Source organism: Ovis canadensis, chromosome 2 (assembly GCF_042477335.2).
Source record: "Ovis canadensis isolate MfBH-ARS-UI-01 breed Bighorn chromosome 2, ARS-UI_OviCan_v2, whole genome shotgun sequence".
Taxonomy (NCBI): domain Eukaryota; kingdom Metazoa; phylum Chordata; class Mammalia; order Artiodactyla; family Bovidae; genus Ovis; species Ovis canadensis.
In genome coordinates this window covers 27,208,954-27,344,121 of record NC_091246.1, presented here as the reverse complement: position 1 = coordinate 27,344,121, position 135,168 = coordinate 27,208,954, and the positions used below count along the sequence as shown (strand labels likewise).

Genomic DNA, 135,168 nt, shown 5'->3' with positions numbered 1-135,168 from the left:
TAGGAGGGGATAAAATGTTCATTCCATCTGGACAATCATCTCCTGTTGGCCAAAGGGAAAGACTTCAAAACAACTCTTAAGTCCTTTTCACAAGCTGCAATATTACTTGAAGACTTTTTTGCTTTCTGGCATAAGATGTACCAAGGTCATCTTGTTCTTTCACTGTCTGAAACATGGAATCAAGAATTTTCCAAGGACCTTTGTTTTTATTTTATGGGGAGTGGTATTTAGAAAACAGCATGCTGCTATGTGCTCATTGCTACTGGCTTATAAATGCTTCTAGGACCTCTCGGCAGAAAGAACTAAATGAACATACAGACACATAACACACATATACACATACATACATACGTATACACATCCACATACCACACAAATACACATATGCTTCACACACATGCCTATTAACATACTACACTTGAACACACACATACATCCACAGACACAGAGGCACAAACATATATACATGTATATAAGCTTTGCAAAACTAATAAAATACACAAAATAGACATTTTAAATATTCTTGTGCCTGACACCATCACAGAACCTTACCTCTTAGGAAATGGAATAAGAGTCAAGGAACATGGCAGACAAAGGTCTTAGAATCAGGAGTTACAGTCTGTTAAATACCTGTTCATCTGAGAAATGGCCATGAGGCATGCTAAACTGAGTGACTGCTGTATCTCTGAGCAATAGCTTGAGTCCTAAATGTGCTGTGTTCAAACTCTATTCCTAAAGTCGCAAAGGTCATACACATTGACTCTAATATTGGAATAAATATAAATAAATATAATAACAATTCTTAGTTTGTAAAACAGAGATGAATACCTGCTTTCCATGAGAACTTTGCTATTCAGGGCCTTCATTTTTTTTTTTTTCACTATGTTTTAATTTATTAAGGGAAGGATAATTGCTTTACAGAATTTTGTTGTTTTCTGTCAAACCTCAACATGAATCAGCCATAGGTATACATATATCCCCTTCCTTTTGAACCTCCGTCCCATCTCCCTCTCCACCCCACCCCTCTAGGTCGATACAGAGCCACTGTTTGAGCTTCCTGAGCCATACAGCAAATTCCCGCTGGCTATCTACTTTACATTTGGCAGTGTAAGTTTCCCTGTTACTCTTTCCATACATCTCACCCTCTCCCCTCTCCTCATGCCCATAAGTCTATTCTCTATGTCTGTTTCTCCATTGCTGCCCTGTAAATAAATTCTTCAGTACCATTTTTCTAGATTCTGTATATATGTGTTAGAATACAATATTTATCTTTCTCTTTCTGACTTACTTCACTCTGTATAATAGGTACTAGGTTCATCCACTTCATTAGAACTGACTCAAATGTGTTCCTTTTTATGGTAGAGAAATATTCCATCGTGTATGTGTACCACAACTTCTTTATCCATTCATCTGTCGATGGACATCTAAGTTGCTTCCATGTTCTAGCTATTGTAAACCGTGCCACAATGAACAATGGGATACATGTGTCTTTTTCAATTTTGGTTTCCTCGGGGTATGTGCCTAAGAGTGGGATTGCTGGATCATACGGTGGTTTTATTCTGATTTTTTAAAGGAATTTCCATACCATCTTCTATAGTGCCTGTATCAATTTACATTCCCATCAATATTGCAAGGGTGTTCCCTTTTCTCCACACCCTCTCCAGCATTTATTGTTTATAGACTTTTTGATGATGGCCATTCTGACTGGTATGATATCTCACTGTAGTTTTGATTTGCTTTTCTCTACTAATGAGCAATGTTGAGCATTTTTTCATGTGTTTGTTAGCAATCTGTATGTCTTCTTTGGAGAAATGTCTGTTTAGGTCTTTTTCTCACTTTTTGATTGGGTTGTTTATTTTTCTGGTATTGAGTTGTATGAGCTGCTTGTATATTTTGGAAATTAATCCTTTGTCAGTTGTTTCATTTGCTATTATTTTCTCCCATTCTGAGGGTTGTCTTTTCACCTTGTTTATAGTTTCCTTTGCTGTGCAAAAGTTTTTAAGTTTAATCAGGTCCCACTTGTTTACTTTTGTTTTTATTTCCATTACTCTAGGAGGTGGGTCATAGAGGATCTTGCTTTGATTTATGTCATCGAGTGTTCTGCCTATGTTTTCCTCTAAGAGTTTTATAGTTTCTGGTCTTACATTTAGGTCTTTACTCCATTTTGAGTTATCTTTGTGCATGATGTTAGGAAGTGTTCTAATTTCATTCTTTTACATGTAGCTGTCCAGTTTTCCCAGCACCATTCATTAAAGAGGCTGCAGGGCCCTCATTTTGTTGGGCTCATACTGAACAATCACCGACTCAATGGACATGAGTTTGAGCAAACTCTAGGAGATAGAGAAGAACAGGGAAGCCTGGCATGCTGCAGTCCATGGGGTGGCAAATGGTCAGACACTATAGCGACTAAACAACAACATACAGAATGATGCAGAAAAAAGCAAGCAGGGGGCAAAGGGAAGGCAAGGCTCCACAAGGCACAAACAAATCTCTTAATCTCAACTCTGGACCATGTAGAAATTCTCAGCTATATGAAAATTATATCAGTTCATTCAATTCTCCTAGCTATATTAAATTAATAGGAAGTGTTCTATATTATAACTCTTAATGTAACCTTTGAGAGCAGGATAGATACACTCATAAAGTTTTATTGGATTTCCTGAAATATGCCAAGAGAAGACTAGAAGGCAGTTTGGCAGAATACTGTATCAAGGCTTGCTGAATGATGGATGTCATCAATGGGATCATCCAGTGTGGGCATTGGATGATCAGGGACATTCAGGTGATGTTTTCCAAGACAAGGGTAAATAAGGATCAGCTAGTTTGAAAGTGTAATTGGAAAATATTCTATACACACCAAACTGTTTTAGAAAAGTTTAATTTAATTCAAGGAAGATAACTGATTGTGTATCTCCATGTGAACTTTGGTTATTAGCAAAGGACGACGCACACATACATAATACTATTGAAAAAAATTTAAAAATCCTTCTTTTCAGAATCCTGTCTTCACTAACACATCTGGATAAGAGGACCTGTATAGAAATCCTATACAAATTCCTTTAAACTCTTCCAACAAGCTCAAGCTTCTTCCCTTCTTAAACCAAAAAGAAAAATGATAAGACTTCAGTTCTCAGCTAAGTTTACCCAGAATGACTATAAAATAAGACTAAAATAACCTAAAACAAAACCTAGGTCTTTGAAGGTCAACCAAGGCCACCAAGATGCCAGAGTAAAGGGAAATACATAGAGCGGGGCTTATGTTCACTACAACATTTCCCTTCAGAGAATTTGTTAGTTTGCCATGCTGGACACACACAGAGCAAAAAGTTAGCAGCCCAGAGCTTATAGCAATTTCACTGGACTGAAGGAGATGACGGCCAAAATTTGAGAAGAAACGGAGCCAAAAAGGACCTGACATTCTGCATTGCAACTTCCTTCTTCATAGTTAGTTAGCTAGTTAGTTTAGTAGCTAAGTTGTGTTCAACTCTTGAGACCTCATGGACTGTAGCCTGCCAGGCTCCTCTGTCCATGGGATTTCCCAGGCTAGAATACTGGAGTGGGTTGCCATTTCCTTCTCCAGGAGATCTTCCCAACCCAGGAATTGAACCCAGGTCTCCTGAATTGCAGGTGGATTCTTTACCAACTGAGGTATGAAGGCACTTATTAATTCCTAAGCTGGATGCCTTTTCTAAACCCAGGTTGAGTATCTGGAAGTTCTTGGTTCACGTAATGTTGAAGCCTAGGTTGGAGGATTTTGAGCATAACCTTACTAACATGGGAGATGAGTGCAATTGTCCAGTAGTTTGAACATTCTTTAGTATTGCCCTTCTTAGGAATTAGGAAAACTCAGAGGAACCAGAGATCAAATTGCCAACATTTGCTGGATCATACAGAAAGCAAGGGAATTCCAGAATAACATCTACCTCTGTTTCACTGACTATGCTAAAGCCTTTGACTGTGTGGATCATAACAAACTGTGGAAAACTCTTAAAGAGATGGGAACACCAGACCATCTTATCTGTCTCCAGAGAAACCTATATGGGGGTCAAGAAGCAAGAGTTAGGATCCTGTATGGAACAACTGACTGGTTCAGAATTGAGAAAGGAGTATGACAAGGCTGTTACTGTCAATGTATTTATTTAACTTATACGCAGAGCACATCATGTGAAATTCCAGGCTGGATGAGTTACAAACTAGAATCAGGATTGCCAGGAGAACTATCAACAACTTCAGATATGTGAATGATACCACCCTAATGGGAGAAAGTGAAGAGGAAGTAAAGAGCCTCCTGATGAGGGTGAAAGAGGAGAGTGAAAAAGCTGGTTTAAAACTAAATATTAAAAATTCTAAGATCATGGCATCTGGTCACATCACTTCATGGCAAATAGAAGGGGAAAAGATAGAACCAGTGACCCATTTCCTCTTCTTGGACTCTAAAATCACTGCAGATGGTGAAATTAGATGGTGAAATTAGACATGAACTTAGAAGATGACTGCTCTTGGCAGGAAAGCTATGACAAACATGAAAGTGAAAGGCACTGAGTCATGTTCGACTCTTTGTGACCCCATGGACTGTAGCCCTCCAAACTCCTCTATCCACGGACTTCTTGAATGCTGGAGTAGGTTACCGAATCTTCTCCAGGAGATCTTTCCGACCCAGGGATTGAACCCAGGTCTCCAGCATTGCAGGCATACTCTTTACCATCTGAGCAACAATAGTGTATTAAAAAGCAAAGATATCACTTTGCCAACAAAGGTCCATATAGCCAAGGCTACTGTCTCTCCAGCAGTCATGTATGATGTGAAAACTGGACAATAAAGAAAGCAGAAGCTGAATAATTAATGCTTTTGGACTGTGGTGCTGGAAAAGATTCTTGAGAGTCCCTTGGAAAGCAAGAAGATCAAACCAGTCAATCTTAAAGAAATCAACTCTGAATACTCTTGGGAAAGTCTGATGCTGAAGCTCCAATACTTTATCCACCTGACGTGAAAAGTCAACTCATTGGAAAAGACCCTGACACTGTGAAAGAGTGAAGGCAGAAGGAGAATAGGGCAACAGAGTATGAGATGATTGGATGGCATCACCGATTCAATGAACATGAACTTGGGCAAACTCCGGTAGATGGTGAGGGATAGGGAAGCCCGGCGTGCTGCAGTCCATGGGGTCACTAAGAGTTGGCAACTGAACAAAAACAGACTGGATGCACACATATGAAAAGACAAGCAGAAAAGCAGAGTTTTTTCCCCTTTCTTTTTTTTTAGTATAAATTTATTTATTTTAATTGGAGGCTAATTACTTTACAATATTGTATTGGTTTTGCCATACACTGACATGAATCCACCACGGGTATACATGTGTTCCCCATCTTGAAACCCCCTCCCACCTCCCTCCCCATACCATCCCTCTGGGTCATCCCAGTATACCAGCCCTGAGCATCCTGTATCATGCATCGAACCTGGACTGGCGATTCATTTCACATGATAATATACATGTTTCAATGCCATTCTCCCAAATCATCCCACCCTCGCCCTCTCCCAGAGTCCAAAAGACTGTTCTATACATCTGTGTCTCTTTTTCTGTCTCGCATAAGACAAGCAGAAAAGCAGTTTTAAGAGATTAATAAAACAAAAGCAGAGTTTCAGCTATCTAATTTTGCTGGAGTAATAGAAGCTGGAATTCAGAGCCTATCAAAGAGCAGAAATCTTGGTTAACATTCTAAGCTTTCATTTGAGACTTAAGAAGGTCTTCACCATGGAACTCAGAACAAACCAGAAAGACCAGTTTTAGCAATGTTGGAAATACTATCTGAATAAGATTCAGAGGAACTACTCACTTTTAATCTGCCTACCAGTAGAGAAACCTATCTAAAGAAAACCAACTTCATCTTGAGCCTATATAATTGCTTATCAAAATTTCTGCCATTTAATGAAAATTTAGTACACTAAAAATTCAGGAAACATGATCAGGTAATCAAAAATACAAAAGTAAAAACAGACAAGAGCAAAAACCCACAGGTAATCCATACCTGCCATGCCCTGGATCTCCCAGAAGCCAACTATGAGTCAGAGTTTACTCAGATGCACTTGTGAGCAATACTTACGGAAGGAAGGGTAGAGGGGCAGGACTGGGAAGAGAGAGAGGTTGAGTCAGCAAGAAGCCCTGATGATAGTCTAAACTGACAACATGAAGAACTCCAGAGCAAGAATGAACTTTCCAATGTATGTCACCTTGGGCAAAGAAGAGTAGGCTTTTATGCTCTTCATCAGTCAATAGATGTGGGCTACCCTAAAAGGGTCAAGACCTTGACAAAGTGACTTTCTGGAGCTAAGGTAATCCCTGGAGTTGCTGAGAGCTGACAGAATTCCCAGCAGTGGAGACAAAAAATGTTTCAGTGAACAGGGAATCTGGGTACACATCACATGCTCAAGAAGATATATAAAATATGACAGGTAGATAAAAGTAAACTGGGATTTTAAAAAGATTTAGTTTTACTGTGGCCTACCAAAAAAATAGAAGCCAAGACAAATTAAATGTGCAAGACACTAAGACAAAGACCCATCTAAATTGTGTCCAGATTCCTCTGACTCACATGACCTCTGAGATAATAAATGTATGTGGTGTTTTAGCCCCTAAACTTAAGGCCATTGGTTATGCAGAAATAGAAAACTGAACATAGTGGAATAAAGTGCCCTGAACAACAGAGAAAAAATGGATTGGAAAACAAAAAAGGAACAGAGCTTCAGACTTATTGGATACATCAAAACCTTTAATGATAAATGTTTGTGTCACTTTATTCACAGAAGAGACTGTGTGAGGAAAAAACATTTTTAATACTAAAACATTGCCAACATTGGCAAAAACATAAACTTCCACATTCAAGAATCTCAGTGAATCCAAATAAATCCATGCCCAAATACATCATAAGCAAAATGCTAAAAAAAAAAAAAAAAAAAAAAGCAGGCATTACATGGAGAGGAGTAGTGATTTGAATCAGGATCAGGAGATGATTTTCATCAAAAACCATGGAGATAAGAAACTAGAATATATGTTATACTGGGAGAAAAAAAAAATCTATGTGCATTTAAAATGTTATTCAGGAATAAAGGCAACATAGACATATTCTGAGATGAAGGAAAATTAAGAGAATCCATTCTAGCAAATTGCTCTAAAATAAATGCTAAAAGGAATTTTTATGAAATAATAACCAACAAAAAGGGTAGAATTTCAGGAATACAAAAAAGAGAAAAAGAAATAGTATCTATTTAAATATTTTAAAATTTTTTCTCAAGTTCTTTTAAATATGTGTGACAATTCATATCACAATTTATATTATTGATGATGTCAATAATATAAATAGGGAGAGTTAATGGGCTTATATGGTGGTAAAGAGTTTCTATATTTAATTTGAAGTGTTGAAATATTAAAGTTTTAGCATAATATGAAAAGGTAAATATATATATTATAATCCTGGAGTGAGTAGCCATTCCCTTCTCCAGGAGATCTTCCCAACCCAGGGATTGGGTATTGCAGGCAGATTCTTTACCATCTGGGCCACTAGGGAAGCCCATCATGATATCTAGAGAAACCAATTTAAAAACTAAAGAAGTATTATTTTTTAAATCAATAAATAATTTAAAATGGAAATCTAAAAACAATTCAAATACTCCAAAAGAAGTCAAAAAAGAGTAAACAGGAACAGAAAACAGAGTGAAAAAACAGAAAACAAGTGATAGGATAGTAGGCCTAAATACACACTTATCAATATTATGTTAAATGTTAATAGTATAAACACACATATTAAAAGACAAATTGTCAGAATGGATTTTCAAATGACTTTACGCTGCTAGCAAGAAGAACACTTTAAATGAATGATACACACAGGTTAAATGGAAAAGGATGGAAAAATATAAGCCCTGCCAACACTGGTGAAAGCAGAAGTCATTACACTGACATCAGACAAATTAGCTCTCTGAGCAATATAAAATAGTGTGGATAGAGAAGAACATTACACAATGATGAAAGTGTCAAATAACAAGGATACATAGCAGTGCTAAATGTATATGCACCAAACAACAGAGATTCAAACTACATGAAGTGAAACTGAGAGAATGGGCAGATCTGCAGCAACAGTTATAGTTGAAAACCTCAGTATTCTGTCCTCAATACTCAATACAATGGGCAGGTAGAAAATCAGTATGAATACAAAAGAACTGAACAACATCATCTACCAACTTCATCTAGTATTTATAGAACACTTCATTCAAGAGAAGCAGAATTCATATTGTTTTCAAATACACATGGAATAATTTGTCAAGAGAGATCATATCCTAGGTTACAAAACAAGCCTTGACAAATTTAAAAAGAATAAATTCAAACAGAATGTGTTCTCTGACCATAGTGAAACTAAACTAGAAATCACTTACAAAAAGATAAATTAAAAATTCCTAAATACTTAGAAACAAAAGCCATACTTTCAAATAGATATGTGCCAAAAAGGAAGTCTCCAGGGAAATCAGAAAATATTTTGAACTGAATGAAGATGAAAATATAGCTCATCAATATTTGTGATCTAAAGCAGTAAAGAGAAATTTATAGATTTAACAGCTTATATAAGAAAAGAAGTAAAATCTCAAATTAATAACTTCATAAAACCTCTAGCCAGAAAAACAAAGGCATAAATTGCCAATATCAGAAATGGAAAAAAAAATATCACCTCAGACCTCACAGACATTAAAAGGATAATAAGAGAGAACTATAACAATTCTAGACACATAAATTAGACTTAGATAAAATGGACCAATTCCCTGAAAGCCATAAACTATACCAAAGATTACCCAAGAAAAAATAAACAAGTCAAAGAGTACTATATCTAGCAAGGGAGTTAAAAGTATACTTTAAAAATATCCCCAAAGAAAACTGCAGGTCCCAATAATTTCACTGGAAAATTCTATCAAATTGTTAATGAAGAAATACATCTTTATAAATAAATGGTTCCAGAGCAATTCCTTATCTGTATGCAAAAGAAAAAAGACTCAAACTAAACTTCACACCTTATACAAAATTAACTCAAAAGTGCATCACAGATTTAACTGTAAGGTATAAAACTATAAAACTTACAGAAGAAAACAGGAGAAATTTTAACTACCTTGGTTGAGCAAAGTATACCTGGCATGTTTCAAAAGAAAAAAAATAAGCTGGACTTCATCAAAATTAAAACCTGTTAAAGACACTATTAAGAGAATGAAGAAACAAGGTACAGGCTGGGATAAACATTTGCAAAACACTTATCTGACAATGAACTTGTATCCAGAATTCACAAATCTCAACAGTAAGAAAACAAAGGAACTTTTTAAAATGGAAAAACATTTGAACAGACATTTCACCAAAGAAGATGTATTGTTGTCAAATAAGCTCATGAAAAGATGCTCAATGCATTAGCCATTAGCTGTTTGGGAAATGCAAATTAAAATCATAATGAGATACAATTTCACCCATTATAATAGCTTAAATATTTTTAATAGTCAATACCTTGTCTGGCAAGAACACTGAGTAACTGGAACTCTCATACATTGTTAGTAAGAATGAAAAATAGTGCAACCACAGTGGAAAATCGCTGAGCAAGTTCAAGAAATTAAATACACACACACCATGACCTGATAATCCTACTCCTATGTATTCGCTCTTGATAAATAAAGTCATGTTGACAGAAAATCTGCATACAGTTGTCTATAACAGGACTCTTTATAAATCATCAAAAGCTGTCAACTAGTCAAATATCCTTTAATGGGTTTTTCAGTAAATTCTGGTACATTCATACAATATAATATTGCATAGCGATAAGAAAACAAGCTATAAAATATACAACTTTGATAGAGGTGGTCCTAAGATGGTGGAGGAATAGGACAGGGACACCACTTTCTCCCCCACAAATTCATCAAAAGAACATTTGAACGCTGAGTAAATTCTACAAAACAACTTCTGAATGCCGGCAGAGGACATCAGGCACCCAGAAAAGCAGGCCACTGTCTTCAAAAGGAGGTAGGAAAAAATATAAAAGATAAAAAGAGAGACAAAAGAGAGGGGGATGGAGCTCCATCCCAGGAAGGAAGTCTTACAAAACAGAGAAGTTTTCAAACCCCGGGAAACACTCTCACTGCTGGGAGGAAAAGTAAATAAATAATTAAAACCCACAGATTACATGCCCAACGGTAACTCCCCCAGCGGAGAAGCAGCACAGACACCTGCATCCGCCACTAGCAAGCGGGAGCTGGGCAGGGAGGCACGGGCTGCATTGCTTAGAGTAAGGACCGGGCCTGAATGACCCAAGGGCAATCTGAGGAAACTAACTTGGGATAGCAAACCAGACTGTGGGATAGCTATCACGTGAAAAGCCTTAACCTAAGACACCGCCAGGGCCATTCACAGAGCAAAGGATTGAGCAGAGCTAGCCGGCTACCGGCCAGCCTCCAATGACAGGCAGGCGAGGGCAGCCAGAGCTGGAAGAGGGCAATCACGGCCCCAGAAAGGCATTATTTACCAAACTGCAGGCAGGCTTCGTTGCTAACCAAGACTTCTTGGGATTCTGGACAGTCAACATCCGCCTGAGAAGGTGTGTCTGTTGTATACCCAGGAAACCGAGCAGCAGAGACAGGGGACACAATAAGTTGCAGCGACTGCGCTCGCCAAACACTAGGTCACCTGAGCTGCTTGGACCTGGTAAGGGCACAAAACGCAGGCCCAACCGAGTCTGTGCCCTTGAGGAGTACCTGAGTACCTGAACCTGAGCAGCTTAGAACTGGGAAGTGCATACAACCCAGGGCTGGCCTCAGACAGATCCCAGCAGAGCAACCTAGAGCCCAAGCAGTGTAGACAGGGAAAGCACACATGCCATGAGTGGGGACAGGCCCAGTGTGGCCGAGACACTGCGAGCACACACCAGTGTTATTTGTTTGCAGCGTCCCTCCCTCCCTGCAGCAAGACTGAACAAGTGAGCCTAAAAAAGTGTCTACCACCACCCTCTTGTGTCAGGGCAGAAATTAGACACTGAAGAGACCAGCAAACAGAAGAAGCCAAATCAGAGGGAACCTCCTTGGAAGTGACAGGTGCAATAGATTAAAACCCTGTAGTTAGTACCAACTACATAGGAAGGGGCCCATAGATCTTGAGAAATATAAGCTGAATCAAGGAACTATTTGAAAATGAACTGACCCCACACTGTCCACAACACCACCAGAGAAAGTCCTAGATATATTTTTGCTGTCATTCTTTTTTTTCTCAATCTTTTTAAAAAATTTTAAGTCATCTATTGCTCCTTTAATTTTCATTTTTATAACCTACTATTACTTTGAAAAAATAAAAGACAGAGAGAGACCCCATTTTTTAAAGCAAACTTCATATATGTATTTTTTCCAATTTTGTGACTTTTTTTCCTTTAATATTGAATTTTTGAAAATTCAACCTCTACTCCAGATTTTTAATCTTTGCTTTTCGGTATTTGTTATCAATTTTGTACCTTTAAGAACCCAATCTTCAGTACCCACTTTTACTTGGGAGTGAGATTACTGGCCTGATTGCTCTCGCCCCCTTTGGACTCTCCTTTTTCTCCACCAGGTCACCTCTATCTCCTCCCTCCCACTTCTCTTCTCTGCCCAACTCTGTGAATCTCTTTGTGTGTTCCAGATGGTGGAGAACACTTAGGGAACTGATTACTGGCTGGATCTGTCTCTCTCGTTTTGATTCCCCACTTTATCCTCCTGGCCACCTCTGTTTCCTTCCTCCCTATTCTCTTCTCTGTATAACTCTGTGAACATCTCTGAGTGGTCCAGACTGTGGAGTGCACATAAGGAAGTGATTACTGGCTAGTTTGCTCTCTCCTCTTTTGATTCCACCTCATCTCATCCTGGCCACCTCTATCTCCCTCCTCCCTCTTCGCATCTCCATGTAACTCTGTGACCCTCTCTGGGTGTCCCTCACTGTGGAGAAACTTTTCATCTTTAACCTAAATGTTGTATCAATAGTGCTGTATAGATGGAGAAGTCTTGAGACTACTGTAAAAATAAGACTGAAAACCAGAAGCAGGAGGCTTAAGTCCAAATCCTGAGAACACCAGAGAACTCCTGACTCCAGGGAACATTAATTGACAGGAGCTCATCAAACGCCTCCATACCTACACTGAAACCAAGCACCACCCAAGGGCCAACAAGTTCCAGAGCAAGACATACCATGCAAATTCTCCAGCAACACAGGAACATAGACCTGAGCTTCAATATACAGGCTGCCCAAAGTCACTCCAAACCCACTGACATCTCATAACTCATTACTGGACACTTCATTGCATTCCAGAGAGAAGAAATCCAGCTCCACCCACCAGAACACTGACACAAGCTTCCCTAACCGGGAAACCTTGACAAGCCACCCACACAACCCCACCCACAGTGAGGAAACTCCATAATAAAGAGAACTCCACAAACTGCTAGAATGCAGAAAGGCCACCCCAAACACAGCAATATAAACAGGATGAAGAGACAGAGGAATACCAAGCAGGTAAAGGAACAGGATAGATGCCCACCAAACCAAACAAAAAAGGAAGAGATAGGGAATCTACCTGATAAAGAATTCCAAATAATGATAGTGAAAATGATGCAAAATCTTGAAAACAAAATGCAATTACAGATAAACAGCGTGGAGACAAGGACTGAGAAGATGCAAGAAAGGTTTAACAAAGACCTCGAAGAAATAAAAAAGAGTCAATATATAATGAATAATGCAATAAATGAGATAACACTCTGGAGGGAACAAATAGTAGAATAATGGAGTCAGAAGATAAGATTAGTGAGGTAGAAGATAGAATGGTAGAAATAAATGAATCAGAGAGAAAAAAAGAAAAACGAATTAAAAGAAATGAGGACAATCTCAGAGACCTCTGGGACAATGTTAAATACCACAACATTTGAATCATAGTAGTCCCAGATGAAGATAAAAAGAAAGACCATGAGAAAAGACTTAAGGAGATAATGATTGAAAACTTCCCTAAAATGGAGAAGGAAATAATCACACAAGTCCGAGAAACACAGAGAGTCCCAAACAGGATAAACCCAAGGCGAAACACACCAAGACACATATTAATCAAATTAACAAAGATCAAACACAAAGAACAAATATTAAAAGCAGCAAGGGAAAAACAACAAATAAGACACAGGGGATTCCCATAAGGATAACAGCTGATCTTTCAATAGAAACTCTTCAGGCCAGGAGGGAATGGCAGGACATACTTAAAGTGATGAAAGAAAATAACCTACAGCCCAGATTACTGTACCCAGCAAGGATCTCATTCAAATATGAAGGAGAAATCAAAAGCTTTACAGACAAGCAAAAGCTGAGAGAATTCAGCACCACCAAACCAGCTCTTCAACAAATGCTAAAGGATCTTCTCTAAAGAGGAAACACAAAAAGGAAGTGTAAACTCAAACCCAAAACAATAAAATAAATGGCAATGGGATCGTACTTATCAATAATTACCTTAAACGTAAATGGATTGAATGCCCCAACCAAAAGACGAAAACTGGCTGAATAGATACAAAAACAAGACCCCTATAACATGTTGTCTACAAGAGACCCACCTCAAAACAAGGGACACATACAGACTGAAAGTGAAGAGCTGGAAAAAGACATTCCATGCAAACAGAGACCAAAAGAAAGCAGGAGTAGCTATACTCATATCAGATGAAACAGACTTTAAAACAAAGGCTGGGAAAAGAGACAAAGAAGGACACTACATAATGATCAAAGGATCAATCCAAGAAGAAGATATAAAAATTATAAATGTATATGCATCCAAAATAGGAGCACTGCATTATGTAAGACAAATGCTAACAAGTATGAAAGGGGAAATTAACAATAACACAATAATAGTGGGAGACTTTAATACCCCCACTCACACCTATGGATAGATCAACTAAACAGAAAATTAACAAGGAAACACAAACTTTAAATGATACAATAGACGAGTTAGACCTAATTGATATCTATAGTACATTTCACCCCAAAACAATGAATTTCACCTTTTTTTCAAGTGCAAACAGAACTTTCTCAAGGATAGATCACATCCTGGACCATAAATCTAGCCTTGGTAAATTCAAAAAAATTGAAATCTTTCCAAGCATCTTTTCTGACCATAACGCAGAGACATTACTTTGCCAACAAAGGTCCGTCTAGTCAAGGCTATGGTTTTCCCAGTGGTCATGTATGGATGTGAGAGTTGGACTGCAAAGAAAGCTGAGCACTGAAGAATTGATGCTTTCGAACTGTGGTGTTGGAGAAGACTCTTGAGAGTCCCTTGGACTGCAAGGAGATCCAACCAGTCCATTCTGAAGGAGATCAGCCCTGGGTGTTCTTTGGAAGGAATGATGCTAAAGCTGAAACTCCAGTACTTTGGCCACCTCATGCGAAGAGTTGACTCATTGGAAAGGACTCTGATGCCAGGAGGGATTGGGGGCAGGAGGAAAAGGGGACGACAGAGGATGAGATGGCTGGATGGCATCACCAACTCGATGGACATGAGTTTGAGTGAACTCCGGGAGTTGGTGATGGACAGGGAGGCCTGGTGTGCTGCAATTCATGGGGTCACAAAGGGTTGGACACGACTGAGCAACTGAACTGAACTGAACAGGATAAAAACTATTAAAAATTCCAACATAGGGAGGCTGAACAACACGCTGCTGATAACCAACAAATCACAGAAGAAATAAAAAAAGAAATAAAAATATGCATAGAAATGAATGAAAATGAAAACACAACAACCCCAAACCTATGGGACAGTGCTAAGGGGAAGGTTCATAGCAATACAGGCATACCTCAAGAAACAAGAAAAAAGTCAGATGAATAACCTAACTCTACACCTAAAGCAACTAGAAAAGGAAGAAATGAAGAACCCCAGAGTTAGTAGAAGGAAAGAAATCTTAAAAATTAGGGCAGAAATAAATGCAAAAGAGACCATAGCAAAAATCAACAAAGCCAAAAGCTGGTTCCTTGAAAGGATAAATAAAATTGACAAGCCATTAGCCAGACTCATCAAGAAGCAAAGAGAGAAAAATCAAATCAATAAAATTAGAAATGAAAATGGAGAGATCACAACAGACAACACAGAAATACAAAGGATCATAAGAGACTACGATCAGCAATTTTATGCCAATAAAATGGACAACTTGTAAGAAATGGACAAATTCTTAGAAAAGTACAACTTTCCAAAACTGAACCAGGAAGAAATAGAAAATCTTAACAGACTCATCACAAGCACGGAAATTGAAACTGTAATCAGAAATCTTCCAGCAAACAAAAGCCCAGGTCCAGATGGCTTCACAGCTGAATTCTACCAAAAATTTAGAGAAGAGCTAACACCTATCCTACTCAAACTCTTCCAGAAAATTGCAAAGGAAGGTAAACTTCCAAACTCATTCTATGAGGCCACCATCACCCTAATACCAAAACCTGACAAAGATGTCACAAAGAAAGAAAACTACAGGCCAATATCACTGATGAACATAAATGCAAAAATCCTCAACAAAATTCTAGCAATCAGAATCCAACAACACACTAAAAAGATCATACATCATGACCAAGTGGGCTTTATCCCAGGGATGCAAGGATTCTTCAATATCCACAAGTCAATCAATGTAATACACCACATTAACAAATTGAAAAATAAAAGCCTTATGATTATCTCAATAGACGCAGAGAAAGCCTTTGACACAATTCAACATCCATTTATGATAAAAACTCTCCAGAAAGCAGGAATAGAAGGAACATACCTCAACATTATAAAAGCTATATATGACAAACCCACAGCAAACATTATCCTCAATGGTGAAAAATTGAAAGCATTTCCCCTAAAGTCAGGAACAAGACAAGGGTGCCCATTTTCACCACTATAGTAGTGGACATAGTTTTGGAAGTTTTGGCCACAGCTATCAGAGCAGAAAAAGAAATAAAAGGAATGCAAATTGGAAAAGAAGAAGTAAAACTCTCACTGTTTGCAGATGACATGTTCCTTTGCTGCTGCTGCTAAGTCAATGGCAACACACTCCAGTACTCTTGCCTGGAAAATCCCATGGATGGAGGAGCCTGGTAGGCTGCAGTCCATGGGGTCTCTAAGTGTTGGGCACAACTGAGCGACTTCACTTTCATTTTTCACTTTCATGCATTGGAGAAGGCAATGGCAACCCACTCCAGTACTCTTGCCTGGAGAATCCCATGGACAAAGGAGCCTAGTGGGGTGCTGTCTATAGAAAACCCTAAAGACTCCACCAGAAAATTACTAGAGCTAATCAATGAACATAGTAAGTTTGCAGGATATAAAGTCAACACACAGAAATCCCTTGCATTCTTATACACTAATAATGAGAAAATAGAGAAATTAAGGAAACAATTCCATTCGCCATTGCAACAAAAAGAATAAAACACTTAGGAATATATCTACCTAAAGAAACAAAAGACCTATATATAGGAAACTATAAAACACTGGTGAAAGAAATCAAAGAGGACACTAATAGATGGAAAAATATATACCAGTGTTCATGGGTTGGAAGAATCAATACAGTGAAAATGAGTATACTACCCAAGCAATCTATAGATTCAATGCAATCCCTATTAAGCTATTTTTCACAGAGCTAGAACAAATAATTTCACAATTTGTATGGAAATACAAAAAACCTCGAATAGCCAAAGCAATCTTGAGAAAGAAGAATGGAACTGGAGGAATCAACCTGCCTGACTTCAGGCTCTACTACAAAGCCACAGTCATCAAGACAGTATGGTACTGGCACAAAGACAGAAATATAGATCAATGGAACAAAATATAAAGCCCAGAGATAAACCCACGCACCTATGAACACCTTATCTTTGACAAAGGAGGCAAAAATATACAATGGAGTAAGGGCAATCTCTTTAACCTGGGAAAACTGGTCAACCACTTGTAAAAGAATGAAACTAGAACACTTTCTAACACCATACATGAAAACAAACTCAAAATAGATTAAAGATCTAAACGTAAGGCCAGAAACGATAAAACTCCTAGAGGAGAACATAGGCAAAACATGCTCTGACAAAAATCACAGCAGAATCCTCTATGACCCACCTCTCAGAATTTTGGAAATAAAAGCAAAAATAAACAAACGGGATCTAAGTAAAATTAAAAGCTTCTGTACAACAAAGGAAACTATAAGCAGGGTGAAAAGACAGCCATCAGAATGGGAGAAAATAATAGCAAATGAAGCAACTGACAAAGAATTAATCTCAAAAATATACAAGCAACTCCTGCAGCTCAATTCCAGAAAAATAAACGACCCAATCAAAAAATGGGCCAAAGAACTAAACAGACATTTCTCCAAAGAAGACATATGGATGGCTAACAAACACATGAAAAGATGCTCAACATCACTCATTATCAGAGAAATAAAAATCAAAACCACATTGAGGTACCATTTCACACCAGTCAGAATGGCTGCGATCCAAAAGTCTACAAGCAATAAATGCTGGAGAGGGTGTGGAGAAAAGGGAACCCTCTTACACTGTTGGTGGGAATGAAAACTAGTAGAGCCACTATGGAGAACAGTGTGGAGATTCCTTAAAAAACTGGAAATAGAACTGCCTTATGACCCAGCAATCCCACTGCTGGGCATACACACTGAGGAAACCAGAATTGAAAGAGACACGTGTACCCCAATGTTCATCGCAGAACTGTTTATAATAGCCAGGACATGGAAACAACCTAGATGTCCATCAGCAGACGAATGGATAAGAAAGCCGTGGTACATATACACAATGAAGTATTACTCAGCCATTAGAAAGAATACATTTGAGTCAGTTCTAATGAGGTGAATGAAACTGGAGCCTATTATACAGAGTGAAGTAAGCCAGAAAGAAAAATAACAATACAGTATACTAACACATATATATGGAATTTAGAAAGATGGTAACGATAACCCTGTATGCGAGATAGCAAAAGAGTCATAGATGTATAGAACAGTTTTTTGGACTCTGTGGGAGAGGGCGAGGGTGGGATGATTTGGGAGAATCGCATTGAAATGTGTATATTATCATATGTGAAACGAATCGCCAGTCCAGGTTCGATGCATGATACAGGATGCTTGGGGCTGGTGCACTGGGATGACCCAGAGGGATGGTAGGAGGAAGGAGGTGGGAGGGGGGTTCAGGATGGGGAACACGTGTACACCCGTGACGCATTCATGTTGATGTATGGCAAAACCAATACAATATTGTAAAGTAATTAGCCTCCAATTAAAATAAATAAATTTATATTAAGAAAAGAACTTTGATAAAGCTTAAGGACATTACACTGAGTGCAAAAATCCAACCTCAAAAAATCACATACTATATGATTCCATTTTTACAGTACTCTACAAGTATTCAAACTCATACAACTGTACACAAAAGAAAGTTAACTTACTATATGTAAAATTTTAAAATAGCATAAATTAAAATAAATAATGCAATTGCAGTTGTAGCCAAGAAGTACAAGGTTTCTTTGAAGACTTTTCAATTGATTGGATATGTTTTGTCCTGGTCCTTCTCTGAATTCTTAAAAAAAAAATTCCCTACTCTTGTGAGTAAACTAGGAATCATTCTCCTTTGGCTCATTTCTGTTTCAGTGAACCAATCTCATAAAGACCACTAGAAAATGGAAATTCTCATTGGACTTTCCTTTTCACCTTGCCCAATGTCTTACATTTTTACTATGCTGAAAGAAAACTAAATGCAAGAAAGGAGAAAAGAGAAACATACTAACCTGTGCACTCGCCATATTTTACATACTAACATCAACTTACAGAAGGGCCTGTCCCACAGCTAAGGTGCTAAGGTCTCTCAGAGCCTTTTGCTGCAGCCCAACTGTACCAGAAGGTTTGAGATCAACTAACTATATGTAAGAGAGTTTCATTCCTCCTGGTAAGGTAAGGAGTGAAAGATGAAGTACATTAAAGGACAGGCAGTGTCACAAGAATTTTTCAGTAAACTTTCTTAATTTTCAACTCAACATTAGTAATCATCAAATAGTCTATTGGTGATATTTCCTCCCTTGAATGGTTTATGGTAAAAGTCACCACTCACCTATCCTGAGACAGGCAAAGAGGCAGACTGTGTTGACACAACTCTGTAAGCATGATGAGGAGACTAGGCCCCTGCCTCACTCGTTCATGTCTGAGATGACAAACAGTAATGACATCTGATTCTAACTCCTTTCTCTCGCACTCAGGGAAGTGGGCCATCTATTAAAGAAATATCACCAAGTAGGAAGCATCACCAGATGGTCAATACCAAAATCAGATTAATTATATTCTTTCCAGCCAAAGATGGAGAAGCTCTACACAGACAGCAAAAACAAGACTGGGAGCTTACTGGGGCTCAGATCATTAATTCCTTATTACCAAATTCAGACTTAAATTGAAGAAAGTAGGGAAAACCACTAGACCATTCAGGTATGACCTAAATCAAATCTCTTATGATTATACAGTGGAAGTGACAAATAGACTCAAGAGATTAGATAGACAGAGTGCCTAAAGAACTATGGATGGAGGTTCGTGACATTGCACAGGAGGCAGAGATCGAGACCATCCCCAAGAAAAAGAAATGCAAAAAGGCAAAATGGTTGTCTGAGGAGGCCTTACAAATAGCTGAGAAAAGAAGAGAACTGAAAGGCAAAGGAGAAAAGGAAAGATAAACCCATTTGAATGCAGAGTTCCAAAGAATAGAAAGGAGAGATAAGTAAGCCTTCCTCAGTGATTAATGCAAAGAAATAGAGGAAAACAATAGAATGGGAAAGACTAGAGATTTCTTCAAGAAAGTTAGAGATACCAAGAGCACATTTCATGTAAAGAAGAGCACAGTGCTGAAGGAGAAGCGGATGACAGAGGATGAGATGGTTGGATGGCATCACCGATGCTACGGACATGAATTTGAATTGGCTCCAGGAGTTGGTGATTAATAGGGAAGCCTGGCATGCTGCAGTCCATTGGGTCACAAAGAGTTGAATATGACTGAGCGAGTGAACTGAACTGAACTGAATGAAGCATATAAAAGTTTATAGAGCATAGAACAGATACATAGACTTCATCAGGCCTCTTATGGTTTTATTCCCTCTTGCAACTCATGTAAATTGCCTTTGGGAAAAACAATGGTCCAGCCTCATGGAATTCTCAAGTGACAGCTTAGCAGAGCTATCTTCTCAGTAATGAAAGAATTGTTACATCACAAATGGCCAAAAATCTTGTCCCATAAAGAGGTATTTTCCAAGGAACTGAACACAGAGCAGGTTTGAGTTTCCTTAATAAAGTTCCAAACCATTGCCAGTGTAGCTACAGCCAAATTCAGCTACAGCCTTGGCCTCTGTCCACATAGTCACCCAGCTGGCACCCCATACACTCACATCTGCCCAGTGATTCCCACTTTTGTGGCCTTTCCCAGCCCACATATTTGCTTTTGTCTTTCTCCTTACTTCAAATTTGCGGGAGTGGGTTCATACTAGGTTTGAACTCACTATTCATACTAGGTTTCCTCCAACCTTTTTCCCACTCAGTCTCTAGCACTTCTCCCTATTTCCCCTGATCAATTTTTTCAGAATTTTCACTCAACCCTTTTTCTTCTCAACAGTTCTTTTCTGTTTCTCTAGTTTCCCCCACCCCCATCACTTGGTCATTTATCAAAAGACATTTGTTGAGAGAGATAATAACAAGTGTTGGCAAGGATGTGAAGAAACTGGAACCTTCATACATTGCTGGTGGGAATATGCAACGGTGCAGTTGGAGAAAAAATTCTGGCAGGAGGGATTTCAGGGAACACAGAGAATTAGGATGTGCCAGGAATCTGTCTCTCTATCTAGACAAAAATTGCACTGACAGAATCTGTCTGATGTAACTATTTTGGAAATCTGGAGCCTATTGAAGGCTTGCAACTTCCATGGAAAGTCTTGGACAGTAAATTGCAGTCAATTTGGGCCAATTTCAGCTTTTAACACAGTAGCAGTTACCCATCCCCCCAACTTCAGCCATGTGGCAGGCAGCTGTGCAGGTATTCTTTGAGCAACCTGAACATAGCTTGTGGGATATGGGATGTGCAAAAAGGTTTATATTCTCCAAATATAGGGTAATTTTTGCTCTGATTATTGATTGCTGCTTCTGATCTCATAGGCACAGATGAATAGGCACAAGTCATCATTGTTGTACCTCTTCCCATTGTTGCAAAACCCTCCTTTGACTAATGTGATTTCCAGGAGATTTCAAAGGCAGGTGCCATTTTACTACCCCTACATATTTGCTTTTCCTCACCTAGAAGTCAGACATTAAAGACTAGAACATTCAAAAACAAGTGTACATATAGGAAAAAATTAGAAAGTAGCTGTGGATGCCCAAAGATAGAAAAGGCAGAATGCATTAAGTTTACACCATAGGCTGATGCTCAGCAGAGAGGCTACAATAGTCAATGACAACAAAACCGATAGATGAAAACAATGACAAAAATAGCAAACTCTGGGGAAATGTAGAAACCATGATTTCCAGAGCAAATTCAAATGTCCAGTGTTGAAAAAAAACCACAAAGCATACAAAGAAACAAGAAAGTATGGCCCCTTCAAAGGAAAAAAAAAGTTCAAGAAAATTTGTCCCTGAAAAAGAGAAGATACACTAGACAAAGACCTCAGAATAATAGTTTTAAAGATGCTTAAAAAACTAAAGGAAAATGTAGAGAAAGTTAAGAAAACAAAGTATGAACAAAATAAAAATGTTAATAAAGAGAAAACCTAAAAGAAACCAAAAAGAAATTCTGGAAATGAACAGTACAAAAACTAAAATTTAAAAATTTACTAGAAGGATTCAAAGACAGTTTTGAGCAGGCAGAAAAAAGAATCAGTAAACTTAAAAACAGGACAATGGAAATTATCAAGACTGACGAGAAAAAGAAAAAAAGATTAAACAGAGCCTAGAAGAAATAGGAACATCATCAAAATAACAAACATTAATATCAAGGAAGTCTTAGAGGAAGAAGTAGAATAGAAAGAAATGAACAGAGAATCCTTGAAGAAATAATGGCTGAGATCTCAAATTTGAGGAAAGGAAAGAATATGCTAAACTACAACTAATATGAACACAAAGAGACCTGCATCAAGATATATTATAACCAAATTTTCAAGAGCTAAAAATAAAAAGCAAATCTTGAAAGCAGCAAGAGAGAAATGAAGCATCAGTTCCAAGAGATCCTCAATAAGTTTATAAGCAGATTTCCCATCAGAAACTCTGGAGGCCAGAAGAAAGTGGGTTAGAAGGGAAAAAAAGAAAAAAATCTCTCAAGCACAGTGTTCTTCATAAATGAAGGGACAAGACCTTCCCAGAGAAAGTAAAGCTTAGCAAGTTTGTGACCACAGGACCTGCCCTGCAAGAAATGGTCAAGGGTGTCCTGTGAGGTTAAATGAAAGGACAGAGACCATAACACAAAGCTGTATGAATAAACATAAAATACAAGGACAAATATAAAAGCTAGTATTATTGTAACATTGGTTTGTAACTTTACTTTTTGTGTTCTATACATTTAGAGACTAATGCAAAAGGATGAAGTTAGAAATCAATAACAAAGTTGGAAAATTCACAAAACTGTGGAAATTAAACAACAAGCTTTTAAACAACCAATGGATAAAATAAGAAATCACAAGGGATATTCAAAAATAATTAGAGGTAGATGAAAACAGAAACATAACATACTTAAACTTATAGTTCCCAGCAAAAGTGGTGTTAAGGGGGAAATGTATAGCTATAAGTTCTTACATTAAAAAACAAGATCTAAGATCAACAGAACAAGCTAAAATTAAAGCTAACAGAAGGAAGGAAATAATAAAGATTAGGTGAGATAAATGAAATATAGTACATATAAACAATGAAGAACATTAATAAAATGAAAAGTTGATTCTTTGACAAGAGCAACAAAATTGGCAAGATCTAATTAGATGGGCCACAAAAAAGAGAAAAAACTCAAATTACTAAAATCAAAAGTGAAAATATAGACATCACTACCAATTCTATAGAAATAAAAAAGATTGTATTGTGAATGATTATACCCCAAAATACTGAATAACCTAAAATAAAAATTCCTAGAAACACAAAATCTACCAAGACTGAATCACAAAGTAATAGAAATAGATTAGACCTGTAACTAGTAAGGAGACTGCATCAAAAATCTCCCAGTAAATAAAAGCCCTGGATCTTATGGCTCCACTGTGAATTCTGCCAAACATTTAAGAAAGCACTAATACCAATCCTTCTCAAATTTATCAGAATATTAAAGAGGAGGGAACAATTCCTAACTCATTCTATGAGGACAACATAACTTTGACACAAAAGCAAGACAAACATACTACAAGAAGAGAAAAATATAGACCAATATCCCTTATGAAACTTGATGCAAAATCGTCAACAAAATACTACCAAACACAATTCAGCAGCACGTTAAGTGGATTATACACCTTAACCAGGCAAAATTTGTCCCTGGAATAAAAGGATGGCTCAAAATGTGAAAATCAATCAATGTAATATGCCACATTACAAAATGAGGGAAAAAACATGATCATTTAATTTGATGCAGAAAATGTATTTGGAAATAATTGAACATTCTTTTGTGATAAAAAACCCTCAACAAAATAAGGAAACTACCTCCACATGATAAAAGCCACATATGAAAAACTCACAGCAAACATGTGGTTAAAGACTGAAAGCTTTCTCTCCAAGATTAGAAACAAGACAAAGACACCCACTTTTACGACTTCTATTCAACAGAGTACTAGAAGTTCTAGCTAGAGCAAATAGGCAAGAAAAAGAAAGAAAAGACATCTAAATTGGAATGGGAAAATTAAAATTATCTCTGCAGATGATATGATCTTATGTAGAAAATTCTAAAGATCCTCCCAAAAAGCTGTTAGAATAAATGAATTCAATAAAGTGATACAAAGTCAACACACAAAATTAACTGCATCTCTACATATGGATAAGGAATAATATGAAAAGGAAATTACAAAGGCAAATTTATACTAACATCAAAAAGAATTAAATACTTTGGAACTATCTTCACCAAGGAAGTGAAAAACTTATATAAGAAAAACTGCAAAATATTGCTAATAGAAATGAAGATGACAAAATAAATGGAAACACATTCCATTTTCATGGATTAGAAGACTTAATATTTTTAAAATGTCAGTATTCCCCAAATTCAATGCAATCCCTATTTAAATCCCAAAGATATTGTTTGTAGAATTAGATAAACTCACCCTAAAATTCATAACGAATTTCAACGGAGCCCAAATAACCAAAAAACAATATTGAAAAAAACAACAAAACTAGAGAACTCACACGTCCTAATTTCAATACTTATGACAAAGCTGTGGTAATCAAACAGTGTGACACTGGCATAAACACAGACATACAGGTCAATGTAATAGAATAACGACCCAGAAATAAGCTCTTGTATATTTGGCCAAATGATTTTTGACCATGGTGCCCGTCATTCAATAGAGGAAAGTCTTTTCAACTAAAAGTCCTGGGAAAACTGGATATCCACGTGCAGAAGAATAAAGTTGGAAAGTTGGATCCTTACTCAACACCATATATAAAAATTAGTTCCAAATGGACCAAACATTTAATATAAGACCCAAAACAATGAAACTCTGAAAAAATATAAAGAATAAAAGCTTCACAACATTAGATTTGTCAATGATTTCTTGGATATGACACCAAAGGCACAGGCAACAAAAGTAATAGCAGACAACTGGGATTTATGAAAATGTTAAATTATTTTTATTTGTATACCAAGAGACATTATTCACAGAGTAAAAAGGCAGCCTACAGATTCAGAGAAAATATTTGCAAATTATATATCTGATAAGGGATAATTATCCAGAATACATGTATAACTCTTAAAACTCAACAACTAAAAACAAACGTGATTTTAAAATGGGCAAAGGACTTTAACAGATATTTCTCTGAAGAAGCTATACAAAAGGTCAATAAGCATCTGAAAACATGATCAACGTCACTAATCATTCAGGAAACGCAAATAAAAACTGCAACAAGATGCCACCCCACACTCATTAAGATGGCTACAATCTAAAACAACGACAACGCTTTGGTGGTGAAGTAGAAAAATTATAGCTGTATGCAGTGTTGCTGGGAGGGCAGAATCGTAAAGTTACTGTGGAAAACACTATGAGGGTACTTCAAAAAATTAAAAATAGAATTAGCATATGATCTGGTAATACCACATTTGGGTATATACCCAAAAGAAATGAAAGCAGAGCCTCAAAGGAATAGTTTTACATCCATGTACACAGCAGCACCATTCACAACAGCTAAAATATGGAAGAAATTCAAATGTCAATTACCAATGAATAGATAAGTAAAATGTGGTATATACATGCAGTGAAATATTTTTCAGCCTTAAAAAGGAAGAAACTTCTGCAATATGCTACAACATGGATGAGCATTAAGGATATTATGCTAAGTGAAATAAGCCAGTCACAAAAAAAAACAACATAAGATTCCACCTATATAAGGTACTTGTTGTTGTTATTTAGTCACTAAGGTCATGTCCAACTCTTATGCAACCCCATGGACTGTAGCCCACCAGGCTCCTCTGTCCAGTGGGATTTCCCATGGAAGAATACCAGAGTGGGTTGCCCCTGCCTTCTCCAGGGGATCTTCCTGACCTAGGGATCCAAAGGCATAGGCAACAAAAGTAATAGCAGACGACTGGGATTTATGAAAATCCCAGTCTGGGTCTCCTGCATTGGCAGGTGGATTCTTTACTGCTGAGCTACCAGGGAAGCCCATATGAAGTACTTAAAAGTCGTCGAAATCATAGAGGAAGTAGAATAGTGGTTGGCAGGGGCTAGAGGGAAGGGAAAAGAGGGAGCTGTTATTTAATAGGCACAGAGTTTCAGATTTGTAAGATTTGTGGAAATGGATAATGTGATGGTTACACATCAGTGTGAATATGATTTAATACCACTTCACTGTACACTTACAAGTAGTCAAGACGGTAAATTTTACATCACAAGTATTTTAACACATTTTTTTCACATCAGTAACTGAAAATAGTAGGGACAGAGCTGCAAAGGAGCAGACTTATTTTATGCTATTGAATTAAAGCTGATAAATTCAAATTAAGCCTTCCCAGGTGGTGCTAATGGTAAAGAACCATTTGATCCCTGAGTGGAGAAGATCCCCTGGAGGAGGGCATGGCAACCTACTCCAGTCTTCTTGGAGAATACTATAGACAGAGGAGTCTGGTGGGCTAAGGTCCACAGGGTCACAAAGAGTTGGACACAACTGAAGTGACTTGGCAGGCACACATACAAATTCAAACTAGAGTGATTTAATGTGAGGGTTTAAAATGTAATCACCATGGTAATCACAATGAAAACAGAACATGAAAGAAACACAACTGTGATCACTGAAAGATGAATGGATAAACAAAACACAGTGTTTGCATACAATGGAATTCTTCAGCCTTAAAAAGGAAATATTGACACAGGCTCCAACATAGATGAACCTGGAGGACATTATTCTAAGTGAAATAAGCCAGCCACAAAAAGACAAATTCTGTGTGATTCCACTCATATGAAGTATCTAGAGCAGTCAAATTCGTAAAAACAGAAAGTAGAATGGGGTTCCTGGGGGCCTGAGAGAAAGGAAGAATGAGGAGTTATTGTTTAGTAGGTACAGAGTTTTGATTTTACAAGATGGAAAGAGTTTTGGACTGCAGTACACTTCAAAAATGGCTAAGCTGGCAAAAATTATATAATGTGCATTTTACCATAATGAAAAAGGGGCAGGGGAGTAGCTGAGTTCCTGAAAATAGGTGTGTGGGTGATGGGACTGCGCAAGCCTTCAGAGCTCAGAAGTATGCACTCTGGAGTGTATTCTGTGTGCTTTCATTTGGATGATTTTGCTTGGACCTCACCGTCACTCTGTGAAGAAGGTAGATCCTTAATTTCCAATTTTAAACATTAGGAACCTGAAAAAAAATAAAAAGAAAGAAAACCTAGGACTTCCACTGTGATTTTTCAAACTGAAGCCAAAATGGATGAAAGAATGTTCTGTACCCACTGGCCTAACTGGTTTATGGCACCGTTAGCATTTTCAGCCTTTCCTTACAGAGTGCATGTAACAGAAACTGAGGCAAACCTTTGTTAGGACAAGAACAGATCAGGGCCCAGGCCAAGCATTGGCTAGAACAGTGTGAATATCTCAGAAGCCCTGGGCTAAGAGGTGAGTATTATTGAGCATGTGTCATGCACCAGGAAACCCTTTACAAGGCTAGTTTTGTTCTATCCCCACAGCTACCCTGGGTAGTAGAACATACAGACTCCCCAGTTCTTCTAAGGGACACAGGGTTAATTAGCTAACCACGTCTGTTCAACTAGAAAGAGGTGGAATCAGGACTTGAACTTACACAGGCCACTTGAGAAACTGCATCCAAAGTCTCCCCCAACCCTGCGTTTGCCCAGAGTTGGCAACATGGGGGACACAAGAACCCCAATTTTGTCATGCATAACATGGCAGGATGAGCTGGAGGACTAGATCACTGGAGCCCTAAAATGTTAGTGTGACCTGCCACGTAAAGCAGATCCAAGGAGCCAAGGAGGAGGGATGGTGAAACAAGGCTCCCAAAGTGAAAGTGCAAGTCGCTCAGTCGTGTCCAACTCTTTTGCAACCCCATGAATTGTAGCCTGCGAGGCTCTTTTGTCCATGGAATTCTCCAGGCAAGAATACTGGAGTGGGTAGCCATTCCCTTCTCCAGGGGCTCTTCCTGACCCAGGGACTGAACCCAGGTCTCCTGCACTGCAGGCAGATTCTTTACCATCCAAGCCACCAGGGAAGCCCTCAGGGTCCTAAGTCAGAACTAAAGCAATTATGCTGTATGCCAAGCTGCATGTTTGGAATATGTGTCTGAGATACGGGCATTAAGGGTCAGAGCAGCATAGTAGGCTGATCACCAAAAAGACCATGAAATAAGAGAAAGGATATATGTTTTTCCTTTTATCTTTTCTTTAGCCCTTGAAAAATTAAAAGTTTATTTATGTGGAAATACATAATATGCATAAATGCAAATGTATATAATATACAAATCCATAACATAGAATGTTTTATATGAATAAATTCATGAAAATGAAAGTTGCTTAGTCGTGTCTGACTCTGCGACCCAGGCCAGGATACTGGAGTGGGTAGCCTTTCCCTTCTCCAGGGGATCTTCCCAACCCAGGAATTGAACTAGGGTCTCCTCCATTGCAGGCAGATTCTTTACCAGCTGAGCCAACAAGGGAAATCCAAGAATACTGGAGTGGATAGCCTATCCCTTCTCCAGCAGATCTTCCCGACCCATTGAACCAGGGTCTCCTGCATTGCAGGCGGATTCTTTACCAACTGAGCTATCAACGAAGTCACAAATACATTTATATTATATATAAATGAACAATAGTTTGTATTATATAAATATAATATGGTATAAAATGTATATTAATATAAAATATAAACGTATGTATTATATAAAATGTGTGTGTATGTAGCTCAGTTGTGTCCAACTCTTTGTGATCCCATGGACTTGTAGCCCACTAGGCTCCTCTGTCCCTGGAATTTTCCAGGCAAGAATATTGGAGTGGATTGCCATTTTCTTCTCCAGGAGATCTTCCTGACCCAGGGATCAAACCTGTGTCTCTTGTGTCTCCTCATTGGCAGGTGGATTCTTTACCACTGTACCACCAGGAAGCCCTATATGAAACATATATTTATAGAAATAAATATATATATATGTGTAAATTTCAGTTCACAGCATGGTGTTTACATTTCATTCCTGATAGCTTACTCCTGTTTCTTTCTATAATGTGTTTAGTATAGTCTTTGGTTATATGCTGCTACTGCTGCTGCTAAGTCACTTCAGTCGTGCCCAACTCTGTGCAACCCCATAGACGGCAGCTCACCAGGCTCCCCCATCCCGGTGATTCTCCAGGCAAGAACACTGGAGTGGGTTGCCATTTCCTTCTCCAATGCATGAAAGTGAAAAGTGAAAGTGAAGTTGCTCAGTTGTGTCCGACTCTTTGCAGTTAGTTATATATGTAGTCTCAAAAAGTATATCCTGTTTTTTAGTTTTACCTGTAAGATTTTTCTTTTTTATACAAATGGCATGTGCTTTTAAAGTTTGTTTCATGTCCTACTTTTATCATCTAGTACTTAGTTTTAAAGTTATATCCATGTTGAGTGTGTGTGGAGGGGGGATATTTTAGCAACCAAGTGAAAGGTTGTTGTTGAATCAAGACTCCGGGATTCTTGGCCCCCGGAGCAGAATTCAATCTGGGGCCAGAGACGAGGCTTGATTGCTCAGAGCTTTTGTATAATCAATATAAAGGAGATAGAGAAAGCTTCTGACATAGGCATCAGAAGGGGGCAGAAAGAGTACCCCCCTGCTAGTCTTCAGCTAGATGTTATATAGTCACCAGCAGTCTGTTAATGAAAGAAAGGAATGTCTTAAAACTCAGAATGGCACCAGGCCTCTCACCCATAAGATGCATTTTGGGATAATCTTGGCACCAAATGATTTATCTTGGGCCATAAAATGATTAACTTGAATCTTGAAGAAGGGCAGATCACAAATAGTTTCATTTACATAGATTAGAGGAACAATCTCTGAGTATAACATACTGGGTTATCAAGTAGGTTCTGAGCCAAAAGGTGGACTTGAAGAGTTTGGGGTAAATGCATAGTACATTAGCATAGCTTAAGATAAACATTTCCATAAGAAAAAGGCATTGGTTAACTTCAGGTGAAACCAGCTGTCACTATGGCAACACAGAATTTTAAGAGAAACTTCCTTTTAAATTTGTATAGATAAGGAAAAAATATCGATAGTTTGTTTCCTCCTGCCACTTAAGAGAGATAAAAATGTCTGACACTTGCAGGCTATTTCCTCCGTTTGGAGACCCCTGGTCTTCCTGCCTGTTACCCTCTCACAAGTGAGATTCTAGTATGCATCTGTCTTTTTGAGGATCCCTGCAAGGGAGACCCTGAGATGTGAGATGTGAGTGCATCTCAGAATGAGGGTTCAAGTAATTCATTTAGGAGATGACCCCTATAAACCCCTGATTGCAGTGGGGAAGTGGGCAAGGGAGAGAAGGAAGTTGGTGAAGGGCATGTTGCCAAATCAGTTCGTTCTGTGGCACTTCTGGCCTGACCTGAACGCAGGCAAAGCAGACCAGATGAAGTCCCACAGGTGCTGGTAGAGAAATGGTAAGTGCAGGGGTGTTGTGGAGTGGGGAGGAGGTACAAACAGCCTCTGCTACAGCGTCATTCACAATCATTCCCCTTTAGACAGACCTTAGCTTTTTCCTACCACATATCATCTCAGTTCAGTTCAGCTGCTCAGTTGTGTCCAACTCTTTGCGACCCAATGGACTGCAGCATACCAGGTCCATCACCAACTCCCAGAGTTTACTCAAACTCATGTCCATTGAATCAGTGATGCCATCCAACCATCTCATCCTCTATCATCCACTTCTCCTCGCATCTTCAATCTTTCCCAGCATCAGGGTCTTTTCCAATGAGTCACTTCACATCAAGTGGCCAAAATATTGGAGTTTCAGCTTCAAAATCAGTCCTTCCAATGAACACTCAGGACTGATTTCCTTTAGGATGGACTGGTTGGATCTCCTTGCAGTCCAAGGGACTCTCAAGAGTCTTCTCCAACACCACAGTTCAAACGCATCAATTCTTTGGCACTCAGCTTTCTTCACAGTCCAACTCTCATATCCATACACAACCACTGGAAAAATCATAGCCTTGACTAGACAGACCTTTGTTGGCAAAGTAATGTCTCTGCTTCTTAATATACTATCTAGGTTGGTCATAGCTTTTCTTTCAAAGAGTAAGCATCTTTTAATTTCATGGCTGCAGTCACCATCTGCAGTGACTTTGGAGCGCAAAAAATAAAGTCTGACACTGTTTCCACTGTTTCCCTATCTATTTGCCATAAAGTGATGGGACCAGATGCCAAGATCTTAGTTTTCTGAATGTTGAGCTTTAGGCCAACTTGTTCACTCTCCTCTTTCAGTTTCATCAAGAGCCTCTTTAGTTCTTCTTTTCTTTCTGCCATAAGGATGGTGTCATCTGCATATTTGAGGTTATTGATATTTCTCCCAGCAATCTTGATTTCATCTTGTGCTTCATCCAGCCCAGCATTTCCATGATGTACTCTACATAGAAGTTAAATAAGCAGGGTGACAATATACAGCCTTGACGTACTCCTTTTTCTATTTGGAACCAGTTTGTTATTTCACGTCCAGTTCTAACTGTTGCTTCCTACCTGCATACAGGTTTCTCTAGAAGCAGGTCAAGTGGTCTGGTATTCCCATCCCTTTAAGAATTTTATACAGTTTATGTGATCCACACAGTCAAAGGCTTTGGCATAGTCAAAAAAGCAGAAATAGATGTTTTTCTGGAATTCTCTTGCTTTTTCGATGATCCAGAGGATGTTAGCAATTTGATCTCTGTTTCCTCTGCCTTTTCTAAAACCAGCTTGTTCACAGTTCACGTATTGCTAAAGCTTGGCTTGGAGAATTTTGAGCATTACTTTACTAGCGTGTGAGATGAGTGCAATTGTGCGGTAGTTTGAGCATTCTTTGGCATTGCCTTTCTTTGGGATTGGAATAAAAACTGACCTTTTCCAGTCCTGTGGCTACTGCTGAGGTTTCCAAATTTGTTGGCATATTGAGTGGAGCACTTCCACAGCATCATCTTTCAGGATTTGAAATAGCTCAACTGGAATTCTATCACCTCCACTAGCTTTGTTCATAGTGATGCTTTCTAAGGTCATCATTCATAATTGCCAAAACTTGGAAGCAATGAAGACATCCTCAAGAAAGAGAACAGATAAATAAACTGTGATACATCCAGATAATGGAATATTATTCATCACTAAAGACAAATGAAGTATGAAGCTATGAAAAGATGTGGAAGAACCCTAAATGTGTATCACTGAATGCAAGGAGGCAATCTGAAAAGGCTACAAACCCTACGATTCCAACTTTATGACATTCTGGAAATGTAAAACTATGGAGCTGAAACTCCAGTACTTTGGCCACCTGATGCAAAGAGCTGACTCATTTGAAAAGACCCAGATGGTGGGAAAGATTGAGGGCAGGAGGAGAACGGGATGACAGAGGATGAGGTAGTTGTATGGCATCACCAACTCAATGGACATGGGTTTGGGTGGACTCTTGGAGTTGGTGATGGACAGGGAGGCCTGGCGTGCTGCAGTTCATGGGGTTGCAAAGAGTCAGACACAACTGAGTGACTGAACTGGAACTTCCCAAGGATAGAAGAGAACAAGGGATGAACAGTTTCGAGCACAAGAGACTTTTAGAGCAGTAAAGCTATTCTATATGATACTATAATGCTGTATACATGTCATTATAAATTTGTCAAAACCCATAGAATCTACAACATCAGAAATGAACCCTAATATAGCCTGTTGGCTTTGTGTGATAAAGATGTATCCACGTAGGTTCATTAATTGCAACAAGCATACCTATCTGGTGGTGTTAATAGTCGATTTTTACAGTGGAGTAGACTGTGCCTTGTATGGACAGAGAGTAAATGTGAAATTTCTGTACTTTCTGCTCAGTTTTGCTGTGAACCTAAAACTACTCTAAAAAATAGTGTATTCCTTGAAAAAAACAAACAAAAACAACCACACAAGTAGCAAAGACATGAACAACAGTGTTCTGCTGTTATCTGTATGGTGATTACATTGCTGATTTTCCTTATAGAGAATGAAGACATGTTTTAGATATATTAATAAATTTCTAACAACCTGCTCATTCCCTTGGGATTTTATAACTCACTGGGAAACCTACTTTCTCTTCATCAAAATACAGTCTTAGAACTTAAATCCACATTTAATCACAGAAATAAAAAGGAACACAGCATTAAAGTGGGTAGCCTGGTATACCTCTGATATGCTATTGTGCAAGCCTATCATTGAGAAATCCAGCTAAGAGAAATCCAGCAAAGGAGATCAACATGTTGTCAAACTTGTCCTACTTCTTGTGGATCCTGAATGCTTGACTCCAGAAACCTGGGACTTAATTTTAATCAAGATTTTCAAGAAGACACAGAACATGCCTACTTTCCTTGGCTCTGTCACCATTTTCCACCAAAACAAGATGCACTCTGGGCTCAGGATTAGCATTACCACATACTTAAACTCTTTTATGTTTAAAATAAAGAAAGAGTGGTTATTAATGGTCTCCAGTCTGTGACATTAAAAAACAGACAAACTCAGTTTGAGAGCTTGAAGTTGCAGACAAAAAACACAATAGGATTTCATCTTAAAAATCTAACTAAATCTAACTTGGTCCAGAATTTGGGTGAAGGAAGGGTTCGTGGTTCCACCTAGGAGGTTCTGGACCGTACATTTGGAGGGCACTTTGTACAAGGTGGAGAACTAGCTGACTTTCAAATCAAGTAATGAAGAGAAGTGAGGAGAATAGGGACTCTAAGGAGTTTAGCGCCCCCCCCCCTCCACCTTGGCCTCCACTTGGCACTGCCCTGATTTCACCACCTCCTTTGTGAGCTCCATTCTGAGTCCCTAGCACGTGGACCAATGGCAGCTCATGATGGGCTCTCCCTTCCCGGATGCTGAGGTCATACTGACTCACTGTGTATGTGCCAGCCTTTTTTGAAACCTTGAAGAAATATACCACCATCATGCCTGATGTTTTGTTCTGACAAAATATAAAACTGTCCTGAAAACTACGTTTCCCTGGATGATTTGCTCAGAGCAATTTGAGAAGATGTCTTCTGAGCTATTGTCCCCAGTTTGAGTTGAATAAAACTCTCTCTATTCTTATCATAAATTTGTTTATTCATTATTTCCATTGACCCCAGCAATCATAGTAAGCACCTTGTCAAACCCTTTTGCATACATATCAGGAAACTGAGGTCAGGAAAGGCAGAATGACTCACCTGAGGACATCAAGTGAATAAATGGCAAGTACAGAAGGAAGTGTTGTTGGAAATGGGGTTGGAGAAGACTCTTGAGAGTCCCTTGGACTGCAAGGAGATCCAACCAGTTCATCCTAAAGGAAATCAGTCCTGAGTATTCATTGGAAGGACTGATGCTGAAGCTGAAACTCCAATACTTTGGCCACCTGATGCAAAGAACTGACTCACTGGAAAAGACCCTATGCTGGGAAAGATTGAAGGCAGGAGGAGAAGGGGACGACAGAGGATGAGATGGTTGGAGGGCATCACTGACTTTGATGGACATGAGTTTGAGCAAGCTCCAGGAGCTGGTGATGGACAGGGAAGCCTGGTGTGCTGCAGTCCATGGAGTCGCAGAGTAGGACACAACTGAGTGACTGAACTGAACTGAACAGAAGGGAGGTCAGTCACCAATAGGTCACCCTTGTTCACTGTGCCAAGATGAATTGCATCAATTCTCTGACTCTTTCCTTTAACTTTGGTGGTTGACGTGGGAGGAAGAAAGGAGGTGAAATCATAAGCATGGCTTGGAGAGTCTGTTTGCCTTATGCCCTGATTATATTTTTGTTCAGGGTACATATGAACGCTTTTTTCACCCTAGATGACCCAGATGATGCTATAGGTATATGTGTTTGGTCCATCTCAGCTGGGAATCCTGGCAAGTCAACTGGTTGCTCTCTAAATTGGCTCTGAATATAGACTTCAACTTCCTGGTAAAGGGTCCCTTCTGTCCCCACTGAAACTGGAACTTCCCCAATGATGATAGCAAATGTCAGTTATTACTGTCTATTACTATGCTAGATGCTTCATATTTATGAAACCATCTTATCTTTGTGACAATCTAAGAGGAAATTACTATTCCCATGGTACAGACAAGAAAACTAAGAAAGCAGAGGAATTTGTTTTAATGTGCTGAGAGCGTGAAAGCTAAGACAGGAGACCAGATCCATTCAACTGGGCTTGGACTACAGTCATTCCCCTATTCTGTGGACTGTCACTTCCTGTCCCCATTCCAGTTTTCAGACATGTGCCTGCAGCCCTCCCAAAGAAGCAAACTTAAATCTTTTTTTATTCCATGAACACATCACACATGGAACCCAAGCTGGATTCACAGCCTAAGGATCCTTGACTGTCTAATAGAGAGGACTGATATGATTACTTGGTTCCAAGTCTTCATCTAATAAAAGAATGTAATAGATGAAAAACAGAAGAAAGGCGAAGTGAGGAAGGGAGAGAGAGAAAGATACTACACTGCTTATCTTACTACCCTGGGGGTATTCAAAGTAATGCAAAGTAGTGTATCGATATATACATGCATACACACACACACATACACACAAATACATGTATATATGCAGGGCTGTGCCGACATAAATATATAGGTTCAGTTCAGTTCAGTCGACCAGTCGTGTCTGACTCTGCGACCCCATGAATCGCAGCACGCCAGGCTTCCCTGTCCATCACCATCTCCTGGAGTTCACTCAGACTCACGTCCATCGAGTCTGTGATGCCATCCAGCCATCTCATCCTCTGTCTTCCCCTTCTCCTCCTGCCCCCAATCCTTCCCAGCATCACAGTCTTTTCCAATAAGTCAACTCTTCGAATGAGGTGGCCAAAGTATTGGAGCTTCAGCTTTAGCATCAGTCCTTCCAAAGAAATCCCAGGGTTGATCTCCTTTAGGATGGACTGGTTGGATCTCCATGCAGTCCAAGGGACCCTCAAGAGTCTTCTCCAACACCACAGTTCAAAAGCATCAATTCTTCGGTGCTCAGCCTTCTTCATAGTCCAACTCTCACATCCATACATGACCACTGGAAAAACCATAGCCTTGACTAGACAGACCTTAGTCGGCAAAGTAATATCTCTGCTTTTGAATATACTATCTAGGTTGGTCATAACTTTTCTTCCAAGGAGTAAGCGTCTTTTCATTTCATGGCTGCAGTCACCATCTGCAGTGATTTTGGAGCCCCCCCAAAATAAAGTCTGACACTGTTTCCACTGTTTCCCCATCTATTTCCCATGAAGTGACGGGACCAGATGCCATGATCTTCATTTTCTGAATGTTGAGCTTTAAGCCAACTTTTTCACTCTCCTCTTCACTTTCTGCCATAAGGGTGGTATCATCTGCATATCTAAGGTTATTGATATTTCTCCCGGCAATCTTGATTCCAGCTTGTGTTTCTTCCAGTCCAGCGTTTCTCATGATGTACTCTGCATATAAGTTAAATAAGCAGGGTGACAATATACAGCCTTGACGTACTCCTTTTCCTATTTGGAACCAGTCTGTTGTTCCATGCTCAGTTCTACCTGTTGCTTCCTGACCTGCATACAGATTTCTCAAGAGGCAAGTCAGGTGGTCTGGTATTCCCATCTCTTGAAGAATTTTCCACAGTTTCTTGTGATCCACACAGTCAAAGGCTTTGGCATAGTCAATAAAGCAGAAATAGATGTTTTTCTGGAACTCTCTTGCTTTTTCCATGATCCAGCGGATGTTGGCAATTTGACCTCTGGTTCCTCTGCCTTTTCTAAAACCAGCTTGAATCTGGAAGTTCACGGTTCACGTATTGCTGAAGCCTGGCTTGGAGAATTTTGAGCATTACTATACTAGCATGTGAGATGAGTGCAGTTGTGCGGTAGTAATGTATATATTTGTTTCTAATGTATAAAACTGGTAAGGATTGGTTGTAAATGATTGTGAGCCACTGATACTAAATGCATGTGAAAAGATGCTTCCTGAATGACAAATGCAAGTCATCCATCTCAACCAGTAGAACTGGAAGAGAGGATGCTTGTGCATCCTGTGACCACCTGGTGGGATCTGAGTAGCTCTGACTTCTCTTCTTTCCTGTCATCAAGGAATGTCTCTAACTGTGCTGGGTGGGAAGTGCCCTATCCCAGTCCCTGGGCCACTGCCCATGGTGTTCCCGTTTCCTGAAAACCTCATCGCCAACTCCCTACTCAACCCCTCAGTTCATCCTCTTTCTCATTAAGTGGCCCAGCTTAAGTCTTCCTACTCCAGGAATATTTTCCCTGATCAACACAAGCCTCACAATTCTTCTCTCGTGTAGGGAACAAGGTATAAGGAAGGTTGAGAAGTGCTTGCAAACGAGACTCTCAACCAGGGCTGAACATTCTTGCAAACGAGATGTTCTGCCCAGTGTAGGGAATAAGGTATAAGGAAGGTTGAGAGTCTCGTTTGCAAGCACTTCTCAACCTTCCTTATACCTTGTTCCCTACACTCTTGTCTGAAACTCTATACAATGAGCTCTTCTCTACCGTTACTGTTGAGGTTGCTATGAGGAGTTTAGAGGTAAGCTCCCAGCACTAAGTCTAAAACATGATAGGTACTCAAAAACTGCTACTATTACAGAGTAACAGTAAGGGTCTAAGTGAACTCAGGTTATGTGCCAGGCACAGTTCTGAGCACTTAGCATGTTCAGTCTTGTTCTGCACTGTTTATTATTCCACAGTCACCCATGGAAATGATTCCCACCATCATCCCAGCTTGACAGATAAGGAAATGAGGCACACAGCTAGGAAGGGTGTATGTGGGGCTTAACTCCTTCTCCTAACCACCCTGCACCCTTTTTCTCTCCCCAACACTAAGCATAGATCTTAAAAGGTCAGAAGCCTCATTTGCAAAATAGCCTCTTCTTTTTAAAAATATTTTTAAAAATTTTGTTGATTTACAGTGTTGGGTAAACTTCCTTTTCCCTCCAAACTTTAATTTCTGCTGTACAGCAAAGTGACTCAGTTATACATATAATTATTCTTTTTCATATTCTTTTTCATTATAGTTTATCATAGGACAGTACGTATACTGGGTTGACCAAAAGTTTGTTCGGATTTTCCTGCAACATAGAAAACTCAAACGAACTTTTCTGGCCAACCCAAGTTCCCTTTGCTAAAAGTAGGATCTTGTTGTTTATCCATCCTAGATATAATCAGTTCAGTTGAGTTCAGTCGCTCAGTCATGTCCAATTCTTTGCAACCCAATGAATCGCAGCACGCCAGGCCTCCCTGTCCATCACCAACTCCCAGAGTTCACTCAAACTCACATCCATCGAGTCGGTGATGCCATCCAGCCATCTCATCCTCTGTCGTTCCCTTTTCCTCCTGCTCCCAATCCTTCCCAGCATCGGAATCTTTTCCAATGAGTCAACTCTTTGCAGGAGGTGGCCAAAGTACTGGAGTTTCAGCTTTAGCATCATTCCTTACACAGAACACCCAGGACTGATCTCCTTTAGAATGGACTGGTTGGATCTCCTTGCAGTCCAAGGGACTCTCAAGAGTCTTCTCCAACACCTCAGTTCAAAATCAATTCTTTGGTGCTCAGCTTTCTTCACAGTCCAGCTCTCACATCTATACATGACCACTGGAAAAACCATAGCCTGACTAGATGGACCTTTGTTGGTAAAATAAGGTTATGTGCCAGGCACAGTTCTGGGCACTTAGCATGGTCATAACTTTTCTTCCAAAGAGTAAGCGTCTTTTAATTTCATGGCTGCAGTTACCATAGTTCGCATCTAAAATAGAACTTCCTTTTGTCCAAGCCCAAGGCCCCTGGTGGTTTTAAGCTCAGGGTTCTGTTTTTATGAGCAGCAGAGCTGAGAAATGCAGTGTTCCTGGGACTTCCCTCTAAGAAGCACACTTCCCACCACTCAACACAAAGACGCAACACCAGAGTTGAACAGATACTATCATTTTTCTTGAGCATATTCATTTTAGTGGTTCATATTCATTTTCAAGTTTCCTACAAGCAGCTCCTTTGTTAAATTTGACTCCTCAGACCTCACATGAACTCTTCACTCTTTTTTCCTTCCTTAGTAAATTAGATTTGCTAGACAGAGGTTCGTGACATTGTATAGGAGACAGGGATCAAGACCATCCCCAAGAAAAAGAAATGCAAAAAAGCAAAATGGCTGTCTGGGGAGGCCTTGCAAATAGCTGTGAAAAGAAGAGAAGTGAAAAGCAAAGGAGAAAAAAGAAAGATATAAGCATCTGAATGCAGAGTTCCAAAGAATAGCAAGGAGAGATAAGAAAGCCTTCCTCAGCGATCAATGCAAAGAAATAGAGGAAAACAACAGAATGGGAAAGACTAGAGATCTCTTCAAGAAAATTAGAGATACCAAGGGAACATTTCATGCAAAGATGGGTTCAATAAAGGACAGAAATGGTATGGATCTAACAGAAGTAGAAGATATTAAGAAGAGGTGGCAAGAATACACAGAAGAATTGTACAAAAAAGATCTTCACGACCAAGATAATCACGATGGTGTGATCACTCACCTAGAGCCAGATATCCTGGAATGAGAAGTCAAGTGAGCCTTAGAGTATCACTATGAACAAAGCTAGTGGAGGTGATGGAATCCCAGCTGAGCTATTTCAAATCCTGAAAGATGATGCTGTGAAAGTGCTGCATTCAACGTGCCAGCAAATTTGGAAAACTCAGCAGTAGCCACAGGACTGGAAAAAGTCAGTTTTCATTCCAATCCAAAAGAAAGGCAATGCCAAAGAATGCTCAAACTACCACACGATTGCACTCATCTCACATGCTAGTAAAGTAATGCTCAAAATTCTCCAAACTAGGCTTCAGCAATACGTGAACCATGAACTTCCAGATGTTCAAGCTGGTTTTAGAAAAGGCAGAGGAAACAGAGATCAAATTGCTAACATCCTCTGGATCATTGAAAAAGCAAGAGAGTTCCAGAAAAACATCTATTTCTGCTTTATTGACTATGCCAAAGCCTTTGACTGTGTGGAACACAATAAACTATGGAAAGTTCTGAAAGGGATGGGAATACTAGACCACTTGACCTGCCTCTTGAGAAACCTATATGCAGGTCAGGAAGCAACAGTTAGAACTGGACATGGAACAACAGACTGGTTCCAAATAGGAAAAGGAGTACATCGAGGCTGTATACTGTCACCCTGCTTATTTAACTTCTATGCAGAGCACATCATGAGAAACTCTGGACTGGAAGAAACACAAGCTGGAATCAAGATTGCTGGGAGAAATATCAATAACCTCAGATATGCAGATGACACCACCCTTATGGCAGAAAGGGAAGAGGTACCAAAGAGCCCTTTGATGAAAGTGAAAGAGGAGAGTGAAAAAGTTGGCTTAAAGCTCAACATTCTGAAAACGAAGATCATGGCATCTGGTCCCATCACTTCATGGGAAATAGATGAGGAAACAGTGGAAACAGTGTCAGATTTTATTTTGGGGGGCTCCAAAATCACTGCAGATGGTGATTGCAGCCATGAAATTAAAAGATGCTTACTCTTTGGAAGAAAAGTTACGACCAACCTAGATAGCATATTAAAAAGCAGAGACATTACTTTGCCAACAAAGGTCTGTCTAGTCAAGGCTGTGGTTTTTCCAGTGGTCACGTATGAATGTGAGAGTTGGACTGTAAAGAAAGCTGAGCACTGAAGATTTGATGCTTTTGAACTGTGGTGTTGGAGAAGACTCTTGAGAGTCCCTTGGACTGCATGGAGATCCAACCAATCCATTCTAAGGGAGATCAGTCCTGGATGTTCTTTGGAATTACTGATGCTAAAGCTGAAACTTCAATACTTTGGCCACCTCCTGCGAAGGGTTCACTCATTGGAAAAGACTGTGATGCTGGGAGGGATTGGGGGCAGGAGGAGAAGGGGACGACAGAAGATGAGATGGCTGGATGGCATCGCTGACTCGATGGCCATGAGTTTGAGTAGACTCTGGGAGTTGGTGATGGACAGGGAGGCCTGGTGTGCTCTGGTTCATTTGGTTGCAAAGAGTCAAACACGACTGAGCGACTAAACTGATGTTCTATTTTGTTTTTTTCTGGAAATAGGATTTTGGTTAAATTTTGTTTCCTGTGAAAGAATAAACACTTTCTTTTCTTTTTTCCTTATTTCCCCAAACTTTGTATTGGCATATAGCCTATTAATGGGGCTTCTCTGGTAGCTCAGCTGGTAAAGGATTCTCCTGCGATGCAGGAGACCCCAGTTTGATTCCTGGGTCACAAAGATCCCCTGGAGAAGGGATAGGCTACCCACTCAGGTATCCTTTGGCTTCCCTGGTGGCTCAGACGGTAAAGAATCTGCCTGCAATGCAGGAGACTTGGGTTTGATCCTTGGGTTGGGAAGATTCCCCAGAGGAGGGCATGACAACCCACTCCAGTATTCTGGCCTGGAGAATCCCCATAGAGGAGCCTGGCAGGCTACAGCCCATGGGGTTGCAAAGACACGACTGAGTGACCAGGCATAGCATAGCACATAGCCTATTAACAATGTTGTGGTAGTTTCAGGTGAACAGTGAAGGGATGCAGCCATACATATACGTGTATCCCTTCTCCCCCAAACCACTTTTAAGTGGGTAAAATTCTATTCTTCACAGGAAGTGGACAAAAGTTCATCAGTAGAAGCCAGCATAGATCTGGGCTAATTCTAGGTTGGCACTGGTCAGCCTTGGTGCCTGATACAGGGGCAAATACACTGAGCAACTGTCTGTCTGAGAGATGAAAATCCCACAACTGCTGCTGGGGTGAGTCTCCCCTGATGGCCCAGATGCATATCTGGGCCCAATGTTCACTCCTGGCAGCTCCAAACACTGCAGTGGGTGCTGGAGCTGCCTCTAGTTCAGACACAGCAAGCTCACTCAGGAGTCACTGAGGGGCCACTCGCGGCTCCCCATTTGGCTCAATGAACCTTCAAGAAATTAGGCCAATGGGATCACTTCCTGCCTTCCGGATATTTATCTGATATGACCTTTGAGCTCTTTATAAAGATATTCTCTATAGGTACACAGTTGTAGTGTTAAAGATCACCCGTTAAGATAAGACCGTACATGTGTGTGTGTGTGTACAGGGGTGCTCAGTCGTGTCCGACTCTTTGTGATCCCATGGGCTGTAGCCCACCAGGGTCCTCTGTCCATGGAATTTTCCAGGCAAGAATACTGGAGTGGATTGCCATTCCCTTCTCTAGGGGATCGTCCTGACCCAGGAATCAAACTGGCACCTCTTACATCTCCTGCTTTAGCAAGCAGACTCTTTACCACTGGGGCCACCTGGGAAGCCCAGGAGAAGGCTGATTCTCATTAAAAACTAATACAGTCATTTGAAAAAATGTTTCTGTTTTGCTCATTATAGGGAACAGAGATAGAATTTGACTCTTGACCCTGGGCCCTTACACTGGCCTCTGAACCAGGACAGCCTCTGCCCCAGGGTTCCCCAGACTAGCTTTAATCCATCGACTCCTCCTATTCAGAGGACCTGTCTGTAACAGGTCCCCTAAAAGACAGTGAAGGGTTAAGGGGTCCCAGCTCATGCAATTAACTTATCCCTGCTTCTCTTACCTTGATGGGTAACAGCTGGACTACAGGAGCTGCAACTCCTAGAAAAGAAGGTGATTACAAATTAACCCAATGTAAATATAATAAAACAAAGTATGTCATCATAAAACAGAGAGGTGCACAATTGTTTTTCTTTTACAACAGGTCTCTGTTTCTAACTACCTAGATGACTTTTAACAAGTCACTTTATCCCTTCTTCTTCCGGCCTGGATTTGTTCCCTCTGAAAAATGATCAAACTTGAGCTTAATGGTTTCTTAATTCCCTTTGTGCCCTGCAGTCCCAGGCACTCTGGCCTGTTATGCAGGTATGGTGGCTTCTTGGTGGCTGAGACATCAAATAGAGCAGTATTGTCTATCAGGTACTTGCAGCCACAACTTGATTTAATTTAACTTAACCTGTATTTCATAAGGTGGATATTGTTCCTATTACACAGACGAGAATACAGAGGTTTAAAGGGAATAAATGATTTACCAAGGGTCCTAGAGCTGGTTAAGTGGTAGAGCTTGGGTTCAAACTTTGAAAACGTATGCTTTTGGTGGCTCTGCAGTGAGATTCTGCCACTATGCTAGACACTGAAATAATAACCCAGTTGCACAGCAGTCACCACAGGCCAGCCGTACATATGCTGACTCACCTAATCCTCACAACAGTCTCATCCCATTTCACAACTGGGGAAACTAGGGCACGGAGAGGTTAAGCAACCCAAGGTTAAAGAGCTGGTGTGTATAGGAGGGAAATTCATAAGCACAGACAGTAACTTAAAACAGGGTTTCTCCTTTAAATTAAAGTATGGAAATACTGTTTTTTTACATCTATCTCTGTAGACTTATTGGCATAGAAGACTGTCCACTACCAAATCATCTACCCTTTAAGTCTTCCTCTAAGATTCTGTTCCCTAAGAAACTCAAGTTACAAGGTCACCTCAGGACACTTAGGTTGAGTATGTGATAAATACATTAGTTTCTAAAAAATTAATTTATCCTTCTTTAAGAGGGCTCTCCTAATTATGTTAATCTAGACTTTAAGAAAAATGTGTAATAGTTATCCAAGACTTGAAAGATAAATAGGATTCTATGACATTATGAATTGTTTATTTATAGTATCCTGAACTGAAACAATAATTTCACCAAGCATAAAATAAACTCTTGTTTAAGCAAAATGGAACTTACTATTGGGACAATCTAAGATCACCCTGTTGAAGCTTTACAGGATTTAGGATACAGAGTAATTTTTAAAATGACTCAGTGTTTATACAATAACAGTGTAGGGAGGTATGGGTAAAGGTGAGGGAGTAAAACACAGTCTTTCACATATTTCTTAATTCTGTGTCGAATATCCACTAGATTCTTGGGAAAACAGGGACAAAATATTTTCACAGCTCTTTAGTCAATGAAGAAGGCAGGCATTAATTCAAACATACACAACTACATACTTAGGTTTTATTACAAGGAATCAAGAAGTGCAGAGTTCTAAAAAGAAAAAGAAAAAAAAGAAGTAGAGACCATATAACTCGGGGAAGGGGGAACTCCCTGAGAAAGTAGTGTTTGAGTTGAGATCTGAAGGATATATGTCTCAGATCGAGGCTGGGAGAAGACAGCATTCTGGGTACATCTTGCCAAGATACATGGACAAGAAGAAGGAAAAGGTTAGTGGGGAATTGGGCACAGAACAAAGGATGGTTGAGGACTGAGTTTTATGTAATGATGTGGCAGGTACCATGGCATATCCGATTCTACACCTTATTTCCTAAAAACAGAACCCTGTTTTATTGAGGCAGTAGGGAGAGACCCCTTGATCTCAACGAAGGCAGACCCAGCTCCAAGGCTCAAAATATCTGTCATAATTGGTTTGCTATTCTATGCCTCCTTTCCCAGTGACCAATGAGGAGCTGGCAAGTGACCAGTTCTAATCAATAAAGAAAAAAATGGAAGAATGCTGGAAGGTCACTGGGAAAAATCAGATTTTCAAGCAAAACTTCAGAGCTCAAGAGAAGACGTCCTTTTCACCTTGCCCCTCTTGTCCTGACTCTATGCGACAGGGTGGCACTGGTCATCTGGAACCCATGATAATCTTAACAACACAAAGCCACCAGGCTGAAGATGGCCAAATGGAAAAGTAGCATCTGGGTCCTTGACTTTGCTGAGCCTCTGAGCAAATCCTGGAACTGCCTCCCCTAGGCTTTATGATATGTAGGATCATTTAAGGCCATTGTTTAAGTCACTGTTGGTCAGTCCTCTTACTTACAGCCAAATGCAACCCAAACTGATATGTTTAGGAAGGCATTTGTTTCAGCGATCAGTTGTTAAGTCATGAATCACCTCAAAACTTAATGGCAAAAAGCACCAATGTATTATTATCTCACAGTTCTGTAGGTTGACTGTGCCTAGCTGGGCAGTTATCACTTGCTGTCTTAGAGGAGGTTGCAGAAATTTAGAAGCTGGGACTTGCAGTCATGTGAAGGCTCAGCTGGGCCAAATGCCCCAAGTGACTCACTGATGTGCTGTTGCCTGAGAGCTCAACTGGGGCTGTCAACCATCATGCTTACTCATCGCCTCGACATGTGGCTTTACCATCATGGAACTTTTAGCATCCATGACCTCTACATATGGCTTTAGCATCATGGAATCAAAAACTTAATTCCTTGCTCTTAAGAAAAAAACCTTGGGAAACGAGTCATTCCGTGCCTGGATATGAACATGGAATCATGCAGAACTGATTACCATCAGCTGCTGTCTTATAACCAGTGAGGAATACTGGTCTTAAAATTACCTTGATACTGGTCTTACAAAGAATTTCTGCTCTGGATACTGGAACACAGGTCTCAGAAAAATCAAAGTCCTCAATGGTTTTGTTGAGTTACAGGACTAGAGCTATTCAGGGATGACCTGAACCTCACTTTTTAAATTTCTCACAAATTATTTTAATGATGAGATTTAAGGAATTTTCAGAGTTAATTTCATTATGCCAACAAGTCTATTTGATTTTAGATACAAACAGCAATCTTCCTACATCCCAAAATAAGATATTCCACTATGCAATTCACAGAAATTACCAAAAACAGCAACTGACACATAATGCTAAATATGTTAGGTAAAATATTGTAAAGGACAGTTAAGGATACAACTTTTTTAAATTTTGCTTTTTCCAATTTAGTACATATACATATATATGTGTGTGTATGTGTGTGCTTAGTTGTTTGATTGTGTTAGACTCTTTCCAACCCAATGGACTATATAGCCCACAGGCTCCTCTGTCCATGGGATTTCCAAGGTAAGAATACTGGAGTGGGTTGCCATTTCCTCTTCAGATAATCTTCTATACATATATATACATGCTAATGTACAGTATTGGAGAAGGCAATGGCAAACCATTTCCAGTTCTATTGCCTGGAAAATCCCATGGACGGGGGAGCCTGGTAGGCTGCAGTCCATGGGGTCACTAAGAGTCGGGCATGACTGAATGACTGCACTTTCACTTTTCACTTTCATGCATTGGAGAAGGAAATGGCAACCCACTCCAGTGTTTTTGCCTGGAGAATCCCAGGGACGGGGGAGCCTGGTGGGCTGTCGTCTATGGGGTCACACAGAGTCGGATACGACTGAAGCGACTTAGCAGCAGCAGCAGCAGCATGTACATTATATCTTGAGAATTCAGATAAAAGAAGATTTATTAAAAAAAAAAATCTGTCCTGGTATACCCTTCCTCACCCCAGATTCCCATTTCCAAAAGACAGTTCAGTTCAGTTCAGTCACTCAGTCAGGTCCGACTCTTTGCGACGCCATGAATTGCAGCAAGCCAGGCCTCCCTGTCCATCATCATCTTCCAGAGTTCACTCAGACTCACGTTCATTAAGTCCGTGATGCCATCCAGCCATCTCATCCTCGGTCGTCCCTTTCTCCTCCCGCCCCCAATCCTTCCCAACATCAGAGTCTTTTCCAGTGAGTCAACTCTTTGCAGGAGGTGGCCAAAGTACTGAAGCTTCAGCTTTAGCATCATTCCTTCCAAACAAATCCCAGGGTTGATCTCCTTCAGAATGGACTGGTTGGATCTCCTTGCAGTCCAAGGGACTCTCAAGAGTCCTCTCCAACACCACAGTTCAAAAGCATCAATTCTTCGGCGCTCAGCCTTCTTCACAGTCCAACTCTCACATCCATATGTGACCACAGGAAAAACCATAGCCTTGACTAGACAGACCTTAGTCGGCAAAGTAGTCTCTGCTTTGGAATATGCTATCTAGGTTGGTCATAACTTTTCTTCCAAGGAGTAAGCGTCTTTTAATTTCATGGCTGCATTCATCATCTGCAGTGATTTTGGAGCCCCCCAAAATAAAATCTGACGCTATTTCCACTGTTTCCCCATCTATTTCCCATGAAGTGATGGGACCAGATGCCATGATCTTCGTTTTCTGAATGTTGAGCTTTAAGCCAACTTTTTTACTCTCCTCTTTCACTTTCATCAAGAGGCTTTTTAGTTCCTCTTCACTTTCTGCCATAAGGGTGGTGTCATCTGCATATCTAAGGTGATTGATATTTCTCCCGGCAATCTTGATTCCAGATTGTGTTTCTTCCAGTCCAGCGTTTCTCATGATGTACTCTACATATAAGTTGAATAAGCAGGGTGACAATATACAGCCTTGACATATTCCTTTTCCTATTTGGAACCAGTCTGTTGTTCCATGTCCAGTTCTAACTGTTGCTTCCTGACCTGCATAAAGATTTCTCAAGAGGCAGGTCAGGTGGTCTAGTATTCCCATCTCTTGAAGAATTTTCCACAGTTTATTGTGATCCACACAGTCAAAGGCTTTGGCATAATAAAGCAGAAGTAGATGTTTTTCTGGAACTCTCTTGCTTTTTCAATGATCCAGCGGATGTTGGCAATTTGACCTCTGGTTCCTCTGCCTTTTCTAAAACCAGCTTGAACATCTGGAAGTTCACGGTTCATGTATTGCTGAAGCCTGGCTTGGAGAATTTTGAGCATTACTTTAATAGCATGTGAGATGAGTGCAATTGTGTGGTAGTTTGAGCATTCTTTGGCATTGCTTTTCTTTTGGATTGGAATGAAAACTGACGTTTTCCAGTCCTGTGGCCACTGCTGAGTTTTCCAAATTTGTTGGCGTACTGAGTGCAGCACTTTCATAGCATCATCTTTCAGGATTTGAAACAGCTCAACTGGAATTCCGTCACCTCCACTAGCTTTGTTCGTAGTGATGCTTTCTAAGGCCCACTTGACTTCACATTCCAAGATGTCTGGCTCTAGATTAGTGATCACATCATCATGATTATCTGGGTCATGAAGATCTTTTTTGTACAGTTCTTCCGTGTATTCTTGCCACTTCTTCTTCATATCTTCTGCTTCTGTTAGGTCCGTACTATTTCTGTCCTTTATTGAGCCCATCTTTGCATGAAATGTTCCCTTGGTGTCTCTAATTTTCTTGAAGAGATCTCTAATCGTCTAAAAATTCCTTTCTGTTTTTAAACAGCATACTATTCTGCTATTTATTCATGCTATTCTGCTATGATGTTTTCATTTTGCTGTTGTTTGTTAAGAGTTACCTTACCTCCAGGTAAGGTGTCTTACATTCTCTCATACACATTTCACCAACTCCAATCTTTCCATTTTTCACTGAAGTTCATTCATAGTGTTTCTATTACAAAATGACTTTGGACATTGTTCACTGTCAAGCCAAACAGCGATTCATCTCTACAACATTTTTCTTCTGTTTTTTTTTTTCTTTCTTTGATGTTGGACCTACTTTGGTCCATTCCTTCTGCCCTTCATCATTTTAATCCAATTTGGCCTAGTCACACTTAGCCCTGCCCACAGCTGTCATCTTGAAACTTTCTTCCCTTTTTTTCTCCCTGAGGTGCCATGCCATCTGCTTTCTTGTTCTGCTTACTCATTTGGGTGTGGCATATCACTCAGCAGTTTCCTGAGAAAGAGTACCAAAGTATATCAGTTATTAAGAACGTGTTTGCCAGGCATTGGTGCTACTCACCAATATTTCTGGCTCTGTTTTCCAAACATGGGCTAGTAACACACCTTGCCATATGAATAAAGAGGGCATGTCATCTAATGCCAGAGCACTAATTGCTAGGGTGATCCTGGCAGTGACACAATTTTAGGTGATATCCAGGATGGTGGCTACTGTGTTGGCCTGGAACTTGAAGAGAGACTGTGCAGAATCTCCTCTAATCTCAAATTTATGAAGGGATGTAGCATCAGTTCAGTTCGGTTCAGTTCAGTCACTCAGTTGTGTCTGACTCTTTGCAACCCCACGGACTACAGCACTGCAGGCCTCCCTGTCCATCACTAACTCCCAGAGTTTACTCAAACTCATGGCCACTGAGTTGGTGATGCCATCCAACCATCTTATCCTCTGTCGTCCCCTTCTCCTCCTGCCTTCAATCTTTCCCAGCATCAGGGTCTTTTCCAATAAGTCATTTCTTCGCATCAGGTGGCCAAAGTATTGGTGTTTCAGCTTCAGCATCAGACCTTCCAATGAGTATTCAGGACTGATTTCCTTTAGGGTTGACTGGTTGGATCTCCTTGCAGTCCAAGGGACTCTCAAGAATCTTCTTCAACATCACAGTTTAAAAGCATCAATTCTTCAGTGCTTAGCTTTCTCTATAGTGTAACTCTCACATCCATACATGACTACTGAAAAAACCATAGGTTTGACTAGATGGACGTTTGCTGGTAAAGTAATGTCTCTGCTTTTTAATATGCTGTCTATGTTGGTCATAGCTTTTCTTCCAAGGAGCAAGCTTCTTTTAATTTCATGACTGCAATCACCATCTGCAGTGATTTTGGAACCCCCCAAAATAAAGTCTCTCACTGTTCTCATTGCGTCCCCATCTATTTGCCATGAAGTGATGGGACCAGATGCCATGATCTTAGTTTTCTGAATGTTGAGCTTTAAGCCAACTTTTTCACTCTCCTCTTTCACTTTCATCAAGAGGCTCTTTAGTTCTTCTTTGCTTTCTGCCATAAGGGTGGTGTCATCTGCATATCTGAGGTTATTGATATTTCTCCCAGCAATCTTGATTCCAGCTTGTGCTTCATCCAGCCCAGGATTTCTCATGATGTACTCTGCACATAAGTTAAATAAGCAGGGTGACAATATACGGCCTTAATGTACTCCTTTTCTGATTTGGAACCAGTCTGCTGTTCCATGTAGCATACATAAGAAATAAACTGGTTATAATAAGCCACAAAGATTTGGGGGATGGTTGTTACTGCAGCATCACCTAGGTGATCCTAATTTATACACACTGTGTATCTTCATTCTACTTCTATTAATTATGGACAGTTAATGATAGAATCCTTTGTTGGAAATCATTTCCTTCAGAAGTCTGAAGGCCCTGTTCCACTGTCTAGTTTCTAATAATACTAATGAGAAGCCTGATGCCATTTTACGCTTGATCCTTTTGGTGTGACTGTTTTATCTCCTCTTTTAGAAGATTTAGGAGCTTTCTATATACTCATTTTTCCTAACCTTCTACTAAAGTATAAGTAGTTGTAGGACTTCTAATATTCAGTGGGTCGGACACTTGAGGGAGTTTTTCAATCTGGAAACTCATGTCCTTTGGGGAATTTTCTTATATTATGTCTTAGCTTGCTTCCTCTCCACCTTTTCTCATGCACTACCTTTCTGGAACTCAAGTTTTTTAATCTTTCAGTTCCTAAACTTATTCTCTCATCTCTATGTCTTTTGTCCCTAATTTTTTTAATCTCTGCACTTTTGTTTTGCTTTCTGGAACACTGCTTCAACTTTATCTTTCAAGACTTTTAGTATATTCTTTCATTTCTGCTTCCACGCTTTAATTCTGAAGAGGTCTTCCTTATTAGCTGCTGCTGCTGCTAAGTCGCTTCAGTCGTGTCCGACTCTGTGTGACCCCACAGACGGCAGCCCACCAGGCTCCCCCGTCCCTGGGATTCTCCAGGCAAGAACACTGGAGTGGGTTGCCATTTCCTTCTCCAATGCATGAAAGTCAAAAGTGAAAGTGAAGTTGCTCAGTCGTGTTCGACTCTTAGTGACCCCATGGACTGCAGCCTACTAGGCCCCTCTGCCCGTGGGATTTTCCAGGCAAGAGTACTGGAGTGGGGTGCCATTGCCTTCTCCCCTGCTAGATGTTCATTTTTATGACATATGGCTCTTGCCTTGTGGTTGTATTACATTCTTCTTTTTTTCCCTGAAAATATATTTTTTCCTTCTTCATTTCACATTAACTGTGTTTCCCCAAGTTCTTTTTATTAAATAAGCTTTGTAATTTTACAATAGTTTTAGATTTACAGAAAAAAAAATGTGAAGGTGGTAAAAGTCCTACATAACTCACAACCAGTTCCCCTATTATTAAACAGCTTACGCTTGTATGGTACATCTGTCACAGCTAAAAAGTCACTTGGGTCAAGTCCTTTTTATCCCTTGTTTTAGTGTTTTCCTTTCATGTTAAAGGTTTTTTCAATTTTGTGGTGAATCTTGGATGGCCATTCATATTGAAAAGTTAGGGAAATCCTGAGACATAAAGTAAATGGGATTTTACTGGGCTTTAATTAAAAAGTCTTTTCAGAGGCTATAGTAAAGTCTCTCACTATATTCATGTTCATTTTATTCAATCTCTGAGTGGCAGCAGTCCAAGGTAGGAAAAAATTAAAATTTTAGAAAAAAGTTTTAACTTTAGAAATATTTTTCAAATGTACTAATACCTAATATGATCAAATAGAAGTAATATCTGAGGAAATATGATTAATGGAGAAAACAGAAGACAATTTTAAAGTAAATGCATTTAATATACCCAGAAAGGAGTACTTTAAGGCATAGCCTTTATACCTCTTTTCTTCTGTATCTACACTTGTTTTCATTTCTATTCCTGATCTCACCTCTGAAATTCAGATCCAAACATCCACACGTCTTTGGGACATCTCCACATATATGTCTAACATGTGCTTTCCAACTTGCTCACCTTATCTTTACCATCTCAGGAAATGGTACTGCCATTTACTCATTGATTCAGGATAAAGACCATGGAGCATCCTGACCCTCCTTTCTCTCCCAACCCCCAGAAGCAAATCCTATCAGCTCTACCTACAGATGATGTCTCTGGAATGATGGCTTCTCACCTCATCCAACTTTACCAACTGCATCTAAGTCAGGAGTTTTGCAGGAACTTCCCTTACCTTTCTGAATGTTGAGTTTTAAGACAACTTTTCACTTTCATCAAGAAGCTCTTTAGTTCTCCTTTGCTTTCTGCCATGGTGGTCATATATGGATGTGACAGTTAGACTATAGAGAAAGCTGAGAGTTGAAGAATTGATGCTTTTGAATTGTGGTGTTGGATGACTCTTGACAGTCCCTTGGACTGCAAGGAGATCAAACCAGCCCATCCTAAAGGAAATCAGTCCTAAATATTCATTGGAAGGACTGATGCTGAAGCTGAAACTCCAATACTTTGGCCACCTGATGTGAAGAAGTGACTCATTGAAAAAGACCCTGATGCTGGGAAAGATTGAAGGTAGGAGGAGAAGAGGACCACAGAGGATGAGATGGTTGGATGGCGTCACCGATGCAGTGGATATGAGTTTGAGTAGGCTCTGAGAGTTGGTGATGAACAGGGAAGCCTGGTGTACTGCAGTCCATGGGGTTGCAAAGAGTCAGCCATGACTGAGCAACTGAACTAACTGAACTGACCCTTACCATCCAGTTACCTCACATCTTTGGTGTTGTTTGAATTCCCAAAACATCTTCTCATTACTTGGTCTTTCCTCTACCTAGATCACTCTTTCACCAAAGATTCATACATTTCGTTTCTTTATTAAGAGTTCTGTCCAAACAAAATCTCTTCAGAGAGCCTTCCCTGTGCACTCTCTGTAATTCTTTCTCTCTGTACATACTTTCCTTTTCTTCATAGCAGTTCATAACACTAAGCCATGTTATCTGTTTATCTATTAGTTAGAGTGTAAGCTCCAGGAGGGCAAGGATGTGAGTATTTTGTACATTTCTATGCTCCAGTGCCTTAGGAAGTAAGTGCTCAACAAATAGATGTTGATGAATGAATGAATTCCACATCTAGAATTTTAAACAATTAGCATTTCTAGAAATTAAAAATGATCACTGAAATTAGATTTTAAATCAATGATCAGTTGGGCTGAATAAGAACAACTCAAAATAAATTAGGTGGATTAGAAAGTTGATACCAGGAAGTTTACCAAAATGAAACTTAAAAGGACAAAAATTGGAAATTTGAACAAAAAGTTAATTTATATAAAATATAAATATATACATATAAAGAAAAAGCAGTTCTTCATTGTGGTAGAACATGCACACATAAAAAATTTTACAATTTTAACCACTTTTAAGTGTGTAATTCAACACCATTAAGAATTCTTTTAAAAGTGACTATTTGTATATCTTCTTTGGTGAAATGTCAGCTCAAATATCTTGTCCATTTTTTGACTTGGTAGCTTATTTTTTTTTGTTGTTCAGTTGTAGAGGTTCTTTATTCTGAATGTTAATTTCTTACCAGTTATGTAGTTTGCAAATAATTTCTCCCATAAATAAATTTTTTAAAAATCACATACATGAGATAGAAATAGTAAAAAAAAAAAAATTGTTCTAGAACTGAAGAAAGACATGATGCTTCAGCCTGAAATAAACCACCTGGTACCCAGCAAAATAAACAAAACATGTTTAACATTACTAAAAATAATACTTGTATGTGTATGTTGTGTTAGTCTCAGCCTGCTGATAGTGATACTGTTGGTTAGCAATGCCTGAGACATTTGCCCAGGGCCTGTATTACTGTGGCAGCCTCCACAGGCATTTTCTTGACCTGAGCCAATGTCCCTGGTCTGGCCCTTGTGAATCTTATTATCACTGCAGTATGCACTTCAGCAGAAACCATCAGAGAACTTCAAAGAACAAGATCATTACTCACAGGTTTTGGAGCATCCGCAGCATGCTTCAGGGCCACACTGTGAAGTCATGGGGTGGGAGAGGGGGAGAGAGAAAGAGAACTTGGAGAGACTCTGGGGCTCTGCTTTTGTTAGGGTCCAAGGTTGGGGTGCTTAGGGTTTTGCAGGTTCACTCTGTCCAGGAAGAAATTTTTCTTTCAACCCTGTAGATTCTTCTGGCTAGTCTGAGAATTAAATTGACATGAAACAGATTAACAGGAGAAAATCAGGGAAAAATTTAATAACAGTGTGTACTTTGTAGAGACCCAGGAAAACTGGGTAACTCAGCAAAATGGCAGAAACACTCACCTTACATATCATCTTTGGCTAGAGGCAAAATAGGATGTTGTGGGTAGTGGTTCGGGACTTCAAAGAGGAGGAAAGCAATTTACATGGATATGGAAAAGCAAATGTTTGATAAATAAATGTCTGGTGGGTTATGCAGAGGGGGCCAGGGAGGAATTCTAACAAGCACTTTGCTAGGTTCCTGCTACATGCCCAGTTCATACCATAGTTATCTATGGTAACTGCCCGTTTATCTACATTCTTTGAGCAGTTAGGAGGAAGGTCAAAGGTTCTTTCTGAGTCTTTTGGGCTTTGACTTTTTTCAGCTCAAAATCATCTGCATGCCAAAGAAACATTTTGGAGGGGGCAAATTTTGCTCCTTTGCAGTCCCATTTTTGAAACTTCTCTTAAGTTTCATAGTCCAGAAGTTAAATCGATAGATTGTTTTATATCTCTTTGAACCAGTCTGTTAGTCCTGATAACAGATCAGTTTAGTTACTTATTTCAGGAAGCGGAGATGCAGGTGGGCTCTCAAAGTTAGGTCTATAGGGTATGGGCAGTCAGGTATTTAATAACAGGCAATTCTATGGAGATGAAAGAAAAACAATGCTTAAGGATTGGAGCACGTTGTGAACCCGCTGTCTTGAGTCCTGAGTGCTGCCAGTCCAGATTTCTCAGTGTCGGGTCTGAAGCATCTTTTGCAATTTGGAATGTCTCTGAGGATGTCTTTGGGTGTTTAGGTAACTTTTCTGTTGGCTTACATAGCAATACGCACAAAGATTGTCTAAACATGGGGTATTGTGTTCATCTCTCTTAAATTTATATCGAGTTATTCATTTTCAGTTTACAGAGATTCAGGAAAAGGGAAGTTTTAATTCTCAGTGATTCCAAGTCAAAAGTGGGAGAAATAGTGAAAACATTAGTTTGAACGTTATAGGAAAACTTTTGAGGAAACTAGAATTCAGGATCCAGTTCAGCTAACAAGTGGAAAAGCAAAACCTTGAAGATAACTAACAGAACTAGAATCTAATATCTATAACTGTGTATTAAAGTTCTACTGAAAAACATTTTTCTCTAATATCACCTTCGTTTCTAACAAAGATAGCTGAATAAAGACTAGTTTGTAAAACAAGCTTAGTTTCATTAAACCTGGCCTGATTACTTAAATATGTCCCCCCAAAATGATGATTGACCATAAAGGCTTTTAAAAATTTCCTTTGCTGGAACTTTTCACATGGAATTCCAAGTTAAATTTTTATTTGCCTATGGAGGCCACAAAGTCATGAAACCACATCAAGGCCTTGCCATCAGGTTTGCCTGTAATACCTATATATTTGGGTGAATTCTTCTCTTCTTGAGGTCCCCCAAATATCCTAAGATTCTTGTGCCTGCTTCAGTCAGCTGTGAAGGTTGCTGGGAACTCTGCAAACAGGATACTTACTTGTGTGGTGCTCAACCATGTCCAGCTCCTTGCCACTCCATGGACAATAGCCCACTGGGCTCCTCTGTCTATGGAATTTTTCAGGCAAGAATACTGGAGTGGGTAGCCATTTCCCCTCCAGGATATCCTCCCCACACACAGATCGAACCTGGGTCTCCTGCATTGCAGGTGGATTCGTTACCACCTGAGCCACCAGGGAAGTCCTACTGTAGGGGATTTTTATTTGTTAATTCCTTATCCAATTAAGTGTATGACTTGAAAGTTATTGGGAAATCTGCATTTCTCAGAAAAATCCTTTCTGTAAATCTTCTTGAAGATGAAGCATTTTTGTGAAAGCATCAGAGAAAAACAGTAACTGCCTATAAATGACAAAATATTTAAAATGGCATGGTTAAATATCTTATAATTCAAGTGACAAGGAAATTTGGTTATTTATGAAACATGCAATATTTTAAAATCATAACTAGATTCTTACTCATGTTTTTCTTCAAAATAAAACTTTTGCCTTTTAAAATAATTACTAGAATTGTGATTGATAATATTATACCAGGACATATGTGAGTTTTAAGAATTTTATATAATGTCTACAACATCTATATTAGTAACCTTCATATAATACAACCTAAAGCTTATCACTACTCATTTGACAGTGTTTCCAATGTAATTAAACATACCAAATAAACCTGTTGTTATTGTCGTTCAGTTGCTCAGTTGTATCCGACTTTGCAACTCCATGTACTGTAGCACACACACCAGGCTTCCCTGTCCGTCACTATCTCCCAGAGCTTGCTCGAACTCATGTCCATTGAATTCACGAGGCCATCCAACCACCTTGCCCTCTTTTGTCCCCTTCTCCTCCTGCCTTCAATCTTTCCCAGCATCAGGGTCTTTTCCAATGAGTTGGCTCTTCAAAGTCAGCATCAGTCCTTCCAATGAATATTCAGGACTGATTTCCTTTAGGATTGACTGGTTGGATCTCCTTGCAGTCCAAGGGACTCTCAAGAGTCTTTTCCAACACCACAGTTCAAAAGCATCAGTTCTTCCACACTCAGTCTTCTTTATGGTCCTACTCTCACATCCATACATGACTACTGGAAAAACCATAGCTTTGACTATACAGACCTTTGTTGGTAATGTCTCTGCTTTTTAAAATGCTGTCTAGGATGGTCATAACTTTTCTTCCAAGGAGCAAACATCTTTTAATTTCATGGCTGCAGTCACCATCTGCAGTGATTCTGGAGCCCAAGAAAATAAAGTCTCTCACTGTTTCCATTGTGTCCCCATCTATTTGCCATGAAGTAATAGAACCAGATGCCATGATCTTCATTTTTTGAATGTTGAGCTTTAAGCCAACTTTTTCACTCTCCACTTTCACTTTCATCAAGAGGCTTTTTAGTTCCTCTTCACTTTCTGCCATAAAGGTGGTGTCATCTGCATATCTGAGGTTACTGATATTTCTCCTGGCAATCTTGATTTCACCTTGTGCTTCATCCAGCCCAGCATTTTGCATGATATACTCTGCACAGAAGTTAAATGTCTGGTTCTAGGTGAGTGATCATACCATCATGGTTATCTGGGTCATTAAGACCTCTTTTGTATTGTTCTTGTGTTTTCTTGTCATCTCTTCTTAATCTCTTCTGCTTCTGTTAGGTCCTTACCATTTCCGTCCTTTATTGTGCCCATCTTTGCATGAAATGTTCCCTTGGTATCTCTGATTTTCTTGAAGAGATCTCTAGTCTTTCCCATTCTGTTGTTTTTCTCTATTTCTTTGCATTGATCACATAGGAAGCCTTTCTTATGTCTCATTGCTGTTCTTTCGAACTCTGCAACCTAATAAGTTTAATATCACACTTTTGAGATTTTTCCAGGGGCCTTCTGAAAAATCTCAAAGTTAGCTTGAGGGCTAAAAGACTTTATCCAGAATTTGATTTTGGGAAATGTGTCAAAGATATCAAAAGGTTTTAAAACATTCATTCAAGTAGGATCATATGTCAGTATAAATATTTATTCACTTAACCAAAGTGACAATAAAATATTTCAAAGGCAAATACAGAAAATTTCAAAACTACTTATGGGGTAAATAAATTCTACAGTTTGCTATCAAACAGATCGATATTGCAAAAAAAAAAAAAACTTTGTCCTCTTAGCAGACAGAGAAAGCAAAATTCTAGTTTTGCAGCAGCTTGGTGGTTTTTGCCACACTGAGTGACCTGTGGGGTCTTAGTTCCTGACCAGGTTTCAAACCCACACACTCTGCAGTGGAAACACAGAGCCTTAACCCCTGAACTGCCAGGGAATTTGCAGCAACAGCTTAGTTTTAATATTAAAATTCATTCATTCAATTAAATTTATTTTAACCTTAGCCAGTCCTAAGCACATGCAAAACTTTTCTCAGGGTTTCTTTTCCATAAGCCTCTATATAACTTCTTTCTTTTATATATTCAAATTTTGTGCTGTGCTTCCTCTTCCTCTTTTTTTTTTTTTAAACTTCTTTTGAGGACAAAATTACTTGTGTTCCTCTTAGCAAAATGTATTTCTACTCCTTGTACATTTTTTCCATACATAGCAAGATGTTTTCCTTATTAATTTTAATGGCATATTAATTAGAATTCCTAAAGAAAGGCAATGCCAAAGAATGCTCAAACTACCGCACAATTGCACTCATCTCACACACTAGTAAAGTAATGCTCAAAATTCTCCAAGCCAGGCTTCAGCAATACATGAACCGTGAACTTCCAGATGTTCAAGCTGGTTTTAGAAAAGGCAGAGGAACCAGAGATCACATTGCCAACATCCGCTGGATCATGGAAAAAGCAAGAGAGTTCCAGAAAAACATCTACTTCTGCTTTATTGACTATGCCAAAGCCTTTGACTGTGTGGATCACAATAAACGGTGGAAAACTCTGAAAGGGATGGGAATACCAGACCACCTGACTTGCCTCTTGAGAAACCTGTATGCAGGTCAGGAAGCAACTGTTAGAACTGGACATGAACAATAGACTGGTTCCAAATAGGAAAAGGAGTATGTCAAGGCTGTATATCGTCACCCTGCTTATTTAACTTATATGCAGAGTACATCATGAGAAACACTGGGCTGGAAGAAGCATAAGCTGAAATCAAGAAGAAATATCAATCACCTCAGATATGCAGATGACACCACTCTTATGGCAGAAAGTAAAGAGGAACTAAAAAGCCTCTTGATGAAAGTGAAAGTGGAGAGTGAAAAAGCTGGCTTAAAGCTCAACATTTAGAAAACGAAGATCATGGCATCTAGTCCCATCACTTCATGGGAAATAGATGGGGAAACAGTGGAAATAATGTCAGACTTTATTTTGGGGAGCTCCAAAATCACTGCAGATGGTGATTGCAGCCATGAAATTAAAAGACGCTTACTCCTTGGAAGAAAAGTTGTGACCAACCTAGATAGCATATTGAAAAGCAGAGACATTACTTTGCCAACAAAGGTCTGTCTAGTCAAGGCTATGGTTTTTCCAGTAGTCATGTATGGATGTGAGAGTTGGACTGTGAAGAAAGCTGAGCGCCAAAGCATTGATGCTTTTGAACTGTGGTGTTGGAAAAGACTCTTGAGAGTCCCTTGGACTGCAAGGAGATCCAACCAGTCCATTCTGAAAGAGATCAGCCCTGGGATTTCCTTGGAAGGAATGATGCTAAAGCTGAAACTCCAGTACTTTGGCCACCTCCTGCAAAGGGTTGACTCATTGGAAAAGACTCTGATGCTGGGAAGGATTGGGGGCAGGAGGAGAAGGGGACAACAGAGGATGAGACGGATGGATGGCATCACTGACCCGATGGACATAAGTCTGAGTGAACTTCAGGAGTTAGTGATGGAGAGGGAGGCCCGGAGTGCTATGATTCACAGGGTCACAAAGAGCCGGTTATGATTGAGCGACTGAACTGAACTGAACCCTTAGAAACTTTAATTTCTAAGAAAATAGCAGTAAGCAATTGTGAACTGCTTGTTATACCAGTATTTTTTGGTATAACCATGTGAATACATTTCATAATTTCCAGAAGCATACATTTCCTTATAACATAATAATGTTTTTTTTTAAAATCTGGTACATGACACGTTTCTAATAAATCTAAACATATTTGCTGCTGCTGCTGCTAAGTCGCTTCAGTCGTGTCCGACTCTGTGCGACCCCATAGACGGCAGCCCATCAGGCTCCCCCGACCCTGGGATTCTCCAGGCAAGAACACTGGAGTGGGTTGCCATTTCCTTCTCCAATGCATGAAAGTGAAAAGTGAAAGTGAAGTCGCTCAGTTGTGCCCGACTCTTAGCGACGCCATGGACTGCAGCCTATCAGGCTCCTTTGTCCATGGGATTTTTCAGGCAAGAGTACTGGAGTGGGTTGCCATTGCCTTCTCTGAAACATATTTAGTTTTGCTATAATAAAAAGACAGAAATAAGTAAGAGACTTTAGCAATTAATATTTCAGTATTTTATCATATTCGGAAATGATCTAGACTTCTAATGAATTTTCATTATTTAATTTTATTTACAGAAAAGTTGTACAGTTTTAAGTTACCAAATGATTTTGGAAGATATTTTAATGTTTTATCTGACTTCAGTTCAGTTCAGTTCAGTCGCTCAGTCGTGTCCGACTCTTTGTGACCCCATGAATTGCAGCAAGCCAGGCCTCCCTGTCCATCACCAACTCCTGGAGTTCACTCAGACTCAAGTCCATCGAGTCAGTGATGCCATCCAGCCATCTCATCCTCTGTCGTCCCCTTCTCCTCCTGCCCCCAGTCCCTGCCAGCATCAGAGTCTTTTCCAATGAGTCAACTCCTTGCAGGAGGTGGCCAAAGTATTGGAGTTTCATCTTTAGCATCATTCCTTCCAAAGAACACCCAGGACTGATCTCCTTCAGAATGGACTGGTTGGATCTCCTTGCAGTCCAAGGGACTCTCAAGGGTCTTCTCCAACACTACAGTTCAAAATCATCAATGCTTCGGTGCTCAGCTTTCTTCACAGTCCAACTCTCACATCCATACATGACTACTGGAAAAACCATAGCCTTGACTAGATGGACCTTTGTTTGCAAAGTAATGTCTCTGCTTTTGAATATGCTATCTAGGTTGGTCACAACTTTTCTTCCAAGGAGTAAGCGTCTTTTAATTTCATGGCTGCAATCACCATCTGCAATGATTTTGGAGCCCCCCAAAATAAAGCCTGACACTGTTTCCCCATCTATTTCCCATGAAGTGATGGGACCAGATGCCATGATCTTCATTTTCTAAATGTTGAGCTTTAAGCCAACTTTTTCACTCTCCACTTTCACTTTCATCAAGAGGCTTTTTAGTTCCTCTTTACTTTCTGCCATAAGGGTGGTGTCATCTGCATATCTGAGGTGATTGATATTTCTCCCGGCAATCTTGATTCCAGCTTGTGCTTCTTCCAGCCCACCGTTTCTCGTGATATACTCTGCTTATCTCACTTACTTTCATCTAAATCATTTGTCCCCCCAGATTATATTTAGATCACCTTTGAAAACTTCAGGTGACATCCAATCCCTGGGGTCACAAAGATCCTCTGCAGAAGGAAATGGCAACCCACTTCACTATTCTTGACTGGGAAATCCCATGGACAGAGGAGTGTGGCGGGCTACAGACCATGGAGTCTCAAAAGACAGGACTTAGAGACTAACAACAGAACAATACTTTCAAATATTTAAAATTGATTGCGCCCTTCTGGAGAGCAGTATGGCAGTGTTTACTGACATTAACATGCACACTGAGTAAAATCTGACTTTGAGGAAACTTGTTGGAAATATCCCAACATGCACAGAAAGACATACACACATCCAATGTTACTGAGCATTGTTTGTAATAGGTGAAAAAGTGTGTGTGGGGTGCGGTGGTGGAGAAAGTGAGCCACCAGGGAAGCCCCCTAAAAGAAAAGTGTTTAAATAAAATGTGATGAGAAATACACAGAACAAATTACAATAAATAGGCTTCTTCATTGATTATAAATATAAAATGTATAGCCCCAAAAAGAAAAAAGAATAGAAGACAATTGTGCAACAGTATTATCCCTACGATCCCAGTTATATTTAAGAAATCCAACCAAAATATGCGCACATCAGGTTTGGATACCTATGCTCTTGAAGGTTCCACAGCTAACTGATATACGGCTTAATACGTACATAGCCTTACACGGTAAGTGGTATAATAAGAATTGTCTTTTTAAAAAAATTAAAATGCATTCTTGCATTACTTACATAATTTAAAAGTAAAGAATATGTTTGTGACTGCATTAATAACTCCCTGAACCCAACTACCTGCCAAGAGGTAGGTTTATTACAACCCTTCCATCCCAAGAGCCCAGCACGGGGTCCAGTAGTTAATGGCCTGGCTGTGAACACGTGCTGCGGGGACCAGCCTGCCGATTCTCACCACTCCCCACACCCTAGCGAGATCCTAGAGTCACCACGCTTATTCTCCCTGAGACGACGCAGCCGCCAGCCATCCAAAACGCAGGCGCCAGAAGGCGGTGCCCTCTCCCGGCAGCCCCGCCTCCCGGGCACCTAGACGTCACTGGGCCGCGCCGCTGAGTATCTGAAGGGCCTGCGATCTGCCTTCCGGAAGGGAACCCCGGCCGCTAACTATGGCGACCGTCGCGGAGCAGTGGGTACTGGTGGAGATGGTCCAGGCGCTCTACGAGGTGAGCTTGGCGACTTCAGGGGCTCATGACCAGACCCAGCCCTGGGGAAGTGGGACGTTTTGTGTGGATTTTTGTGCTGAGGGCCTAGGTGGGCCTGGCCCAGTCACGCCCGGACCCTCGGCGTCGCTCCCTGGAAGGGCTCAGAGGCACACATTTCCCAGCTGCGGAATGTAGGGAGCGCGGGTGGGAGCCGAACTGGGGGGGGGCGGGGGGATCTCGATTTGCTCTCCAGCGACCGGAGAGCCCTCTCCAGGTCCTGTCCGAATACAGGAGAGAGACTAGTCGAAAGCCAGAGCTGCTAAAACGGGAGAGATGGAAGTAGAATGGAAAATCTCAGTCTGGATAGGTCCCAGGGAAGACAGGTCCTTGGAACTGTGGAGCAGATAATAGGGGAAAAAATAATAAGTTGGAGTTTGTTTTTGTTGGGAGGTAGTCGAATGATTTGTTGGAAAGGAAGCCGAATGATTTAGGAATATGAAATAGCCATTCTTCCGCATACGTCCCATTTTCTGTCTTGCAGAGATACAACTACTTTAGTAAATCTTTGAAGAAAGACTAGTTAAGGGATGTTTATTGAAAGGCCAGCCATTTCAGGTAGTAAGATAATATAAAATTTAAATGTCGTTCTTGTAAAATGTTCATTCGACATTTAGTGAGTTTCCCTGCACTGTACAGTGGAACTTTCTGATTGTTCTCTGAGCTGTTCAGTAGCCACTAAACACATGTGGCTATTAGCACTTGAAAAGTGGCTAGTACCGCTAAAGGACTGAATTTTTCATTTTAATTTAGATGTGTATTTAAATAGTTGAATGGTGCTAGTGACGATAGTATTGGGCAGCACAGATGTAAATGCTAGAAGTAGTGCAGTGAGCAAACAGGTAAAAGTCGGCTGTGCTTATGGATCTCACATTCATGTAAAGTGAATCTCAGTTTTCTTTCGATAATTTTCAACTTAATATTGCACTTACTGGCAGCGGTGATGATGAAAGATGCATCAGGACCCATCAGGACTTTTTGGGGAAAAAAAAAAAAAACAGTTAAGAAAGAGAATATGGCTTAGGAGATGTCCAGCCATAGGTTAATCACAGTGACTGTGAAAGTGAAAGTCACTCAGTCTTGTCCCACTCTTTGCAACTCCCTGGAATTCTCCAGGCCAGAATACTGGAGTGGGTAGCCTTTCCCTTCTCCAGGGGATCTTCCCAACCCAGGGGTCAAACCGAGGTCTCCCACATTGCGGTCGGAATCTTTACCTGCTGAGTTACAAGGGAAGCCCAAGAATACCAGAGTGGGTAGCCTATCCCTTCTCCAGCAGATCTTCCCCACCCAGAAATCCAGCTGGGGTCTCCTGCATTGCAGGTGGATTCTTTACCAACTGAGCTATCAGTGACTTAAGAAGAGCCACTGAAATTTAAGATTTGTGTTTCAGAAATGAATAACTTCTACTGTATATTGTTGCTGCCTTTCTGAAGACTGCCCTTCGGTTATGTAACTTCTCATACCTTAGTACTGACCATGAGTGAGCCTTGAGAGAAGTCCTCCTGGATGTCTTTCCTAGGGAAGAAAAGAACTTGCATTTATAATTTGTATTAATTCACTAGACATTTCAGCTTTTCTTAGGATGATGTCTTTGTGGGGTGGAATGTTTAGTGACTTGGATATTTGTTTGTCAGCTATAATCCAATTATTGATAAAACCAAAAGGGTTTTTTTTTTTTTTTTTAGTAGAGCACTTATTCTTAAATGAACTCTATTCAGGAGGGATCAGCAAATTTTAAAAATAATCTTAGATTTCTGGTTTTGCTTCTAATTTCTGTGTACCTTGGATATAGAATTTAAGGAGTCTTGTTGTGTACCCATACATAGATAACATGTATGCAGTTTTAAAGGTACCTGTGCAGTGATCTGAAAGTTTATGTATGCATTTGTCCTCAGTTTCCCTGTCACCACCTCAGAATTTCTTGAACTACTGTGACTCGTCACTTTCTAATGCTTTACAGTAGTTTGTATTTACATTTCTGCTGCTACTGCTGCTAAGTCGCTTCAGTTGTGTCCGACTCTGTGCGACCCCATAGATGGCAGCCCACCAGGCTTCCCCGTCCCTGGGATTCTCCAGGCAAGAACACTGGAGTGGTTTGCCATTTCTTCTCCAGTGCACGAAAGTGAAAAGTGAAAGTGAAGTCGCTCAGTTGTGTCTGACTCTTAGTGACCTCATGGACTGCAGCCTACCAGGCTCCTCCGTCCATGGGATTTTCCAGGCAGTAGTCCTGGAGTGGGTTCCCATTGCCTTCTCCGATTTACATTTCTAAATACCTCTTTTAAATGACTTTTCCAATGACAACCTATTGGAATACAGCACTCCATAACTGACTGATGGTGGTTTAGTTGATATCTGGAATCTTCTACATGTACTTGGTATGTTTAGTTGTATAAAACATAAAAGTCAGCTAGCTTGGCCTTTATCCTGGAAATGTGCAGTTGAAAAGAAGACCTGACATGGATAATTTCATTAAGGTAACTTTTTGCCTGTTGACACGGAAAACACTACGTACTTTTGGGGAACTATGGTAAAAAAGAGACATGCTATTTCTTTAAGCATTAATAAAGTCTTTCTGCCATGTTCCAAGGAGAATTTAAAGAGGCTTATCAGGGATACAGAAAATGTAGTAAGATGTGCAAAATTCTTTGAAAATTGTGGAAACTGGTTTCCAAACAGTTTTCAGTTCATCCATGGTATGTGAAGTGATAGAAGGCTTGTGACGCTGCAAAATGTTTGTTACAGTCATTTCCTACTAGTAAAAATACAAATTACCTGAAGGATCTGGTAGTTAATATTGTTTAATTATTGAAATTCTGTGTCAGATTTAAAAAAAAATTTTTTTTATTCCTAAAGATGATTTAAAGCTGCAGTTTTAGAGATTTTTTCATGTTAGGAGAAATGCCTTCTGTTAGAAATGGGAAATGGAATGAGCAGACATACAGTGAGTTTTGGAAGTAAATCTTCAGAAATAATAAATAGGTTTTGTAAGGGTCATGGGTAGTAGTATATGCAGGTACATTAAATTATATGTGCAGGTTTGGAAATATTTGTTTATTTCTTGTTTTTGTTTTACTTTTGTTTTTTGACTCACTCCTAGGCTCCTGCTTATCATCTTATTTTAGAAGGAATTTTAATACTCTGGATAATCAGACTTCTTTTCTCTAAAACTTACAAATTGCAAGAACGATCTGATCTTACACTCAAGGTGAGAAGTTAAATTTCTATTTTATTATTTGGTGTATGATTATAGTTGCTGCATCTTTCAAAAAGGACTTGTGGTGGCTCAACTATATGTGTTAAAATGTTTTCTGGAATGTAAGGAAAACAAGAATGAAATATCAGGGTAAACAAATTACAAAGAATCCAGGGATAAAGTAAGTACACAAAGGAGTACCATGTTACAGGCCTTTATATTTTGCTAGGAGTAAACAGCAGTCTGGAAACGTACTAGATGCTGGAAGGGAAACATGGGCTACTGCTGAATTGCCAGTGTCCACCTGTAAGGTTATGTGAGTTGCTTGGGAAAAGCAGCACTGTTTCTCAAGTCTGAATGAAAGTTTTCCCTGTGGTCTTCATAAAAGAGATTCAGAGTCTGAGAGAATCCTCTCCATCCCACCACTCTCCACCTTCCCACCCCAAATCAAATTTTGATGTGTTCTGTATGGTAAAGGACCCAGCTCAAGCCCAAGTTGGGCAAACTTTCGAAAGAAGGGTCAACAGGACTTTCAGTGCTGCCCCTCTGGGGGCTGTTGTTAGTATGGAGGACCAAAGGGTTTGTGGAATCCTCTACCTTCTCGTGCACGTAGGAACACTGAGTAACTGTGCCCCAGGCATGAGAGGGGAAGAGCAGTTTTGACTGCAGCATGGTTTCTGTGACTTTGATTGTTTCCCTGTCCAGCTTCTATAGCAATATGCCGGAATACTTAGAGACAGGTACAGTTAGAGATGTTTTCCCACAAAAGTGCCTAGAACTTCAGTTCAGAAGTTCACAAGGCAGCATTAAGTGTAGCACAAAGATGGGCACTGCTCTTTTCTTTGCTTACTGGAGCATTCACAGGAGAAGGTGCAAGTGGAATGGAATTACAGCAATGTGGCAAGTGTTTCCTTGTTTTCACTGGCTGGCCCTTGCTGTCTTGATCATTAATGTTTATCATGAGATGGTCAGACAGTATCCCCTCTAGGGGATATGCAGCAAGTGACTCTTAGGGCAAATAAGTTTAGGAAACCTGGGTAAAGCAAACTAAAGAGGTGTCTCATTGCATGATTTCTTATATAAAAGGTTTTTTATACAGCAGTGGCTATTTGAACTTCTGGAGAGATACCCTAAACTTGACCACAGATCCTCACCCCTGCCTTTTTTTATGGCACACTAATCCTTGTGGGATTAGTGTACCATAGAACACTCTTTTGATGGTATTACAGTAAAATTGAGTTATCCAGCCTAGAAATCCTGTCTTCTTTTTTTTCCCTTGCTATTTAGGAACTCCATGTGAATGATTACATGGCCATGGAACAGATTTCTAGCCCAGCTGTTTAAGGGGTTGATCATTCCTAATATTTAAGCATATCAGTCTACACAAATGTACATTTTGAAAGAATAATGCCTAAACATAATTTTAGAATAACCCTCTAAAAGCAAAACTTACCTAGAGCAAGATTCAGTAGTCACTGACATCTTACCCTAAAAGCTGTGGAAGGAAAAAAAAAAAAAAACCAACCGTGTGAGCATTTCTAAAGCTTAACTTAATGGCAGCAAAGAAGAAATGCCCTTCTCAGTTTTACAGATGTGCAGAGTCTCTCGAATACCAGGCAATCTTGAATTGATTCTGTCTCCATGGTAGCCAGTGGACTGTGTGTATCTATCACACGTGCTCCAGGCTTGTTCAGGCTACGGTTCGTCCATGCAATTGATTTATTCAGCTAAGCATTTTTGAGTCCCTGAGCCTTAAGTGAGATGCTCCTGGCCATGCCCTAGAGTTGCCTGTTAGGAGAAACATACACAGAAGCATTTAACAGGAGTGTGGAAATAGAAATATTAAGAGTGGGCTTCTCTAAGGCTAGAATTGCTGTTTCTGTCATGTTCATCAGGTGTGCCTCATCTCATCATGTACGTCCAGAGTACATTTTCAAAATTTCACTTCCTTTTCTAGTTCAAGAAAGGATAAGAAACTCAAAAGAGTCAAAATACCTGTAATGCAAGAAATAACAGGTAAAAGGAATAAAGTGGCTTTCTGTGAGAAATTTCCAAACAACTAAATCCTATTATAATAATTATTATTAGAGAGTCTTTTGGTGTATTTCAGTTGCTTCTGAATCCTTGCCAGTGGCTTATAGAAACAGTGCTTTGTAGTCTAGCTGATCCCTTCCTATGACTATCATGCCTATAAGAACCTAAGGTATGGCTGTCTGTAATATTTTGCAAGAGGCTGAGGTCACTTAACCTGCAGTCGTGCTTCTTATCTTTGTGTTGTAGACTTTTTGTTTTATCATCAGTAGCAGTTATACTTCCTACAGTGAAAAATTCTGAACAGAAATAAAATTAAAAAAAATTTTCCTTCACCCAGGAAGTTTCATGGGAAAAGAGCCTTTAGTCTGAGTTGAGAAAAGAGGTGAGGGGTTAAATGCCCAAAACTCAGTGGGGATTTAGTGTCATCTCCAGCCACAGCATCTGGGCCACTTTCTAGCAGTGTGTTCATTACAATGGCATCATTACAACAAACAGTTTAGATACTGCTAGAGTTGCTGTCCCAGCAGCAGCAGCAGCAAGTAGCACTGCACTGTATTTTAACTGCTTTTCTCTTGTAGGAAAAGGAAGAACTGATTGAAGAGTGGCAACCAGAGCCTCTTGTTCCTCCTGTCTCAAAAGACCATCCTGCTCTCAACTACAACATTGTTTCAGGGTAAATTGGTTTTGCTAGTCAAGGGCTGGTGTTTGGTTTCCTGAAAGTAAATTCAGCAAAGTATATGTTGGTTTATATAGTATTTCCTTTTTAACTGAAATAAGACGTTCAGAAATTTTTGGAGATCGGAAATGCTCTTTAATAGTCTCCAGTTTGGGTTTCAGAGTTTGTCTCTTTAAAACAACATATCTATTTTTCAAAGGAATACAGACATATAATATTTCAGATGGTGAGACAGTGAAATGAAAAACAGCATTCCTCCTTTTTCCCACTGGTTTGTTTCCGATTTTATATCTGTTGTAAATCTTTATAACTAGATAGTAATGGTATGCTTGCACCACTGTTTCTTGATTGATTAGTATAGACAGTCCCTGTTGACTCTCACAGTATGAATTATGAAACTTCAACTCACTTAAGCTAGTCCCCCCTGGCTTCCAGTGTTTTATCTGTTTTTATTTTTAGTTCTTCTATTTCAGTATAGAGAAAATACTAGACACATAGTTTCCACCATCAAGAAGTAATAGGTATTAACATTTTGCTGTTTACTTCAAATCTGTTTTTTAAAAGAAATAGAGCATTAGAAATATAGTTGATCCTAGAACAGTATGGCAAGGCTGCTGACCCTCCATGCAGTCAGAAACCTACATCTAGATTATAGTCAGCCCTCCAGATACATGGTTTTAATACATCCCTCCAGATACGTGGTTTTACTGCTATTTACAATCTTGAAGTTGGTGGATGTTCCTTTGCTTATATTTATACTTTTACAACAATATGCCTGTTGCCTTGAAAGTTTTCAGTATTTGTTTAAAAAATATGATGCAGCATGTTCTCCTGAGAGAGCTTCCCAGGTGGCTTAGTGGTAAAGAATCTGCCTGCCAGTGCAGCTGATGCAGGACATGTGGGTTCAGTCTCTGGCTCAGGAAGATCCCCTGGAGAAGGAAATGGAAACCTACTCCAATATTCTTGCCTGGGAAATCCCGTGGACAGAGGAGCATGGAGGGCTACAGTCCATTAGGTCACAAAGAATCAGACACCACTGAGCAATGTTTTCCTGAGACTGTCCTTCTACTTCTGGTCTGGCATGAGAGAGGCTTGTATTCTTCACTTTGGTGAATTTCTTTGGTCTCATGAAAGTTTTACTTGTTCTTAAATCAGACTTACCAATCATTAATGTTATGATCATAAAATCCTTCCTACCTCATATGTCTAATTTGCCTGCTTTCTGTATGACAGTCACTTGTCCTAACATAATTGGTTGAATAATCCATTTTTTACCTACTGATTGGAAATTTCCTTACTTTCATGTATCGTGTTCATCACTCATTCTTGTCCACCTCCTTTGTCATATCCTTTTCCAGGGGATCTTTCTGACCCAGGGATCAAACCTGGGTCTCCTGCATTGCAAGTAGATTCGTTACCATCTGAGCTACCAGGGAAGCCTCGATCTGTTAAGTTCCCTTATATAAGATCTCTTTCTGGCTTCATTTCTGTTCTTTTGGTGTATTTGTTCTCCCTGTGCCAGAACCTCGTTTATGTTGTTCAGTCGCTAAGTCATATCCAACTCTTTGCAACCCCATGGACTACAGAACACCAGGTTTCCCTGTACTTCACTGTCTCCCTAAGTTTGCTTAAATTCATGTCCGTTGAGTCAGTGATGCTGTCTAACCACCTCATCCTCTGCTGCCCCTTTCTCCTTTTACCTTCAGTCTCTCTGAGCATCAGGCTCTTTTCCAGTGAGTTGGCTTTTCAAATCAGGTGGCAAAGTATTGGAGCTTTAGCTTCAATATAAGTCCTTCCAATGAATATTCAGGGTTGACTGAATCGTTTAGGATTGACTGCTTTGATCTCCTTGCAGTCCAAGAGACTCTTAAGAGTCTTACTCAGCACCACAATTCAAAAGCATCAATTCTGGGAAGCTCAGCTTTCTTTATGGTCCAACTCCGGATCCATACACAACTACTGGAAAAACCATAGCTTTGACTATACGGACCTTTGTTGGCAAAGTGATGTCTCTGCTTTTTATATACTGTCTAAGTTTCTCATAGATTTTCTTTCAGTGAGCAAGCATCTTTTAACTTCATAGCTGCAGACAAAAACAAAATTTGTCAGTGCTTCCACTTTTTACCCTTTTGTTTGCCATGAAGTGATGGGACCAGATTCCATGATCTTAGTTTTTGAATGTTGAGTTTCAAGCCGGCTTTTTCGTTCTCCTCTTTCACCCTCATCAAGAGGCTCTTTAGTTGCTCTTTACTTTCTGCCATTAGAGTGATATCATCTGCATATTTGAAGTTGTTGGTATTTCTCCCAGCAATCTTGATTTCTGCTTGTGATTCAACCAGCCTGGCATTTTGCATAATTATTCCACATATAAGTTAAATAGGCAGGGTGACAATATACAGTCTTGTTGTACTCCTCTCCCAGTTTTGAACCAATCCATTATTCCATGTCTGGTTCTAATTGTTGCTTCTTGACCTTCATACAGGTTTCTCAGGAGACAGGTGTGGTGGTCTGGTCTGTTTAAGAATTTTCCACAGTCTGTTGTGATCTACACAGTCAAAGGCTTTAGCATAGTCAATAAAGCAGAAGTAGATTTTTTTTTCCCTAGAACTCTCTTGCTTTCTCTGTGATCCAACAGATAATGGTAATGTGATCTCTGTTTCCTTTGCCTTTTCTAAATCCAGCTTATGTATCTAGGTTCATGTTCTGCTGAAGCCTGGCTAAAGGATTTTGAACGTAACCATGCTAGCATGTGAAATGAACTCAGTGGTAGGGTAGTTTGAACATTCTTTGGTATTGCCCTTTTTGGGGATTGGAATGAAAACAGACCTTTTCCCATCTAGTGGCAACTGCTGAGTTTTCCAAATTTGCTGACATATGAGTGCAACACTTTAACAGCATGATCTTTTAGGATTTGAAATAGTTCAGCTGGAATTCCATCACTTCCACTAACTTTGTAGCAGTGCTTCCTAAGGCCTTCTTGACTACACTCCAGGATGTCTAGTTCTAGGTGAGTGATCACACCATTGTGGTTATCTCGGTCAAGACCTTTTTGTGTAGTTCTTTTGTATATTCTTGCTACCTCTTCTTAATCTCTTCTGCTAATGTTAGGTCCTTAGTGTTTCTGTCCTTTTTCCTGCCCATTTTTTCATGAAATGTTTCCTTGTTATCTTCGGTTTCCTTGAAGAGATCTCTGGTCTTTCCCATTCTACTGTTTTCCTCTGTTGCTTTGTGTTGTTCATTTAAGAAGCCCTTATCTCTCCCTGCTGTTTTCTGGAACTCTGCATTCAGTTGGGCATGTCTTTTCCTTTCTCCCTTGCCTTTTGCTAATCTTTCATTAGCTATTTGTGAAGCCTCCTCAGATAACCACTTTGCCATCTTGCATTTCTTTTTCTGCAGACGGTAAAGCGTCTACCTGCAATGTGGGAGACCCAGGTTCGATTCCTGGGTTGGAGAGATCCCCTGGAGGAGGAAATGGCAATCCACTCCAGCACTCTTGCCTGGAAAATCCCATGGACGGAGGAACCTGATAGGCTACAGTCCATGGGGTTGCAAAGAGTCGGACATGACTGAGCAGCTTCACTCACTCACTCCTGTTCAGTTCACTTCACTGCAGTTCAGTTGCTCAGTTGTGTCTGACTGTTTGTGACCCCATGAATTGCAGCACGTCAGTCCTCCCTGTCTATCACCAACTCCCGGAGTTCACCCAAACTCATGTCCATTGAGTTGGTGATGCCATCCAGCCATCTCATCCTCTGTCGTCCCCTTCTCCTCCTGTCCCCAATCCCTCCCAGCATCAGTCTTTTCCAGTGAGTCAACTCTTCACATGAGGTGGCCAAAGTACTGGAGTTTCAGCTTTAGCATCATTCCTTCCAAAGAACACCCAGGACTGATCTCCTTTAGAATGGACAGGTTGGATCTCCTTGCAGTCCAAGGGACTCTCAAGAGTCTTTTCCAACACCACAGTTCAAAAGCATCACTTCTTCAGCATTCAGCTTTCTTCACAGTCCAACTCTCACATCCATACATGACCACTGGAAAAACCATAGCCTTGACTAGACAGACCTTTGTTGGCAAAGTAATGTCTCTGCTTTTGAATATGCTATCTAGGTTGGTCACAACTTTCCTTCCAAGGAGTAAGCGTCTTTTAATTTCATGGCTGCAGTCACCATCTGCAGCCTCCTGTACAGTGTTACAAACCTCCGTCCACAGTGTTATTTGTTTTTCTTATGCCAGAACTTCATTTATACCACTAGGTTAATAATAGGTCTTGGCTAGCTATCTTTTTCAGAATTGCCTAGGCTGTTTTTTGACTCTTCACTAATAGTTTAGGTTTAGCTGATCAGATTTGACCAGAAAATGAATTTGAACTTTTGACTAGTAATGCATTGAATTTGTGGATTAATTTGGAGAGAACTGGCATATTGCTAATACTGAATCTCATCACCATATACCTTATGTATAACTTGTATATTTAGGTCTTTCATGTTTCTGAGAAAAGTTGGATAACGTTTTTCATAAAGATTTTGCTTAACTTTTCTTACTTTTTGTTTTGAAACATGATAGATTCACATGAAGTCATAAGAAATAATACAGATAGATTCCATATACCCTTCATCATGTCCCCCAGTGGTAACATCTTGCTTAACTATAGTACAGTATCATAGCCAGGAGATTGACGTTGCGTATCTTTTAATAGCTTTATCTCCAGATACCAGAGAGTTTTCATTTCTGTCATGAAGAGCATCATTTTCTTCTTGTTTCTGTGTTATCGCACTGGCTAGGATACTTTCTATGCAGTGTTGAATAGGAGTGGTAAGAAAGACTTCTGTGTCCTGTTCCTGACAGCTTTTAAGGGATAACCTGTATGGTGTTACAGGCCTTCCTTTCTCATCCTAATTTGCTAAGGGAACTTTTTGTTAGTTTCAAAATCAGAGTATTAAATTTTATTGAATCTGTTGAGATGACTGTGACTCTTCTCTGCCAATCCATAACTGTTTTAAATTGTACTGATTGATTTTTTACATTAATTAAGCACAGACATAAAATTTCTTGAGAAAATTGCAAGCAACCATGCCACTCATCGTCACTCAGATTCTGACTTGGTAGACTTGTAGAAAGATGGAGATTTACCCTCTGGAAAGGCTAAATATAAATGAAAAGTCCGAAGGATGTGTTAGGGAACGGGTGCCCTTCTGAAAACAGAAGGTAAGTAAAATGTTTATAATGAAGAGTAGGGATGCTGATTCCATTTCCTCCATCTCAGCTCTTAGAGAAAGTTGGCAACCAGATTTATACCTCATATATACCAAAGGAATTCTCTTTGGTGAAATTTGAAGTCAAGAGAATAAAAACAGAAAATTTTGAGCTTAGTGTTTCCACAGATGAACTCATGTCTGATTATTATAGAGTGAAGCCCACTGTGAATCAAGAAGCCAGGCCTATTTACATAGTGCTTCCAATTAGTTTCCTTGTGGCTCATATGGTAAAGAATCTGCCTGTAATGAGAGAAACTTGGGTTCAATCCCTGGGTCGGGAAGAGCCCTTGGAGAATGGCTACCCACTCCAGTATTCTTGCCTGGAGAATTCCATGGACTGAGGTGCCTGGCAGTCTACAGTCATGGGATTGCAAGGAGTCGGTCATGACTGAGCAACTAACTAACACTTTCACTTTTTTTCTTTCCGGTTAGCATTTCAGTGTCTTATTCTTAAAAATGGGTAGACAACCTTAAATTATGGTCCATTGATTTTCAACAAAGTGCCAAGACAATTCAGTAGGGAAAGACTCGCCTGTTTTAACGAATGGTGATGGCACAACTGGATAGAAATATATAAAAGAATGATGACAGACCTCAAACTCACAACATGTGTAAAAATTAGCTCAAAATTAATCACAGGCCTGAATTTAAGAGCAAAAATTATAAATGCTTGGTAGAAAGAAAACAAAAGAGTAATTCTTTGTAATCTTGGGTTGGGCAAAGATTTTTAGATATGACACACAAAGCACAAGCAGCCAAAGGAAAAATAGATAAACTGCAATTCGTTAAAATTAAAAACATCTGTGGTTCAGAGTCTGCTGTCAGAGAAATAATACAAAACCCTGCAAAATGGGAGAAAATATTTTCAAGCCATGTATTTGTTAAGGGGCTAGTATCCAAAATAATAATATATTAGAAAACTCTTACAACTTAGTGTAAACCCTATTTAAGCATGACTATTTGGTTAATTTTTATTAATTGTTGGCTTGTTCTTTTTTTTTTTTTTTTGCTAATATTTGGTACTTTTAGTATCAGTATTAGAAAACGGCTTTAGTCTTTTCTTTTCCCTTACTATGCTGGCTCAGGTTTGGTATCAGAAATTTAGTAGTTTTGTAATTTTCTTGGCAATAATATGTATTTGTTGTTTGTTCTGTTGAGCATAGACTTTTAATCATGAATTTAATGTCTTCAGTGAGTTTGTAAAGCCGTTTCTATTTCCTTTATGAGTAAGTTTTGGTTATTGTCATTTAGCAATTGTTCATTTCTTCTTGTGTTTTCAAATGCTTTTGCATGAAGTAGTTCATAGAATTTCTCAAACAGTTATATGTAAAAATATATGTATATAATATATAAAATATATATGTGTGTGTGTGTTAGTCACTTAGCTGTGTCCAACTCTTTGTTATCCTATGGACTATAGCTTGCCAGGCTCCTCTGTCCATGGGATTCTCCAGGCAAGAATGCTGGAGTGGATTGCCATTTCCTTCTCCAGGGGATCTTCCTGACCCAGGGATCAAATCCAGGTCTCCTGCACTGCAGGCAGATTGTTTATCATCTGAGCTATAGGGAAGTCCTCCTCATATGTAAAATAATATATATGCTCTCTCTCTCTATATATATGTATACACACACACAACTTCATATACAGATGTGTAGAACAACACATCTGTGGGGTTTGTGTCTGCATTGCAGTCATTTGTGTCTCCTTTCTCACTCAAATTTGCTAAAGGTTTGTCCTCTGGTTTAGTTCAGTCTCTGTTTTATTTTCTTCATCTTGGGCCTTTCTTGCAGACACAGATATTGACCTCTTCAACACTGTTCTCATCAGCACTCGTGTAGACAGCATTCTCATTTGCTTTTTTCTTTGTTTCCTTTATCCCTAGCACCTGCATCTGTTCTCCGCCAGTAATGTATCTCGCTGTAATGCTTGTATTTTACTTCTTTTATTATTTTATGTCATTAAAAACATGTATTTTGTTATTTTTAGCATGTATAGATTCTTGAAACTAATCTTAATGTTTTATTAATGTGTGTTTTTAATTTTGTGCTCTAGAGTCCATTCTGATTTTTTTTTAACAAGTTTTTTACTCAACACAATTTTTCAACAAATGTTTGAGTTCCTGCTCTGTTCAAGGAATATGCTGAGCATGTACAGTAAATCAAAATCTTAGTTCTCTTAGGCCAGGCAGACCAAAATTGAAGTAAATGTAGTGTTAGCTGGTGTTGAGTGGTATAAAGAAATATGAGGCAGCACAGAGAGTGGAATTGCTAAGTGTACTTCTCACCATTTCTTCTGACTGCTACATATGATTCTGTTGTATATGGCCACCATGTTTTACTTAGCTATTTGCCTTGTGATATATACCACAGCTGCCTCTACTCCCCAGTGCTGCAAACAGCGTGGTTATTAAACCTGATTGATACCCTGTTGACCTGTTTGAGTCTCTCTAGGGGTTGTGGGCCCAGCAGGAGAATCATGATGTAGGAAAGTCCCAGAGGGAAATGAGACAGGTGTATCAACTCAGTTCAGTCACTCAGTCATGTCTGACTCTTTGTGATCCCATGAATTGCAGCATGCCAGGCCTCCCTGTCCATCACCAACTCCTGGAGTTCATTCAAACCCACGTCCATCGAGTTGGTGATGCCATCCAGCTATCTCATCCTCTGTTGTCCCCTTCTCCTCCTGCCTCCAATCCCTCCCATCATTAGAGTCTTTTCCAATGAGTCAACTCTTCGCATTAGGTGGCCAAAGTATTGGAGTTTCAGCTTCAGCATCATTGCTTCCAAAGAACACCCAAGACTGATCTCCTTTAGAATGGACTGGTTGGATCTCCTTGCAGTCCAAGGGACTCTCAAGAGTCTTCTCCAACACCACAGTTCAAAAGCATCAATTCTTCAGTGCTCAGCTTTCTTCACAGTCCAACTCTCACATCCATACATGACCACTGGAAAAACCATAGCCTTGACTAGACGAACGTTTGTTGGCAAAGTAATGTCTCTGCTTTTTAGTATGCTGTCTAGGTTGGTCATAACTTTCCTTCCAAGGAGTAAGCATCTTTTAATTTCATGACTGCAGTCACCATCTGCAGTGATTTTGGAGCCCCCCAAAATAAAGTTTGACACTGTTTCCACTGTTTCCCATCTATTTCCCATGAAGTGATGGGACTAGATGCCATGATCTTCGTTTTCTAAATGTTGAGCTTTAAGCCAGCTTTTTCAGTCTCCTCTTTCACTTTCATCAAGAGACTTTTAGTTCCTCTTCACTTTCTGCCATAAGGGTGGTGTCATCTGCATATCTGAGGTTATTGATATTTCTCCCAGCAACCTGGATTCCAGCTTGTGCTTCTTCCAGCCCAGCGTTTCTCATGATGTACTCTGCATATAAGTTAAATAAGCAGGTTGACAATATACAGCCTTGATGTACTCCTTTTCTTATTTGGAACCAGTCTATTGTTCCATGTCCAGTTCTAACTGGTGCTTTGGTACCCAATTCGTGGACAACATTGTTTTATTTTGCATTTCTCTGATTATTTGAGCCATTAAGTATATTTTTATCTACTTATTAGCTGTTGGGGCTTTTCCCTTCTGTGAATGCCTACTAGTATCTTCTACTTCTTTTTCTACCTAATTCCCAGCCTACCTTTCAATTATCAGGAATCCCCAATATTGTGTAGATTTTAATTCTTGGTTAGTTACTGTGTAGTGATTTATTACAATGATTCTAAGAAACTTTTTTTTCTTTCTATTTTAAGATCTCTAAAATGGATATGAATCTTACAGCTGCTGAGAGTCATTCTTACCTGGGGGCAGTTGGGGTGGTATCATTTCTTAGCACTGATGAACTTGATCATGGCTATACTCACTGCCAACTCCTCAGTTGAGTTACGTGGCCATAAGTTGTATAAGACAGCTGATGGAAGGAGAAATGCTCACATTCCTCCAGATGGATGAACAGAGGCTGTTGGGACTACGGCTTTGAGCATTCCTTTGTCAAATTCCTGCTGTGTTTGGATAATAAGAGCTTACTTTCTAGAAACACGTGATTCAATTGAGGAAACATTAAATTAGAAGTTTAGTCCAATAGGAATGTTCCAGCACGAAATTTAGGAATGGGTGATACTGACTTGTCAGGTAATCTCAGAGATGATAGTGGAGCATCCTCCTAAGCACTACCAGGATACTCCCATTAGCACAGAGTGTGAATACCTGTGAAATCCATGATGTAGCAGGGAGCAGTCATTCAGAACTGCTGACTAAAAGTTAGGAATGTCTTAACTGATTTATCTTGTTTATATTTTTCCATACATAGGTGCGAAAGTAGAATGACAAAAATCTGTGTCAGGAATGCCTTTTCATTAAATATAACCTGAAACACATATAATAATAAAACTGTCATTACATTTTAATTGGCCATGTCTTTCTTCCTTAGTGGTAGATAAAATACAGTCGATGCCATCTTGGATTCATGAAATAAAACAAATTTCTATCACCCATCTCTTAGTTTTGTCTGTGGTATCTTCACTGAACCAAAATTCTTAGTTTTGACTTGGTCATATCCATCCATTTTAGCCTCATGGTTTGTGTTTGGAGACTTGCTCTAGAAATCATTTCCTCTTCCAAGGTCACAAAGACTTTCTAAATTTTCTTCTGTTATCTTTTTCAGAGTACTCTTTAGGCTTTTAAAATGCCTGGAATTCACCTTTGTATATGGTTATTCAATTATATTTTTTCCCATTTAGAACAAAATATGTATAACTTAGTAGTGGGTGCAGCTGCTGCTGTTTGCAGGTATTTATATATGGGCATATCTCATTTTATTGCGCTTTGCTTTGTTGTCCTCGTGTATGTGTGTGTGTGTGTGTGTGTACGCGGTCAGTCATGTCCAACTCTTTGTGACCCCATGGACTATAGCCTACCAGGCTCCTCTGTCCATGGAATTTTCCAGGGAAGAATATTGGAGCAGGTTGCTGTTTCCTACTCCACGGGATCTTCCCAACCCAGGGATCAAACCCACATCTCATGTGTCTCCTGCATTGGCAGGCGGATTCTTTACCACTCTACCGCCTGGGAATTCCATTGCACTCCCATAGATACTGCATTTTTTACAGATTAAAAGTTTGTGGCAATGGGTGTTCTTTGGAAGGAATGATGCTAAAGCTGAAACTCCAGTACTTTGGCCACTTCATGTGAAGAGTTGACTCATTGGAAAAGACTCTAATGATTGGAGGGATTGGGGGCAGGAGGAGAAGGGGACGACAGAGGATGAGATGGCTGGATGGCATCACTGACTCGATGGACGTGGGTTTGAATGGACTCCAGGAGTTGGTGATGGACAGGGAGGCCTGGCGTGCTGCAATTCATGGGGTCGCAGAGTCGGACACGGCTGAGTGACTGAACTGAACTGAACTGAACTGTGTTGTCAGATGATGGTTGTCATTTGTTACCAATAAAGTATCTTTTAAAAATTAGAAAATAGTTTTTTTTTTGTTTTATTAAGATATACTTGACATATAGCACTATATAAGTTTTAGGTGTACAGCATAATGATTTGACTTACATAGATCATGAATTGATTACCACATTAAGTTTAGTGAACATACATCATCTCATACAGATTCAAAATTAAATAGCAATTTTTTTTTTCCTTCTGAGGAAAACAAGTTTTAGTCTCAACAATATTCATATATAATTTAACATCAGTGTTAACGTTATTTGTCATGTTGTACGTGCATTACAGGCAGATCCTTTATGATCTGAGCCACCAGGGAGCTCGTTACATCCCCAGTACTTAATTACCTTATACCTGGGAGTTTGTACCTTTTGATCACCTTAATCCAATACCCCCTCTCCCTAACCTGCCTCTGGTAACCACAAATCTGATCTCTTTTCCTATGAGTTTGTTTCTTTTTGAAGTATGATTGACTTAAAACACTATGTTAGTTCCTGGTATACAACATGGTGATTTTTTTTTTATACATCTCAGAATGATCACAGTGATGAATCGAATTACCATTTATCACCATGCAAAGATACTACAATAATCATTAACTATATTCCCCCACTGTACATTTCATATCCATGACTCATTTATTTTATAATTGAAAATTTGTACCTTTGTACCTTCCTCACCCATTTTTTCTCATTCCCCCACCCTCCCTTCCCTCTGGCTGTGACTCTGCTTCTCTGTCACTGCTTCTGTTTTGTTTGTTCATTTGTTTTGTTTTTCAGATTCCACATGTAAGTGAAATCATACATATTTGTCTTTCTCTGACTTACTCCACTGAGCATCATAATACCCTGTAGATCTATTCATGTTCTCACAAGTGACAAGATTTTGTTCTCTTTTTTTGGCTAAGTAATACTCCTTTGTGTGTGTGTGTGTGTGTGTGCACACACACGCCCATGCATACATACACATATATTACATCTTCTTTATCCAAACTGATGGGCACTCAGATTGCTTTTGAATCTGAGCTATTGTAAATAATGCTGAAATGAACATGAGTGTGGACAATATTTGCTAATGAGTGTTTTTGTTTTCTTTAGATAAATACCCAGGGTTAGAATTGCTATATTGTATGATAGCTCCATTTTTAATTTTTGAAGTGATTCCATGCTGTCTTCCATAGTGGCTGCACCAATTTACATTCCCACAAATAGTGCATTCCTATTTCTTCACATCCTTGCCAACATTTGTTGTCTTTTTGATGATAATTATTCTGACAGGTGTGAGGTGGTATTTCATCATTGTTTTGTATTTTCCTGATGATTAGTGATGTTGAGTATCTTTGTGCCTATTAGCCATCTGTATGTTTTCTTTGGAAAAATATCTATTTAGATCCCTTGCTCATCCTTGTCTTGTTCCTAATCTTAGAGGAAATGCTTTCAGTTTTTCACAGTTGAGTATATTAGCTGTGGGCTTGCTCTGTGTGAACTTTATTATGTTGAGGTATGTTCCCTCTGTACTCACTTTGTTGAGAGTTTTTATCATAAATGGATGTTAAATTTTATCAAAACTTTGTCTCCTTGTTGAGATGGTCATGATTTTTATTCTTTAGTTTGTTAATATGATAGATCATGTTGATAGATTTTTGGATATTGAATCATCCTTGCATCCTTGGGATACATTTCCCTTGATCATGGTGTATGATCCTTTTAATGTACTGTTTAATTCAGCTTGCTGATATTTTGTTGAGGATTTTTGCATCTGTCTTCATCAATGATACTGGTCTGTAATGTCCTTTTTGTGTGAAATTTCTGCGATTTTTGTGTGTGTGACATTTTATTCCTTCTACTAACTTCAGAGTTTGCTTGTTCTTTTTCTGGCTCCTTTAAGTGTAAGGTTGTCGTTTATTTGAGGGATTTTTTGTTTCTTGAGATAGTCAGTCTTGTATTGCTTTAAACTTGCAACAGCATACTTCCATCTGGTCACCAGAGCTACAGCTTCTGAGTATGCCCTGTGTGTGAGTCTGTTTCAGTGGACTGACTCCTATGGATACTTACTTGGTAGCCGTGGCTGGTCCTTGGTCTGGTTGGTTACCGCAGAAGTTGTGCAGAATTTGTTGGCCCCTGATGGGCATGTTCAGATCCTGCACAGCTAGCTACATGGCTAGTGGAGTACCAGGCCTGGTGCCAACCTACTGGTGGGTGGGCCCAGGTTACGAAGTAGCGGACTGAAGACCAGGAGCCCCAGAGCTAGTGTTTACCTAGTGTTGGTGGGCAGGTTTAGTCTTGGGGTTCCTGCAGCTCATGGGGTCCTATGACAGCCTGCCTGCTAATAGGTGGAACTGTGTTTCTGCCCATCTGGTCCCTTGGCCTGGCATTTCCCAGTACTAGTGCTGACTGGCTGGTAGACAGAGCTCAGTTTCAGTGCTAATAAGCTAGAGTGAGAATTCCAGAATGGCAGTTGTCAGCACCAGTGTTGCCATATATGATGGTCTCCCAAAAATGACTGCTGCCAGTATCTCTGTCTCCACATTAAGTCCCATCCTCCTGCCTCTCTGGGAGGCTCTCTTAAGGTCAGTGAGTGGGTCCTTTCATGTTACTGATTCTGCCCTCCGTTCTGGAATGTTTGAGATTATTGTGTGCAGCCCTTGTCTACATGGATATTTTGGTTTTTCATGTTTTTGTGGGTGCCAGCTCCACCACCTCAGGAAATTTTATGAAACTTCAGTTCTGTGAAACTAAAGAAGTCCTAGGAATTGGGAAAACAAGTGACATAGTGGATTTAGAATCATAGTGGATGATTTGAAAGAGAAAAAGCCCTTGAAGCCATAGAGAAGAAAGAAGATGGTTATGAGCACTGTTTGTAATGACAAGTTGAGCCATAGCTTCTCGCCCCACTTTATAGATGAAGAAACTGAGGCTCATGGAGGCCAGGTAACACCCCTGAGCTTCTGAAGCCATCAGTAGCCACAGTGCAGGCAGAGTCTGCCTGACTGGCTCTACAGCTGTTCTTTGCACTGAGTCTTGTATGAGTTCATCTGCTTTTGTTAATTTGCTTCTAGTAGTCATTCCTTTCCTTCCCTGGTTTCCCAGCGTTTTTTCATTATTTTTCTCATAGAAAACCAGTTCTGTTAGAATATACTTGTGATAGTGGTGTTCCCTCATCTTTTCTGGCCGCAGTACGGTTTACAGAACAGCCCCGTGACTGAGCAGTGAGTTTGTGAAACACAGTCAGTTCCGTGCCACTGTCCTCTCCCTGGCCCTGTGTGGTACGTTTCTATTCCATTCTATTCTTTATTCTTATTATTTTCTTTAGGTGAAGTAGGCTGGCTGTGATCCATTAATCACACCCTTCAATAGCTCATGTCCCATAGTTTGGCCCACATTTTTAAAGCATGACTTGTAGCTCGAGTACTTTTCAGCAGAGGACAACAGGTTGTCTGAGTAAGAGCCCATCTCCTGTTCAGCTGAACTCAGATTCATGCTCTGTGCAACCAGGCACTCTTATTTTACCCCTTTGTGGAGGGGTGGGAATTCGTTTGAAATAGCATTTCAGCATTAACTTTAGAAACGGGGGCCATAGCTCACTTATTCTTGTGGTGGCTTCCTGTAGATAACACATACTTTTAAACTCTTGTCTGTAAGATTGTGACTCGCTCTGCCTCTTCATGCCTTTGATCTTAATGTTTCTATATTTTCCTGAGGTACTTTATTTAGCAACTTAAGTGAGTTTCAAAACCAAGCAAAGGTTTGCCATTCATCTATCCAAAATCTTGAAATTCTAGCTCACCTTATTTTAATTTAAGTAATATAGAGGGGCCTATTAAGAGTAGAATTAATAACCAAGTATCTGATTTTTTAATATACCATTTTCTGATTTTACTTTTTAAGAATAAAAAGAGAAATAGGAGTATGCAAATAGGAGTACGCAGACAGAGTAGAATGACAACAGTTGTGTGTCCTCTCCCCTTCGCTCTCTGAGACAGTATAATAATGTGTGTCCTGCAACACAAATGACTGAAGTATACCACTCTTGTCTCTTTCCCCAGCCCTCCAAGCCATAACATTGTGGTGAATGGAAAAGAATGTATAAACTTTGCTTCATTCAATTTTCTTGGATTGTTGGATAACCCTAGGCTCAAGGTAGGTAGCACATATGCTGAAGTGGACAGATAACATGACTGACTTAAGCAACTGGGCATAAAATAAGAGACAAATGCAGATTATCTGAAAGGGCTATGTGAATGTTTATCATTATTCTTTCTTGACAGAGCTGTAACCTAGTTTTCAACAAGGAAGGCAGGAGTGTCCTAATGGGGTTTAGTGTTAGGTGATAGCCAGAGAACTATATGAACCAAACCTGGTAATAGCTGGAGGGGTGTCCAGGAAACTGCTTCATCTCCTTTTGGGATTGTGGGCCAGTAAACATTTTTTGAGGAAAGTTGTTCAGTCGCCCAGTTATCTCTGACTCTATGCAACCCTTTGGACTGTAGCACGCCAGGCCTCCCTGCCCCTCACCATCTCCCGAAGTTTGTACAAGTTCATGTCCATGAACTTTGAGGTAAAACTTATGCCCAAAATGCCAAAAGTGCGAATGCATTGAGTTAACCAGGTTTTCAGACAGTAAAGCATCTGCCTACAATGCAGGAGACCTGGGTTTGATCCCTGGGTTGGGAATATCCCCTGGAGAAGGAAATGGCAACCCACTGTGGTACGCTTTCCTGGAAAATCCTATGGACTGAGGAGCCTGGTAGGCTGCAGTCCGTGGGGTCGCAAAGAGTCAGACACGACTGAGTGACTAACAACCAGGTTTTAATGGTCAAGCTAATATAACTTTTCCATGTTCTTAGTCATATGCCTTAATCTTTCCATCCCTCCTTTCTTTATATCCTGTCAGAATTGTCTTAGTTCTTATAAAGGAGGAAAAACCAGGCAACTGGAGAGCTATGTGAGCTATGTGGGTGAAAAAAAAATTTCATATTTGAATTCTTAAGGATGAATTATTACAATATATATATATTTTTTTCCACAAAGGCAGCAGCTTTGGCATCTCTAAAGAAGTATGGTGTGGGAACTTGTGGACCTAGAGGATTTTATGGCACATTTGGTATGTTTTCTGTCATATTTTTTAGACTACTGCTTTCAACAATTAAGATCCAATCTGATTTCAAAACTCCTTGGAAAAGGTATCCTTAATTAGTTGTGGTAATAAGCAGGTGAACTTTCTAGAAGATTTTGTGTTTGAGACCATTGGTGCCAGACATGTTGATCTTAGGCTGACTGTCCCTTGTGTTGAAGGGCCATGGGTACCTAAGGCGCACTATCTCAGTAGGATGAAGACTGAGCTCTTCTTGCATTTGCCCCAAGAGACAGTGGTGTGAGGAGACTGTCTGCCGTGCATGACATTTGTAACGGGAAGCATCTGGTTTGAATGGCTCTGCTCTTTATAGTTGTGCAGAAACCCAAATCTTCCCTGTATTGTTGCTATTGGCCTAATAAGGGCACCGTCCTTGTCTGCGTGGCTGTAGCCAAATGATGAGTATGAGGGAGCAGGAGTGCAGGGCTGCTGTACCCGTGTGGGTGGGCAGGTGGTATTGCTCATCATTCTGCCCACATTCCTTTGGTGAAAACATAACCCGGATCATGCCTCCAGCAGAGGGACTGGGAAGTTGCCCTAGCTGGGCAGCCACCACATGCCAGGAGCAAGGTGAGAACAGATTGTGGGTATGGAGGGCAGTGATCAACTGAATAGCCCTTTTCTTTCTGGAATGAAGATGAAGGATCATTGATTTCCTTATGTGTGGATGACCTGGGGATGGATTAACTACATGTTAGGATGAGTATGATTTCAAACACAGTGAACTCCCTAAATCAGAGTCATCAAAGAAGACCTTGGAATTTTATGGTGGTTTTTGTTAAATGTATATTGTTCTTTGCTTCTGAAAATTTCAGAAATGTTATATAATTGTTCAAGTGAGTATACTACTGGAAACAGCATTCTGGTTTGTGAAATGTCAGAGGCTGGGGAAAGAGGCCAGGGAAGGAAGTCTCTTTTGTCTTCTCTGCCCATTTTCATTCCTTGGTCTGTGTTTTTTGTTTCACTTCTGCAGTTAAGATGTTTTTATTTAAGGGAGCACCTTTCTTTATCCCTTAGCTAGTTTAGTGGTTGAATTATTTGTATTGGAAACAGATGATGGGAGTTGGTGTCCAAGAATCCTGCAGCTGGACAGGATCTTTAAAATCTTGTATTCCTGCATCCAAGCTATTCAGAAGAGAACTAGAAAGCTCAGAGAGGTTAAGTGACTTCCTCATGGTCACACTGCTAATTAATTCCAACCCTAAAACTAGAAAACAAGTTTCTTGATTTGCAGTCAGAATGGGAAGATCAAAGACTTTAAAGAGCTTAGATCAGAGCCTCCCTCTTTCTTCTAGCCTAATGCAAACATGAGTTGTTTGCCTGCTTTTTATTGGTAGGGTATTATTTCCTTGATAAGAATTAGAAAACTAGAAAAGGCACTTCTTGTTTTTACAGGTTTATTTGTTGTAATCTGATCAACAAGCCTTTCTTTCCATGATCTGCTTGCTGGGGTAAAGAATTTGCTTTCTTAAAAGCCTCTCTTTCTAGCAGATTTTATTTGCCTGTGTGGCCTTGACTCTTGCTCAAGAGTTATCTGAGAAGACCAATAAGAGATTTATTGTAAAATTTAGTGAAAAAAAAGTTTCAAATCTTTAAGACCAGTTTTCCTAGAACTGTGGAAATATGTTATAACCGCCTAATTTTTCATTTGAATCACCTGAAATATGCATAATATGATGCTGTGTGCTTCCAGATTTGTGTGTATGTGTGTGGGGAGTCTTTAATGATTTTTAGATTAATTTTTAAATTGCAATATAGTTGACAAAAAATATTGTTAGTGTCAAGTATATAGTGATTTGACATTTGCATACATTATGAAATGATCACCATGACAAGTCTAGCAACCATCTGTTCCTGAAGTTATTACAATATTATTGGCCATATACCCTATGCTGTGTATTACATCCCCATTGCTTATTTATTTTATAATGGGATGTTTGTACCTCTTATCTGTACCTAATTCTCCCCACTCCTCATCCCCTTTCCCTTTGGCAGCCACATATTTCTTCTCTGTGAGTCTGTTTTCATTGTGGTTTGTTTGCTTGTTTTTTGAGTCCACATATAAGTGAGGTCATACGGTGTTTGTCTTGCTCTATCTGACTTATTTCACTTTTCATAAAACCCTAAATTAATTTTCTTGATTGAATAATTCAGTCCATGATATAAATCTCAAAAAGTTTTAAAAAGATAGTGAAGTCTTCTCCCTACTGTCATTCTGCCTCCCAGAAAAGACAGCTACTGTCAGTAGTTTGTTAATTCTTCCAGAGACTTTTTTTCAGTGTATGCAAACCACTTTCATACTTTTCCACCCCAGTTTTACAAAAGTGATAGCATACATATATACATAGTATGCTGTTCAAGTTTGTTTTAAATTTAATCTCTCATATGTCTGAATGTACTAAACACATAGTTGTGTTAATCAGCTCTTTTGTGAACTACTTTATTTGTCACTGTGTCTTTCTTGGGCTTCCCAGGTGGCAGGCACAGTGGTAAAGAGTCTGCCTGCCAGTGCAGGAAATGCAGGAGACGTGGGTTTGATCCTGGGTCAGGAAGATCCCATGGAGTAGGAAATGGCAACCCATTCCAGTGTTCTTGCCTGGAAAATCTCATGGACAGAGGAGCCTGCTGGGCTACAGTCCATGGAGTCTCAAAGAGCTGGACATGACTAAATAACAGCACACACCCACTCACACGTATCATTCTTATCCTATTGTAGTTCAAGCTTCAAACAGACTGTGTTATCTGGACAAAGATTGAAGATTAATTTGCCGTGGTTTTGTAATAAGACACCAAACCTACAGCCTGGAGTAACGTGTAATGTTTTCTGAGTATATTGTCCTTCCTGTTAACTTGCTTTGTTCCTTTTCAGCAGTTATCCATGCTTGCTTATCATCTTTTTTCCTTCCTTTATATGTATATTGCATGTATTTTTACTTTTTGTTTTTTCAATAGGATATTTTCTATGTTTTTCCTTATTCTGGGACCGATCACTTAAATTATTGTAGTTGTATTACATTACCTTGAAATTTCAGTGTAGGTAAGTTCAGGGAAGCTACCTGAGATCTGCTAAGGCTATATTTTAAATCTCTAAAATACCTTCTACAGTTAAATTATTCTGAATATTTAGGGTACATTAACCCTTTGCACCAAGCATTAAAGCAGAAGTGAAGACCCCTTTCCTTTCATTTTAGTAGCTTGTGCGTTTGTGAGACTAGGGTCTCTTTCCCTGGCCCAGCAAAAGGTTGTTTTTAATTTTGTCTTTTTCCTGGAAGGATCATTGAGGCATCTATTTTCAGTGAAGAAAATGTTGCCTGTTTTAGCTCTTTTCTCAACATTTCAAGTAATGAATGAAAATCACATATTGGAAAAGCAAATGTCCTTATTAAAACATTTTCCGCTTATTGTTTGATAGTAAAATTAGGTGATACTAGATGATTAATACAGAAAAAAGAAAATTGAGAATTGAGTTAAAATTCTTCTAGTTTCTTAGGCTAAATGTTTACCTAGCTCCTAAAGGCCCAGCAAATTGTCTTATATAGTAAAGGACCATGTGAATCAGAGATTTTTCCACCTTCTCATCTTATTGTTTCAATGTGTATTTTAGAATCAATCAAACGGTGTTATCAAGTTGTGGAGTGTTCCTTTTCTCTGAGGCTAATGCGGTCCCAGTGCCTTTGATAATTGCTCTTGTTGAACCTTTTTATTTTGTTTGTAATGCATTCAGATCTCATTTATTTGTTTATTCCTCCGGCCTGGGGTCTGCCTTACATATATAATACATACTTGGCTCTATGGTCTTAAACTAAATCAAAAGACAGTTACTGGCAGGGTTTCATTGTGAGAGATAGTGACATTTAATTGTGTTTTAGAGCCAGTAGTAAAGAACTGTTCATTTGTTTATTTTAAAGATATTTTTTCTCTGTTGTAGCATCTTGACTGCATGTTTTAGTAGGAAAAGCATTTGGTCATAAAATTCCTAGATCTGCCACTTCCTTCTACCAGTCATGGGATTGTAGTCTTCTCAGTGTAGGCAGGGAATGATCTTTGTGCAACTTAGAACATTTTGGTAAGAATCACATAAGATACTGTTTGTGAAAAAATACTGCATGCGAAAGCATTCTGGAAAACATTCAGCACTGTTTTTGTGTTCTAATGAGTATATATGTGATATTTGTACTTTTAAGAAAAATTGTTCAAGTCTCAGATATTTAAAAAAGTATGTAACATAAAAATATGGAGATAAAAGAGAAAATATAGTAGGTTGTTTTTAAACTGTTTTAAAGTTGGCAATTTTATGGTTTTTCCTCTGAACAACAAACTAGAACTTGGCCATAAAACCTCCTTTTATTCTGATAAATAGGAAATTGAACCAAGTGGCTTTAATATAAGATAGCCCTTATATTTGGATATCCAGGATTTAGATAGCTTCATTAGAAGATAACATATCTGATATTTCCTTTTAAAAGAAGAAAGCATTTTCTTTTATTCTACAAATATTAATTTAGTTGAACAAACACACAGTATACTGCTTTTTCCATGCCAGGCGTTATTCTGAGTGTTTATGAGCATTAACTCTTGCGGTTCTCCTAACAGTCCTTTCAGGTAGGTACAGCTGTTGCCATTTGACAGAGGAAGGACCTGAGAGGGACGGAACAGTTTTAGGCCTGTCTGGGGTTCACAGCAGGCAGTGAGGGAGCCCAGATCTGAGCCCCTGTGATGACCACATGGCCAGGCTCTGTGCTTGGTGTGGGGCATCTTACCCTAGCCTTGCCTCCCATCTGTTACATTCTGGTGAGGGAGCAAGTGCCAGAAAGAGCAGCAAGTGCTGAGAGGACACGGAGGCCTTCTGGTCACCTCCTGCCATAGCCTCTTGCCTGCCATATTGTTTCCTAGCAGTGAATTAAAGAATGCCCCATGCAAATCTATGAATCTAATTGTTGAAATGGATCATACACACAGAAGATAGACATCCAGAGTCAAAGAACATGCCCTGGCAGATTTTTCTGTTTGCTGGCTCCCTCACCCTTTTGTTGAAAATTTCTTCATTGTAGAGTATTATCATACATAAAAAGAAGTTACACAGCTATCCTTGTTCACCTGTCACAAAACCTGCTTTGCAAGGCTGACATCAGCTAAAGCCCAGCGTTTTTAATTAGGAGGAGAAAAGGCCTGTCTTATTTAAGCTTCTGGGACTAGACAAGAACCAGTAAATCACTGACTTATTGTAGAAAGATTCTTCTTACTACTTCATGGTAATGACATAAAAATGGTTATGAGTATGTGTGATGAGAGTATTAACATAATTTTTTTATCAACTGAGTTACTAACTCTAAACCCTTAAAGCAGAGCCAAGATGTGTTTGTTTTATTTATTTTTATTTGTTTTATTGCTAATCAATGAAGAGAATCATTTAGATCTACAGAATGATTTTAAATCCCTTTTTGTGGCTGGCAGAGAGTTTGTCTGTACCCACAGCATCTTTTTTCTTTTTGAAATGGAGATAATGAATGAAAGCATTTCACTGTGACTTGGGTAGTACTTCTGCTAGCTAAATTGTTGAGATTTGCCATAGATAATTCCCGGTTTAGAGGTAGCATTGTAATTTGAAGGAGGCCTCCTACGTGGGACCTGCCCTCTCATCTGATCAGAAATGAGAGGCAGTGGAGTGGTGGGGGTCTTTGTGTAGGGAAGGTGCTCAGAGGACACTAACAAAGAGGAGAAGGAAGGCACACCTGAGACACGCTTTTGCTCAGCCGCATGGAGGAAGCTAGGTGTCTGGTGCTTTTCTGCTTTCCTTGTTCTTGTCAGGTTTTTGCCTGAAACCTTTCCGTGGCAACATACCTCATAGAATGGCGGGCAAGCAGGAGCAAAATCAAGTCTGTAGACTTGGTGGTGTTGCTATCACAGGTTTGATGCTTGAAAAGCTAAGCACTCCTTTGGTACCATTTCGATCAACCAAGATGCATCTTTCTAGACCTTGTTATTGTGAAATCTCATGTTTATTTAATATTGATCTAATTAAAGTATCAGTTATAAAAACTATTTGATTAGTAATGGAAATCAAGTGATATTTCATGTATTTTCTATGTAATAGTCTATATGGGAGTGCTTCCCTGATAGCTCAGTTGGTAAAGAATCCACTTGCAATGCAGGAGACCCCGGTTCGATTCATGCGTCAGAAAGATCTGCTGGAGGAGGGATAGGCTACCCTCTCCAGTATTCTTGGGCTTCTCCTTGTGGCTCAGCTGGTAAAGAATCTGCCTGCAGTGCAGGAGACCTGGGTTCTATCTGTGGGTTGGAAAGATCTCCTGGAGAAGGGAAAGGCTACCCACTCCAGTATTCTGGCCTGAAGAATGCCATGGACTGTATAATATAGTCCATGGGGTTGCAGAGAGTTGCCCACTACTGAGTGACTTTCACTTTCAGGCTATATTGGTATACTTTTAAACTTATAAATGGGCAGAAGCACACTAGATTGTTTTTAAATCATTGCTTGATTAGAATGGGGTAAATAGTTCATTTTCACAATTCTGTATCATCCTTTAAGAAGTCTGTGAATGAAATAGACTTTGATTTATTTTATTTTTCAGATGTTGCTGCTGAATTTTCTAATTCCTCACTGTACCTCTCTTGCCATCAAATTGGGATTTAGTTTGGATCCTCTGTGTTGTCTCATATCTCACTCAGTGGTCTCCCCTGTAGGCTCAGAGTTCTCCATTGAGAACTGCCAGATGCCTCTCTTAGCTGTCTCACTTTGTCAGGTGGCTGCTGCTGCTGCTGCTAAGTCGCTTCAGTTGTGTCCGACTCTGTGCGACCCCATAGACGACGGCCCACCAGCCTTCCCCGTCCCTGGTATTCTCCAGGCAAGAACGCTGGAGTAGGTTGCCATTTCCTTCTCCAATGCATAAAAGTGAAAAGTGAAAGTGAAGTCGCTCAGTTGTGTCCGACTCTTCGCGACCTCTACCAGGCTCCTCCGTCCATGGGATTTTCCAGGCAAGAGTACTGGAGTGGGGCGCCATTGCCTTCTCCGTTGTCAAGTGGCAGGAGCCCTGATTTCTCCCTGACCCAGTGCTTATCAGAGTATCTTTATGTGACACTTACTAAATGTTTAATTAACAGTTGAATTAACTGAGATTGTTAGACAGCCCTCATCTCCTTTTTAAAATGTAGTCCTTTGTGAAGTTGTATCTTTTATAATTCTCAATTTTGTCTCTTATTAATTAAAAGGCATTGCAATAAGATTAGCTTGCCTCTGACATATCAGTAAGTGGGTTTACAGAGTTTAGACACTTTAGTCAAATGTTCTAAAAAGTGGTTTATTCCTATTGCTGAACTTACCCCTCCCTGGAAGGTGATGGAAGCTTTATAGTTAACTAGGTCCCTGTCCCTTACTGTGGGCTGGATTAAGTTGTTTCTTTTGTATATCTCAGTCCTTCAGGTCTTTTCCTTCTCCCCTTTCTCACCAGGAATGCCTCTGGTGGGGAGGGGCATACTGCAGGGAAGGCTGATGCTGAAGGGGCCTCTGGGTGCGATGCTCCCACCTACAGGTCCTCGACGTCTAGGCTGAAGGGAGGGTTCTGCTGGGCCATCGGCCTTCTTCACCCCTTACTGGAGAACATCTAGGTCCTCTGCCGCTGCCTACGCTTCTGAGTTCCTCTCTGTGGACGTACCCCGGCTCTGTCTGAAAGTCTGCCTTTACTCCTCTGAGCTCGTCCTCTTTCTCTTGAAACTGCAAGGCTAGAGGGGCCTGGCTGCATCTTCCCTATATTAGCTTCTGAGTTCTCCTTGCACAGGGCATGGGTGAAATGCTGATGTAGTTCTCCAGGCTTGGGTCCTGCTGTAGTTAAAAGAGCTAAAGGAAGTTACAAAAAAATTTCTGCTCTCAGGTAATGCTTCAAGATACCTTGAAGTTTTCCAGTTCAAAGCCAGTCAGGATACTGTTTATTCCAGATATCGCTGGTCTTTTCATCTGAGGGCCTAGGAAGGTGAAAGGCTATATGGAACCATGATGTAAGAGAGAAGGAAAAAAACAGTTTAATAATTACAGTTTATCCCTATAATTATATCAACATTCTTCCTAAGCTGCTTCCATAAAAGGGCTGTATTTCTCTTTGTATTCTACATTTGAATTCACCAGTACTGTTAAAAAGAAAATTCAGACAGAAACTCAGTCCTGCAGTGTAATGGCAGGTGCCACCAATAAATGCTGACACAAACTGTCAGCAGAGTGACCACCATAGTTGAGAAAGTCTCCCTCTCAATGCAGAGTGTGTAGAGTTCTTTTTAACGACTTTGCTTTTGTATTTCTTTTCCTTTTAAAAGCTGGTTGACGGTTGTCTTCATGCCTGGTTTGGTCACTCCTGCTAAAATGCAAAAAGGCATTAATAATGTACATTAACAACACCTCAGCATTGTTGACTGAGAGAAGTTAAAGCAGGCAAAGTGAAATCTTACTGCTAGAGTGATATGAAAGTAAAACCCAGAGTCAGAGCCATCTCAGTCACATATTTATGGACAAATGAGTAGCTGACTCAGTTCACAGAGTATAGAAATAGTTTGGGCCTGGAATTATCTTAGTAGATATTGTATAACTTGTAACTAAAAACAATTACATTTGACCACAAGGTGACTATTAATAACTAAACTAACTGCCTATGTTATTTTCTTTCTTCTTTAGTCAAAGAAAAAGAATTAAAAGACCTTTTAACCATTTAACTTTTTACTCTTGAACTAGATGTGCACTTGGATTTAGAAGACCGCCTAGCAAAATTTATGAAGACAGAAGAAGCCATAATATACTCATATGGATTTGCCACTATAGCCAGTGCTATTCCTGCTTACTCTAAGAGAGGGGACATTGTGTTTGTGTAAGTAACTTTTACCTACATTTCTCATCAAAATTCCTTTGGAAGTAATATTGGCCTTCCTAGAAAATGTCTCTGTTAGAGATCATCTACCTAAAATATTGATTTTTTTTTTTTAACATTGAGAAGGTCAGACTTCTGCAGGAAGGGGCCAGCCCTCTGCCTTCCCTGTGTAGCTCCAGACAGCATGGTGTCCTTGTGAGTCTGTGATCATAACCCACTCACACTCCCTGCTAAAGTCACTCCACTTCTCAGCGCCCTCGCTGCAACTCTTGGTCTCTGCTGATTTTGCTCCATGGCTTGTTTAGAACACTGAAGTCATGAGTTGGGGGACTCATAATAAGGACTTGTGTCTCTATTTTTATGAACAATGGAAACTTTAAGTGAAGTGTGACAAAACCAAATTCTGGCTACAGTGTTAAAGAGGAGGCAAAAGTCAGTCTGAGACCTAAAATTAAAAGTTATTTAATAATCTACGCAGAATATAACAGAGGCTTGGGCTAGTGGCAGGTACTTTTGACGCTGCCTGTAACCTGCTGCCTGGGCTCTGCCAGCCCTCACTCTCTTCCTCCCCTCTATGGTAAGCAGCAATACCACACGTCCAGTGTCCATGTATGTTTGCTTCTGGAAAGTTAAGAAAGTCCCCAACTAGGGACTAGATTTTTAATAAAGCATAGTTACAACTACAGTGTCATCCAGTATTGCTTTGTACAAGTACCGCCCCATAAATTCATTTTTGAGTTTAAAGTCTAGAAAAAGCTTACAGTTAACAGTTGAACTTGTATGCTTCCTTTGTCAGATAATAAATACTATATTGTCCTTTTGGTTTAGTTGCTGGGAAACCTAGTCTAAATTCACTTTCAAGTCTTAAATTTCTAGTACATCATTAGACAACTTAATTATTTCCTTGTACATAATTTTAAATATTCCACCTGAAATCTGTTTGAAGATAGGAACACTGGAGGTAAAAATTTATTTATTTAGTAAGTAGTTTAATGAATTGTTTTTGATAAATTCATTCAGTTCAGTTCAGTCCCTCAGTCGTGTCCGATTCTTTGCGACCCCATGAATTGCAGCACGCCAGGCCTCCCAGTCCATCACTCCCCGTCTCGGAGTTCATTCAGACTCATATCCATTGAGTCGGTGATGCCATCCAGCCATCTCATCCTCTGTCGTAGGCAGTATGCCCGAGGTTTCATTTTCTTTCTTTTGTAGTAAACTGTGATAATGCTTTGTCTACAGATCTCAGAGCAATGGTTGTTCATATACTTAAGTCTTTCCTTGTTACTTTATCTTTCTGTTACTTTATGTACCCTTTTCTAATGAAATGCTTCATGTTGAGATAATTGTGGCTTTACGTACACCTGTAAGAAATGCAGAGATTTTTCTGGACCCTTTACCTAGTCTTCCCCAAAGGTCATCTCTTGCAAAACTGTAATACAGTTTCAAACTGGAATGTAGACACTGATAAAGTCAAGATAATCCCTGGTGTTATCAAACCCATGTTCCTTCTACCCTGTTTTCTCTTTAACCCCTGGCAGCCACTACTCTCTTCTCCCATTTCTGTAATTTCATCATTTCAAGATTGCTGTACAAATGTAATCATATAGTAGGTAATATTTGAGGATTGCCTTTTTTCATTTTGAATGAATTCTCCAGAGATTCTTCAGAGCTGTTATGTGAAACAGGAGTTGGTTCCTTTTGATTGCTGAGCCACATTCCATAGTATGGATACACCAAAGTTTGTTGAACCATTCACCTCTTAAGGATATCAGAGTTGTTTTTAGTTTGGGACTATTACAAGTAAAGATGCAATAAATATTCACGTATAGGTTTCTCTGTGAGCTTAAGTTATTATTTCTTTGAAATATAGACCAAACAGTGCAGTTGCTGGTCATGCAGTGTTACATATTTCATTTTTTAAGAAACTTTAAAAAAAAGTTTTCCAGAGTGGTATATTATTTCATATTTCTGTCAATAGTGTATAAGTGATCTAGTTTTTCTGACATCCTCAGCCGCATTTGGTGGTGTCACTATTCTTTGTTGTAGCCATTCTGTAGGTGTATAAAGATATCTCTTTGTGGTTTTAGTTTAAATTTCCCTGATAACTAGCCATACTTAACTGTTTTTAGACTTTGTTAGTCTTGGCATAGGAGAAGGAAACGGCAGCCCACTCTACTGTTCTTGCCTGGAGAATCCTGTGAACAGAGGAGCCTGGTGGGCTGCTGTCTATGGTATTGCACAGAGTCAGACATGACTGAAGCAACTTAGCAGCAGCAGCAGCAATCTTGGCATCAGAATAATACTTTCTGAAGCCAATTTGAAAGTGTTTTCTCCTCTTGTAGTATTTTCTGGAGAAATTCTATAAACATTTGTTAGAATTCTCCAGTAAAAACAATTGAGCCTGGAGTTTGTTTGTTTTGTTAGTGTTTTTCAAGGAATTGGTCCATTTCTTCTGAATCATCAAATTTATATGTATAGCATACTTTGTGGTATTCCTTTCTTATCCTTCTAATGTGATATACCTTTATTATCCTTCGAACGTCTAGAAGCTCATTTCCTTCCTGACTGGTAATTTTTGTCTATTCTCTTTTTTTGTCATTTTTGTTAGAAATTTGTCAATTCTATTGATCTTTGAAAAAAAAAAATCAACTCTGTTTCATAGATTTTTTTTTTGTACAGTGTATTTTTGTTTTCATTTCTGCTGATTTCTGTTGTATTTCTTGTCTCCTCATTTTGAGTTTATCTTATTCCTTCTAGGTTCTTAAAGTGGGAACTTCAATCGCTAACTTGAGGCTTTTCTTTTCTTCTAATGTGTTAGTGTTATGAATTTACCTCATCATGCTATAGTTGTGTTCCATGAATTTGATGTGTTTATTTTCATTTTCATGTAGTTCCTTGGATTTTATTTTCCTTAATACTCTCTTTGACCCATAGGTTATGTAGAAGTTTGTTGTTCGTTTCCCAAACCTTTGGAAAATGTAAATTTGTTAGTTTTGTGGCCTGTGATGTGGTCTCTTTTGGAATATGTTCCATCAGTTAGTTCAGTTCAGTTCAGTCGCACAGTGTGTCTGACTCTTTGCAACCCCATGAACTGCAGCACGCCAGGCCTCCCTGTCCATCACCAACTCCTGGAGTTCACTCAAATTCATATCCATCGAGTTGGTGATGCCATCCAGCCATCTCATCCTCTGTTGTCCCCTTCTCCTCCTGCCCCCAATCCCTCCCAGCATCAGATATTTTCCAATGAGTCAACTCTTTGCATGAGGTGGCCACAGTATTGGAGTTTCAGCTTAAGCATCATTCCTTCCAGAGAACACCCAGGACTGATCTCCTTTAGAGTGTATTGGTTGGATCTCCTTGCAGTCCAAGGGACTCTCAAGAGTCTTCTCCAACACCACAGTTCAAAAGCCTCAATTGTTTGGTGCTCAGCTTTCTTCACAGTCCAACTCTCAAATCCATACATGACAACTGGAAAAACCATAGCCTTGACTAGATGGACCTTTGTTGGCAAAGTAATGTCTCTGCTTTTGAATATACTATCTAGGTTGGTCATAACTTTTCTTCCAAGGAGCAAGTGTCTTTTAATTTCATGGCTGCAGTCACCATCTGCAGTGATTCTGGAGCCCAAAAAATAAAGTCTAACACTGTTTCCACTGTTTCCCCATCTATTTGCCATGAAGTGATGGGACCAGATGCCATGATCTTCGTTTTCTGAATGTTGAGCTTTAATCCAGCTTTTTCACTCTCCACTTTCACTTTCATCAAGAGGCTTTTTATAGTTTCTCTTCAGTTTCTGCCATCAGGGTGGTGTCATGTGCGTATCTGAGGTGACTGATATTTCTCCCGGCAATCTTGATTCCAGCTTGTGCTTCTTCCAGCCCAGCATTTCTCATGATGTCCTCTGCATATAAGTTAAATAAGCAGAGTGACAATATACAGCCTTGACGTACTCCTTTTCCTATTTGGAACCAGTCTGTTGTTCCATGTCCAGTTCTAACTGTTGCTTCCTGAACTGCATAGAGGTTTCTGAAGAGGCAGGTCAGGTGGTCTGGTATTCCCATCTCTTTCAGGATTTTCCACAGTTTATTGTGATCCACACAGTCAAAGGCTTTGGCATAGTCAATAAAGCAGAAATAGATGTTTTTCTGGAACTCTCTTGCTTTCTTGATGATCCAGCAGATGTTGGCAATTTGATCTCTGTTTCCTCTGCCTTTTCTAAAACCAGCTTGAACATCTGGAAGTTCACGGTTCACGTATTGCTAAAGCCTGGCTTGGAGAATTTTGAGCATTACTTTACTAGCATGTGAGATGAGTGCAATTGTGTGGTAGTTTGAGCATTCTTTGGCATTGCCTTTCTTTGGGATTGAAATGAAAAGTGACCTTTTCCGGTCCTGTGGCCACTGCTGAGTTTTCCAAATTTGCTGGCATATTGAGTGCAGGACTTTCACAGCATCATCTTTCAGGATTTGAAATAGCTCCACTGGAATTCCATCACCTCCGCTAGCTTTGTTCGTAGTGATGCTTTCTAAGGCCCACTTGACTTCACATTCCAGGATGTCTGGCTCTAGGTGAGTGATCACACTATCGTGATTATCTGGGCCATGAAGATCTTTTTTGTACAGTTCTTTTGTGTATTCTTGCCACCTTTTCTTAATATCTTCTGCTTCTGTTAGGTCCATACCATTTCTGTCCTTTATCGAGCCCATCTTTGCATGAAATATTCCCTTGGTATCTCTAATTTTCTTGAAGAGATCTCTAGTCTTTCTCATTCTGTTGTTTCCCTCTATTTCTTTGCATTGATCACTGAAGAAGGCTTTCTTATCTCTTCTTGCTGTTCTTTGGAACTCTGCATTCAGATGCTTATATCTTTCCTTTTCTCCTTTGCTTTTCACTTCTCTTCTTTTCACAGCTATTTGTAAGGCCTCCTCAGACAGCCATTTTGCTTTTTTGCATTTCTTTTCCATGGGGATGATCTTGATCCCTGTCTCCTGTACAATGTCAGGAACCTCCGTCCATAGTTCATCAGGCACTATATCTACCAGATCTAGGCCCTTAAATCTATTTCTCACTTCCACTGTATAATCATAAGGGATTTGATTTAGGTCATACCTGAATGGTCTAGTGGTTTTCCCTACTTTCTTCCCTTTCAGTCTGAATTTAGCAATAAGGAGTTCATGATCTGAGAGCATTGATCTACCAATTTTTATTTTTCATTTCTTACTTGTTCTGTTTGTTTTTTGTTTTCCTTTTTTTTTCCCCTGCCTTTCTCAGGGTTAATTGAATGTCTTTGGGAGTTCCATTTTTATTTATCTTGTTTATATAATACAATCACTTATATCTTTTTTTTTATAATACAGGTATTTTAAGTATTTCTTACAAACACCTTGAGAACCACATGAGATAGTGTTATAATTTTTACTTTAACCATCCAAAAATAATTTAGAAAACTCATGAGAAGAAAAGCCTACTGTGTTTGTTCATGCTTTTTGCTTTGTTCTTTCTTCCTTCATCAGAATGTACAGTTATTTTATTTTATCTGTTTATTATTTCTATGTGGATAGCTTTCCCTAGCCATTCATTTAGGGGAGGCCCGCTTGAGAAAAATTCTCAGTTATTTTTCATTACTAAAGAATATTTTTGCTAGTTTTGGTTGCCAGTCTTTTCTTTTAGCATTTGAAATACGTTGTGACACTTTTTTCTGGTGTTCATGGTTTATGATGAGAAATGTACTGTCACTCAAATTTCTTTTCTCTTATATGTAAGATGTCATTTTTGGGGTGCTGTTTTCAAGAATTTTTTCTTTGTCACTAGTTTTCAGAAATTTGACTAAAATTATATTGGCATTTATATGTTTGGGCTCACCTGGAAGAATTTCACTCAGCGTCATTAATCTGTTGGTTTAAGCCTGTTGCCAAAGTTGGGACTTTTTTCAGCTATTTAAGTATTTATTTAAGTATCTGTTTGGTTCTCATCTTTGGAACTCCACAGATTTGAATGTTGCATATTTTATTGTAGTCTCACAGACCCCTGAGACTCTGTTCTTTTCTTTCTAGTCTGTTTTCTCTTTGCTGTCTACATTGACTTGATTTCTGCTGTTCTGTCTTTTTAGCTCTCTGATTTTGAGCTCATCCACTATGTTTTTTCTCTTGACTATTTTGTTTTTCAGTTTTAACATCTCCACAGGATTCTTTATTTCTTCCCTCTCTCTGCTGAGACTTCCTGTTTCTTCATTTGTTTCAAGCATGTTGGTAATTACTCATTGAAGCATTTTCACTGTGACTGCTCTGAAGTCATTGACAGATAATCCTGACAGCTTTGTCATCTCACTACCTACATTAGTTTATTTTTTTTCCATTTTTTGATGTTTTTTGGTTCTTGGTGTGACAACATCTTCATATTATGCTATTATAGTTTATGCTTTATTTAAATGTTCTAATTGTTTCTCTGACAGTCTTCCAACAGGGGCAGGGGCCACTGCTGCCTCATTACTGCCAGATGGAAATACAAGTCCAGGGTCTCCACTGGGCCTCCATTGACACTGACATGGGGTTATTTTCATTTCTGCTGGTTGTTGATGAGAGTCCTACTTTTCTCTGAGCCTCCCCTGACATACCCTAAGCATAGAGAGGGGAGAGTGCCTCTCATGCAAGAGGGTTGGAAGTTGGGTCTCTCCACACGGTCTTCACAGTGGGAGCCACTCGTTACTATCCAGTAGGGATACATACAAGTCCTGGTTGTCTTCTGTGACAACTCCCTTGGGGGTGTTGGGGAGCCTTGTTATGGCCTTGCAAGGGCTAGAGTCTAGGTTCCCCCTGAGCCTTTGCTGATGTGGAGGGGACAGGCCCAGGTTGTTCTTGATTGGTTGCAGTAGAGACATTATTGGGCTTCCCTGGTGGCTCAGAGGTAAAGAATCCACCTGCAGTGTGGGTGACCTGGGTTCAATTCCTGATTTGGGAAGATCCCCTGGAGGAGGGTATGGCAACCTGCTCCAGTATTCTTGCCTGAAGAATCCCTATGGACAGAGGAGCTTGGCGGGCTGCAGTCCATGGGGTTGCAAAGAGTCGGACATGACTGACTAAGAACACTCACAGAGACATTATCATTTGCTGAGCTGCCCCCTTTCCTGTCCTTTTGGCTACAGAGAGCAGACTTTTGTCAGACCTTTTTTGTCTATGCCTGTTGGCATTTTCAGTTTGCCTGCTGCTGCTAAGTCTCTTCAGTCATGTCCGACTCTGCGTGACCCCATAGATGGCAGCCCACCAGGCTCCCCTGTCCCTGGGATTCTCCAGGCAAGAACACTGGAGTGGGTTGCCATTTCCTTCTCCAATTCATGAAAGTGAAAAGTGAAAGTGACGTCGCTCAGTCATGTCCAACTCTCAGTGACCCCACGGACTGCAGCCCACCAGGCTCCTGTGTCCATGGGACTTTCCAGGCAAGAATACTGGAGTGGGGTGTCACTGCCTTTTCCATCAGTTCTAAATCAGGAAAATCCAGGAACTTGTTTCATGTCATTTCTTACATCCCTTGCTTGTCTGCTTTTTCTTATTTTTCAGTATTGTCTTATATTTGTTTTATACACAATTTCCAGGATTTTTGGTTTTACCCAGTGAAAAAAATAGGAAAAATTAATGATGTCTTACTCCCCAGAAGTAGAAGTCTTGTTTGAACTTTTAAATAATACACTTAATTTAAAAATTATATTCCACCCTCTCACCACAAGTAACTCAATTTGGGAGATCGTACTGAAGTTTAATCTACATGACTCAGCATTCTCCCCTGGGTTATGTAGAGTCAGCAGTCCAGTATTCATTTTCATGGCAAAGTAATGGCAGAGTGGTGGCCAGTCAAATCAGAGATGTTATTGATGATAAGATGCATCAATGTTTCATTTAGTTTTCAGAATGAGAAAATTGCTGTGAATAAATTAATCTGCCATCCGTACAGTAAGATGCATGCTGATTTTTCAAAGGTCAAAATATGGCAAGAGTGTGCTTCTTGGAACAGAGTCAGTATGGTAGTTAGGTGGAAAGACTTGCAGAGTGAAGTGCAAACAATGATGTATTAATGTTCAAACATATTTTACCTATTTACCCTGTTCAGTTTAACAAGTGGATGTTGGTCAACTTATAAAAGCAAGCATTCCTTTTCTGAGAATGTTGACAAGACCCTTTAAACCCCAATCTGGTAGGTCTGTCTTTCTTGCAGAGATAAAGCGGCCTGCTTTGCTATTCAGAAGGGATTACAGGCATCACGTAGTGACATTAAGCTGTTTAACCATAATGATATGGATGACCTGGAGCGACTACTAAAAGAACAAGAGATTGAAGATCAAAAGGTATGATTCTTTTGAAGAAAATTATACAATTCTTTAGTACTTTCTAACTAGCTAAATTATAAATGAAATGGTAATTTGTCATGAAAACTTGCCCGTGGATCACATTTGGGTATTAAATAAAGGTGTTCTTGCTTATTAAATGTACCTCAGGTTAGAAAGCCAAGTCTGATAGTAATTGCCTCATCATTGTCATCATTATATGTGGCAAATTTGGAAGAAGGGTATCTAGGCAGCTTTCTAAAAAGAGAAAAAGAAAAACAGCATGCACTTTAGAGATGGAGGAATATATATACTCAACTCTACAGAAATAACACCAGAATTCATTACAGTGTTAACAGGATATACCTAGTGAGTTCAAAATAGACTTATTCATATCAGAATAAATCATGTATCAGTCCACTGGAGAAAACAGTGGCAGCGTATCTTCATTTATGAATTTATGAGACTCTTCTGACCCCAGCCTCATCCCAGAGCTCTGAGCGACTGCTTCCTATGGGAAACAACTGCCTCAAGCATGGTTTCCTTCCCTCCTGCAGCCTGTTTCCACTTCTCAGTTCAGTTCAGTTCAGTCACTCAGTCGTGTCCGACTCTTTGAGATCCCATGAATCGCAGCACGCCAGGCCTCCCTGTCCATCACCAACTCCCAGAGTTCACTCAGAGTTGCATCCATCGAGTCAGTGATGCCATCCAGTCATCTCATCCTCGGTCGTCCCCTTCTCCTCCTGCCCCCAATCCCTCCCAGCATCAAAGTCTTCTCCAGTAAGCACCTGCATAGGTCCTTGGGGCAGGGAGGGAATTGGTGGAGTGGAACTTGCTCCTTGTTGTTCTGATAAAGGGGGAAATAGAGGAAACGTGTTCAAAGCATCACCGTTAGAATTAGCATTTATTTGCCCCGACAGCAGGGATGGAAAAGGTAGTTCTGGTCTGTGGTTCTGCAGCAGGAACCACTGTATGTAGATGTACTAGTAACCTGGTCACCGGATCCTTGGTTTGAAACACCACTTTCAGGTGGACTTTTCCACTGCAACTCATCCATTGCTAGAGTAACTGATAAAGATGTTCATCACATTCTTAATTTTGTGTTAATTCCCATTTTTCTAGATCCTTGTTTTATTTCTTTTGGATTCAGTTGTCTTTGTTTAGGTGATAGCCTAGGAGCAGCACTACATGATCATACACATTCCTGTGATGAATATGCGTAGACTCTGCTCTTCTGCGGTAGATGTGCTGTAAGCCATGTTGTATAATTACACAATTGAGAAATCTATAGATGTTAGGGAATGCCGTAAAATTGAGACCATATCACCTGTGAATTCTTTCGTCAAATTGTAAAATGATGCCCCTTATTATGATTCAGTAATAGAATGCTACTGTATTGAAGAACACTGCATAAGAAGTATGACCAATGGACTGGTCTGCTGTAGAGTTATTTTGCCAGGTTAACATTGTACAAATTTGGAAGACAACATATTCAAGTTTTGTGTGTATGTATTTTATAAGATTTATAATCTGTGGAACTTTTAAAAAGTGAATAACCAGGAATTATCTTAAAATTTATTTCCTTTTTATAGTTTTTACCTTTTTATTAATTAATTCATACCATATTTTCCTGCCAAGAGTAAGCATTCTAAATTACTTTACATTTTGATTTTTAGAAATAAGTCTTTTAAAATTTTATTTTCATATTTAAAATTTTACATATTTTCTACTTAGATGCTTGTTTTTACTTTGAAAGTGAGTTAAAATATTGCCGTCTAGTCTGGATTTGGATCAAACTTTTTTGTCAAAAATTTCCCAACTATTGGGGTTTATACCTTTTTTCATTCCTTTTCTTCTACAGTTCTTGTATCCCATATTATTCTTTCTTTAAGAAAAAAAAAGACAGTAGATTAAAAACAGCAGTTCACAGAAATACAAACAACTGAGCAAATAAAACTTAGTCTGACCTCACTAACAATTACAGAAATGAAGGTAAAAGTTTTTGCCTGTCCAATTAGGGAAAACTTTTATGGTAGTAATCAGTGCCACACTGATGTATGTGATAATACAAAGGGTCCTCCTATAGCTCTGATAAGAGTTTCAGTTGTGACAGCCTTTCTAGAGGATAAATGGGTGCATATATTTCAGGATTCTTAAATACCCATATCCTCTGGAGTTCTGTCTTTAGAAGATAAGATAATCAGAAATGGTGTCAAAGATCAACCAAAAACCAAATGAGGGAAACAACTAAATCCAATACTGTGGGAATAATTAATTCATCTGTGGTAAAGCTATAAGGTGAAGTAGTAAATCTCCATTAAAATCATGGTTTAAATAATATTAAATAGTATAAAAATGTTCACAAATATTTTTAAAACTCACATCCTAAAACTATTGCAGCAAAATCCTGATTTAAACAAAGTAAGTTAATCAGTGTGTGGTGTGATAAGCTCATTTGTTAAATTCTTTTTTGTATTTTTCCATTTCCCAAGAATATTATAGGAATAAAATATTCCTTTGTTGATTATTTTAAGATCATAAGAAAGGTACTTCATTCTTGAAAGGTAAGGAGAAGCAGGATGCCCCCATGTCCTCACCTGTGACCTCCCAGGAGACCCACAGCCTCCAGGTTTGAGTTAATGGCAGAGTGAAGATGACCAAGAAAACTCAATGATGTATATACTTTTGCGTACTTCAGTAGACACTTTTTTGAGCATTACAGCTGTGCGCTCCACAATATACCTTAAAAAACAGCTCTGCTATTTGAATTTCTAGTTGTTCATTAGAAGCTTGGAAGCAAGACACCTTGGAGTAGAAAGGTGATGGCAAACTCTGTCTGTGAAATTGTCTAAGTGCAGTATACCTGAAACATCACAGATTCAGCAGTAGGAGTGGTTTATTAGTGACTTGATGTCAGTGGGATGTGGAAAGGCATGTGTTATTTGACTAAGTCCCTCCACTACACCACCTTTGAACATCGCTGGATGAAGCCATAGTCAGTGTCCTGGCCCCTGTCATGACATAAAACATCCATTTCTCCCCCAGAAGATTCCCTTGGGTCCCTTCCCAGTCATTCTGGGCTTGGAGGGTTGTGGTTTTGTTTTAATATTCTCAGATTCTTAAGGTTATATTTGTGGGTGAGGCCTCCTCATTGGCTATGTGACCTGAAAACATACCTGGGAAAAGAAAGCACTGTTTTTCATCTCATCGTAATAGGATCTCAAACCTTAAACTTGAAATTAATTTAGTCTATTTATTTATTTATCTTGGTGAATACATCTTGTAGGGTGAAAGTGCTCGAAAGCACCTAACAGATTTCTGTATTTGGAGTTACTAAAGTTTAAAATGTCTGTTTTTTTCTTTTAAAGAATCCTCGCAAGGCTCGTGTAACTAGACGTTTCATTATAGTTGAAGGATTGTATATGAATACTGGAACTGTTTGCCCTCTTCCAGAATTGGTGAGCAACTATGTTTATTAATTATTTGAGAATTCAGACTATTTGGCAGTTATACCTTTTGTTTATGACCACTTTTAATGTATAACATCTACACTGATTTGCTTAATAGGTATCATAAGCACATTCTGATCGTATTAGGGAAGTAGATTTACATAAATGCCAACCATGACATTTAAAGAGTAATCACGACTGAGTTTTTTTAAATCAGCTTTATTGAAGTGTAATGGATATGTAATAAAATACACTTATTTTAAGTGTGTGCTTTGATGTGTTCTGACAGGTGTACACTACTGTATCACCAGCACCCCAGTCATGATATAGAACATTGCTGTCACTCCAGAGGATCCCTCAGGATTATTTCTTAAATGATTAATGATGTTGAGCCTCTTTTCTTGTGTTGGCTACTTGTTGATCTTTGGAGAAATGTCTGTAGAAGCTGTTTGCCCAGTTTTAAATTGGATTGTCTTTTCTGTTAAGTTCTTTATTCTGGATACTAAACCCTTATCAGATAATGTGATTTGCAAATATTTTCTCTCATTCTGTAGATTGTCTTTCCATTTCTTTGATGGTGGCCTATAATGCACAAAGGTCTTTAATTTTGGCACAGTCCAATTTATCTAACTTTTTGTTCTTACTTGCCTTTGCATATTCTGTGAGAGAGGAGTTCAACTTCATTCTTTTGGATGTGATTATCTGTTTGTCCCTCTACCATTATTTTCCCATTGAATGGTCTTGGCACCCCTGTCAAAATCATCTGACTGTAAATATATGGGTTCCTTTCTGGACTCTCAGTTCTATTCCATTTGTCTATCTAGCCTTATGTGAGCACCATGCTTAATTGCTTAATTCGTGTAGCTTTGTGGTAAGCTTTGAAATCAAGACATGTGAGTTCTCCATTTTTGTTCTTTTTCAAGATTCTTTTGGTTATTTGGGGTACCTTGAGATTTCATTTAAATGTTAAAATCAGCTTTTTCATTTCTGTAAAAAATGCCATTGAGATTTTTTTATAGGGGTTGTAATGAATATTTAGATTGCTCTGGGAAGTATTATGATCTTAATGATAGTAAGTCTTTTCATTGATGAACGAGAAATGTGTTTCCATTTATTTTTATTTTCTTCAATTTCTTTCATTACTGTTTGTGGTTTTTACTGTAGGGTCTTATCTCTCCTTGGTTAAATGTATCCTAAGTATTTTATTCTTTTTGATGCTGTTATTGATGGGATTATTTGCTTAATTTCCTTTTTGAATTGTTCATTGCTAGTTAAAGAAATACTGCTGACTCTTGTGTATTGGTCTTGTACAACTTTTGCTGAACTTATTAGCTGAAATAATATTTTTGTGGATCTTATTCTATATTTAAAATTATGTCATCTGTGGACAGAGGTAGGTTTATTTCTTCCTTTCCAATCTAGTTGTCTTCCTTTTCTCGCCTTAATGCTCTAGCTAGAACGTCAGTACAGTGTTGACTGTAAGTGGCAGGAGTGTGTATCCTTGTCTTATTCCTAATCTTTAAGGGGACGCTTTCAGGCCATCACCATTGAGTAGATTTTAGCTGTGGGTTTCCTGTAAATGCCCTTAATCAAGTTGAGGAAATTCCTCCTTTTTCTAATTTGTTGAGCGCTTTTCTCATACGAGATTTGGGTTTTGTCAGATGCTTTTTCTACATCAGTTAAGTTAATCATGTAGTTTTCCTTCAATCTACTAGTATGGTCTGTTACACTGATTATCCTGTAGTAAACCACCATTGCATTTGACCATTAAAGTCTGAATCTGTGAGTCCATCAATTGAATAAGGATTTACAATTAAGAGTTTCATACCTTATTTAAAAATTTTTCCCTGTTTATTGAGGAAATCTAGATACATCCTAAATGTTAATAAAAGAGATGATTTCTTATCCTCTCCTTCCTTTTGTGTCAAAGCTTGATAGGATAATGTGGGAGAAAGAGTGGGCCACAGGATACTAGAACCATATATTACAGAAATACATTAATAAAGCAGTGTTCATGGGCAGATATACAGCCAATGGAAAAAATAGAAAGTGTAGGAACAGTAAGTATTGAGTTTGTAAAATTACAGGATACAAATTAGGGTTTGACAAAGGGATTCCTGTTTTGTTACACTTGTCTGTTTGTGTACCAGTACTGTAATATTATTAAATATTTTCTAAAACATAGTTTTTAGAAACTATTTCATTTGATAATATCTCATATTAATGGATAGGACACAGAGTCAGTGTTGAAAAAATGTAATTCTCCCCAAATTGGTTTGTTCATTGTTAATGAAAATTTATCTAAAAGCCCAGTGGGAATCTCCTCCCAATTTGTTATTGATTAGGGAGAAGGCAATGGCACCCCACTCTAGTACTCTTGCCTGGAAAATCCCATGGATGCAGGAGCCTGGTAGGCTGCAGTCCATGGGGTCGCTGAGGGTCAGACACGACTGAGTGACTTCACTTTCACTTTTCACTTTCATGCACTGGAGAAGGAAATGGCAACCCACTCCAGTGTTCTTGCCTGGAGAATCCCAGGGACGGGGGAGCCTGGTGGGCTGCCGTCTGTGGGGTCGCACAGAGTCGGACACGACTGAAGCGACTTAGCAGCAGCAGCAGCAGCATGATTATGGTGAAAAAAGAAATTATCAGAGACTCATGATACGAGAGTCTTATATGTTTTTATGCATTAGTTCTATAGTCTCAGTGGGAAAAGTCTTAGTAATTAAAATTTGATAATTAAAAGTATGATTGTGGCACAGGGACGATTACTTGAGTTGTGGAAGGATTTATGACCCAACTTCTCGTGTCACATACATAAAAATTTAGTGGTTGATAATCACTGTATTTTAATTCAGCTGTAAAACTGATCACATACATATTGTAAAGGGGTAAATCAACTAGATATCAGAAGGAGAAAAAAAGAAACTGTACACTTGTGCGTTTCCCAAGGTATACACCCCAAAATTTATGAGATAAGTAGAAGAACGTATAGATAAATATGCATCTAAACCTTTGATGGGAAAGGACTTTCCTACAAGCCAGAAAGCAAAGAGGAAGGAAAAAAAAGATTAAAAAACCATACTAATGAAAACTTTTTCTGCATTAAAAAAATGAATCTAAATTGAAACACAGTGCCTTTGAGGGAAGAATGTATACAACATTTCCCTAGAAATTTTTATGCATAATTAGACCAATATTTGACAGATATATTACATGTTTGTACTTATAAGGTCTAAACAGTTCCTTTTTTAAAAATTGGCATTGTGCTGTCTGTTTTATTTGAGTTAAATTGAATCATTTTAGAGCATCCAAATTTTGTTATTTTTGTTATTTATGGCAATTCTGACCTATGAAGAGTGTGTGTGTGTTAGTCTCTGAGTCATTTGCAACCTCATGAACTGTAGCTCGTCAGGCTCCTCTGTCTGTGGAATACTCTAGGCAAGAATACTGGAGTGGGTTGCCATTGCCTTCTACAGGGAATCTTCCCAACCCAGGAATTGAACCCAGTCTCCTGCATCACAGGCAGATTCTTTACTGTCTGAGCACCAGGAAAGCCTGTGGTATATTTACTTACGTTCTGTTAACACGCTGCCAATACTGAATTAATCAAATACTAAACTTTTGCTCCTAGGACAAATACAGAGTTAGTTTTCTGCAAGCCTCTCATCACAACGTTTTCATCCATTGCTCAATACATAACCTTGTTTTATATGTGTTTGTGTTAAAAGACACCTTATTTCATATATATTGTTGATTTATTCACATTGAACTCATGGCCAGCAGTACTATAACTCTGGCCTGAATGATGCTTTTGTAAGACACATTTTTTTCCATAAGGCACATGATAGCCTTCTTGCACTTAGGAACACTAGACAAGACTTCAGCACTGCTAGGGATCCAGTTTAAATAACAAAATCACCAACAAAAAGCACAAAATGTGAAAAATGTGGCAGTAAACAGGACGTGAAGAGGGCACTTATTCACAGTATGAGCTGAAGCAATAGCCTGTTAGTTCGGCTGAAGTGTGTTCCAGGTGACTCACAGTTTTCACCACTCTGCAAGTGTGCCTTAAGTATTAATTTGGAGTCACAAATTTTAGCAAATTGGCAGTCTCACAAATATGAATCCACCAATACTGAGGATCAACTGTACATTTTTTTCCTTTCCTTTTTATTTTAGGTTTAATTTTGTTCTTAACCATATGTTCTATGCACTGCTAATTATCAGTATTTTAAAATTGTGTTTATTTACCACATAGGTTAAGTTAAAATATAAATATAAAGCAAGAATCTTTCTGGAGGAAAGCCTTTCATTTGGAGTCCTGGGAGAGCATGGCCGAGGAGTCACGGAACATTTTGGAATCAATGTAAGCTCTCCTTTTTTGGAACATTCCCCCATATAGTAACCGTGTAGTTCCATCCTGCTGGGCAGGTTTCATGGATACAAGACAGTACTCCTCGTCAGTGTGCACGGGCAGCACTTCACTGAGTCCGTGGAGGATGGCTCGGCCACACCAGAGGCCCCATCTTCCCTCGAAATCTACGAACGCAGAGTGGCTAATCATAGAGTTGTGTTCTGTTTACAAGGTAGCATTTGATCCCAGCTTTCAGTATCTCTTCTCTAGAAACAGTTAAATTTACCTTCTTTTTTTTTCCTTAAAATCAGTAAGAATTCCTCAAGTTGTCCTTAGAAAATATTTATTATTGCAGTGAAAAGATATTCTTTCTAATATTTAAAATTGTATATTCTGTGTAATACATATATATAGGGATGATTTTTATATGTACAATATCAGAAACACTTACCAACGTGGCATTCACAGAAAAACCCCACAAGGTCCCAGACAACTGGAGTATGTCCTTTTGCTGAAGGAAAATAAGCGTGTTGGCCCCACCCTTGGTGGTGTGAGCGCCTAGATCTTCAGGAAGGACGAGCAGCGTGGGCCCATCTGCACAACCAGTCACCACTCACCGCTGCGTAGCCTGCCCTCACCCACCACTGTGTACTCTGTCCTCGCTCACCGCTGCTGCAGTCTGTCTTCATTCACCACTGCCATAGCCTGTCCTTGCCCTCCGCTGTGTGGTCAAGTTAAAAAAGCTTTTCTCCAAATCTTGTGTATAAAAATTTTCACAACTTGTGTTAAAAAGTTGAACTTACGAAACAAAATCACCTTCAATTATATTTGCATCCCTCTACCCATACAGAACTAGAGAAAAGTGTGAAGCAGAATGACTATCACAGAAAGTTGCCTGAAGCATGCTCCCCAGAGACAGACTGACATTTGGCAACTAAATGCCCTAAAGAATTTAAGAAAAATGGAAATGTAATTCAAGTAAAATTTACACCAGAGCAGCTTTTAAGACATGAAGATTTTAAAGAAGATAAAAGCACCATCTAATTTCACTGTTCTGGTTTTCTGACTGCTTTTAGCAGTGGTCTCAGAGATACTATTTATAAGAGCTTGAGTAAAAGTACAGAATGTATGGACTTTATTTGGATCCTGATTCATACAAATATTCTTGAAAACAAGGTTTGTGAAACAGATATTTGAACCCTCAATGTCTGACATTAAGAAATTTTGATAATGTTTTTGAAAGGGTGCATATCTTTTAGAAATGCTCACTGAAATATTTATGGATGAAAACAAGTTAAGTCCGAAATTTGCTCCAAAGAAATGAAGAGGGCAGTAAGGGGCTGTTCATAGAACAGAATTGTCCATAAGTTGATAATTATTGAATCTGGTGGTAATTCTGTAATACTTTGATATATGTTTGGGATTTTTCATAAGGAGAGGATGAAGAAGAATAAGAGGGTGCAGGTTTCCTTGTTGGATCTGTGGAACACTTAAAATAACACCATATATGATCTGACCAGTTACTATGGCCACCAGTGAGTAATTACTGAATGGCTGGTATACACAGGCTAGAACTTGGTGCTGGGGGACGGAGCAGAATGTGAGGACCCAAGGAGTGCTGAGCAGTTGAAAAGGTGGTGGGTATTCAGGAGCGCACTGGGCACATTAGGTTTATCCACTGCCCAAATTGGTTCATTTGTTCAAAGAACCTATTGCCTTCATGTTTGAATAAATTGATTTTGTTTTTGGAAAGGTGGAAAAGATGAATGTAGTACACATTCCAAAAAAGCTCAGAAGATTCCTTTTTGTTTCTCTCAAGTACCTTCTATGGAGAAGGCCAGCTGAGACCACTGTTTTAGCAAGGAATGATCTGATCTTGTGCCTCTGAATATGTTTAGTATCAAACAGCTTTAGATTTCATCTTTTATCCTCTGTGAATAAATTGTCAGTGCATGACGAAATGGTATATAAAATGAGACACTTTCAGAGGTAGGTTGTGAAGCAACAGTCCTTTTAACAATTGATTTTGTATGACTTAACCTTTATTTTCGTAGAGGTGGTTTGAATCCAGATGTTGACATCATCACTGCTGAAGTTTTGTCTCTAAGCTTGACATTGACCTTTTTTATTTTTTCCCTTTTCTTTAAATTGAGAAGTAACTCCCACTGTCCCTCTTTTCTGGCAGATTGATGATATTGATCTCATCAGTGCCAACATGGAGAATTCACTTGCTTCTATTGGGGGTTTCTGCTGTGGCAGGTCTTTTGTAATTGACCATCAGGTGGGTTCTTTTTAAAAACAAAGAGCAAAAAAAATAAAAATAAAAATAAAAAAAATAAAAACAAAGAGCAAAACCTGAAACTTACTGCTCCATTTCAGTCACCCAAACATGTAAATGTTTTTACAAATTTTCATTCTTAGTTTATCATACAGTTTTTATTTAGAAATAGGTTTCTTAAAGAATCACTCAAAATATTTACATTTAGAAATTGTTTCCCTTTTTAAAAAAAGGTTTTGTTTTGTTACATGATAACATCTGTGCATGCCTGGGTTTTACCACCTTAGCAGTTGTACACAATATTTGGTAGGTGGTACGGAGATTTAGTGCCCTTAGTTTTTTTAGCCTCTCTGTCCCCGCAGCCTCCCACCCCCAACCAGATGTATGCTTTGTGACTTGTTTGTTTCTGTTTCTTTTCAGCGGCTTTCTGGCCAGGGATACTGCTTTTCAGCTTCCTTACCGCCCCTGTTAGCTGCTGCTGCAATTGAGGCTCTCAACATCATGGAAGAGAATCCAGGTATAACCTTTAATCCCGGGAAATCAAAGATACCACAGGTTATGTTAGCCATGCTCCTGGTTTGCTTTCTGAGAAATTGGCTGGAGGGAATTATTTCTTAGACAAAGCTCTTTCTCAGAATTAGATTATCTGGCAACCTATGGGAAGAATGGTGGTGAAGAAATTGTCTCTGCCTCAGGGCTTTGGTATAGAGTTTCTCTCATTTCTGAAGATGAAGCCAGAGCCACAGCAGAGCTGGCTCCTTTGGTGGGCAAAGATGCCGGAAACAGGAGGGTTACCTCTGGGCCAGCCACCGTTTAGTTTATTTATTTATTTATTTTTTGAGAAATTTGCTGAAGTATGCTAATATTTGATACAAATAACTTTATAGCTATTGTCTGATTTTCCCCTTCAGCCTTTGAACCATGAGTTGGTACCAAAGTCAAACTGGTTTACCAGCCATTAAAGCTTGCTTAATGGGCAGGTGACTCAATTTAAAATGTGATTCTAGGTTGTGATAACACCTCCTCACCAAGGGCTAAAACACAAATGCAAGAGCAGGCCTAGGTTTTGTAAAGTTTAACTTTTCTAAATTTCTAAAGTTTCAGCATTGATTTTTTTAATTCAGAGAATCAGTAAAAGTGAACGTTTCTCTGTGCATATTCATATGCTTGCTTGTCAGGTAGCCTGCCACTCTCATCTCCTCAGATATTTCAGCTTGTGAAATTTCCTTAAAAGAAAGAAAAGTATCAAGAAAGAGATCATAAACATTACACCTTGTCTGTGTTTTCCTAAATTCTTTAGGGTCCAGAAATCAGATTTGTACCCTTTTATTCTTAGCTAGATAATTTATAGAATCTTGGTAAGAAAAAGAGCCATTGACCTGTTGTTGAAAACCTCCTGGATTTTGCTGAAAGTGGGGTGAGAAGGTGCCAGCTAGTATGTGCCAGAGATGAAAGTTGGGGGTCTTCAGAGGAGCTACTAGCTGTCTGTGTGTTATTAGTAGGCAGAAGGATTTGCAGCGTTTGAAACTGATGAACTGGGGGCCTCCTTGGTGGTCCAGTGGTTAAGACTCTGCGCTGCCACTGCAGGGGCATGATTTCAACCCCTGGTTGGGGAATTAAGATCCTGCATGCTACATGGCATGGCCAAAACTAAAATTAATTACTTAAATTGATGAACTGGGTCTTTAAAAACATTTTTAGATTAGCAATACCAAATTTTCTAAATGTACTATCAAATGTATTTGTTTCATTCAGGTATTTTTGCAGTACTGAAGGAAAAGTGCAAACGAATTCATAAAGCTTTACAAGGGTGAGTTTTATATCTTTTCAACCAACTCAAAGTTTATCTTCATCACATTCAAACAACTCATGAAAACTTTTGAATGTTACTTCTGTGGTTTTGAGTGAATTTAATGGGCTGGGTCAGTTTGACTAAATTGCAACCAAGAAACCAAAAACATGGTTCATTCAAATTTCTCTTTGTGTGAATCCAGAATATCCATTTTGCAATTGTTTAAAGAATCATAGCTTTGTTTTTCTAAAAATGATAACAAGCTTGTTAGTAAAATAATTACAGCAGTACAAAAGATAAAGATGAAAAATAACAAAAAAACAGAACATTTGACCACCAGAAATAACTGATAAACATTGGAGAATCTCTGCACATCGTAGGGATCAGTTCAGTTCAGTTGCTCAGTCGTGTCTGACTCTTTGCGACCCCATGAATTGCAGCACGCCAGGCCTCCCTGTCCATCACCAACTCCCTGAGTTCACTCAAACTCACGTCCATCGAGTCAGTGATGCCATCCAGCCATCTCATCCTCTGTCGTCCCCTTTTCCTCCTGCCCCCAGTCCCTCCCAGCATCAGAGTCTTTTCCAGTGAGTCAACTTTTCACATGAGGTGGCCAAACTACTAGAGTTTCAGCTTTAACATCATTTCCTTCCAAAGAACACCCAGGACTGATCTCCTTTAGAATGGACTGGTTGGATCTCCATGCAGTCCATGGGACTCTCAAGAGTTTTCCAACACCACAGTTCAAAAACATCAATTCTTCGGCACTCAGCTTTCTTCACAGTCCAACTCTCACATCCATACATGACCACTGGAAAAACCAGAGCCTTGACTAGACGGACCTTTGTTGGGAAAGTAATGTCTGTGCTTTTTAATATGCTCTCTAGGTTGGTCATAACTTTTCTTCCAAGGAGTGAAAGTGAAGTCACTCAGTCGAGTCCGACTCTTTGTGACCCCATGGACTGTAGCCCACCAGGCTCCTCCGTCCATGGGATTCTCCAGACAAGAATACTGGACTGGGTTGCCATTTCCTTCTCCAGGGGATCTTCCTGACCCAGGGATTGTACCCAGGTCTCCCACATAGCAGGCAGAGGCTTTAACCTCTGAGCCACCAGGGAAGCCCTTTTAAGGAGTAAGCGTCTTTTAATTTCATGGCTGCAGTCACCATCTGCAGTGTTTTTGGAGCCCCCCCAAAATAAAGTCTGACACTGTTTCCACTGTTTCCCCATCTATTTCCCGTGAAGTGATGGGACCAGATGCCATGATCTGTTTTCTGAATGTTGAGCTTTAAGCCAACTTTTTTGGTCTCCTCTTTCACTTTTTTCAAGAGGCTTTTTAGTTCCTCTTTAGTTTCTGCCATAAGAGTGGTGTCATCTGCATATCTGAGGTTATTGATATTTCTCCCAGCAATCTTGATTCCAACTTGTGTTTCTTCCAGTCCAGCGTTTCTCATGATGTACTCTGCATATAAGTTAAATAAGCAGGGTGACAATATACAGCCTTGACATACTCCTTTTCCTATTTGGAACTAGTCTGTTGTTCCATGTCCAGTAAAACCAGCTTGAACATCAGGAAGTTCATGGTTCATGTATTGCTGAAGTCTGGCTTGGAGAATTTTGAGCATTGCTTTACTAGCGTGTGAGATGAGTGCAGTTGTGTGGTAGTTTGAACGTTCTTTGGCATTGCCTTTCTTTGGGATTGGAATGAAAACTGACTTTTTCCAGTCCTGTGGCCACTGCTGAGTTTTTCAAATGTGCTGGCATATTGAGTGTAGCACTTTCACAGCCTCATCTTTTAGGATTTGAAATAGCTCCACTGGTATTCCATCACCTCCACTAGCTTTGTTCATAGTGATGCTTTCTAAGGCCCACTTGACTTCACATTCTAGGATGTCTGGGTCTAGGTGTGTGATCACACCATCGTGATTATCTTGGTCTTGAAGATCTCTTTTGTACAGTTCTTCTGTGTATTCTTGCCACCTCTTCTTAATATCTTCTGCTTGTTAGAGCCATATCATTTCTGTCCTTTTATTGAGCCCATTTTTGCATGAAATGTTCCCTTGGTATCTCTGATTTTCTTGAAGAGATCTCTAGTCTTTCTTATTCTGTTGTTTTCCTCTCTTTGTTTACATTGATTGCTGAAGAAGGCTTTCTTATCTCTTCTTGCTATTCTTTGGAACTCTGCATTCAGATGCTTCTTTCCTTTTCTCCTTTGCTTTTCGCTTCTCTTCTTTTCACAGCTATTTGTAAGTTCTCCCCAGACACAGTTTTGCTTTTTTGCATTTCTTTTCCATGGGGATGGTCTTGATCCCTGTCTCCTGTACAGTGTCATGAACCTCCATCCATAGTTCATCAGGCACTCTATCAGATCTAGTCCCTTAAATTGATTTCTCACTTCCACTGTATAATCATAAGGAATTTGATTTAGGTCATACCTGAATAGTCTAGTGGTTTTCCCTACTTTCTTCAATTTAAGTCTGAATTTGGCAATAAGGAGTTCATGATCTGAGCCACAGTCAGCTCTTGTTTTTTTCTGACTGTAAAGAGCTTCTCCATCTTTGGCTCCAAAGAATATAATCAATCTTGATTTCGATGTTGACCATCTGGTGATGTCCATGTATAGGGTCTTCTCTTGTGTTGTTGGAAGAGGGTGTTTGCTATGACCAGTGTGTTCTCTTGGCAAAACTCTATTAGGCTTTGCCCTGCTTCATTCCATAATCCAAGGCCAAGTTTGCCTGTTATTCCAGCTGTTTCTTGACTTCCTACTTGTGCATTCCAGTCCCTTATAATGAAAAGGACATCTTTTTTGGGTGTTAGTTCTAAAAGGTCTTGTAGGTCTTCATAGAACCGTTCAACTTCAGCTTCTTCAGTGTTACTGGTTGGGGCATAGACTTGGATTACTGTGATATTGAATGGTTTGCCTTGGAAATGAACAGAGATCATTCTGTCGTTTTTGAGATTGCATCCAAGTATTGCATTTCAGACTCTTGTTGACCATGATGGCTACTCCATTTCTTCTGAGGGATTCCTGCCTGCAGTAGTAGATATAATGGTCATCTGAGTTATATTCACCCATTCCAGTCTACTTTAGTTCGCTGATTCCTAGAATGTTGACGTTCACTTTTGCCATCTCCTGTCTGACCACTTCCAATTTGCCTTGATTCATGGACCTGACATTCCAGGTTCCTATGCAATATTGCTCTTTATAGCATCGGACCTTGGTTCTACATCCAGTCACATCCACAGCTGGGTATTGTTTTTGCTTTGGCTCCATCCCTCCGTTCTTTCTGGAGTTATTTCTCCACTGATCTCCAGTAGCATATTGGGCACCTACCGACCTGGGGAGTTCCTCTTTTGGTATCCTGTCATTTTGCCTTTTCGTACTATTCATGGGGTTCTCAAGGCAAGAATACTGAAGTGGTTTGCCATTCCCTTCTCCAGTGGACCACATTCTGTCAGACCTCTCCACCATGACCTGCCCATCTTGGGTGGCCCCACAGGGCATGGCTTAGTTTCATTGAGTTAGACATGCCTGTGGTCCTAGTGTGATTAGATTGACTAGTTTTCTGTGAGTATGGTTTCAGTGTGTCTGCCCTCTGATGCCCTCTTGCAACACCTACCATCTTACTTGGGTTTCTCTTATCTTGGATGTGGGGTATCTCTTCATGACTGCTCCAGCAAAGTGCAGCCGCTGCTCCTTACCTTGGACGAAGGGTATCTCCTCATGGCTGCCCCTCCTGGCCTTGAACCTGGAGTAGCTCCTCTCGGATCTCCTGTGCCTGCGCAGCCACCGCTTCTTGAATGTAGGGACAGAAGGATGTAATTAGATGACGGTGGATTCATACTGTCCATGTTACTTTTCAGAAAATACTGTTTTATTTTAAATTACTTAAAGAAACTAGTGAAAGTGAAGTGAACCTTATGTGTATTCTGTTTATTTTGTTTATATTAACTATACAAGAGTAGTTCTTTAAAATGCCTTGAGAATTGAGGGGGAAAAAATTGAGGCTGGTGACATCATCAGGCTCTTATAGAAAATTATGTCACCTTTCCTATGGTGTTTCTTTTTGCCTTTCCAAGGTGAAACCTGCCTTCTCAGTCATGGAAGTCCTATCCCTGTTCCCAGATACGGAATCTAGAAACTTTAATAAATGGAAAAGACAGTTGATAAATAAGTAGGTCACAGATGTTCCAGATAATATAAGGGCAGAAATAATTAAAGTCTGATCTGACTTGATGATCATAGCAAAAGTTCTTGCATGATTTATGGTAGAGAGATATTGTTATTGTTTCCACTTACATTGGTTTATGAAATGTTAATAAACCTACTCAGCCCAGCACCTTGGAGTCACTGTCAGTTCATGAACACATGCCTCAGATGCCCTTTATTCTGTCTCGCAGTGTTTGTATGTTTAAGTCCAATCCTCCATTTTTCCCAGCTCTTTCAAACTTCTCCTCTCTAAAATCCCTTGCCCTCTGTCTCACTCCACCCACTTTTAGCTGACAGCCTTGGCTCATGCGTTCCCTTGGGAACTCCTTCATTTTCCCTCACAAACTTGTACACCTGCAGATATCCCAGCCAGTCTTCCCTCGTGTTACAGCCAGAGAGGTGTTCCTCCATCCATCATAGCTCTTCTGTCTTAAAACCGAGTGCCTTTGATTGTCTCCTCTCCTTTCTCTGCCGGAGAAGGCAATGGCACCCCACTCCAGTACTCTTGCCTGGAAAATCCTATGGACGGAGGAACCTGGTGGGCTGCAGTCCATGGGGTCGCTAAGAGTCGGACACGACTAAGCGACTTCACTTTCACTTCTCGCTTTCATGCATTGGAGAAGGAAATGGCAACCCACTCCAGTGTTCTTGCCTGGAGAATCCCAGGGACAGGGGAGCCTGGCGGGCTGCCATCTATGGGGTCACACAGAGTCTGACACAACTGAAGCAACTTAGCAGCAGCAGCAGCCTTGTCTTGACTTAAATTTTTCTTTCCCATGACCCCATGCTCTCTTCTAGCAACTAGCTCATTGCTCTGCCTCTCTGTGTAGTCCGTCTTTTTTCCCATTGTTTAGCCTTCTCCACATCCTCACCTCTCATGTAAACTTGAAACTACTGAAACCCATTTCCACTCCTGCACTTTACCCAGCATGTGCCTGTTACTAACAGGGATGACTGTATTTTTTGATGTTAAAACATTCTTGTATTCCTGAGTAAACCCCTACTTGATTATAGTATATTTTTCTACACTGTTTAAAGTTTGAATTTTTATATCCATACTTGTGATTTAAATGGGCCTACAATATTTGGTTCCAACAGCCTTACGTAACCTAGGAATCAGTGTTGTGATAGCTTCAAATGATTGATAGTTTTTCCACTGTCTTGCATTATGGAGCTACTGTGTAAGACCAGGCTTGATGATGTATTTCTTCAGAGTTGAGCAAGACTCCTCTGTCAGACTCTCTGGAGTTGGGGCCTTTGGTTTGAGCATATAGTCTATGATTATCTTTCCTGTGTATGTATTATTTCCTATTTTTATTTTCTGTTTCTGTCATTTTCAATTTATGATACTTTCTCCAGGATTTTTGCCCAGCACATTTTTTAAGTTTGATTTTGTTTTCTTTGATTGATCTTTTTTTTTTCCCTTATTTTTCTACCTCCTTCATTCATTGAATTTTTATTTTATTCTTTTTTTTAGCTTTTTACATTTAGCTTATTGGTTTTTATTATTTTCCAGGAAATATCTTAAAGATAAACATTTTCAAAGACAGTATATCCAACATTCAGTTCTAAGAAATTTTTTTAATCTCTTCTAAATGCCAAAGAATGCTCAAAGTACCGCACAATTGCACTCATCTCACACGCTAGTAAAGTAATGCTCAAAATTCTCCAAGCCAGGCTTCAGCAATATGTGAACTGTGAACTTCCTGATGATCAAGCTGGTTTTGAAAAAGGCAGAAGAACCAGAGATCCAATTGCCAACATCCACTGGATCATCGAAAAAGCAAGAGAGTTCCAGAAAAAACATCTATTTCTGCTTTATTGACTGTGCCTTTGACTGTGTGGATCACAATAAACTGTGGGAAATTCTGAAAGAAATGGGAATACTAGACCACCTGAACTGCCTCTTGAGAAGCCTATATGCATGTCAGGAAGCAACAGTTAGAAATGGGCATGGAACAACAGACTAGTTCCAAATAGGAAAAGGAGTACGTCAAGGCTGTATACTGTCACCCTGCTTATTTAACTTATATGCAGAGTACATCATGAGAAACGCTGGGCTGGAAGAAGCACAAGCTGGAATCAAGATTGCCGGGAGAAATATCAATAACCTCAGATATGCAGATGACACCACCCTTATGGCAGAAAGTGAAGAGGAACTAAAAAGCCTCTTGATGAAAGTGAAAGTGGAGAGTGAAAAAGCTGGATTAAAGCTCAACATTCAGAAAACGAAGATCATGGCATCGGGTCCCATCACTTCATGGCAAATAGATGAGGAAACAGTGGAAACAGTGTCAGACTTTATTTTTGGGGGGCTCCAAAATCACTGCAGATGGTGACTGCAGCCATGAAATTAAAAGATGCTTACTCCTTGGAAGAAAAGTTATGATCAACCTAGATAGCATGTTGAAAAGCAGAGACATTACTTTGCCAACAAAGGTCCATCTAGTCAAAGCTATGGTTTTCCCAGTGGTCATGTATGGATGTGAGAGTTGGAATGTGAAGAAAGCTGAGCGCCGAAGAATTGATGCTTTTAAACTGTGGTGTTGGAGAAGACTCTTGAGAGTCCCTTGGACTGCAAGGAGATCCAACCAATCCATTCTGAAGGAGATCAGCCCTGGGATTTCTTTGGAGGGAATGATGCTAAAGCTGAAACTCCAGTACTTTGGCCATCTCATGCGAAGAGTTGACTCATTGGAAAAGACTCTGATGCTGGGAGGGATTGGGGGCAGGAGGAGAAGGGGACGACAGAGGATGAGATGGCTGGATGGCTGACTCGATGGATGTGAGTGTGAGTGAACTCTGGGAGTTATTGATGGACAGGGAGGCCTGGCATGCTGCGATTCATGGGGTCGCAGAGAGTCGGACACGACTGGGCGACTGAACTGAACTGAACTGAATCAGAGATTTGCTTCCGTCATCTCTGAGGCTGCATTTGGGAGAGGAAGTCAATGGCCTATGCTAGTTTGAATCCTTGCTGGAATCTTGAAGTCCTTAAATTCTGTCAGTTATTCATGCCCAGTGCTCTCCCCACAGAAAGCACATGATAGAGCCTGTGTCTGAATTATTGATTGTTCTGTCCCTGGGACTTAGATCAATGCTTAGGATTTCCATTTGGTAAAGAAATATGGTTGATAATAAGGTCTCCAAAATTTTTAAGTATAATAGGCTCTGAAACACAGCTTCTAAGTTTCTGAACTCAAGTTATAACTCTGTCCGTTGGTTTTAGTTAAACTTTAACGCATCAGTATCCAGGCAGCCAGAAAGAGGGCGTTTTTGTTTCATTCCTCTCCTACCAGCTTGCTCCACCCAACATGTGAAATGAGCCCATTTGATCAAATAATAAAGCTTAATTGGGCTTTTAGGTGCCTCCTTGTTAACAAGGAAAACCCAGGCCATTTTATTCATAGGAAATGCTGTTTGAAAAGTAATATTTTCAGTTCTCTCTGAGTATATGACCTAAAATAATTGATACTTCTTTGTATACAGTTTAACACATTCAAAATTCACCTAGGAGATGGGTTTTGAAAGCATATTACTTAGTCTCTACATTAGTAGAACAACTGATCTATAAGGTTTCCCAGTATTCTAGAAGTCTAGAATCTAAGGTTCCATTCAAATCTGCAGCCTGGTTTATTGAGAGATCCTAGCATGATGTATTATATGTAAAGAAAGTAGATGTAAGTTAATGGTGTTCAGGGGTGGCTTGAAAGGCAGGTGATCTTAGCCTCCCCACCTCATGTGCTATTTGGCACAAGTAGTCATTCAGGAAAAGCGTGGTGAGTCCTAAAGATATTTGAGGAATTGAATATGCTACCAAGTGCTTTTTGTATTCATTTTGGTCTAAGGGAAAAGCAAATCTTTCCAAGTAAAGCACACTAAATGAAAGCAATCTAAAATGTTTAGCCCAGTTTCAAATAGACATCTATTATGGTTTCTCTCCCTCGAGATAAGTCAAAAATCATACCATTCCTGACTAACTAGTATGGCCTGTGGTTCTCATAACATCTATAATAATCATTTGAAAATACAGACTTTCACCCCTAAATAAATCTCTTTTTCTCCTTGAGAAAGAGCAGGTTTCTGTGCTGTTAATCCTAAGAAAAAAGAAAAGAATTGTAATTCAAGTGAAACATGCACACAAGAAGGCAGCTTTACAAGCTGAACATTGCTGGTGGTCAAAATATAAAATTTCAGTGTCAGAAGTCATTCCTGTAATTTGTGAAAAACAAGATACAAACTAAAGATTTAGAAAATAAGGAAGCAACATTATTGACTATAATAAGTTGTCCATGAAGAAGACAAAATAATAGAAAATGAAGGTGCTTTCCTAGAGTGGGTGATGAGGGAGGCCCTAAGGGGAGTGACAGTGGGCCGGGACCAGGCATGTCTGGCACCAGCAGGAGGACCCGAGAGAATAGATGAGGAGAGGAAGCGGCAAGACCGAGGCCCATGACCCGCGTGGGACCTGAGAGGGCCCCACTGCGGCAGGGCAGTCCCAGCCAAGCTGGGTGAGGCATGCAGACCACCTGGGGGGAGGCTGGAGACGATGTCCGTGTTCCCTGTGAAATGTGAGCCCAGCAGGACCCTCCAGACAGGGAACCATCTTCCCAGCCGTGCTGCAGGGTGTCCTAGCCTGGGAAGCACTACCCAGAGCATGCGTTTTTACCTTGCTTTGTCAGATCTAGAATCCCATCACATGATGTTTCCCATGAAAGTTCCAAGTTTCTGTCACATTCATTAATGCAGACTTCATAAGATTATTGATATGTGCGGAACCTGAGCTTGAGGAGGACATGGCAACCCGCTCCAGTATTCTTGCCTGGAGAATCCCCATGGACGGAGAAGCCTGGCGGGCCACAGTTCATGGGGACACAAAGAGTTGAACTTAACTGAGCAAGTGAGCACAAGCACAACCTGAGCTTGGAAGGGGATTTATGCTTCTGTATGTGTTTTCCTTTCAGCATTCCTGGACTAAAAGTAGTGGGGGAGTCTATTTCTCCAGCATTGCACCTCCAACTGGAAGAGACCACTGGGTGTCGAGAGAGAGATGTTAAACTGCTTCAGGAAATAGTAACTCAAGTGAGTATCCAGTTATTAGGTGAATACATACATATTTGCAAATGAAAACAGACTCACTCTGCTTCCTTGTCCTGCTTGTCCTGACAGTTCCTTCCTCAGCCTTCTGCCCTGAATCTGTGCTGCCAGGTGTCAGGGTAATAGTAATGTTTCTCCACACATACTTTGTGTCATGGGACATGGGCCTTGTCTAGGTGCCAGAGTGTCTGTTCTGATCAGACTCACCTCTGTCTTCTTCTCATTCGTGGCAACAGCTAGTCTTACTGCTACTTTGTTCCAGAGGGAGACTCAGAAGAGGGCATGTGAATCAGTTGGCTCCATACTGTACTTAACATAGCTTTTCTTCATAACAAAAAGAAAAAGTGAGTCTGTGGACAGTTCACAAGTCCCAAGTAGTATCTGTGGGCCTGATCGACACTGGCTGTCTCTGGGAAATCATCTTGAGAGTCGAATGAGGAGAGAGCAGGCTCTGGAGGAGGGAACAGAATACTCTGTGAAAGCTGCATTTGTAAGAAGGAAGAGGCAGTTCTTACAGTGTTTTTGCATCATCACAGCTTCCATCTTAAAAGCCTTTGTTCCTCTTTGCCTTTTCTTTTCTGTATTTGAAAGAGAAAAGAGAATTATGACACCGTAGCCCTTTTTCAAGCTTTGTAGAACTGAGAGGAGGTTCTGCCAAGTTTTTGTTGAGTTGCTTGACAAAACAACTGTTTTTACAAACTGAGCTATGGTTTATAATGTTTCTTAACTAGCCAGGAAGCAGAGCCAGTCCAGATGTTTACAGAAGGAGTTAACTTTTCCAAGTACACTTCCAGAATGTAGAATTAGCAACCGTCACTGCCTGCCGTTGTTTTCCATCTTTTCCTAGCAGAGGAAAACCTGCCTTCCTAGCTTACAGAGTTGTTTCTCTTCAGGCTGATAGCTGCCACAGGCTGGCTGTGATTGTTCTCTCGTTTATACCACCTCTTGCTCTGATTGGGTTTTGTTGTTGTTGTTTAAATACAATTCACCTGTAAAATTCACCCTTTAAAGTATCCCATTGAGTGGTTTTTAGTGTCCTCACAGGGTTGTGCAGGTATCAGTATCTGATTCCAAACCATTTCATCACCCCAAAGAAAAGCTGTTATAAATCATTACCCTTGTCTGACTTTATGCTTTCTTTATTTTGATAGCATTAGTTAATTTTTTAAAATTGTTGACAGATGGCTAATGTATGGGAAAACTGTTCAAAACATGTGTGATACCAGACTTTTCTGTGCCTGGTAGCCCCGTGCCCAAGTGTAGCATGTGGGAATCAGAGGTGATGGTAGCATTTGAAAGTGTTAGTTGCTCAGGTGTGTCCAACTCTTTGCGACCTCATGGACTGTGGCCCGCCAGGCTCTTTGTCCATGATATTCTCAGGCAAAAATACTGGAGTGGGTTGCCATTTCCCTGTGAGCAATTTCTTTCTGAAGTGATTCTGCTGGCAGTATTAAATCCAGCTCTTGGTAAGACTGTAGGGCTTTGCTGGTCCTGTTTCCCCTTGTCCTAACTCTGCTTTCCCTAAAACGGTAATCCCTAGTTACCTATGGCCATTTGAATTAAGTCAGACTCAGAGCTCAGTGTCACAGTTGCACTAGCCATGTTTCATAGTGACCGAAAGCCACGTGGGTCCCTGACTGCCCATGAAAGGTGCAGAGTAAACACCTCCCTCATTGCAGGAAGCTCTGTAGAACAGTGTGCTCAGAATGATTTTGTAGTTATTTTGTCTTCTGGTAGTTATAATTGGAAAAATGAATTAAGACTTCTATTGAGGGTGGCATTTCAGTGTACCTTCCTGTTTTAATGACCAGGGTCTGCAGTCTGGGCTTTCCAGGTGGTGGCAGTGGTAAAGAACCCACTTGCCACTGCAGGAGGCAAGAGATGTGTTTTGGATCCCTAGGTAGAGAAGATCCCCTGGAGGAGGGCACAGCAACCTACTTCAGGATTATTGCCTGGAGAATCCCATGGTCAGAGGAGCCTGGCGGGCTACAGTCTGTAGGGTCACACACAGTCAGACATGACTGAAGCAACTTAGCACCCACATACATCTGCAGTTCAAGTCACAGGTATATTCCTTTTTTATACAGTGCATGGACAGAGGCATCGCATTAACTCAGGCACGCTACTTGGAGAAAGAAGAAAAGTACCTCCCCCCTCCGAGGTTAGTAGACTTTAAAATATGGCCTGAGGCATCATTTTGTTTAATACTTTAAGCTCTTTTGAAATACATTATGTTTTGAAATTTTTTGAAAGATCATCACGGGATAAGGAAGAATATGTATCATTAAAAAATAGTATATCACCAGTTGTTCTTAAACTAGATGTTTTTCCATTTTTAACTGCAAATCCCTCAGGACTCTAGTAAATGAAACATCTGTGATCCCAAGACTGAACTGGGACAGCCCAGGTTCCCATTGGTTACAACCTGCCACTGTGCTGTGGCAGCCGTTTCTGCCACAAGGACAGTCCTGCAGGGAAGGGCACAGTCTGGTGGATGGTTTCATCTCACCTCTGGCCCAAGCACTGTGTGATACTTAATCTGACAAACATTTATTAAACCCCCAAGGAAAAACAAAGCATCAGTGGGGAAAATCGAGAGAGGTTTGAGCAGCCCTCCAGAGAAAGTACCTTGACTCATGATTTAAAATAAGTGTTCGAATGGGGAGGAAGGTGGGAAGGGGGTTCAGGATGGGGAACACATGGATACCCATGGACACCCATGGCTGATTCATGTCAATGTATGGCAAAACCACTATAATAACTGTGAAGTAATTAACCTCCAGTTAAAATAAATTAATTTTAAAAAATAAGTAAAATCAGTGATCATTGAACAGAACATCCTTATTCTGCCCTTAAGTCTTTACAGTGTAGTCCAAGGAGGTAGATACCCAGAACATCGAGTGTTCAAGGTCATGACACAGGTCACAGAGGAGGAGGAGGATATGGTTAATGCTAGCCTGGGCGGGACTCAGGCTTCCGAGAGCAGGTGATGCATAAGTCAAACCAGGAAAATTGAGTGTATCAGACAAGCTGGGGTGGGCATGAGACCTTCCAACAGGGAATGCAGGGTTATGGAGATCTACAGGTGCATCAGGGGAGCCCAGAGCACAGGTTTGAGAGGAACCATCGAGAGGGAGCCTGGGAAAGACCCAGAAGAGCATATGGAGTCAGAGCACCATGCAGACACGGAGCACCAGGCTGGCTTCTGGAAGACTGTTCTGGCAGCAGCTGGAACGCACCCTGAAGACCCTGCTCTCTCTCCTCTAATCACACCATCCTGAGTTGTGAGCCTGTGTTTCATGAGGACAGGGGCCACCCTAATTTTGTGCCCTCAGGATTCCAAGCCCAGCTGACCTCAGCACATGTGTGTCCAGTGGCTGATGCAGATATTTGCAGAGCAGAGTAAGAGGCACAGGAGTAGCATTGAGCTGTCAAGCTGATGTTTCTTGAAAACTTGAAAACCTTTGCCTTGCATCAAAATATTGTAGAACTCTGTATGACTTACTGAATTAAAATTGTGAACAACCGCAGACTCATTAATTTGAGAAATGTTGACTCCCTGCTTTGAACCTGGTACTGCTTGCAGCGGTAGATTTAAAGCATAGAGTTTCCTGTCGGCCCTAGCAGAGCCCCACTGCAAGGTTACCTTGACCAAATCACGAGTAGTCCAGGGAGGAACAGTCACCTCCTGTAAGTGGCAGTCAGTACTTGCGGTTCGCAGGACACAAGGTTCCTGCCATAGCTGCTCAGCCCTGCTGGGGCAGTGAGAAAGTGGCTGTGAACAGTAGGCCATGTTCCAGTAGAAGAGCTTTATGCACAAAAACAGATGGCCGCTGACCCTTTGTGTAAACTCTTGTTTGACTGTCTTTTGTGTCCCTTATGGTTTCTCAGCATTAGGGTTGTGGTCACAGTGGAACAAACAGAAGAGGACCTGGAGAAAGCTGCGTCCACGATCAGCGAGGTGGCCCAGACCGTGCTGCTTTAGTCTGGGGCCTGGTGGCCACTCCACACACCACACTCAGGCCTCAGAATCATGGCCAAGCGAGCAGAGAATGCCTTGCAGTTACCCGATAAAGTGTCTCTAGACGGTGTGGATGTCAACGTGTTGACCATGAGATGGATGCTGGTGACTTTTTAAAGGAAAACATCCGAAAACCCAAAATCTATTTTTTTTTTAAAGGAAAAACTAATGACAGCATCTAACTGATACTTAAATTGTGCTATTTGGTACTATTTGTCTAAATAGACAAAATTGTCTACACCAGTAAAGCTTAGAGGCACTTCAGCATCTATGATACAAAATGTACTGAAGTTCTAATCCAGCCACATCTTTTTCAGTCTTTGTCATGTGAAGCTTAGTGGTGGCTAATATATATAAAGGAAGAGTTTTGTGTAATTATTATAAACTTTTCATTATAATATATTTGAATCCTAGAATTTTTATATACACTAAATACTGATGTTGCACCATTTCTAACATTGAATCTTAGCATCCCTAACCAGAGAACAGTCATTATACTTCCTAAGTGAGCAATAATTTACATCAGATACTACTTTATTTTAGTATAATTGACCTTTACATTTAGTCTTTGTTGATTTCTAATCTGTTTTCTGAAGAGGGTTACTGTGATCATCCCAAAATAGAAATCATGTCCTTGATATTTTAGAATATCTTGAATGTATTCTTTTTTGTATCGTGGGTTTGCCTAGGGACATATAACCATGGGCTTTTTCTAAGCTAGAGAAAATGAGACCTTTATTTCTTTTCAGCTTAATGAATTCCAGATATCTGAAAAAGATGTGAAAGCACTGAAAATAAAATTTTTAGTCTGTGCTTTAGCTATCTGTTCTTTTCTTTAGCAGACCAAGTTGGGTGATATAAATGTTTGTGATATGTGCCACAAGATAGTGCATAGATATTACATTATTATTCCATCTCTTGTTAAAGGGAAAGGAATAAAATTATATTGAAAATATCATTTTTATAGTATATGTTCATATTAACAAATGGTCCTCAACATCTTTTTAGATAACATATATTTTTTAATGTTTAGTTTCTATTTTGCTTGATGTATTTTGTACATATGTGCCTTGTGATTGCTGCTGCTTTAAAAGATACAGTACTCTGGGGGATGAATCTGTTCTGTTTTGTTTTTTAATTAAATAAACCTACATTCCTGATAATCAGTCTATTTGCATATGTAATATATTCAAGAGAATGGTCTCTTAATTTTAAATTCTGCAGACCTAGGGTGGTAGTCCGTGTGTGAGTGTGTATGTATGTTATGGGGGTGTTTAATTCCTTAATGCCTTTCTTCAATATATAGTATCAGAAATTTCATTGGTTCATACTGATTTAAGCCTTGGCCCCGTATGACTACAAAAATGCCAGGCCTGTTCTTTTTATAAGCAGATTAAGGTTGTAACCTTTCAAAGTCAAAATTGCAGTATCTAGATTTTTATTGCTACTTTTGAAAAATGATTGGAAGTTCCTGGAAAAAAATGGAGCAGCACATATTATTTAACTTCAGTCCTTGAAACACATCAACATGAACCGAAAACAAAGCCTAAATTAAAGCCATAGAGCGACCACAATCCAGTAATACACACCACAAAAAAACCTATTAGAAGCAAAAAAATGTATAAAACAAGTGAAACGTTGAGAGACAATATCTCAAATCTAAAGCAGGATGCAAATTGCTGTTTTAGAGACAGTGAGAGAGGGTTCTGAAGTGCTCTGTCCTCTGTTTAGAAAGGCAGTGACTAGGTGAGCAGCATGGAAAGCTTTTGGAGCAGATTACCGCTCAGCGGTTGCCCCCAGGGGAGGAAGAAGCCACACACAATTGCTCCCTTTTTGTTGTCTATAGGTGACTCCAGCTTAGGAAAAATGAACCATAGGCCTAAATATAAAGATAAAACTACAAAAGTTCTAAGAGAAAGCACAGAAGGAAATATTTCAAATCTTTGGTTAGGCAAACATAGATACAATACCAAAAGTATAAGCTATAAAAGAAAAAAAATTGGTAAATTAAGGTTCATTAATTTTTTTTGTCTAATTGCGCTTCAGAAGACAGCTTGAAAGACATAAGCCACAGATTGTGAGAAAATATTTGCCAGTCATATATAAGAAAAGATACGTATCCATAAAGAATGTAAAGAGCACAACTCCAAAATAAGAATTGAAAAAGTATAATTTTAGAATAGTGAAAGGCTAGGCATTTCACCAAGAAATTCAAATATCTAAACTCATGAAAACATTTGATGTGATTCGTCATCAGAGGAATGCAAATTACAACTACAACATGATACCATTACACGCTCACTAGAACGACTATAATCAAAAAGATAGATAATACCAAATGTCATCAAGATATGGAAAAATTGGAAACCCCATGCATAGCTGGTGGAAAGGTAACATGGTACAACTATTTTGGAAAACAGTTTGGCAGCTTCTTCAATTTAACATAAATTTGCCATGTGTGTGTGCATGCTCAGTCGCTTCGGTCACGTCCAACTCTTCTGACCCTATGAACTGTAGCCTACCAGGTTCCTCTGTTCATTCATTCTCCAGGCAAGAATACTGGACAGGTAGCCGTTCCCTCCTCCAGGGAATCTTCCCAACCCAGGGATCAAACCTGCATCTCTTACATCTTCTGCATTGGCAGGCAGGGTTTTTTTTTGCCACTGGCACCACCTGGGAAGCGCTATTCATAACGGCCATCAGTTCAGTTCAGTCACTCAGTCGTGTCCGACTCTTTGCAACCCCATGAATCGCAGCACGCCAGGCCTCCCTGTCCATCACCAACTCCTGGAGTTCACGGCCATAAATCAGTCCAAATGTCTGCCAGCTGATGATTGAATGAATAAACAGAAAGTGGTATATTCATAAAATGGAATACAAGTTAGCAATAAAAAGTCTCCAAAAGTTTTTTTGGTAAGTGAAAAAAACTGATGAAAACGACCATGAAATTATGTAGTTCTATGCATATTCAATGTCCAGAGAAAGCTGATATAAAAAATTAGTGGTTGTCTGCAACTGGGGGTGAGGTTGAGATTGACTGATGAAGACTTGTCAGCACAGGGGACCTTTGCAGGAGATGTTCTAAAATAGGATTGTGATGGATGCACAACTCAATATACTAGAAACCGTTGAGTCAAGGAGATCAAACCAGTCAATCCTAAAGTAAATCAATCCTGAATATTCATAGGAAGGACTGTTGCTGAAGCTCCAATACTTTGGCCACCTGATGTGAAGCAACTCATTGGAAAACACCCTGATGCTGGGAAAGGTTGAGGGCAGGAGAAGTGGGTGACAGAGAATGAGATGGTTGGATGGCATCACTGATTGAAGGAACATGAATTTGAGCAAACTCCGGGAGTTGGTGAAGGACAGGGAAGCCTGGCGTTCTGCAGTCCATGGGATCACAAAGAGTCGGACACAACCTAGCGGCTGAACAACAGCTATATTGAATCAAGTGCAAATCTGTGATAATGAACATAATTGCTAATCAATTGACTCTTTCAGTCATTTCAGCAAATGTGTTGTCCCTGATGGACATCCGGAAGTCCACAATGTGGATGGGGTGGCAGGTCTCAGCACCAGAGGACAGTATGCCAAAATAGAACAGGAGGCAGCTCAAGGCTAATTTGAAAGCAGAACAGGGTCTGGTCCTAGCTTATCTGCTCAGTTGCCATGAGTCCTCGGACAGGACCCTCCTCACTGAACAAGTTCTTTATGAAATAGAGTTAGGTGGATGGACCACATTTGAATTATCTTAAATCCTCCTGTCACAGTGTTTCCCAAGCCAAGTTGGGAAATTCTCTGGCTCCAGAGAGACCTCTGTCACTGAGAAAGAACTACCTGTGCACACTTTTCCCACAGGGAATGTGACTCACACCAATCAGTATCCTATTTTGATGAAAACACACAAGCCAGAAAACTTCAAAGATTCGGTTCCATTCCCCTGATTGTTGCATTTTACCCTCCGACTGATTATGTACCCCCAAACCCCAAGCCGTCTCTCCCCTGCTTAATGGTGTGCAAGAAGTTCCCTGGAGGCACTCCCCATGCTGTGCATCACCTCAGGCCCCGTTTTCCTCTCACATTTATTCCACAGACTGCAACATCGGAGGAGGCCGCCAAGGGTTCCATGCGCAGTGCAGAGGATGCCCCAGAGTCTGGACACCTAGAAGGACCAACATCACCACCTGCCACCCGTGTGAACCTGGACAGTGACTTAAACTGGCTGTGCCTCGTTTCTCCATCTGTAAAATGAGAGTAACTGTGCCGCAACCCATAGAGACATTGTGAGAACTGGGTACGATACATGCAAATACTTTAAATTGCACTTGATGTTTACTGAGTACAAAATATATGTTGTTATTAATGATAATAATGGAGACAAGTTCGCAAAAAGTTTGCCTATCTTCCCGCTTACATGTTCCAGTAGGAAGTCATTCCAGAAGGACTTGGGACTCATGTAATATCCAGGTCTGTGATTTTTTTTCCTGCAACTGGTTTATAGAAGCCACTCCAAATATTGAAGATTTCCAGGAAAAGTATTTCTGCCTCCTTAATTCACATGCATGGCTTAGATCCAGCTTCCTACGTGTTCTGTTGAGAATCCGGATCTGGCAGTCAGTTCCAGGCCCACCTCTCATCTCCCGCACAGGGACTGATAGAAGCCTGAGAAACTGAGGGTCCACCCATCCTGAAGACTAGAGCTGGAGAGAGGGACCCTCTGTTCAGATTCCCAGTGTGTCTTCAGTCATTGATGGCACTGAAAGTGAGAGGCAGACAAAGTATGGTCTGTTGTTTGGTTTCCCAGCTCCTTCCAGATAAGAAAGACCTGTATTTGCAGCTCAGCCCTTCCTCAGCTCACAAGCCCAGAACTAGTAAGTGAGATCTGGAGGCCAGGCCTCCCAATAGGGGGCCTCATGCAGGCAGGCCTGAGTCCTCCGCCAGGATGATCAGAGATGTCTCTGTCTGAGTATCCGGATGCTGCTGCTGCTGAGCTGAGCTGCGTTAGGACAGCTCCAGGGCCTCAGACCTGCAGGTGATACAGCATTCTATATGGCTGTCACATCTGCCTCTTCCATATTCTTGATTTCTTTCATTCAAGTGAAGAGGAAACCCTCATTCACCCTGTGCAGTCGACACACAGTCTCTGCTTAGAGCTGAGCAATAAGGGGATTTGTGAGTGCTTGTGGCCCATTGTTCTTCCACATCTGTTTCCTGTCCCTTAGCATCTGGCTGGCCTCCTGACTCGTCTGACTCCCCAGCTTAAATGGATATGCAAAGTCCTTATTCTTCATCCCTGGGGATGAGGAACCTTGCTTTCTTGTTGTTTACATTTTTAAAATTATACAAGTGATTATATTTTCAAATTAAACATCCAAAAAATAAGGAGGCATGATGAATAAAACTTGAAAATCCTACTTCCATCCAATTCCACTCCCCAGGGGTAACTCTTATTCAAAGTTTGTTGGAGATCCTCCAGAAACAATTTCTATTTGCATGTATACCTATATTCAAGTGGATTTTTATTTATTTTTTAACATAAATTTATTTTCATTGGAGGCTAATTACAATTTTGTATTCGTTTTGCCATACATCAACATGAATCTGCCACGAGTGTACACGTGTTCCCCATCCTGAACCCCCCTCCCACTTCCCTCCCCATACCATCCCTCTGGGTCATCCCAGTGCACCAGCCCCAAGCATCCTGTATCATGCATCAAACCTGGACTGGCGATTCATTTCATATATGATATTATACATGTTTCAATGCCATTCTCCCAATCATCCCACCCTCTCCCTCTCCCACAGAGTCCAAAAGACTGTTCTGTACATCTGTGTCTCTTTTGCTGTCTCATATACAGGGTTATTGTTTCACGCCAGTCAGAATGGCTGCTATCCGAAAGTCTATAAGTGATAAATGCTGGAGAGGGTGTTGGAGAAAAGGGAACCCTCTTACACTGTTGGTGGGAATGCAAACTAGTACAGCCACTATGGAGAACAGTGTGGAGATTCCTTAAAAAACTGGAAATAGAACTGCATACGACCCAGCAATCCCACTGCTGGGCATACACGCCAAGGAAACCAGAATTGCAAGAGACATGTGTACCCCAATGTTCATCGCAGCGCTGTTTATAATAGCCAGGACATGGAAGCAACCTAGATGTCTATCAGCAGATGAATGGATAAGAAAGCTGTGGTACATATACACTATGGAGTATTACTCAGCCATTAAAAAGAATACATTTGAATCAGTTCTAATGAGGTGGATGAAACTGGAGCCTATTATGCAGAGTGAAGTAAGCCAGAAAGAAAAACACCAATATAGTATACTAACACATATATATATGGAATTTAGAAAGATGGTAACGATAACCCTGTATGCCAGACAGCAAAAGAGTCAAGTGGATTTTTAAAAGCACAGAACAACTGCATAGTTCTTGTTCTGACTTTCAGTAGGAATTTTTCTCTAACAGCGCCTCATTCTGTTTACTTTGGGCAGAGTATTCTGTAGCTTGGATGTGTCACAATTTATTTGACTAGTTTTCTTTTTGTAGACATTTAAACTTCTTATTTTTTTCCTATGGCAAACAACGTTCAAATGAACATCCTCAGACATGTAACAATGTGCTTCTGTGGAATTTCCACGATGTGGACTTCTAGAACTGGAATCTTGAGCCCAGGAGTTTGCAAAATCTTTCTTTGTATAAATACCAGCAAATAGTTTTGTCAGGTATCTATACGACAAGTTTTCTTTTTTCTTGCTGTTCTTGTGTTATTTTTCTCTTTACAGCTGTTTCAAATTTTTATGCTGTCAAATTTGCCTGTCTCTTCCATATGGCCTAGAAATTTTGGCTTGCTAAAAAGAGGTGTCCACACTCCAGAATTAAAAGAAAGTTGTCCTTTCTCCTTCAAAGACTTCTTCCTATGGATCCATAGCTACTTTGTGAGCTTGTTTTGTCTTATCTTGGCCAACATCAGAACACGGCAACTATTGTTGATTTCTGATATGTGTTCCCTGTCTGGTAGAACAAGTCTCCTATCTTTCTCTAGTTCAAACTATGCTTTGACATTCTTGCACTTTTTCTCTTGCAGAAGACCGTAAGATTCAGGTTACCATATTTTAAAATCAGAGTGGTTGTGTCTGCATCATACTGCCTTCAAACATGTTGATAGAGACCTTTAGTGTCTGGGGTACAAACTGCCTGGTGACATCAAATGCTCCATGCAGCTATGTTAATGGAAACCTCTTCTGAACATGCTAGGTTAGAAGGTCTGCAAGAAAAAACTATATTTACTCATCTTTGTCCCCCCTGCCCCCTGCATCAGTGCAACCAGACTCTCATTGACACAATAAACGTTGAGTGAATACATTCTAGGACGAGAGCAGTAAGCTCTTGGTGTAGCCTCATGGCGTTGGCTCTTTCTCACAGGCGCGTATGTGCATGCATGCAAAGTCGCTTCAGTTGTGTCCAGCTCTGTGACCCTATGGACCATAGCCCACCAGGCTCCTCTGCCCATGGGATTCTCCAGGCAAGAATACTGGAGTGGATTGCCATGCCCTCCTCCAGGGGACCTTGCCAATCCAGGGATAGAACCTGAGTATCTTATGTCTCTTGCATTGGCAGGCAGGTTCTTTACCACTAGCATCACTTGGAAAGTCATAGCCATGTACAACCCTGAGCAAATAGCTTTACTCTATGATAGTTGGCTTTCTCATCAGTAGTATGGCCACAGTCTTACAAGTTCTGCCTACCTCACAGGGTGATTCTAGAACTAAATGAGTACCACGCAGTGCCAGAGCACTAGGAAAAGGGTAAAGTAAAACTTCCTAACAAAATGAAAAGGAGAGCAGGGTGGAAAGATGGGTAAAAGCTAGACAAGAAATTAAAACATTCTTCTTCAACTGTCTGCTCTACTTTCCTCAGCCACCCACAAAAAACTTGAAGTGAGAGGTACTTCTCAGGATCCTCAGAAGCTTTAGCGAGCAGCCTGAGACCTGGGGGAGTCAAGTGAAAAGTGAGAGTAAAACACCTCCTCAAATGATGGCTAATCTCTGCCTCAGACATCTGACAAGGAATTCCTTGGTGGCACAATGAATATGAATCTGCCTGCCAACACAGGGCACATGAGTTCAATCCCTGGTCAAGGAAGATTCCACACGCTGCGGAGCAACTAAGCCCGTGGGCCATAACTACTGCGCCCACGCTCTAGAGCCCATACTGAGTGTGCATGCCACAACGGCTGAGCCCACATGCCTAGAGCCTGTGCTCTGCCGCGAGAGCAACCACCACATTGAGAAGCCTGTGCGCTGTGGCTAGAGTAGCTCCTTCTCACTGCAACTGGAGAAAGCCTATGCAAAGCAACAAAGACCCAGAGCAGCGAAAAATAAACAAATATGAATAAATAAAACATGCGACAAAATCGCACTAGAGTGTGCAGAACCCAGACCCAACAGCATCCCCTCCTTCTTTCCTTGTCTTTCCTGGGGAAAAGACCCTGGAAAGGCCTTCTGGTTGTCCGAAATCAGACCAAGGAAAACAGTGATCCTTTATTGAAGGCTTACAATGTACCAGATTCTGTTCTAACCTCTTTTTCGTCCTCAAGGAAACCCTGTGAGGTGGGGATTATTGACTTCGTGTTTTATGGTTGAGAAAGTTGAGATACAGAGATGTGGAGTGACTTGCCCGTCATCACACAGCCAGAAGGAGGTAGAATCTAGATAGAGTCGAGGTATTTGGGCTCCAACATCTGTGCGCTCATACCTCAAAGCACACATCTTTTCATGCAAGATCACATTTTCATTGTGCTCTCTCTCGGTGATATGTGTCTGAGGCTCCTAAGGATCTTAGATACCCCTCTCACTGATACATATTTATCTCCAGAGTAAGGTGTCTGGAATGATGTTCAGCTGATATTAATTCAAATTCAAAAGGAAAATGCTTTGGAAACCATAAAGTACTTTAGAAATAAAAGATTTATTTAGTTTACAAATCACTGTGCTGTACACCTGAAACTAACACTATATTGTAAATCAACTAAACTTCAATTTTAAAAATTAATTTTTGAAAAAGAATTCTGCATCCTAATTCTAGGAATCTGTGAAAGTTTCAAATTATTTAGGAAAAAAAAGGGGTCGGGGGGAGGTACCTAAGTCCAATGATAAGTATCTTCAGAAGAGAGACATAGGGGAGATGAGACAGAAGACACGAAGACAGAAGCAGAGATGAG

At 39.9% G+C, this 135,168-nt stretch overlaps 1 protein-coding gene across 2 annotated transcripts; it reads left to right on the top strand.

Annotated features, from left to right (window-relative positions):
* Positions 1 to 60,585: 60,585 nt before the first annotated feature.
* On the top strand, positions 60,586 to 127,103 carry SPTLC1 (serine palmitoyltransferase long chain base subunit 1). 2 transcript variants are annotated; one of them, XM_069575608.1, is made up of 15 exons: positions 60,586 to 61,780; positions 64,914 to 65,021; positions 67,622 to 67,716; positions 82,469 to 82,566; positions 83,458 to 83,526; positions 92,291 to 92,423; positions 100,629 to 100,758; positions 104,106 to 104,195; positions 108,448 to 108,555; positions 110,729 to 110,824; positions 111,242 to 111,338; positions 112,577 to 112,631; positions 121,787 to 121,904; positions 124,007 to 124,080; positions 125,811 to 127,103. In XM_069575608.1, the coding sequence occupies exons 1-15, from the start codon at positions 61,724 to 61,726 to the stop codon at positions 125,902 to 125,904; spliced, it is 1,422 nt and encodes a 473-aa protein (XP_069431709.1). In that variant the 5' UTR covers positions 60,586 to 61,723; the 3' UTR covers positions 125,905 to 127,103. The 2 variants fall into 2 exon arrangements, with proteins under 2 accessions (XP_069431709.1, XP_069431710.1); XM_069575609.1 differs by having other exon boundaries at positions 61,651 to 61,780; positions 82,469 to 82,562; positions 83,454 to 83,526.
* The last annotated feature ends 8,065 nt before the right edge of the window (positions 127,104 to 135,168 follow it).

Bases quoted from the DNA above. Each gene is read 5' to 3' on its own strand.
- SPTLC1 (XM_069575608.1), top strand. From the start codon at position 61,724: ATGGCGACCGTCGCGGAGCAGTGGGTACTGGTGGAGATGGTCCAGGCG. The intron at 65,022-67,621 runs GTGAGAAGTTAA...TTTCTCTTGTAG, and splicing joins GATCTGATCTTACACTCAAG to GAAAAGGAAGAACTGATTGA. The intron at 111,339-112,576 runs GTATAACCTTTA...TGTTTCATTCAG, and splicing joins CATCATGGAAGAGAATCCAG to GTATTTTTGCAGTACTGAAG.